The 110,470-nt window shown below is 47.1% G+C and overlaps 1 protein-coding gene and 1 long non-coding RNA gene across 2 annotated transcripts; both read right to left on the bottom strand.

Moving 5' to 3' along the window:
• Positions 1-806: 806 nt before the first annotated feature.
• Positions 807-18,420, bottom strand: LOC139266666 (probable G-protein coupled receptor 139). The gene is made up of 2 exons (XM_070884254.1): positions 18,342-18,420; positions 807-1,795 (listed from the first exon to the last, which is right to left on the bottom strand). The coding sequence occupies exons 1-2, from the start codon at positions 18,418-18,420 to the stop codon at positions 807-809; spliced, it is 1,068 nt and encodes a 355-aa protein (XP_070740355.1).
• Positions 18,421-18,441: 21 nt separating this feature from the next.
• On the bottom strand, positions 18,442-107,688 carry LOC139266936 (uncharacterized). Its single transcript, XR_011593806.1, has 3 exons — positions 107,620-107,688; positions 72,785-72,874; positions 18,442-18,482 (listed from the first exon to the last, which is right to left on the bottom strand). It is a non-coding gene; the product is annotated as an uncharacterized lncRNA (long non-coding RNA).
• Between the last annotated feature and the right edge of the window lie 2,782 nt (positions 107,689-110,470).

The following is a 110,470-nucleotide window of genomic DNA, read 5'->3' as shown; positions in this document are numbered from 1 at the left end:
TTACAATAACAGGAGTGTTGGTTGCTGTTTGCTCAGTCATGGAAGCACAAGAAAGCATTCAGTGCAATTGTGTATGTTCATATAAACACGCATACAGAGGAAGAAATTGCAGGATTTTGTATGCAACCTTAGAGCTACTCTGCTTTTAAGTCGTACACACAATAGATGCACAATTGCTTTTCATAACTAACAGCGTAGCCACACCACTGGGGTCCAGGGTCTTATAAGATCTGGAAAGCTGAATCCCTGCTCTCAAAGGTGTGTCCTAGAATCATGAAATGGCTACAGCATGGAAGGAGGCCATTCGGCCCATCGAGCCGGTGCCTCCCCCGCCCTTTCCCCGTAGTCCTGCAAGTTTTTTCTTTCAGGTACTTATCCAACTCCCTTTTGAAAGTCTGCCTCCACCACCCTTTCAGGCAGGGCATTCCAGATCCTAACCACTCACTGGGTAAAAACTTTTATCCTCGTGTCGCTTTTGGTTCTTTTGCCAATCACCTTAAATCTGTGTCCTCCAGTTCTCGACCCTTCCGCCAATGGGAACAGTTTCTCTCTCTATCTACTCTGTCCAGACCCCTCATGATTTTGAACACCTCTATTAAATCTCCTCTCAATCTTCTGTGCTCTGAGGAGAACAACTCCAGCTTCCCCAGTCGATCCACGTAACTGAAGTTCCCACTTAAAATGCTGAGTTGGAAATTATGTTTTTTTTTTCTTGCTTTCCGTCTTCACGGAGAGCTTTAATTCAGGTCTGCCACAAACGGCCCTGCACTCAGGCGGCAGATACCCATTGGCGAGGCGAGGCGGTGCTATTTATGCTGGGTGAAGATTGTTGTGGAAACCTCAGGCTGTTGGGCGGAGGCGCCAACACTGTTGACTCTCAGGGGGGTGTGAGAAGTGGGGGCCTTGGCCATCCGACCCCTGCAGGCCAGCACCAGGAAGAACTCCCTGCGGAAGCGTTTGCTGATGGCGCAGTAGAGCAGGGAATTGATGGCGGAGTTGAGCCATTGCAGCATGATGCCGAGGTCCGCCAGCAGGTTGATGAGCTGACTGTAGTCATTGCGGTCGTGCATGGGCGTGTTGTAGGCGGTGCGCAGGATGCAGTAGGTGACGAAGCGAGGCAGGGACAGCAGCACGAAGGTGAAGGAGACGGTGAAGAGAATCAGGATGGACTTCTTCACCAGGCCGCCCGCCGTCACCCCGTTGATGGACCTGAGCTGCTCCTGGGTGAAGAACCTGGTGGCCGCGTACAGCCGCTGGCTGATCAGGCAGTTGAGGAGGACGATCAGCAGGTAGGGGATGCCGCCCGAGATGAACGTGTGAAACCAAACCACCGCAGTGGAGTAGAAGCTGTCATTGTAAATGCAGACTGGGTGCGGGAGGGTCTGGTTGTGCTGAGTGAGATTCTGCAGCTCCGACTGGTTGATCCAATAGGCAGGAAGGGCAATCAGGTGCGAGATCAGGACCACACTAAGGATGATTCTGATCGTCACTTTAGTCTGCAAGCAGTGCTGCCTGGCCCGGGTACTCCTCAGCACCAAGTAGCGCTCCAAGGTGAAAACAATCACGATCCAAATGGAACTGAAGACGGAGCCATACTCCAGGACTGTGAGTAGCCCGCACCATGGGGAGCTGTTCCAGAAAGGGTTGTCGACCAGCCAGACCAAGCTCAGGTCAATCAGCCCACCCCAGAACAAGCACAGCGTGTCTGCAATCGCCAGGGAAATCAGGTAGAGTCTCGCAACCTTGGACATGCCACATTTTCGACAATGGATGGTGTACACTGTCAACAGATTCGCTGGAGAGAGAGAGAAAAAAAAACACATTAGATATCTCATCTGCAGCATGACATGAGCACGGGTTCCGATAGTAGGACAACTATAAGCATAGAGCAAGAAAAGGCCGTTCAACCATACTCCTGCCACATCACGTACAGAACTCAACTTTCTTAATCTCCTGAGGGAAGGTTTTGCAAAGTTTCTTCCTGACCACCACACGGTAATTTAGTGAAGCTACAGAATATCTCTGACTTGCAATCCCACTCCACCCCTTACATAGAATGTACAGCACAGAAACAGGCCATTCGGCCCAACTGGTCCATGGTTTTTGTTCATTTATTCGTTCACGGGATGTGGGCGTCGCTGGCAAGGCCAGCATTTATTGCCCATCCCTAATTGCCCCTTGAGAAGGTGAGCCACCTTCTTGAACCGCTGCTGTCCGTGTGCTGCAGGTACTCCCACAGAGCTGACTTTGTTGTAGTGGTTTGGTACAACTGAGTGGCTTGCTAGGTCATTTCAGAGGACAGTTAAGAATCAACCACGTTACAGTGGGTCCAGAGTCACATATAGGCCAGACCGGGTAAGGATGGCAGATTTCCTTTCCTGAAGGTCATTAATGAACCAGTTGGGTTTTTCCTGACAATCCAGTAGTTTCATGGTCACCATTACTGATGCCAGCTTTTTAATTCCAGATTTATTTAATTAACTGAATTTAAATTCCCCAGCTGCCGTGGTGTCCCTAGATCATGTCCCTAGATCATTAGTCCAGGCCTCTGGATTACGAGTCCAGTAACATAACCACTTTGCTACCATACCCCATACTCCATTTGCTCCAAAATGTTTATGCTCCACACAGGCTTCTTTCCACCAGCCTACTTCATCTTACCCCATCAGCAGAACCTTCTATTCCTTTCTCCCTCATCTGTTTATCTAGCTTCCCTTGAAGGCGTCCAGACTATTCGCCTCAACTACTCCCTGTGGTAGTGAATTCCACATGCTAACCATACTCTGGGTAAAGAAAGTTCTCCCGAGGTTCTTACTGCAAAGGCTTTTCGCCGTGTGACATTTTCCTGGCTCCAACAGCTCAAGATCTAGTGTGTTCTACACAGCTTTCAATTATATCTATTTATATTCATTCAAACGCGTGCTCCTAATGCAATTAGTGTCCCCGAATCCAAATTAGGTCTAAAATCCAGATATTCAGACTTAAGCGGATATACTCGCGCCCACTGAATTGGCATTGATTCAGCAATCTAATCAGATTCAAGAATATTCATGCCAACAGTCAGTGTTTCATTAGATGTGTCTGCTAGTCAGTGCAGGATTTAAATTTGCCGAGGTCACCCAGGGTGTTACTGGGCAAAGCCCCTCTTGCTTGTTCAGGTGGGCCCCATGCTTGGCAGCAAATGTGAGGCACCCAACCTAGTGCACAAGTGCAGACACACACACACACACAGAGCAGCGCTAGATGGCAGTTAACAGTGGGTGGATCCATCCATTAGAGAAAACCAGTCCTTATACTACATTCCCCCTTCCACCGTTGGTCCCTTCGTGTCATTGCAACACGCAGGATGGAGTGGGAAAGAAACACAGCACAGATAATGGAATGATCTTTACTGCTTTAAAAAAATATATATTTTTAATAAAAACAAGGAAATATATATAATTTTATTTGAGATTGTTTTATGGTTGGGAGAAGCAGCCTATTGATTTGCTTTAGCTTAGATAATTAGCTACTGTGATCTCACTGCTACATAGGAACATAGGTGGATGAAAAAAAATACAAGGTCCATCTAGTTGGTCTGCTACCATCCTGGTCGTCACACGATACGATACGATAATGGAGTTGTTGACTAACCGTAGCAATGAATTACTTACACTTGTCACACACATTTAACTTAAAAAAATAGATGGTGCCTTTATAAAAAAGACATGCTGTCATAAAGTGTACTGAATGAATTCCTATTTTTAATCCTGGAATTATGAGCTTATGTAATGAATGCTGGAGCCAATGGGGAGTGAGTTGCCAATACCAAAAACCTCTGCCGTTAAAGGACACACTCCTGAGCACAGTGAGTACCTGCTCTTAACACATTCCACTTTAACCACTGACGTGAAACTGAAGAAAGGATGTCCTGTGGCTCAGAAGCTCTCACCAGCTGTATATTCAATTTATCTTATTTGATGACATGTTAGTCTTTGTTACAAAGAAATGTTCGTTGCAATTCTTTCAAGCCAAAGTACAAAAGGCCAAATAAAATATTTCAACTTATGATGAGTTACTTTGATGCATTAGCGTGGCAGAACCCCAACCTATAATGAATGGCCAGTTTCTTTAAATGAACTTTTAACTCATTCTTTCTCATTCACTTTCACTTGTTGACAACACGGTGCCTCCATCAAGTCCAGGGGACTTGTCCGCCTTTAGTCCCATTATTTTACCGAGTACTTTTTCTTTAGTGATAGTGGTTGTTTTAAGTTCCTCCCTCCCTATAGCCCCTTGATTATCCATTATTGGGATGTTTTTAGTGTCTTCTACCGTGAAGACCAATACAAAATACTTTTTCAAAATCCCTGCTTCCCATTATTAATTCCCCAGTCTCATCCTCCTAGGGACCAACATTTACTTTAGCTACTCTCTTCCATTTTATATTCCTGCAGAAACTCTTACTATCTGTTTTTATATTTCTTGCTAGTTTACTTTCATAATCTATCTTCCCTCCCTTTATTTTTTTTAGTTGTCCTTTGCTGGTTTTTAAAACGTTTCCTAATCCTCTGGCCTCCCACTAATCTTGGCCACATTGTGTGTCCTTGTTTTCAATTTGATACCATCCTTTACTTCCTTAGTTAATCACGGATGGTTCTTCCTTCTCTTAAAGTCTTTCCTTCTCACTGGACTATATTTTTGTTGAGAGTTATGAAATATCTCCTTACATGTCTGGCACTACTCATCAACCATCTTACACTGTAATCTATTTTCCCAGTCCACTTTAACCAACTCTGCTTTCATACCTTTATAAACTCCTTTATTTAAGATCAGGACACTGGTTTGAGATCCAACTTTCTCACCCTCCAACTAAATTTGAAATTCAACCATGCTATGATCACTCTTTCCTAGAGGATCCTTTACTAGAAAATTGTTTATTAATCCTGTCTCATTACACAGGACCAAATCTAAGATAGCCTGCCCCCTGGTTGATTCCGTTACATACCGCTCAAGGAAACCATCCCGGATACACTCTATGACCTCTTACTCAAGGCTACCTTGGCCAATTGGATTTGTCCAATCAATATGAAGATAAAAATCGCCCATGATTATTGCTGTTCCTTTCTTGCAAGCCTCCATTATTTCTTGATTTATACTCTGTGCAACAGTGTGGTTACTATTTGGGGGCCTGTAGACCACTCCGAATAGTGACTTCTTCCCCTTATTATTTCTTATCTCCACCCAAACTGATTCTACATCTTGATTTTCTGAGCCAATATCATTCCTCACTGCTGCACTGATCTCAACCTTTATTAACAGAGCTACCCCATCTCCTTTTCCTTTCTTCTGTCTTCCGAATTGTCAAACACGCCTGAATATTTAGTTCCCATCCTTGGTCACTTTGCAACCACGTCTCTGTAATGGCTATCAGATCATACCCATTTGTATCTATTTGTGCCTTCAATTCAACTATCTTGTTACGAATGCTGCGTGCATTCGGATAAAGAGTTTTTAATTTTGTTTATTTCACCATTTTTCCCTGCTTTTACCCCACTTTCTGATAGACTCTTATGTTTATACATTCTGTCCCTTCCTGTCAAGCTTTGGTTACCATTTCTCCCATCGCAACCCTGCTCTATTGCCTTCTCCTTGCTCTTTGACTTTTTAAATTTTAGTTCACTTGAGCCCTCCTCCCCACTATTTAGTTTAAAGCCCTCTCTATGCCCTAGTTATTCAAGTCGCCAGGACACTAGTCCCAGCACGGTTCAAGTGAAGCCCGTCCCAACAGAACAGCTATTTATTACCCCAGTATTGGTGCCAGTGCCCCACAAACCGAAACCCATTTCTCCCACACCAGTCTTTGAGCCACGTGTTTAACTCTCTGGTCTTATTTACCCTGGGCAAATTTGCTCGTGGCTCAGGTAGTAATCCAGAGATTATTACCTTTGCGATTCTGCTTTTTAATTTGGCCCCTAGCTGCTCATACTCCCTCAACAGAACCTCTTTGTTTGTCCAATCTATGCCATTGATACCTACGTGCACCACGACAACTGGATCTTCCCCCTCCCAATCCAAGTTCCTCTCCAGCCCAGAGGAGATGTCCTTAACCCTAGAACCAGGCAGGCAACACAGCCTTTGGGACTCACGCTCTCGGCTGCAGAGAACCTTATCTATCCCCCTAATTATACTTTCCCCTACCACTACAAAATGTCTTTTTACCCCCCCCCCCCCACTTGAATGGCCTCCTGCACCACGGTGCTGTGGTCAGTTTGCTCATCCTCCCTGCAGTCCCTGCCCATGTCCAAACAGGGAGCAAGGATTTCGTACCTGTTAGACAAGAGCAAGGGCTTCTCCGTCACTACCTTCTGGGTCCCAATACCTGCCTCGCCCATAGTCACACCCTCCTGTCCCTGACCATGGACCAAACTTGAATTAACCGAAGGGGTGTGACTGCCTCCTGGAACACAGTGTCCAGGTAACTCTCCCCCTCCCTGATGTGTCGCCATGTCCGCAGCTCGGACTCCAGCTCATCAACACGGAGCCAAAGTTCCTCGAGCTGCAGACACTTACTGCAGATGTGGTCTCAATGGGGTCAACCAGCTCCCACATGCAGCAACAGTAACACATTGCCTGCCTTGCCATCTCTAATATATTTAATTAATTAAGTTTCAAATTTTGTTTTAATCCCAGCTCTTAATTTAAACCAATGACCCAGAAAAGAGAGAAAAACTGACCAACCAATCACTGCCTTGTTTTCCTGTGATGTCACACTTTCAACCTTTTTACTTCTTGTCCTGCCAGGTCAGTTGGTGCTCTCCCTCTTGCGCTGTTTAAAGGCTACCGCTCCCGCTCTGGTCTCGCGCACAGATGCTGCCTGACCTGCTGAGCGTTTCCAGCAGTTTCTGTTCGTCAAGATGGAACTGAACTTGTTTAGTCAGTGCAAACCAGTGGCCCTGCTCATAGGCCTATACCCGGGGCTGTTATTCAGTCATCATCATCACCATAATCGAGGAAGACTTGCTTCCATGCTAAAAGTGAGTTCTCAGATGACTGAACAGTCCAATACGGGAATTACAATCTCTGTCGCAGGTGGGACAGACAGTAGTTGGAGGAAAGGGTGGGTGGGGAGTCTGGTTTGCCGCACGCTCCTTCCGCTGCCTGCGCTTGATTTCTGCATGCTCTCGGCGACGAGTCTGAAGGAGCTCAGCGACCTCCCGGATGCTCTTCCTCCACTTCGGGTGATCTTTGACCAGGGACTCCCAGGTGTCGGTGGGGATGTTGCACTTTATCAGGGAGGCTTTGAGGGTGCCCTTGAAATGTTTCCCCTGCCCACCTGGGGCTCGCTTGCCATGCAGGAGTTCTGAGTAGAGCACTTGCTTTGGGAGTCTTGTGTCTGGCATGCGAACAATGTGGCCCGCCCAACGGAGCTGGCCGAGTATGGCCAGTGCTTCGATGCTGGGATGTTGGCCTGATCGAGAACACTGACGTTGGTACGTCTGTCCTCCAAGGAGATTTGCAGGATCTTGCAGAGATATCGTTGATGGTATTTCTCCAGCGATTTGAGGTGTCTACTGTATATGGTCCACGTCTCTGAGCTATACAGGAGGGCGGGAATTACTACAGCCCTGTAGACCATAAGCTTGGTGCCAGATTTGAAGGCCTGATCTTCGAACACTCTTTTCCTCAGGCAGCTGAAGGCTGCGCTGGTGCACTGGTGGCAGTGTTGAACCTGATCGTCGATGTCTCCCCTTGCTGATAATAGGCTCCCAAGGTATGGAAAGTGGTCCACATTGTCCAGGGCCGTGCCGTGGATCTTGATGACTGGGGGGCAGTGCTGTGTGGTGTGGTCAGGTTGGTGGAGGACCTTTGTCTTATGGATATTTAGTGTAAGGCCCCTGCTTTCATACGCCTCAGTAAATACATTGACTATAACTTGGAGTTCAGCCTCTGAATGTGCGCAGACGCAAGCGAAATGTAGCTCAACGACAGAGGTTGGAACGGTCTTGGCCAGCTTTTCCTGTGATGGGTAAAAGCACCACACATATATGGAGTACGCTGCCTGCAAGTGTTGGTGCAAGCAGATTCCAAGTAACTTTCAAAAGGGACCTGGATATATATTGAAAAGGAAACATTTGCAGGGCTGTGGGGAAAAGAGCAGCTGAATGGGAGTAATTGGATAGATCGTTCAAAGAGCTGGCTTTGATACGATAGGCCAAATGGCCTCTTTGTGTGCTGTATGATACTATGATTTAGAATAGGGAGGCACCAGGGTTAATGCTGTGATCTCAGTAATGCTAACAGTCTGGGGGCTGCAACAGTCTGCATGATTCTGCCTCAGAGATGGGAAAAAGAAAAAAGACTTACATTTATATAGCGTCTTTCACAACCACCGGACATCTCAAAGCGCTTTACAGCCAATAAAGTACTTTTAAAGTGTGGTCACTGTTGTAATAGAAACATAGAAACATAGAAAATAGGTGCAGGAGTAGGCCATTCAGCCCTTCTAGCCTGCACCGCCATTCAATGAGTTCATGGCTGAACATGCAACTTCAGTACCTCATTTCTGCTTTCTTGCCATACCCCTTGATCCCCCTAGTAGTAAGGACTACATCTAACTCCTTTTTGAATATATTTAGTGAATTGGCCTCAACAACTTTCTGTGGTAGAGAATTCCACAGGTTCACCACTCTCTGGGTGAAGAAGTTTCTCCTCATCTCGGTCCTAAATGGCTTACCCCTTATCCTTAGACTGTGACCCCTGGTTCTGGACTTCCCCAACATTGGGAACATTCTTCCTGCATCTAACCTGTCTAAACCCATCAGAATTTTAAACGTTTCTATGAGGTCCCCTCTCATTCTTCTGAACTCCAGTGAATACAAGCCCAGTTGATCCAGTCTTTCTTGATAGGTCAGTCCCGCCATCCCGGGAATCAGTCTGGTGAACCTTCGCTCAATAGCAAGAATGTCCTTCCTCAAGTTAGGAGACCAAAACTGTACACAATACTCCACGTGTGGCCTCACCAAGGCCCTGTACAACTGTAGTAACACCTCCCTGCCCCTGTACTCAAATCCCCTTGCTATGAAGGCCAACATGCCATTTGCTTTCTTAACCGCCTACTGTACCTGCATGCCAACCTTCAATGACTGATGTACCATGACACCCAGGTCTCGTTGCACCTCCCCTTTTCCTAATCTGTCACCATTCAGATAATAGTCTGTCTCTCTGTTTTTACCACCAAAGTGAACAACCTCACATTTATCCACATTATACTTCATCTGCCATGCATTTGCCCACTCACCTAACCTATCCAAGTTGCTCTGCAGCCTCATAGCATCCTCCTCACAGCTCACACTGCCACCCAACTTAGTGTCATCCGCAAATTTGGAGATACTACATTTAATCCCCTCGTCCAAATCATTAATGTACAATGTAAACAGCTGGGGGCCCAGCACAGAACCTTGCGGTACCCCACTAGTCACTGCCTGCCATTCTGAAAAGTACCCATTTATTCCTACTCTTTGCTTCCTGTCTGACAACCAGTTCTCAATCCACATCAGCACACTACCCCCAATCCCATGTGCTTTAACTTTGCACATTAATCTCTTGTGTGGAACCTTGTCGAAAGCCTTCTGAAAGTCCAAATATACCACATCAACTGGTTCTCCCTTGTCCACTCTACTGGAAACATCCTCAAAAAATTCCAGAAGATTTGTCAAGCATGATTTCCCTTTCACAAATCCATGCTGACTTGGACCTATCATGTCACCTCTTTCCAAATGCGCTGCTATGACATCCTTAATAATTGATTCCATCATTTTACCCACTACTGATGTCAGGCTGACTGGTCTATAATTCCCTGTTTTCTCTCTCCCTCCTTTTTTAAAAAGTGGGGTTACATTGGCTACCCTCCACTCGATAGGAACTGATCCAGATTCAATGGAATGTTGGAAAGTGATTGTCAATGCATCCGCTATTTCCAAGGCCACCTCCTTAAGTACTCTGGGATGCAGTCCATCAGGCCCTGGGGATTTATCGGCCTTCAAACCCATCAATTTCCCCAACACAATTTCCTGACTAATAAGGATTTCCATCAGTTCCTCCCACTTACTAGACCCTCTGACCCCTTTTATATCCGGAAGGTTGTTAGTGTCCTCCTTAGTGAATACCGAACCAAAGTACTTGTTCAATTGGTCTGCCATTTCTTTGTTCCCCGTTATGACTTCCCCTGATTCTGACTGCAGGGGACCTACGTTTGTCTTTACTAACCTTTTTCTCTTTACATATCTATAGAAACTTTTGCAATCCGTCTTAATGTTCCCTGCAAGCTTCTTCTCGTACTCCATTTTCCCTGCCCTAATCAAACCCTTTGTCCTCCTCTGCTGAGTTCTAAATTTCTCCCAGTCCCCGGGTTCACTGCTATTTCTGGCCAATTTGTATGCCACTTCTTTGGCTTTAATATTATCCCTGATTTCCCTTGATAGCCACGGTTGAGCCACCTTCCCTTTTTTATTTTTACGCCAGACAGGGATGTACAATTGTTGTAGTTCATCCATGCGGTCTCTAAATGTATGCCGTTGCCCATCCACCGTCAACCCCTTAAGTATCATTCGCCAATCTATCCCAGCCAATTCACGCCTCATACCTTCAAAGTTACCCTTCTTTAAGTTCTGGACCATGGTCTCTGAATTAACTGTTTCATTCTCCATCCTAATGCAGAATTCCACCATATTATGGTCACTCTTCCCCAAGGGGCCTCGCACAACGAGATTGCTAATTAATCCTCTCTCATTACACAACACCCAGTCTAAGATGGCCTCCCCCCTCGACATATTGGTCTAGAAAACCATCCCTTATGCACTCCAGGAAATCCTCCTCCACTGTATTGCTTCCAGTTTTGTTAGCCCAATCTATGTGCATATTAAAGTCACCCATTATAACTGCTGCACCCTTATTGCATGCACCCCTAATTTCCTGTTTGATGCCCTCCCCAACATCACTACTACTGTTTGGAGGTCTGTACACAACTCTCACTAACGTTTTTTGCCCTTTGGTGTTCTGCAGCTCTACCCATATAGATTCCACATCATCCAAGCTAATGTCCTTCCTAATTATTGCATTAATCTCCTCTTTAACCAGCAATGCTATCCCACCTCCTTTTCCTTTTATTCTATCCTTCCTGAATGTTGAATACCCCTGGATGTTGAGTTCCCAATCCTGATCATCCTGGAGCCACGTCTCCGTAATCCCAATCACATCATATTTGTTAACATCTATTTGCACAGTTAATTCATCCACCTTATTACGGATACTCCTTGCATTAAGACACAAAGCCTTCAGGCTTGTTTTTTTAACACCCTTTGTCCTTTTAGAATTTTGCTGTATAGTGGCCATTTTTGTTCTTTGCCTTGGGTTTCTCTGCCCTCCACTTTTCCTCAACTCCTTTCTGTCTTTTGCTTTTGTCTCCTTTTTGTTTCCCTCTGTCTCCCTGCATTGGTTCCCATCCCCCTGCCATATTAGTTTAACTCCTCCCCAACAGCACTAGCAAACACTCCCCCTCGGACATTGGTTCCGGTCCTGCCCAGGTGCAGACTGTCCGGTTTGTACTGGTCCCACCTCCCCCAGAACCGGTTCCAATGCCCCAGGAATTTGAATCCCTCCCTGCTGCACCACTGCTCAAGCCACGTATTCATCTGAGCTATCCTGCGATTCCTACTCTGACTAGCACGTGGCACTGGTAGCAATCCCGAGATTACTACTTTTGAGGTCCTACTTTTTAATTTAGCTCCTAGCTCCTTAAATTCGTTCTGTAGGACCTCATCCCTTTTTTTTACCTATGTCGTTGGTACCAATGTGCACCACGACAACTGGCTGTTCTCCCTCCATTTTTGAATGTCCTGCACCCACTCCAAGACATCCTTGACCCTTGCACCAGGGAGGCAACATACCATCCTGGAGTCTCGGTTGCAGCCGCAGAAACGCCTATCTATTCCCCTTACAATTGAATCCCCTATCACTATCGCTCTCCCACTCTTTTTCCTGCCCTCCTGTGCAACAGAGTCAGCCACGGTGCCATGAACTTGGCTGCTGCTGCCCTCCCCTGATGAGTCATCCCCCTCAACAGTACTCAAAGCAGTGTATCTGTTTTGCAGGGGGATGATCACAGGGGACCCCTGCACTACCTTCCTTGCACTGCTCTTCCTGCTGGTCTTCCATTTCCTATCTGGCTGTGGACCATTCACCTGCGATAAGACCAACTCGCTATACGTGCTACTCACGTCATTCTCAGCATTGTGGATGCTCCAGAGTAATGTAGGAAATGCGGCAGCGAATTTGCGCACAGCAAGCTCCCACAAACAGCAATGTGATAATGGCTAGATAATCTGTTTTTGATCAGTTGATTGAGGGATAAATATTGGCCAGGACACTGGGGGATAACTCCCCTGCTCTTCTTCGAAATAGTGGCGTTGGAATTTTTACATCCACCTGAGAGAACAGATGGGGCCTCGGTTTAATGTCTCATTCAAAAGACGGCACCTCCGACAGTGCACTGGAGTGTCAGCCTAGATTTATATGCTCAAGTCCCTGGAGTGGGATCAGCCAGGAATCTTTTTCCTGAACACTATCCACATACAAGTTGGGAAGTAAAACCAAGCTTGGTCGTGATATTCCCCATGGTCAGGTTGCCTAGCAACACTCATTTCAGCTACATCCTGGTAACTGAATCGCTGGAAACTGGAGTGGGTGCCTAAGGATTGGAAAAGGGCAAATGTAACACCAACTTATAAAATAAATGACACAATGATACTGCTGGGGCCTACAGATCGTGGAGTCTGACATTAAAGGAGATCCTGAATGAAAAAATAATAAAGCACCTAGAAAAATAAGACATAAGAATTAGGAGTAGGCCATTCGGCCTCTCGAGTCTGCTCTGCCATTCAATCTTCCACCTTAGTGGTAGATCTCAAATCTACCACCAAGCTCATGGTCTCCAGGGCTGTAGTAATACCCGCCCTCCTGTATGGATCTGAGACAATGTATAGAAGACACCTCAAGTCGCTGGAGATATATCACCAACGATGTCTCCGCAAGATCCTGCAAATCCCCTGGGAGGACAGGCGCACCAACATCAGTGTCCTCGACCAGGCTAACATCCCCAGTATTGAAGCACTGACCACACTCGATCAGCTTCGCTGGGCAGGCCACATAGTACGGATGCCAGATACGAGACTCCCTAAGCAAATGCTTTATGCGGAGCTCCTTCATGGTAAACGGGCCAAAGGAGGACAGCGGAAACGTTATAAGGACACCCTCAAAGCCTCCCTAGAAAAGTGCGACATCACCACTGACACCTGGGAGACCCTGGCTGAAGACCGCCCGAGGTGGAGAAAGTACATCCGGGAGGGCGTTGAGCTCTTCGAGTCTCAACGCAAAGAGCATGAAGAGGCCAAGCGCAGGCAGCGGAAGGAGCGCGCGGCAAACCAGCCCCACTGACCCTTTCCTCGACAAACGTCTGTCCCACCTGTAACAGGGTCTGTGGCTCTTGTATTGAACTGTTCAGCCATCAAAGAACTCACTTTGGGAGTGGAAGCAAGTCCTCCTCGATTCTGAGGGACTGCCTATGATGATGGCTGATCTTCTACCTCAACTACACTTACCTCCACTATCCCTATAATCCATTGATTCCCTTAATATCCAAAAATCTATCAATCTCTGTTTCGAATATACTCAAAGACTGAGCCTCCACAACCCTCTGGGGTAGAGAATTCCAAAGATTCACCACCCTCTGAGTGAAGGAATTTCTCCTCATCTCAGTCCTAAATGGGCGACCCCTTATTCTGAGACTGTGACCCCTGGTTCTAGACTCCTCAGCCAGAGGAAACATCCTCCCTTCATCTACCCTGTCCAAGCCCTGTAAGAATTTTGTATGTTTCAATGAGCTTACCTCTCTCATGAACATAAAAATGACAGACAGGAACTGACCTACTGGTCCATCCAGCCTGGCTCACACAGTTGAGCTCAACGAACAGCACCATCTTTACAGCAGATATATTACAACTTTCTGGTCTCCAAAATTGATTTCAATAACTTCAGATCATAATCACTGCTCCTATTTTTTGGGGGCAGTAGGTGCTGGTAATGGTTCTGCTATCGCCATTTACACCTCTCCTAGACCCACCTTTTGTTTCTTTGCTTGTTCCATTCCCATCCTTTTTTGCTTTGCACCATCATCCCTTGTCATTTATTCTCTCCTACCTTCCACCCTATCACAGACCTTGCCATTTATTCTTTCCTCCCCATCTCCTTTCCCTACCTGTGTACTTGTTTAAAGCCTGTTACATCTCTAACCTCTTCCAGTTCTGACAAAAGGTCATCGAGCTGAAACATTAACTCTGTTTCTCCCTATGCAGATACTGCCTGACCTGCTGAGTGTATTCAGCATTTTCTGGATATTTGGGGAGGAGGTCATGCCTGAAAACTCTACTGAAGTGAAGTGATTTGAAGAAAAACAAAAGAGATGGTGCCCAAGAGGAACGTAGATACTTCCTGACTGTGGGAGGACACCCCGGGAGGTGGGGAGAAGGGAATATCTTCCGCTAGGAGGGGTGCCTATGTAATTGCTCTAACCATTTCCCTGTGCAGACCACAAGAACACAGTAATGTATGTGCCTGTGAGTATACTCACAGGTTTGTAGACCTGTTGAACTGCCTGCCTCTCTTCCGTGCTTACATCCGAGCCAGGGTGTCCCTAGAAATGAAGCACGCGGTGTCCACCGGTACGCTCGTGGCCTTCTGCGAGAGGTGGGCGCCGGAGGGACTGGAGTGCATCATCACCCCCGGCAACCAAATTTTAATTTGATTTTATATATTTTAAAGTTTAATTTGTTTTATTGCCGGGTTTTCGTGTCCCCCTCCCCCTTTTGTAGGAGGCACTTGTATAATTTGCCTCTCGGTGCCCTCAAAAAAAACCCACAAAAAAAACCCCCCATAAAAAAAATCCCAAAAAAGGGCACTTGAAAAATGTTTGGAGTGTCCCCCCCAAAGGGGGCACTTGATTTATTGGTTAATCGTGTACAACCAAAAGAGTTGTAGAACTGTTGAATTGCCTGCCTCTCTTCCGCGGTTACATCCGGGCCAGGGTGTCCCTGGAAATGGAGGACGTGGTGTCCATCGGTACGCTCGCGGCCTTCCGCGAGAGGTGGGCGCCGGAGGGACTGGAGTGCATCATCACCCCCGGCAACCAAATTTTAATTTGATTTGATATGTTTTAAAGTTGAATTTGTTTTATTGCCGGGTTTTAGTGTCCCCCTCCCCTTTTGTAGGGGGCACTTGTATAATTTGTGGTTTTAGTGTCCAAAAGAAAACACAAAAAAAACCCCCACAAAAACACACCCCCAAAAAACAAAAAAAAAGGGCACTTGAAAAGTGTTTGGAGTGTGCCCCTTCTTTAATCAGGGGGCACTTGAACTAACTGTTTAATTTGTCTTCAACTAAAAGAGTTGTAGAGCTGTTGAACTGCCTGCCTCTCTTCCACGGTTACATCCGAGCCAGGGTGTCCCTGGAGATGGAGCACGCGGTGTCCATCGATACGCTCGCGGCCTTCCGCAAGAGGTGGGCGCCGGAGGGACTGGAGTGCATCATCACCCCCGGCAACCGAATTTTGATTTGAATTAAGTTTACTGCCAAAAGTTAATTTGTTTATTGTGTCGGGTTTAGTGCCCCCCCCCACTTTAATCAGGGGGCACTTGCATAATTTGTGTTTTTGGTTCCCCCAGAAAAAGCAAAAAACAAAAATAACAAGGGGGCACTTGATTGAAAGGTTCTGGAGTGTGACCCTCCTCCCCCCTCCACCCCCTTTAACCAGAGGGCACTTGATTAAAATTTCTACAAAAATAGTTGTAGAGCTGTTGAGTTGGGAGTGGCTTAGCCAGTCATGTGATGTTCACAAAACTCAATAAAACCCCAGCCAGTTGGGTTCAGGGGATCCACGATGAGACAGGTGGTTGTGAGCCTGGTGGATGAACTGGTAATGTGTAGTGTGATTATTAAACCTTTTGTTAATAAAGAAACTAGTTCTGAATAGAAATGTCTTGCTATGAATTCTTAAGCAAAGAAACCATGAAGCAAATACATTGCATACATCAGCTGAAATTTGAAATAAAAAGTTTTTGTCCCTGTTGAAGGGCTGCCTCTTTCTCTCTCTGCTTGGAGATCATCCCCAGATAGTTACTGACCTGGATTGGCATGAAACTCCTGTGAAGGCCAGGAAGCCAACCTCCCCCCCCCCCACCCACCCCCCCACATCCCCAGGTTGCACAAGGCCCGAGGGGCTGGAATGTCTTCCAGGACCAGGGAATCATCTCTATGGATCTCTATAGGCCTGTATTCAGGGTTGACATTTGAACACGGCGCACTGGGGTCTAACAGGATTTCATTTGCACACGTCCAACCCATATATTGGCACTCTCTGGAATAGGGGTTGGGAAGTGATATACACGGACGTCACCAAGCACATTTCCAACCCTGTAGGCTAGGGTTGCACGAATTCCACTGCCTCCAAATGCCCCGCCCTCGATGCTCCCGTCAGTAGTTGTCTGACATGTCCATCCTCGAGGTGCCCCACCTCCCTACACCAATTGGAAAGCTAAAGGCTCTTCATTGCCCGATTGGATGATTCTTGACTTGTCAGTCAATCAGATTTTTTTCCCTCCCCTTAATTTTTATAACTCGTAAAAAGAAGTGTTAAAATAAAATGAAAGAAAACACAATTCTTTTTAATGGCCCCATGATTTATCTCCCGGGTTGCTCTTAGCCAGTGTCCTGGAGATTAACCTTCAATTCCTGGAGACTCCTGGCCGGTCCTGGAGGGATGGCAACCCTACTGGAGGCCCAGATCCACCAGAACACCTCGGCCTATATATTTAAATTTTAGTAAAACAGGAGATTGATCCAGAACTCATTTACTGGGTGGGCCTCTGAAGTGGCTTGAAAGGAAACAGGTTTTAGTTACATTGCAGCTGCGTCAGCGTGGAAGGAAGTGACTGATCTCAGGGATCAGTATGAGGGCACTCTGTACATGAATGATCTGGAGGCGGATGATACCAAATTAAACACGGGGGGAATTATAAAGACCAGGGAATACAAACAGGAACAGAAGGCGGCCAATCAGCCCCTCAAACCTGTTCCACCATTCAATTAGATCATGACTGATCTGTACTTCAATTCCATTTACCCGCCTTTGATCCAGATTCCACAATACCGTTACCTAAAAAAAAAACCTAGCCACCTCAGTCTTGACCATCTCAGGTGACCCGGCAGTAACAGCCGTTTAGAGAAGAGAGTCGCAGATTTCCAATACCCATTGTTCAAAAAAGTGCTTCCTGATTTCACTCCTAAAATTTTAAGCACCTCGATTCGAATTCACCCCTGAACCTTCTAATGTTAAGGGAAAAGAAAGAAAGAAAGAAAAAGAGAAAGAAAGAGAGAGAAAAGAAAGAGAAAGAGAGAGAGGAAGAGAAAAAGAAAGAGAAAGAAAGAGAGAAAGAAAGAGAAAGAGAGAGAGAAAGAGAAAAAGAAAGAGAAAGAAAGAAAGAAAAAGGAAGGTTATCAGCCAGAAAAGTTATATACTTTTCAAGTGTAGTCACTGTTGTAATATAGGAAATATGGCAGCCAGCTTGCGCACAGCAAGCTCCCACAAACAGCAATGTGATAATGACCAGATAATCTGTTTTTGTTATGTTGATTGAAGGATAAATATTGGCCAGGACACCGGGTATAACTCCACTGCTCTTCTTCGAAATGGGATTTTTTACGTCCACTTGAGAGGGCAGATAGGGCCTCGGTTTAACGTCTCATCCGAAAGACGGCACCTCCGACAGTGCAGTGCTCCCTCAGCACTGGACTGGAGTGTCAGCCTAGATTCATAGAAGCCTAGTCTATGCAACCTGTCCTCGTAATGTAACCCTTTTGGTCCTGGTATAATTTTGGCTACACCCACTCCAAGGCCAATATATAAATGGGCCAAATACAGAATGGCCTTGGATACATTAGGGAGTTAGGCTAACAAGCTGGAGATGTTTAATATAGATTAATGTAAGTGATGAGATGGGGTGGGATATTTCTTCTGTGTTTTATGTGTAACAAAAATTCTAAGCCAGTTTAAAAATAACACATTTCTAATTTTGTTATACATCGTCCAAAGGGCAAGTCTCACGTCGCACTGCACTCTCCTCCCGCCCCTCCCCGCCGCCCCCGTGATTTTGTGCGAATAGACCGTTGCTCCTGCTTCTTCCTTTTACCCTTGCGATGCCTCTGTAGGTCAATCTTCATTCATTACCACTTCAGAAACCAGTGAGGATTACCTGGGATTCCGATAGCACACAGCGTTGGATAATAGATTTTCTGTATAGTGACAAAGGCATTGTTCAGTGTAGGGGCCATGTCCAGCATGTAGTTATCTTCCAGGGAAACTAAACAAAGTGCCTCATTCTTCTGCTCATATCCTGAAAAGAAAATGACCCACTATTAACGTGAGGTATTAACACTCTAATTTCACCACACAGAAGAACTGAGCCTTGTACACGAATGTGGAAATCAAAACTGTGTCTTTGTTTTTGGGGATGTCTCGATGCAATCAACAACAACCACCTGTATTTATACTCTGCCATTAACATCGTAAAACATCCCAAGGCGCTTCACAGGAACACCGAGCCATAAGGAGATATTAGGACAGGTTGGTCAAAGCTTGGTCAAAGAGGTAGATTTTAAGGAGCATCTTAAAGAAGACAAGGAGATATAGATAGACTGAGTGAGTGGGCAGTAAGGTGGCAGATAGAGTATAATGTGGGAAATGTGAGGTTATTCACTTTGGTAGGAAGAATTGAAAAACAGAATATTTTTGAAATGGTGAGAAACTTTTAAATGTTGGCATTCAGAGAGATTTGGATGTCCCTGTGCATGAAACACAGGGACATCCAGAACCAGGGGTCACAGTCTAAGGATAAGGGGTAAGCCATTTAGGACAGAGATGAGGAGAAATTTCTTCACCCAGAGAGTGGTGAACCTGTGGAATTCTCTACCACAGAAAGTTGTTGAGGCCAATTCACTAAATATATTCAAAAAGGAGTTAGATGTAGTCCTTACTACTAGGGGGATCAAGGGGTATGGCGAGAAAGCAGGAATGGGGTACTGAAGTTGCATGTTCAGCCATGAACTCATTGAATGGCGGTGCAGGCTCGAAGGGCCGAATGGCCTACTCCTGCACCTATTTTCTATGTTTCTATGTTTCTATGTAACACAGAATGCTAGCATGCAGGTACAGCAAGCAGTAAGGAAGGCAAATGGCATGTTGTCCTTTATTGCAAGGGGGTTGGTGTATAATAGTAAGGAAGTCTTTCTACAATTGTACAGGGCCTTGGTGAGACCACACCTGGAGTAATGTGCACAGTTTTGGTCTCCTTATCGAAGGCAGGATATACTTGCCTTGGAGGTGGCACAACGGAGGTTCACTAGATTGCTTCCTGGGATGAGATGACTGTCTTATGATGAGAGATTGTGTGGAATGGGCCTATACTCTCTGGAGTTTAGAAAAATGAGAGATGATCTCATTTAAACATACAAGATTCTGAAGGGGATTGACAGGGTAGATGCTGTTAGGTTGTGTTCCCTGGCTGGACTGTCCAGAACTGGGGGCTCACAGTCTCAGGATAAGGGGCTGGCCATTTCAAATAGAGATGAGGAGGAATTTCTTCACTCAGAAGTTTGTGAATCTTTGGAATTATTTGGCCTAGAGGGCCATGGATGCTGAATCTCTGAATATATTCAAGGCTGGGAAAGATAAATTTTTGGAGTCTAGAGGAATCTAGGGATATGGAGATCGGGCAGAAAAGTGGAGTTAAGGTCGATGATTGAATGGCTGAGCAGGCTGGAGCCTACTCCTGCTCCTATTTCTTATGTTCTTATGAGAGAGGTAGAGAGGCAGAGAGGTTTAGAGAGGGAACTCCAGAGCTTAGCGCCCAGGCGGCTGAATGCACGGCCTCCAATGGTGGAGCGATGTATCTCGGAGGGTTGTGAGGCTGGAGGAGGTTAGAGTTGCAATCGACTTGTTTTTGTTTGTATTTTCATTGTCTGCCAGCCCGGATCCCTGGAACCAAGAGGCCGAGGACATGGTCTGCTCCCAGGCTGACACCATTACATAAGAACATAAGAAATAGGAGCAGGAGTAGGCCATACGGCCCCTCCTGTCTGCTCCGCCATTTAATAAGATCATGGCTGATCTGATCATGGACTCAGCTCCACTTCCCCACCCACTCCCCATAACCCCCTATCCCTTTATCGCTCAAGAAACTGTCTACTTCCGTCTTAAATTTATTCAATGCCCCAGCTTCCACAGCTCTCCGAGGCAGCAAATTCCACAGATTTACAATCCGCTGAGAGAAGAAATTCCTCCTCATTTGTTTTAAATGGACGGTCCCTTATTCTAAGATCATGCCCTCTAGTTCTAGTCTCCCCCATCAGTGGAAACATCCTCTCTGTATCCATCTTGTCAAGCCCCCTCATAATCTTATACGTTTCGATAAGATCACCTTTCGTTCTTCTGAATTCCAATGAGTAGAGGCCCAACCTACTCAACCTTTCCTCATAAGTCAACCCCCTCATCCCCGGAATCAACCTAGTGAACCTTCTCTGAACTGTCTCCAAAGCAAGTATATCCTTTCGTAAATATGGAAACCAAACCTCCACGCAGTATTCCAGGTGTGGCCTCACCAATACCCTGTATAGCTGTAGCAAGACTTCCCTGCTTTTATACTCCGTCCCCTTTGCAATAAAGGCCAAGATACCATTGGCTTTCTTGATCACTTGCTGTACCTGTATACTATCCTTTTATGTTTCATGCATGTACCCCTAGGTCCCGCTGTACTGCGGCACTTTGCAATCTTTCTCCATTTAAATAATAACTTGCTCTTTGATTTTTTTCTGCTAAAGTGCATGATCTCACATGGGGTATGAAGAGAAAGCAGGAAAGGGGTACAGAGGTGAATGATCAGCCATGGTCTTATTGAATGGTAGTGCAGGCTTGAAGGGCTGAATGGCCTACTCCTACACCTATTTTCTATGTTTCTATATTTCTCAAACTTTCCAACATTATACTCCATCTGCCACTCACTTAGCCTGTCTATGTCCTTTTGTAGATTTTTTGTGTTCTCCTCACACATTGCTTTTCCTCCCATCTTTGTATCGTCAGCAAACTTGGCTACGTTACACTCAGTCCCTTCTTCCAACTCGTTAATAGAGATTGTAAATAGTTGGGGTCCCAGCACTGATCCCTGCGGCACCTCATTAGTTACTGGTTGCCAACCAGAGAATGAACCATTTATCCCGATTCTCTGTTTTCTGTTAGTTAGCTAATCCTCTATCCATGCTAATCTATTACCCCCAACCCCGTGAACTTTAATCTTGTACCTTTTATGTGGGACCTTGTCAAATGCCTTCTGGAAGTCCAAATACACCATATCCACTGGTTCCCCTTTATCAACCCTTTTTTTCACTAGTGCTAAGAATGTAATGAAGCGTTACGATAGGATAGTTAAATAGTAGTAGATTGTTTCCACTGGACAGTAATGAGATTAACATTTAAGATAAATCACAAAAAGAATTAAAAGGTGAGGTAAGACAACAAAAGAAAAAAATGTGGCTGGAATGTGTGCCTTTGTCTGCCACAAAGTACATGAATTCTATAAAAATGAAGACCGCTGCTTGAACAAATGATTAAATCAGTTGATCTGCCATGGTATTGCACATGGAAAGCCAAGACCAAGAAGGATCTTCAGGCAAAGAAGACGAGGAATAGTTGGACCAGGGCTGAGGGAACCCTGTGACCAGGAAGACCTGTGCGGGGGCGAGGGTGGAGATTAGAGTCTGTTGGTGAGGGGGTAGAGGCTAGTGTCTGTGGGGGGGGGCGGTGGGGGGCAGAGGCTAGTGTCTGTGGGGGGGGGGGCAGAGGCTAGTGTCTGTGGGGGGGGGGCAGAGGCTAGTGCCTGTGGGGGGTGTGGGCAGAGGCTAGTGTCTGTGGGGGGGGGCAGAGGCTAGTGTCTGTGGGGGGGGTGGGCAGAGGCTAGTGTCTGTGGGGGGGGGGGCAGAGGCTAATGTCTGTGGGGGGGGGGCAGAGGCTAGTGTCTGTGGGGGGGGGAGAGAGGGGAGGGGACAGAGGGGAGGGTAAAGGCAAAGCCATGGTTGGTTAGAGGCTAGGGTTGGGGAAGGTAAGCAGAGTAAGAGGCCCGAGGAGAGTTCGAGGTTCAGAGGACAGACTGGAAGGCCACTGGAAGATGCTGGAGCCCAAAGCAAGGGGCTGCACTTGTGGGACTGGTAACCTTGGTCTGAGTGCACATGCTATAGAGAAAGGGGAAATGAGGAGGGGTGGGTGGGGTGAGGGGGTGAATAGGGAGAACTGGAAAATGAGTGGAAATGAATGGAGGTTGGGGAATGGTGGGACGAGGAGTGAGAAAGTGGGGGAGAAAGAGTAAGGTGGATTTTCCGATCGGAAGTTATTAACCTACATCAGTAAGGCGAGTCTAGCTGACCCCACACACACACACACACACACACCCTCTCACGTTCCCACACTCATGCACGCACACTCACTCATACTCACACTCATTTGCCTGCCGCAGTTTTTCTGGGAAACCTTAACCCGTAAAGAGTCCAAAGAGTTAATGGGAAGTGATCTCATTGTATATTAAAGTTATGACCAAACTTCCCACAAAGCCTGGCTCCAGATGGCAAACATCTCCATTCTAGATAAAGGCTATAAAACATTACACTTGAGTAAAACATTTTTATAAAATAAACACTGACGTAAGCTTGAGGATCATCCGTTCTTCAATAATCTAGTTAACAGCAGTCAGCATGGATTCTGAAGGGGAAGATTCTACTGGATCAACCTCCTTAACTCCTCTGAAGAACTGACAACCCTGGTGTACTATGGGAAACTCTATACCATGACTTCAAAAAGACCTTTGACAAAATTGCAGAAAAAAGGCTATTAGTTAACCTCAAACCTGTGGGGATTCCGGACAAACCCTGGGAATGGATAAGAAACTTACTGAAGGGTAGAAAACAACAAGCACTCATTAGTGGAGATATTTTGGAATGAGGAGGGAGGCAAGTGGAGCACCTCAAGGCTCAGTACTGAGACGACTGATTCAGAAACTCAATGGTTGGAGGGGCAATGGAGTCAGATGAAGCATCTTAAAAATTACAGAATGAGTTGGACAAGATATATGTGGGCAGAACAATGGCAGATCAGATTTCATGTAGCAAAGAGTAAGTGCTAGACAGGAAGGAAAAACAGATGGCCTGCGTTCTGTTGAATTAGCTGAGGATGGAACTGAAGGGGACCTAGGAGTCTCAATAGATTCGAGGCAAAATAAGTCCAACCAATGCAGAGCAGTAATCAATAAAGCCAACAGAATGTTGCACTACATAGTCGAAACAGAAGAATACATGCCAGAGAGGAAAATGAGCGAACAGTGCTACATTACAACACTTCAGAAGTACTTCATTGGCTGTAAAGTGTTTGGGATATCCTGAGGTCACGAAAGGTGCATTATGAATGCAAGTCTTTCTTTTGCTCTGGTCAGACCCCCAACTTGAGCACTGGGTCTAGTTGTGATCGCCAATGCCGAGAGGGGCCACAAGGCTGATAGTGCCGGATCTGTAATGTGAAGGAAGTCTTGAGCAACATGGGCTTTTCATCGGAGAAAGGAAGTGTCTGAGAGGTGACTCAGAGAGGTATAGAGGACTGATAACAGTTATAGAAAATGTTGACCCAGAATATTATTATTTTTTAAAAAGTGCAAATCAGCTTTAAATAGTAACTGTTCAGAATGAATACTTCCTCCAAGTATTCACAAGAAAGACATGAGCATCATATTCTCTCCACGCAAAGATATTTTAAGTATAATAATGGCCAAGTGTGTTCACAAACAAATAAATTGCCAGGGATAGATAGTGTTCATCCCAGAAAGCTGAGAGAGACTACGGAGGAGATTTGTGAGGCACCGACAGTCATTATGAGGACAAACTTCACCTTGAATACTGCCTCGAATTCTGGTCACCAAGAAACAAGAGAGATCATCATCATCATCATAGGCAGTCCCTTGAAAGCGAGGAAGACTTGCTTCCACTCTAAAAGTGAGTTCTCAGGTGACTGAACAGTCCAATACGGGAATTACAGTCTCTGTCACAGGTGGGACAGACAGTGGTTGAAGAAAAGGGTGGGTGGGGAGTCTGGGTTGACGCACGCTCCTTCTACTGTCTGCACTTGGTTTCTGCTTGCTCTCGGCGATGAGACTCGAGGTGCTCAGTGCCCTCCCAGATGCTCTTCCTCTTTGGGTGGTCTTGGGCCAGGAATTCCCAGGTGTTGGTAGAAATGTTGCACTTTATCAAGGAGACTTTGAGGGTGTCCTAGAAGCGTTTCCTCTGCCCACCTGGGGTTCGCTTGCCGTGTCAATGCTTCGAGTAGAGCGCCTGCTTTGGTAGTCTCCAGTTGGGCATGTGGACGACATGGCCCACCCAATGGAGCTGATCAAGCGTGATCAATGCGTCGATGCTGGCCTGAGCGAGAACACGGACGTTGGTGCGTCTGTCCTGCAGGATCTTGCGGGGGTAGCGCTGGTGGTATTTTTCCAGTGTTTTGAGGTGTCTGCTGTATATAGTCTACGTCTCTGAGCCATATAGAAGGGCGGGTATCATTACTGCCCTGTTGACCATAAGCTTAGTGCCAGATTTGAGGTCCTGGTCTTCAAACATTCTCTTCCTCAGGCAACCAAAGGCTGCGCTGGCACACTGAAGGCGGTGTTGGACCTCATCATCGATGTCTGCCCTTGTTCACAGTAGCTCCCGAGGAAAATGGTCCATGTTGTGGATTTTGATAACGGGGGGCTGTGCTGTGTGGTGGGGTCAGGTTGGTAGAGCACCTTTGTTTTACGGATGTTTAGTGTAAGGCCAATGCTTCCGTACACCTTGGTGAAGGTGTTGATGAGTTGAAGTTTGGCCTCCGAGTATGTGCAGACGCAAGCATCGTCCGCATACTGTAGTTCAATGACAGAGGATAGGACGACTTTGGATCTAGCCTGGAGGCAACGAAGGTTGAACAGATTCCCATTTGTTCTATAATTTAGCTCCACTCCAGCAGGAAGCTTGTTGAGAGTGAGATGAAGTATTTCAGGAAGGAAGATCTAGAAGAGCATTGGTGCAATGACGCAGCCCTGCTTGACCCCAGTCCGGATGAGGATTGGGTCTGTGGTGGATCCATTGGTCAGGATCACGGCTTGCATGTCGTCGTGGAGCAGATGGAGGATGGTGACAAACTTTTGTGGACAGCCGAAACGGAGGAGGACACTTCATAGTCTCTCGCGGTTGACAGTGTCAAAGGTCATGTACAAGGGTTGGTGCTGTTCCCTCCACTTCTCTTGTAGTTGTCGCACGGCGAAGATCATGTCCGTTGTACCCCTTATTGGGCAGAATCCGCATTGTAACTCTGGGAGGAGCTCTTCAGTCACAGGGAGAAGACGATTGAGGAGGATTCTTGCGATGACTTTCCCAGTGGTCGACAGCAGGGAAACCCGACAGGTGAGATATTCGAGTGTTGGAAGCAGTGCAGAGTAAAGCTATGAGGCTGATACCCACTGTCAGGGGTATGAGCTATGAGGAAAGGTTGGACAATCTTGTGCATTTCAGCCCAGAAAGGAGGGGATGGAGTGAGGACTGAAAGAGGTATATAAGAGTACATAAGAGTACAGAATAAAAGTTGACCGAGAATATTACTTTCAATTAAACTGTGGGATTAGAACCAGGAGACATTAGGTTCAAACTAGAAAAAGGTCATTTTAGGACTGATATCAGGATATTCTCCTGCACACAAATTGATCACATGTGTGGAATAAACTTCCAGACAGAATTGTGAAGGCAAAAATCCTGGAGTCATTTAAGAAATAATTGAATGTTACAAGCGGGAATGCTTGAAACTCTCTGGATGGATGAAATAAGACGGGCTACAAAATAGTCCACAGCACTTTCCCTTTCCCAAATTAACAGGAAAAGGATACAAAAGAGCTTTTTTCATGAAGGCAGTGCCTCTTTAACTGACATCAACCCATAAGCTCTTGGCTCAGTAGTGCACACACGCATATTTCCTTTAGGCTTTAGGCGAATGCTGCCAAGTTTCCAGCAACAAAACACAAATGTTAAAGTGTTTATTTTAAGAGAGACTTGTATTGGAGACGTTATTGACTGAGTAATGCAATCTGGATGATTTGAGGCCCATTGAGCATGACATTAATACATTACTGCCCAAGATGTTTACTATACCACAAATCGGGAAGTTTTGGCAAATGTCAGTTTTAAACTATTTCCTCATTTCAAAGATTAGCCTGGAATTTGGTGGCGATTAATTACAAATAAAATGTGGGATAGACCAGAGATTTATGCCTAAATTTCCTCTTTGATTCTGAGGTATGTGTGTGTGTGGTATTACTGTCGGTTGCTAAGTGCTCCAACTAGGACCTTGCTGTCCCCTCAGTCCTGTTCACTACTCACTGTGCAGTCAACGTCACTCTGACACTACACATTGTATTCTTTCTCGCACTCATCGATCCCCAATCTCATGTTTTTAAACTGCTCTCACGCCTACAATTGAAAAAAATTAGAGCATCGTCGTGCAGTTTAAGAGTGGATATTTAACATTTTTCACCTCTCCACTAGCCACAGGGCTCGATTCAGGTGTTTAATGGAATACATTGGCAGAATGGAGGCAACTGATGTACAATATACATCAATGATTTAGATTAAGGAATTGAGTGTAATATCTCCAAGTTTGCAGATGACACTAAGCTGGGTGGCGGTGTGAGCTGTGAGGAGGATGCTAAGAGGCTGCAGGATGACTTGAACAGGTTAGGTGAGTGGGCAAATGCATGGCAGATGGAGTATAATATGGATAAATGTGAGGTTGTCCAATTTTGTGGCAAAAACAGGAAGACAAAATATTATCTGAATGGTGACAGATTAGGAAAAGGGGAGGTGCAACAAGACCTGGGTGTCATGGTACATCAGTCATTGAAGGTTGGCATGCAGGTACAGCAGGCGGTGAAGAAGGCAAATGGCATGTTGGCTTTCATAGCTAGAGGATTTGAGTATAGGAGCAGGGAGGTCTTACTGCAGTTGTATAGAGCCTTGGTGAGGCCACACCTAGAATATTGTGTTCAGTTTTCATCTCCTAATCTGAGGAAGGACATTCTTGCTATTGAGGGAGTACATCGAAGATTCACCAGACTGATTACGGGATGGCAGGACTGACATATGAGGAGAGACTGGATCGACTGGGCTTGTATCCACTGGCGTTTAGAAGAATGAGAAGGGATCTCAAAGAAACATATACAATTCTGGCGTGTTTGGACAGGTCAGATGCAGGAAGAATGTTCCTGATTGGAGAAGTCCAGAACCAGGGTTCACAGTCTAAGAATAAGGGGTAAGCCATTTAGGACCGAGATGAGGAGAAACTTCTTCACTCAGAGAGTGGTTAACCTGTGGAATTCTCTACCGCAGAAAGTTGTTGAGGCCAGTTCATTAGATATATTCAAAAGGGAGTTAGATATTGCCCTTACGGCCCAAGGGATCAAGGGGTATGGAGAGAAAGCAGGAAAGGAATACTGAGGTTGAATGATCAGCCATGATCTTATTGAATGGCGGTGTAAGCTCGAAGGGCCGAATGGCCTGCTCCTGCACCTAATTTCTATGTTTCTATGTTTCTAACTGCAATAAATCTTCAAGGCTCAACACCCCACAGGACAGAGCAGTTCACTTGACTGGTGCTCTGGCCCCTCCAATACCAGTGCGCTGTGGCTGCATTATGTCCTACTTACAAGATGCTTTGCAGCAACTCGCTCCACAAGCTTTTTTTGACAGCATCTCTCAGCCCCATGGCCTCTACCACAGAGAAAGACGAGTAGCAGGGTGCATGGGAACACCATCACCCGCAAGATCTCCAAGTCACACGCCATCCTGACTTGGACATATGTCGCCATTCCTTCATCATCCCTTACTTAACAATGTGATGGGAGCACCATCTCTGATCAGTGGGGCGTCAATGACCTAGGGCCTCACACACGCCGAGCCTCTCGCCACCAGTTAAGGTCGGGGCTTCTGTCTTCCCCAGCATTTATTATATAAAAGCGCTTTGGCACTTGCTGAGGTCTACCTCTCTTTCCTCTGTTAAGATGTTCCTTAAAACCTGCCTCTTTGACCAAGCTTTCGGTCATTTGCCCCAAAGTCTCCCTATGTGGCTCAGAGTCAAATTTTACTTTATGACCCTCCTGTGACATTTCACTATGTTAAAGGTGTTATATAAATACAGGTTGTTCTTGTTGAGGTCATGAAAAGCACCATAAAAATGCAAATCTTCCCCCAGTGGCAAGTAGATGTAATTACACAGGCTGGTTTCCCTGCCACAGCAACCTGCAGTTCACAAAGCTTGAACTTGAGTAAATTATTGAAATTTAAATAGAGTCGGGCTTCCTTTGACTAACAGCATTTTCAATTTGTCTGTCATGTAATTATTTGTAATATATGCATCTGGACTGCATTACCGGCTGATTATCATCCGATTATGAAGCACAGGGGTCCACAGAACTGAAAGCTGCCATTTGGCCATTCCTAACGCAGGCCTTGCATAATCCATTGCATCATGGTCTGTGGTTATACAGGCATGCTTGCATTTTAGATGAAAAAAAAGGAAAGAACTTGCATTTATATAGCGCCTTTCACGACCTCAGGACGTCCCAAAGTGCATGACAGCCACTATTATGACGTACATTCACTCAATATGTAGGCAGCTGTGGCAGACAATATGTGCACAGAAAGGTCCTAAAACTGCAATGAAATAAGAGACCTGTTAATCTGCTTTGCTTGTCCTGCTCACCTCTGAAAATGCAGCACTCCCTCAGAGTTGCTCTGAGTTGTCAGCCTAGATTCTAAAGAAAGAACTTCCATTTATATAGCTCCTTTCATGATCTCTGGATGTCCCAAAGCGCTTTACAACCAATGAAGTACTTTTGCTACATTAAAGGTGCTATATAAATACAAGATGTAGCTGTTGTTGTTGAATCAAGTAATACTGCCATTCTCTCTCAGGGATTACATAATCAGCTCTTTCACATGACTATACGTACAGTAGTGTGGTGTCAGCTTGGCTCAGTTGGTAGCACTTCTGCCTCTGAGTCAGGTGACTGAAGGCCCATTCATTGAGTACATAACTTAGGCCGACGCTACTGAAATAGTGAACTACTGAAGCACAAGAAATATCAACCCAAGCCTGCGCTTCCCAGAGTCCGCAGCTGCCAATGTGATGGGGATTAGCCAAGAACACTTGGACGATTCTGTGTGTGTTGACCTTGTACATAGTTGTGGCTGGCCATGGTTATGAACTATGCCTGACTGAATACATGACTGTACCACCCAAGGAAAAGTACACTCCCAGATCGGTGTAAATCAAAAACACTTGCTGGTTCTATAACTGATCTGTACTTAGTTATGGCTGCTGTCCTGGTGATATTTGTACTCTATGCCTGGTTGAATTATGCAATGGTGCCACCCACAGCAATGGAGAAATTCCAGTGATTTGCACAAACAGCTCATTTTCTGACGACAGTCTAGACAGCCTTAGTCAAGGGTAGGGGCAGAAAATATAAAATTGCACCATCTCTGTCCAAATGCTGCCTCCCATTAAAGGCTTGCATTTCTATAGCGCCTTTCACGACTACCGGATGTCTCAAAGCGCTTTACAGCCAATGAAGTACATTTGGAATGTAGTCACTGTTGTGATGCAGGTTTAGAATTTTACATTAGTATTCAAGTTAATTTTAAAATATCTTTTTTCCTTCCTAGTTGATAAACGTTTAAAAAAAAAATTTAAAACAAAGTCAATTTACTGTAAGATTGGTCACAATCAAACCTGGGAAAAGACATTCAGGATTATGGTGCAGGGCACTGTTGGTGGGGACATAACCCACGATAGTCACAAGTTATAGGGAACCAAATATGATTATACGGACTAGGTACATTCATACACTGTTGCTACTTCCTACAAGCACACTGTTGAACTGCGAAATCTATGCAAAGTGAGAGTATGTATTGCACACGGCACATTTACAGTAATGCTTAATATTTCAACAGTGACAAAAGATTAACTCCTGATTGCTCCAATGGAACAGGTGCTGCCTGCTCATTTATCGGTTCTTTGCAATAATGGTCATTGGACCAAAACATCAGAGAAAACAAGGTAACACAATGATTTGTTGAGAAGGAAACGATAGCATACTGGTTATGTTATTGGACTAGTAATCCAGATGCCTGGACTAATGATCCAAGGACGTGAGTTCAAATCCCACCACGGCAGCTTGGGAATTTAAATTCAGTTAATTAATTAAATAAATCTGGAATAAAAAGCTAGTATGTGTAATGGTGACCATGAAACTATCGGACTGTTGTAAAAACCCATCTGGCTCACTCATGTCCTTTAGGGAAGGAAATTTGTTGTCCTTACCTGGTCTGGCCTATTCTTAACTGCCCTCGGAAATGGCCTAGCAAACTACTCAGTTGTAACAAATCATTATGAAAAATAAGAAGAAGAATAAAACCAGACGGACAGCCGGCATCGACCTCGGCAATGACTATGGACACGACAACAATGACACACACAGCCCAGTCAACCCTGCAAAGTCCTCCTCACAAACATCTGGGGACTTGTGCCAACATTGGGAGAGCTGTTCCACAGACAAGTCAAACAACAGCCTGACATAGTCATACTCACAGAATCATACCTTTCAGCCAATGTCCCAGACTCCTCCATCACTATCTCTGGGTATGTCCTGTCCCACCAGCAGGACAGACCCATCAGAGGTGGTGTTACAGCTGGGAGGAAGTGGCCCTGGTAGTCCTTAACATTGACTCATGGCTTCAGGTTAAGCATGGGCAAGGAAACCTGATTACTACCTAGTGCCCTCTCTCAACTGATTCAGTACTCCTCCATGTTGAACATCACTTGGAAGAAGCACTGAGAGTACCAAGGGTGCAGAATGTACTCTGGGTAGGTGGGACTTCAATGTCCATCACCAAGAGTGGCTTGGTAGCACCACTACTGACCGAGCTAACCGAGTCTTGAAGGGCATAGCTGCCAAACTGGGCCTGCAGCAGGTGGTGAGAGAACCAACACGAGGGAAAAACTGACTTGACCTCGTCCTCACCAATCTACCTGTCGGAAATGCATCTGTCCATGACAGCATTGGTAGCAGTGACCACCACAGTCATTCACACTAAAGACACCCATTCATTGTGTTGCATGGCACTGCCACCGTGTTAAATGGGATAGATTCAGAACCAATCTAGCAGCTCAAAACTGGGCATCCATGAGGTGCTGTGGGCCATCAACAGCAGCAGAATTGTATTCCACCACAATCGGTAACCTCCTATCCCTCTGGCATATCCCTCACTCTATCCAACCCTGGTTCAATGAGGAGTGTAGAAGAGCATCAGGCGTAGCTAAAAATGAGATGCCAACCTGGGGAAGTTGCAACACAGCAATACATGCAAGCTACACAATGTAAGCAGCATGCTATAGACAGGGCTAAGAGATTCCACAATCAACAGATCAGATCAAAACTCTGCAGTCCTGCCACATCCAGTCTTGAATGGTGGTGAACCATTACACAACTAACGGACGGAGGAGGCTCCATGAATATCCCCATCCCCACCACTTGGAAGAAGCACTGAGAGTACCAAGGGTGCAGAATGTACTCTGGGTAGGTGGGACTTCAATGTCCATCACCAAGAGTGGCTCGATAGCACCACTACTGACCGAGCTAGCCGAGTCTTGAAGGGCATAGCTGCCAAACTGGGCCTGCAGCAGGTGGTGAGAGAACCAGCACGAGGGAAAAACTGACTTGACCTCGTCCTCACCAATCTACCTGTCGGAGATGCATCTGTCCATGACAGCATTGGTAGCAGCAACCAGCACATGAGTGCAAAAGACAAGGCTCAAGCATTTGCAACCACCTTCAGCCAGAAATGCCAAGTGGATGATTCATCTCCGCTTCCTCTTGCCATTCCCACCATCACAGAAGCCAGCCTTCAGCCAATTCGGTTCACTCCATGTGATATCAAGAAACAGCTGAGCGCACTGGATAGAGCAAAGGCCATGGGCCCCGACAACATCCTGGCTGTCGTGCTGAAGACTTGTGCTCCAGCCTTAAAGCTCATCATAGGCAGTCCCTCGAAATCGAGGAAGACGCTTCCACTCTAAAAGTGAGTTCTTAGGTGACTGAACAGGCCAATACGGGAATTACAGTCTCTGTCACAGGTGGAACAGATTGAAGGAAAGGGTGGATGGAGAGTCTGGTTTGCCGCACTCTCCTTCCACTGCCTGCGCTTGTTTTCTGCATGCTCTCGGCAACGAGACTCGAGGTGCTCAACGCCCTCCTGGAAGCTCTTCCTCCACTTAGGGCGGTCTTTGGCCAGGGACTTCCAAGTATCGGTGGGAATGTTGCATTTTATCAAGGAGGCTTTGAGGGTGTCTTTGAAACATTTCCTCTGCTCACCTGGGGCTCGCTTGCCATGTAGCAGCTTGCTTTGGGAGTTTTGTGTCAGGCATGCAAATAATGTGGCCCGCCTTGTTCATTCTCATCAAACCAGTCCTGGTGTTTTCTGGTTAAGTGACCGAGCATCTCCTTGCAGATAATGACTATGGAGGCCTGGAGGGCAGACCAAGCGCTGTAGACATTCTGCATCTCGGGGTTGTCAAGCCACGCCAGGTTAGCTGTGAGGCGCTGGCTGTATAGGGTTCTCTTAGCTGGGTCCTTAAGTGCTCCGGCATTGACTTTTTTGCGACACTGCTTCTGCTGCCCCCTTTGCTTTGGGGCTATGTTGATGTCAATGATGGATCGGATTAGGCGGTGGTCCGTCCAGCAGTCATTAGCTCCTGTCATGGCACGGGTGATGCACACATCTTTGCGATTCCTGGCTCGGACGATGACATAGTCGAGCAGATGCCAGTGCTTGGAGCGAGGGTGTAGCCACGATGCCTTGTATTTGTCCCTCTGGTGGAACAAGGTGTTGATGATGACAAGTTCATGCTCTAGACATTTTGTCAGGAGTAGGGTACCGCTGGAGTTGACTTTCCCTACCCCCTCTCTGCCAATCACGCCTCCCCAGAGGTCTGTGTCCTTGCCGACCCTGGCGTTGAAGTTGCCGAGGAGGATCAGTTTGTCGCCCGCGGGGACGCAGGTCAGGGATTTTTCGAGGTTAGAGTAAAAACCCTCTTTGGCCTCATCGGTTGCATCGAGTGTTGGGGCGTACGCACTGATGACTGTGGCGCACTGGTTCCGGCTTAGAGATACAGTAATCGTGACCATCTTTAAAAAAGGGGACAAGTCCGACTGCGGCAACAACAGAGGAATCTCCCTGCTATCAACCACTGGGAAAGTCGTCGCAAGAGTCCTCCTCAACCGTCTTCTCCCCGTGGCCGAGGAGCTCCTCCCGGAGTCGCAGTGCGGATTTTGTCCCCTCTGGGGCACAACAGACATGATTTTTGCAGCGCGACAGCTGCAGGAAAAATGCAGGGAACAACGCCAGCCCATATACATGACCTTCTTCGACCTTACAAAGACCTTTGACACTGTCAACCGCAAGGGTCCATGGAGCACACACAGAGGCTGAACTCCAGGACATAGTTGACGTATTTACCGAGGCGTATGAAAGCATGGGCCTTACGCTAAACATTAGTAAGACAAAGGTCCTCCACCAGCCTGTCCTCACCGCACAGCACTGCCCCCCAGACATCAAGATCCATGGTGTGACCCTGGACAGTGTGGACCACTTCCCCTATTTCGGGAGCCTCCTATCAACAAGAGCAGGCATTGACGACGAGATCCAACACCACCTCCAGTGCGCCAGTGCAGCCTTCGGCCGCCTGAGGAAAAGAGTGTTTGAAGACCAGTCCCTCAAGACTGTTACCAAGCTCATGGTCTACAGGTCCGTAATAATACCCACCCTCCTGTATGGCTCAGAGACGTGAACCATGTACAGTAGACACCTCAAGTCGCTGGAGAAATACCACCAGCGATGTCTCCGCAAGATCCTGCAAATCCCCTGGAAGGACAGACGCACAAACATTAGCGTCCTCGTCTAGGCCAACATCGCCAGCATTGAAGCACTGGCCACAGTTGATCAGCTTCGCTGGGCAGGCCACATAGTTCGCATGCCAGACACAAGACTCCCAAAGCAAGCGCTCTACTCGGAACTGTCCACGGCAAATGAGCCAAAGGCAGGCAGAGGAAACGTTACAAGGACACCCTCAAAGCCTCCCTGATAAAGTGCGACATCCCCACTGACACCTGGGAGTCCTTGGCCATAGACCGCCCTAAGTGGAAGAAGTGCATTCGGGAGGGCGCTGAGCACCTCTAGTATCGTTGCCGAGAGCATGCAGAAATCAAGCGCAGGCAGCGGAAGGAGTGTGCGACAAACCAGACTCCCCACCCACCCTTTCCCTCAACGACTTTCTGTCCCACCTGTGACAGAGATTGTGGTTCTCGTATTGAACTGTACAGCCACCTAAAAACTCATGCTAAGAGTGGAAGCAAGTCTTCCTCGATTCCAAGGGATTGCCTATGATGATGGTGGCCCGCCCAACGGAGCTGGTCGAGTGTGGTCAGTGCTTCGATGCTGGGGATGTTGGCCTGATCAAGACACTAATGTTGGTGCGTCTGTCCTCCCAGGGGATTTGCAGGATCTTGCGGAGACAATGCTGGTGGTATTTCTCCAGCGATTTGAGGTGCCTACTGTATATGGTCCACGTCTCTGAGCCATATAGGAGGGTGGGTATCACTACAGCCCTGTAGACCATAAGCTTGGTGCCAGATTTGAGGGCATAGTCTTCAAACACTCTCTGTTGCACTGGAGGTGGTGTTGAACCTCGTCATCGATGGTTGGCCTTGCTGCAACACTGTCATCTACATGACAATGTGAAAAACTGTCCAGGTATGTCCTATTCACAAAAAGCAGGACAAATCTAATCTAGCCAAGCACCGCCCCATCAGTCTGCTCTCAATCATGAGCAAAGTGATGGCGAGTGTTGTCAACAGTTCTATCAAGGTGAGGTGAGAGTGACTGCCCGAGGCATCAAGGCAGCATTTGACCGAGTGTGGCACCAAGGAGCCCTAGTAAATGTGAAATCAATGGCAATCGGGGGAAAACTCTCCACTGGCTGGAGTCATACCTGGCACAAAGGAAGATGGTTGTGGTTGTTGGAGATCAATCATCACAGCCCCAGGGCATCGCTGCAGGAGTTCCTCAGGGCAGTGTCCTAGGCTCAACCTTCTGCAGCTGCTTCATCAATGACCTTCCCTCCATCATAAGTGGGGATGTTCGCTGATGACCGCACAGTGTTCAGTGCCATTTGCAACTCCTCAGATAATGAAGCAGTCCATACCCGCATGCAGCAAGACTTGGACGACACTCAGGCTTGGGCTGATAAGTGACAAGTAACAGTCGCACCACATAATTGCCAGGCAATGACTATCCCCAGCAAGCGAGAGTCTAATCACTGCCCCATGACATTCAACAGCATTACCATCGCCAAATCCCCCACCATCAACATCCTGGGGGTCACTGACCAGAAACTTAACTGGACCAGCCACATAAATACTGTGGCATCAAGAGCAGATCAGAGGCTGGGTATTCTGCGGTGAATGTCTCACTTCCTGACTCTCCAAAGCCTTCCCACCATCTACAAGACACAAGTCAAGAGTGTGATGGCATATTCTCCACTTGCCTGGATGAGTGCAGCTCCAACAACACTCAAGAAGCTTGGCCCCCTTTCAAGCCAAAGCAGCCCGCTTGATTAGCACCCCATCCACCACCATAAACATTCACTCCCTCCACCACCGGCGTACCGTGGCTGCAGTATGTACCATCGACAACATGCAAGGCAGCAACTCACCAAGGCTTCTACAGCAGCACCTCCCAAACCCGCGACCTCTAACACCTAGAAGGACAAGGGCAGCAGGTGCATGAGAATGCCGTCAACTGCAAGTTCCCCTCCAAGTCACACGCCATCCTGACTTGGAAATATATCGTTGTTCCTTCATCTTGTTCCGGTGTCAAAATCCTGGAACTCCCTTCTTAACAGCACTGTGGGAGTACCTTCACCACACGGACTGCAGCGGTTCAAGGCGGCGGCTCACCATCACCTTCTCCAGGGCAATTAGGGATGTGCAATAAATGCCGGCTTTGCCAGCAACATACACATCCCAGGCACGAATTACAAAAAAACAAGGTGCTTTCTTTGGGACATCAATAATGCAGGGCAGACAACACAACTTGCACTTTTTACACTGCCAGCATCACTGAGCTGCTCATAAGCAGCAGGGGTGCAGAACCAGGCCCAAGGATTGCTCCTGGCACAACACCAGCTCCAGGCTTCATTACAGCTCTGCAAGATGAAGGAGTAAAGATGTTGGTGTCGGTAAAAGCATGTCGGTGATAATTCACCTAGTAGAATTCAGCTGGACATCAACGGATTTGATGGGAGTTAGATGTGGCCCTTACGACTAAAGGGATCAAGGGGTATGGAGAGAAAGCGGGAAAGGGGTACTGAAGTGCATGATCAGCCATGATCTTATTGAATGGTGGTGCAGGCTTGAAGGGCCGAATGGCCTACTCCTGCACCTATTTTCTATGTTTCTATGTTTGACATGCGGTCTTGATAGCCTTGCCGGAGAGCAGTACTCCGCTGTACACCAGGGTGAATGCTGCCACAGGGAAAGTTTGAGTGTCTGCTCCCCATGTGGATCCGGCGAGATTCTGGATCAAGGTGACCCTACTCTTTAGTTTCTTCCCAAGGTTCTGGAGATGTTGCCTATATGACAGGGTATAACCAAGCGGGACTTTGAAATAGGAGGGGTTTTTTTTGTTGCATGGATTACCTCTGTGCCGCAAAAGGAGACTTTCAAAGCTTGGTTTGCTTGATGGGTGTTGAGGTGGAATGTCGAGGTGACGGTCTTTTGTGGGTTTGGCCGAAGTCGCCATTGGCGGAGGTTGGCCTCCATCCTCTCTAAATCCCTGGTCAGGGTCTCCTCGGTGATGGACAGATTCATGTTTTGCGTAGCCAAGGCAATGTCATCAGCGTATATGAACTTGTGGGACTCTGTTTCGGGCAGGTCACTGGTGTGAACATCGAATAGCATGGGTGCCAGGACACCTTGTGGGAGTCTGTTGTTCAATGTCCTATATCTGCTCTTCTGGGTGCCAGAGTACACACGGAAGTGTCGGTTGCTAAGCATGGAGTTGAGAAGATGGATCGTTGTTCTGCAGGGTAAAATGGCGGAGAGCTTGAAAAGCAGTCCATACTTCTATACTGTGTCATACGCCGCTGACTGTCCACGAGTGCAACGCTAGCACTGGAAGCCTGCTTCAGTGTGTATTGTTAAAGCTACCACTCGGTCACAGCAATTACGGCCACTCCGGAAGCCCGCTTGCTCCTTAGGAATGGTTAGCTCAATGATGGGGGCTAATCTGTGGAGTAGTAGCCTCTCCAGCACTTTATAACAAGTACTAAATAAGGAGATCGGGCGGTAGCTGGAGGCTTCACAAGCATTATTCCGTGTCTCAGGAGGGCAATTATTTCAGTCTCCCTCCAAATAGGTGGCATTTTACCAGTTGCCAGTACCTCGGAGAAAAAGGGGGTCAACCATCTCTTGGCTTTGGGTCCTGGTGCTTTAAAGAATTCTGGGTAAACACCATCTGGACCAGCACCTTTGGGCTGCAGTTATTCATCCAAGGTGAATGAATCAGACATAGTTGATGATCTTGGTGCCACCATCACGTTTGTCGAAAGCTGCCGCTTCACTTGGGGTCAACATTTTTTGTCCACCGGAGCCTTCGATGTTTGTATCAAGTGGGATGCAATGGCGTCTGCTCTGATGCTCATCATGTGTTTATAGGCGGGGTTTGCTCCGCTAAGTTAACGGAGCAGGGTAAAGAAGTTTCTTCTGAATTCCCTAATTGATTTCTTGGTGACAATCTTATATTGATGGCTTGACAGGGTAGATGCAGAGAGGATATTTACCCTCGTGGGAGAATCTAGAAATAGGGGGCATAGTTTCAGAATAAGGAGTCGCCCATTTAAAACGGAAATGAGGAGGAATTTCTTCTCTCAGAGGGTCGTGAATCTTTGGAATTCTCTTCCCCACAAGTGAAACTACTCTCTCTCTCTCTCTCTCTCTCTCTGTCTATCCTGTCGTATTCATCATTTCCTGATAGGTATAAGCTCACATTTCTGGTCTCATCCTTATGAATCTTTTCAGGTTGGAAAACTGTATCTAGTGGCGTTCCACGGGGGTTAGTGCTGGGGCCTCAACTATTTACAATCTATATTAATGACTTGGATGAAGAGACCGAGTGTAATGTAGCCAAATGTGCTGATGATACAAAGATGGGTGGGAAAGCAAGTTGTGAGGAGGACACAACAAATCTGCAAAGGGATATAGACAGGCTAAGTGAGTGGGCAACAATTTGGCAGATGGAGTATAATATGGGAAATGGTGAGGTTATCCACTTTGGTAGGAAAAATAAAAAAGCAAATTATTATTTAAATGGAAGAGATTACAAAATGCTGCGGTACAGAGGGATCTGGGGGTCCTTGTACATGAAACTCTTTTAGAGTTTATCTGTAAAACAAAACATTAAACCGTGCCACCCGACCTGGATGACACACCAGACATTTACAAGGCCCTATTTTGTTCCTTTTTTGGGTTTTTTTTTGTGTTTTTCATTTTTTTTTTTTTTTTTTGGGCACTAAAATCACAATTTTCCCAGTGCCCCCTATAAAAGCACCGGCAATTAAAACAAATTAAACTTTAAAACATAAAATCAAATTAAAATTTGGTTGCCGGGCGTGATGATGCACTCCAGTCCCTCCGGTGCCCACCTCTTCCTTGTACATGAAACACTAAAAGTTAGTATGCAGGTGCAGCAAGTAATCAGGAAGGCCAATGGAATGTTGGCCTTTATTGCAAGAGGGATAGAGTATAAAAGCAGAGAAGTCCCGCTACAACTGTACAGGGTATTGGTGAGACCACATCTGGAGTACTGCATACAGTTTTGGTCTTATTTAAGGAGGGATATACTTGTATTGGAAGCAGTTCAGAGAAGGTTTACTAGGTTGATTCCTGGGTTGTCACGTGAGGAAAGGTTAAGTAGGTTGGGTCTATACTCCTTGGAGTTTAGAAGAATGAGAAGTGATCTTATTGAAACATACAAGATTCTGAGGGGGCTTGACAAGGTAGATGCAGAGAGAATATTTACCCTCGTGGGAGAATCTAGAAATAGGGGGCATAGTTTCAGTTGCCCATTTAAATGAGGAGGAATTTATTCTCTCAGAGGGTTGTGAATCTTTGGAGAGCTGTGGAGACTGGGTCATTGAATATATTTAAGGTGGAAATAGACAGATTTCTGAATGATAAGTGAGTCAAGGGTTATGGGGAGCAGGCGGGGAAGTGGGTTGAGGCCAAGATCAGATCAGCCGTGATCTTATTGAATGGCAGAGCAGGCTCGAGGGGCCAAATGGCCCACTCCTGCTCCTAGTTCTTATGTTCGTTTTTGCCCCCTCTCCAGTGCCTCTTTATCCTTCTTATAATATGGCAACCAGAACTGCATACAGTATTCTAAATGTGGTCTAACCAAGGTTCAATACAGGTTTAGCATAACTTCTCTACTTTTAAATGCTATCCTTCTGGAAATAAACCCCAGTGCTTGGTTTGCTTTTGTTATGGCCTTATTAACCTGCATCACAACTTTTGGTGTTTTGTGTATTTGTACTCCCATATCCCTTTACTCCTCTACCCCATTTCAAATCTTATTTTCCAAGTAGTATGTGACCTAATTTTTCTTACCAAAATATAATGCCACACACTTATCCCCGTGTTGAATTTATTTGCCAATTATCTGTCCACCTTGCAAGTTTATTAATGTCGTTTTGTAATTTGTTGCAGTCCTCCTAAATATTGTTAAGCTGACTGGTCTATAGTTCCCAGGACACGTTCTATCTCCCTTCTTAAATATAGCTACCCGCCAGTCCTCTTTTTCTAACGAATTATTAAATCTATGTAATAAAGGCAGTGCCTCTGTTATCTAGGTTCTTTTAGACTTAGGGAAAATGCTCAAGTTTAATATTAGCGACATGGTACCAGGGCACTTAGAAAATGATAATATGATTAGGCAGAGTCAACATGGTCTTATGAAAGGAAAATCATGTTTGACAAATCTATGAGAGACCAGCAGGGTAGATAACAGCGAACCAGTATATTTGGAATTTCAAAAGGCATTTGATAAGGACCCACACAAGAGGTTGTTACACAAGATTAAGGCTTATGGGATTGGAGGTAATGTGTTATCTTTAATTGAGAATTCGTTAACTGACAGAAAGAAGAGACTAGGAATAAACAGGCGATTTTCGGATTGGCAGGTTGTAAAAGTGCGGTGCCACAAGGATCAGTGCTTGGGCCTAAGCTATTTACAATGTATAACAGTGACTTATATGAGGGGACCATAGATAGAATAAAAGGAAAAGGAGGTGGGGTAGCATTGCTGGTTAAGGAGCAAATTAAGGCAATAGTTCGGAAGGACATTAGCTTGGATGATGTGGAATCTATATGGGTAGAGCTGCAGAATACCAAAGGACAAAAAACATTAGTGGGAGTTGTGTACAGACCTCCAAACAGTAGTAGTGATGTTGGGGAGGGCATCAAACATGAAATTAGGGGTGCGTGCAATAAAGGTGCACCAGTTATAATGGGTGACTTTAATATGCACATAGATTGGGTTAACCAAACTGGAAGCAATACGGTAGAGGAGGATTTCCTGGAGTGCATAAGGGATGGTTTTTTAGACCAATATGTCGAGGAACCAACTAGGGGGGAGGCCATCATCGACTGGGTGTTGTGTAATGAGAGGGGATTAATTAGCAATCTCGTTGTGCGAGGCCCCTTGGGGAAGAGTGACCATAATATGGTGGAATTCTGCATTGGGATGGAGAATGAAACAGTTAATTCAGAGACCATGGTCCAGAACTTAAAGAAGGCTAACTTTGAAGGTATGAGGCGTGAATTGGCTGGGATGGATTGGCGAATGATACTTAAGGGGTTGACTGTGGATGGGCAATGGCAGACATTTAGAGACCGCATGGATGAACTACAACAATTGTACATTCCTGTCTGTCGTAAAAATAAAAAAGGGAAGGTGGCTCAACCGTGGCTATCAAGGGAAATCAGGGATAGCATTAAAGCCAAGGAAGTGGCATACAAATTGGCCAGAAATAGCAGAGAACCCGGGGACTGGGAGAAATTTAGAACTCAGCAGAGGAGGACAAAGGGTTTGATTAGGGCAGGGAAAATGGAGTATGAGAAGAAGCTTGCAGGGAACATTAAGACGGATTGCAAAAGTTTCTATAGATATATAAAGAGAAAAAGGTTAGTAAAGACAAACGTAGATCCCCTGCAGTCAGAATCAGGGGAAGTCATAATGGGCAACAAAGAAATGGCGGACCAATTGAACAAGTACTTTGGTTCGGTATTCACTGAGGAGGACACAAACAACCTTCCGGATATAAAAGGGGTCGGAGAGTCTAGTAAGGAGGAGGAACTGAGGGAAATCCTTATTAGTCGGGAAATTGTGTTGGGGAAATTGATGGGATTGAAGGCCGATAAATCCCCAGGGCCTGATGGACTGCATCCCAGAGTACTTAAGGAGGTGGCCTTGGAAATAGTGGATGCATTGACAGTCATTTTCCAACATTCCATTGACTCTGGATCAGTTCCTATGGAGTGGAGGGTAGCCAATGTAACCCCACTTTTTAAAAAAGGAGGGAGAGAGAAAACAGGGAATTATAGACCAGTCAGCCTGACATCGGTAGTGGGTAAAATGATGGAATCAATTATTAAGGATGTCATAGCAGTGCATTTGGAAAGAGGTAATATGATAGGTCCAAGTCAGCATGGATTTGTGAAAGGGAAATCATGCTTGACAAATCTTCTGGAATTTTTTGAGGATGTTTCCAGTAGAGTGGACAAGGGAGAACCAGTTGATGTGGTATATTTGGACTTTCAGAAGGCTTTCGACAAGGTCCCACACAAGAGATTAATGTGCAAAGTTAAAGCACATGGGATTGGGGGTAGTGTGCTGACATGGATTGAGAACTGGTTGTCAGACAGGAAGCAAAGAGTAGGAGTAATTGGGGACTTTTCAGAATGGCAGGCAGTGACTAGTGGGGTACCGCAAGGTTCTGTGCTGGGGCCCCAGCTGTTTACACTGTACATTAATGATTTAGACGAGGGGATTAAATGTAGTATCTCCAAATTTGCGGATGACACTAAGTTGGGTGGCAGTGTGAGCTGCAAGGGGGATTCTATGAGGCTGCAGAGCGACTTGGATAGGTTAGGTGAGTGGGCAAATGCATGGCAGATGAAGTATAATGTGGATAAATGTGAGGTTATCCACTTTGGTGGTAAAAACAGAGAGACAGACTATTATCTGAATGGTGACAGATTAGGAAAAGGGCAGGTGCAAAGAGACCTGGGTGTCATGGTACATCAGTCATTGAAGGTTGGCATGCAGGTACAGCAGGCGGTTAAGAAAGCAAATGGCATGTTGGCCTTCATAGCGAGGGGATTTGAGTACAAGGGCAGGGAGGTGTTGCTACAATTGTACAGGGCCTTGCTGAGGCCACACCTGGATTATTGTGTACAGTTTTGGTCTCCTAACCTGAGGAAGGACATTCTTGCTATTGAGGGAGTGCAGCGAAGGTTCACCAGACTGATTCCCGGGATGGCGGGACTGACCTATCAAGAAAGACTGGATCAACTGGGCTTGTATTCACTGGAGTTCAGAAGAATGAGAGGGGACCTCATAGAAACGTTTAAAATTCTGACGGATTTAGACAGGTTAGATGCAGGAAGAATGTTCCCAATGTTGGGGAAGTCCAGAACCAGGGGACACAGTCTAAGGATAAGGGGGAAGCCATTTAGGACCGAGATGAGGAGGAATTTCTTCACCCAGAGAGTGGTGAACCTGTGGAATTCTCTACCACAGAAAGTTGTTGAGGCCAATTCACTAAATATATTCAAAAAGGAGTTAGATGAAGTCCTTACTACTAGGGGAATCAAGGGGTATGGTGAGAAAGCAGGAATGGGTTACTGAAGTTGCATGTTCAGCCATGAACTCATTGAATGGCGGTGCAGGCTAGAAGGGCCGAATGGCCTACTCTTGCACCTATTTTTTATGTTTCTATGTTTCTATGACCAAGTGTAATGTATCCAGGTTAGCTGATGATATAAAGCTAGGTGGGAAAGTAAGCTGTGAGGAGAACGCAAAGAGGCTGCAAAGGGATATCGACAGGATAAGTGAGTGGGCAAGAAGGTGGCAGATGGAGTATAATGCAGGAAAATGTGAAAGTACCCACTTTGTTAGGAAGAGTAGAAAAACAGAATATCTTTTAAAAGATGAGAGATTAATAAATGTTGGTATCCAAAGGGATCTGGGTGTCATTGTACACAACTCACTGAGAGTTAACATGCAGGCACCCCATCCACCACCTTAAACATTCACTCCCTCCATCACCGGTGCACCGTGGCTGCAGTGTGTACCATCTATAAGATGCACTGCAGCAACTCACCAAGACTTCAGTGGCAGCACCTCCCAGATCCGCGACCTCTACTGCCTGCAAGGACAACGGCAGCAGGCGCCTGGGAACACCGTCAATTCCAAGTTCCCCTCTAAATTACACACCATCCTTAATATCACCGTTCCTTCACCATCACTGGGTCAAAATCCTGGAACTCCCTCCCTATTAGCACTGTGGGAGTACCTTGACCACACAGACTGTAACGGTTCAAGGCGACGGCTCACCACCACCTTCTCAAGGGCAATTAGGGATGGGCAATAAATGTTGGCCTTGCAAGCGACGCCCACATCCCAGGAATGAATAAAAAAAAAAGGTACTGCAAACAATTAGGAAGGCAAATGGTATGTTAGCATTTATTGCAATGGGGTTAGAGTATAAGGGTAAGGAAGCCTTACTGCAATTAAAAAGGGCTTTGGTAAGACCACACCTGGAGTAGTGTGCACTGTTTTGGTCTCCTTACCTCAGGAAGGATATACTTGCTTTAGACTAGGTGCAACAAAAGTTCACTAGATTGATTCCTGGGATGGCTGTCCTATGAGGAGATTGAGTACGATGGGCCTATATTCTCTGGAGTTTGGAAGAATGTCAGATGATTTCATTGAAACGTATAAAATTCTTAGAGGGCTTGACAGCGTCTGGGAGATGGTTTCCCTGGTTGGAGAGTCGAGAAAGAGGGGTCACAGTCTCAGGATAAAGGGTTGACCATTTAGGACAGAGATGAGGAGAAATATCATAGAATCATAGAAATTTACAGCACGAAAGGAGGCCATTTCAGCCCATTGTGTCCGCGCAGGCCAACCAAGAGCTATCCAACCTAATCCCACTTTCCAGCTCTTCAGCTCTTGGTCCGTAACCCTGTAGGTTACGGCACCAAGTGTACATACCAATATTTTTTAAATGCAGTGAGGCTTTCTGCCTCTACCACCCTTTCAGGCAGTGAGTTCCAGACCCCCACCACCTTCTGAGCAAAGAAATTTCCCCTCATATCTCCCCTCAATTACTTTAGATCTATGCCCCCAGTTGTTAACCCTTCCATCAAAGGAAACAGGTCCTTCCTATCCACTCAATCCAGGCTCCTCATAATTTTATACATCTCAATCAGGTCTCCCCTCAGCCTCCTCTGTTCCAAAGTAAACAGACCCAGCATCCAGTCTTTCCTCATAACCAAAGTTCTCCAGTCCAGGCAACATTCTTGTAAATCTCCTCTGCACCCTTTCCAGTGCAATCACATCTTTCCTGTAATGTGGTGACCAGAACTCCACACAATACTCCAGCTGTGGCCTAAGCAGTGTTTTATACAGTTCAAGCATAACCTCCTTGCTCTTGTATTTCATGCCTCGACTTATAAAGGCAAGTATTCCATATGCCTTCTTAACCACCTTATCTACCTGGCCTGCTACCTTCAGGGATCTGTGGACCTGCACGCCAAGGTCTCTTTTTTTCCTCTACACTTTTCAGTGTCGTACCATTTAATGTGTATTCCCTTGCCTTGTTCGACCTCCCAAATGCATTACCTCACACTTATCCGGATTGAATTTGCAATAAAAAAAGCTTCTGTAAACAGCAAATGATAAACAAAAGCACTGATCTCCCTGGAAAGCCAGGTTCCAATCAGCAGTTGAAAGCCATAAACCACGACAATTGCGAAAGTCTGAAAACTATACTGGCCTCTCCCTTTAAATCATTTTGTAACATGCTGCCGGTGATTCAGTCAAGTTAACTTTTGCTTTAACAACAATAGCCTGCAACTAAATTAAATAATTTGTCTGTTTTTATTTGAATGGCTATTGACACTTACCCCAACAGCAGTAGACGTATCTTGCTGAGCTTTAACATTTCAACAATCAACGTTTAAATATGTATTGCTAACTTCAAATAATGTAATCACGCTTATCTAAAATGTGAATACTCTTCAACGCGAAATTAGCTCCAACTGAAGTGGAAATCTCAGGAAGCACCTGACTTAATTTACAGGAAAATGAGCTCACTTTTTTCAATGTGCTGAGTACTTGCATACCACAATGATTAATCTCCCCGAAGGCTCCATGTTTCCAGTTATTACTAATTATTACTCTTCCCCTCTCTCTCTCTCTCTGTCTGTCTGTCGCTCTTCCCCCTCCCTCCTTCTCTTTTCCCACTCCCTCAACCTCTTTCTCTCTCTCCTTCCTCCACCTCGCTCCTCCCCTACCTCTTCCTCTCTCTTACTTCCCATACCTCTCCCTCTCTCTCTTGCCTCCCCTACCTCTCTCTTTCTCTTCCCTGTGGTATAATCTCTGTGACATCACAAACACACTGCACTTACAAGATGGCTTCAACTCCTTTTTATTATTGTAAACAGCAATGGCTGCAATCCCACAGTGGTCCACTAGGTGGAGCTGTATATTACACTTCTCCCTCCTTAGTGAAGTAATTATAACAAAATAATCATCATACATAACTTGCATGGTTATACGTAATAAAAAATCATGGGCTAGAATTGCACTCCATCGCTGCCCGGTTTCTCGGTGGTAATTGGCTGTTTTGGGCGAGAACCGGGTCGGCGAAAAATGCCCTACCTGAGGCATCGCTCCAACCCTCTTCTCAATCTTTCCCGCCGCCATGCTCCACCTCACAGTCAACAAGCTCCCCGCTGGAGTGGAACTAAACTACAGGATCTGTGGGAAGCTGTTCAACCTGCACCGTCTCCAGGCCAGGGCGAAGACTACCCTAACCTCTGTCGTCGAGCTACAGTACGCGGACGACGCCTGCATCTGCGCACATACAGAGGCTGAACTCCAAGACATAGTCGACGTATTTGTTGAGGCGTACGAAAGCATGGGCCTTACGCTAAACATCCGTAAGACAAAGGTCCTCCACCAGCCTGTCCTCGCCGCAAATGCACTGCCCCCCAGTCATCAAGATCCACGGCGCGGCCCTGGACACCGTGGACCACTTCCCATATCTTGGGAGCCTCCTATTAACAAGATCAGGCAGCGACGACGAGATCCAACACCATCTCCAGTGTGCCAGTGCAGCCTTCGGTCACCTGATGAAAAGAGTGTTTGAAGACCAGGCCTTCAAAACTGCCACCAAGCTCTTGGTGTACAGGGCTGCAGTCATACCTGCCCTCCTGTGTGGCTCAGAGACATGGACCATGTACAGCAGACAGCTCAAGTTGCTGGAGAAATATCACCAACGATGTCTCCGCAAGTTCCTACAAATCCCCTGGGAGGACAGGCGCACCAACATCAGCGTCCTCATTCAGGCTAACATCCCCAGCATTGAAGCACTGACCACACTCGATCAACTCCGCTGGGCAGGCCACATAGTTCGCATGCCAGATACGAGACTCCCAAAGCAAGTGTTCCACTCGGAGCTCCTTCACGGCAAACGAGCCAAAGGTGGGCAAAGGAAACGTTACAAGGACACCCTCAAATCTCCCTGATAAAGTGCGACATCCCCACTGACACCTGGGAGTCACTGGCGCAAGACTGCCCTAAGTGGAGGAAGTGCATTCGAGAGGGTGCTGAGCACCTCGAGTCTCAACGCCACGAGCATGCAGAAATCAAGCGCAGGCAGCAGAAAGAGCGTGCGGCAAACCAGTCCCACCCACCCCTCCCCTCAACGACTATCTGTCCCACCTGTGACAGAGTCTGTGGCTCTCGTATTGGACTGTTCAGCCAGCAAGGAATTCACTTCAGGAGTGGAAGCAAGTCTTCCTTGATTCCGAGGGACTGCCTATGAAGATGATGATGATGTATTAGTATCAGTGACAATAGCTAGCAATGATCTTAAGCAATGATCTTAAGCCATGTTGTGCTGTTGTTACCTTTTCAGAAGAAGCTCTCGAAGAATAGGGCCAAGCAGCGGTTCACGGGTGGCGGCCCACCAGTCATGTGTGAGCTGACCGACCTCAAGGAGTGGGCGCCGGCACTAAGGGGGTCCACCCCCGGTCGGCCCCACATGCAGCAGCAGAACCTGATGTGATGCCATGTGAGTCAAGTATACACCATTACATGATGTAAAGACAATAAATGCCACACCCACTCAAAACTGAACAATAGGTGATTGATGAAAGTGTAATGTAATGAATGAAGGGCTCATGGAAATCATTGTAATGCAGAATTTGTTTATGTTCATTAAATGTGATGTCTGTGATTATTTTGAAAGCGGTAGTGCTGTTCTCGTGCATATGCTGTGTGTTGCGTTTGAATCACCCTGTGATCCTAGCACCCACTTCTCCTCTAATAACCCCATTTAGGTTTTGTAGCTCAGCCAGCAGCACAGTCCCAGGCAACACCACCGAGGCAAGGTGTGGAACCGGCATCGGCCTCGGCGGGGGATCGTCCTTCTGGTAGCGAGGAGCCCCGAATCTTGCAGGATGTCCTCTCCACTGACGACAGTGAGGAGTTGGAGGAGCCTGCAGCAACAAGCTCCACGTCAACTACACCGATGACATTTAGTGCTCCTGCGGCCATGTCCTCCTCCCCATTGGAGGTAGTGGGCCCAAGCACCTTTCCGCAGGACACCCCAAGTGTCTCCATGCCAGTGTCGATCCCGCAGAGGTTAGTTCGACGCAGCAGGACTGCTCCACGGGCGACAGATCTCAGCGGGAACATGGTTCATTTGTCCAGGAGGAGTGTTGAAATAGGTCAGCAGATCCTCCAGACAATGGGGGTCATGTCATAACAGCTGGCCACAATATCTGTGCCCAATACCGGGTACATGGATGGCGGTGGCCCTGGAGGTGATAGCCAGGAACGCTGGTGCCAGAGGCCTACAAGTGTTCCTGGAATGCGGCACTGAACCTCAAGGTGTCACACCCCCATTGCCAACGACACGAGAGCCAGGAGGAAGCTCTTGCTTCTGGCTCAGAAGATGTTCCCTCCTCGGGACCATCCTCTCCAGCATCCGGCCAACCAGTGGATCTGCCGACATCCCCCCTCCCGATGAAGCAGCGCCTGAGGAGCACGGCGGCAAGGCGGCTTGGAGTCGGGAGGGGAAGGGGTTGAGGTGGGGAGAAGCGGAGGGGAAAAGGAAAGTGAGGTGCATGGCCGCAGGAGTTGTAGTCGTGAGAGTATTGATGTTGTTGTTGTTGCTGTTGAATAAATGTTGGAAGGTTTGGGGGGAGGGGGGAACCTTGTTTTTTTGTATTTGTGTTCTCTGTGTTTGTAGTCTTGTTGGAAATGTTAAAAATTTAATAGGTGATATAAATGTTATAAATTTGTTGTGGGTGAGTGGGGTTGGGGTGGAGTATTTTGTACAGTTATCATTATGAATGATTACATAAACATAGAAACATAGAAACATAGAAAATAGGTGCAGGAGTAGGCCATTCGGCCCTTCGAGCCTGCACCGTCATTCAATGAGTTCATGGCTGAACATGCAACTTCAGTACCCCATTCCTGCTTTCTCGCCATACCCCTTGATCCCCCTAGTAGTAAGGACTTCATCTAACTACTTTTTGAATATATTTAGTGAATTGGCCTCAACAACTTTCTGTGGTAGGTTCACCACTCTGGGTGAAGAAGTTTCTCCTCATCTCGGTCCTAAATGGCTTACCCCTTATCCTTAGACTGTGACCCCTGGTTCTGGACTTCCCCAACATTGGGAACATTCTTCCTGCATCTAACCAGTCTGAACCCATCAGAATTTTAAACGTTTCTATGAGGTCCCCTCTCATTCTTCTGAACTCCAGTGAACACAAGCCCAGTTGATCCAGTCTTTCTTGATAGGTCAGTCTCGCCATCCCAGGAATCAGTCTGGTGATCCTTCGCTGCACTCCCTCAATAGTAAGAATGTCCTTCCTCAAGTTAGGAGACCAAAACTGTACACAATACTCCAGGTGTGGCCTCACCAAGGCCCTGTACAACTGTAGCAACACCTCCCTGTCCTTGTACTCAAATCCCCTCGCTATGAAGGCCAACATGCCATTTGCTTTCTTGCATGCCTACCTTCAATGACTGATGTACCATGACACCCAGGTCTCGTTGCACCTCCCCTTTTCCTAATCTGTCACCATTCAGATAATAGTCTGTCTCTCTGTTTTTACCACCAAAGTGGATAACCTCACATTTATCCACATTATACTTTATCTGCCATGCATTTGCCCACTCACCTAACCTATCCAAGTCACTCTGCAGCCTCATAGCATCCTCCTCGCAGCTCACACTGCCACCCAACTTAGTGTCATCCGCAAATTTGGAGATACTACATTTAATCCCCTTGTCTAAATCATTAATGTACAATGTAAACAGCTGGGGCCCCAGCACAGAACCTTGCGGTACCCCACTAGTCACTGCCTGCCATTCTGAAAAGTACCCATTTACTCCTACTCTTTGCTTCCTGTCTGACAACCAGTTCTCAATCCACGTCAGCACACTACCCCCAATCCCATGTGCTTTAACTTTGCACATTAATCTCTTGTGTGGGACCTTGTCGAAAGCCTTCTGGAAGTCCAAATATACCACATCAACTGGTTCTCCCTTGTCCACTCTACTGGAAACATCCTCAAAAAATTCCAGAAGATTTGTCAAGCATGATTTCCCTTTCACAAATCCATGCTGACTTGGACCTATCATGTCACCTCTTTCCAAATGTGCTGCTGTGACATCCTTAATAATTGATTCCATCATTTTACCCACTACCGATGTCAGGCTGACTGGTCTATAATTCCCTGTTTTCTCTCTCCCTCCTTTTTTAAAAAGTGGGGTTACATTGTCTACCCTCCACTCGATAGGAACTGATCCAGAGTCAATGGAATGTTGGAAAATGACTGTCAATGCATCCACTATTTCCAAGTACTCTATTAAGTACTCTGGGATGCAGTCCATCAGGCCATTACACATATTATCACTACATTTATTTTATTTAATGTAACATTTTTGTGCATTTTCTCAGATAAGACCGCTTCTCTCTGTAACAGCGTCGGGTGAACGTTCTCGTCCTCCTCCTACTCAATCTGCCACCTCTTTGACTGGGCACATAATGCTCTTCAATATACCTTCTGCCATCTCTAGTCAGTAGCATGTGTGTAGTCATCAAAACAGGCTGAGAAATTACAGGCCCCATTACAATAACTATCAGTATTATACCTATTGTTCACAAACAATAAATATACCTCCTAAAACAAATAAAATAAATTCAATTTGTCCACAGTATAAGATATTTGTTCAGATGTTCAAATCACCTTAAAATAACTCCAGATTACATCAAAACTCCCCAGAAGTTGAAGCAGCCTTTTATATGAAAAGTCGTCCCATTTACAAAATGGCGTCCATACCGTTGGGTTAAAGTCAGGTGAGAGCAGCTTTTTTTTCAGCGTTTGTTTCGGCAAGCAATATTTTCGGCGATATGTGAGCGAGATGCCGAAAGTAACTCTCGGTGATATTATGGGCGTTAGTTTCCATTTTTCTGAGGTTTACGGCAAAAAAAAAATGGGTGGATGATATTATTAATTCTCGGTGTTAACTATATGCCGAAAATAACGCTGGGCAATAAGTGAGCGATAAATGGGCGTAAGTTCCATTTTTTGGCTAAATGGGCGATATCTGGGCGTTATACCTCAGTGTTAAAATGGACGTTAAGTGGGCGGTAACGATGCAAATCTTATGGAAAGTCTAGCATGGCGTCGAACTTAGACTCATTCTAGGCTGAGCCTGAGGAGAATTTTTCTCCAAGGGATGCCCTTGGTCTATATTTGAACTCTCTTCAAGGTCAGACTGTTTGTGTGCCTGACTCAGACTCAAACTTAAATTCTGACTTTCTCTTGGACTTGTTTCTGGTACATTTGATGTAGGATATGCTACTGGTACTGTACTTGTAATAAGACTATCTGATTCATCAGAAATAATCGAATCATTTCAACTCCTTCCACATCTGTAGGTAAAATATGATCAATGTGAACAAACCTAACACTGTCCATGATCAAACATCTTGACCCAATATGTGCGAGGACCACATATCTTCAGCCTCTTCCTGGTATCCACTTTAATCATTTATGTTGATGGTTCTTCACTCTAACCTTCTGATTTCATTTCACACCTCTCTCTTACTCTACCTCTATCATGATTCTCTTTCTGTCTCCATGGTTTCTCTTCTACTGACTGTCCAAGTTTGGCTTCAACAACAGAACCTGGTTTGTGACTGTCATTTGAGAAACAACTCTGCTGGTGCTCTACCAGTAGTTATATGAGGAGTATTACGATATGCAATTCAAAAATTAGTCAATTTGTGGTCCAATGACAACTGTTGTTTCTTTGGATTTGGATCCAATATTTGTTTGATGAAGGCATGTTTTACAATTTGTACAGTGCGCTCTGCTGCACCATTTGAAGCAGGGTGGTATGGTGGAACCTTGGTATGTTTCACACCATTTTTGCTCGTGAACTGTGCAAATTCTTCTGAACAAAATTACGGTCCATTATCAGACAAAATTTTTTCTAGGAGGCCATATGAAGAAAATAATCTTCACAAGTGGTCTAGTGCGTTATTTGTTGTTATTTTCTGCATTGGAAACACCTCAACCTACTGCGAATGGCTATCAATCACAATGAACAATTGCTGTCCTTCAGCTCAGCAAAATTGATATTTAACCTTTGTCACACCCTAGGAGGCCATTTCCATGGCTGTAATGGTACTGATGGTAGCTTCTTGCATACCGATTGACATGTTGTACACTGACTAACAAGAGTATGTGATGAAGAAGTTGCTCCACCAGAGAGGGGTGGGTGTGGGTCATTATAGATGGTGATGATCCGGTGGTGGAGGCTGATTTATGGACCCAAGGGTCTACTTGTCGGCTGAGGTTGAAGAAAGCCATCTGATTGTTGGCCAATCGAAGCCAGGTTAAGTTCATGGAATGTGCAAACATTAAGTTATGAAAGGAGATAGAAGATAGAGAAGCGGAAGTAAACCGACTTCTAAAGGAGTTGGAGGGAGAAAGAGAATGTAAGAGGGAGCTCGAGAAAATGTTTAAAAAGAAAAAGGAGAGTTGGTGTAATAAAGAACAATACCTCAGGAGTCAATGTATTAATAATCAGGGGTAGTATGATGTATGGGCAGTGTTATGTTCCTAACACAGATGAGGCTGCACACAAGGAGGTTAAAGTAACAGTGAACGCAGTCTTTAATAAGATACTCCAGAGTGAGGAACAGGCCTTAGGGGCCAGCTTATATACAGTGCTCCCAAGGGATGCTGGGATCCCTTGGGACTTCAGGGGATGAGCTCCCTGGTGGCGGAACATGGGAGTGCATGCTTTACAGATACACAACATCACTCCCCCCCTCCCAAAGTCAAAGTGAAAACTATTTACAAGGTGAGGCCGTCGGAAGCCTTTCTTTCCCTGGTGGACCGCCTTGGTACAAATGTCTGTTCTGGTGTGTTGGCTGTGCCCTTGCTGGGCTGGCGTGTTGTTGGCCCTGCAGGGCTGCTGGGTGAGCCTGGCCTTGCTGGGCTGCTGGGCGTGATGGGTTCAATTTCCTGGTCCGGCGTGGTGTCGTTGATCCTTTGGGTGTGTGTTGTGGGCTCGAAAAAGGTGGTATCTGCTGTGGGTTGTTCAGGGCAGTCTGTGAACCGCAGCCTCGTTTGGTCCAGGTGCTTTCTGCAAATTTGTCCATTGTCTAGTTTGTAAGAGGAAAATTTGGCATTAGGGGTACCAGCGGGACATGGGTTAAAGTGCTGGTTCCTGCAATGGCCCATAAGGAGGTAAAAGGCCTCTCTTCGGCCTTGTACCAAGGCTCCAGAAGTTATCAATTCAATAATATTCTGACATTGTTCCGTTCGGGAAGTCCGTACCCTGCTCGCAGCGCCAAATGTTGATGGGGGAGAGGGAAGGCTTCTTTTCCCACGAGTGGGCCCACTGATATAGAGGGTCGACGCTCTCCCCAGCCCACGTAGCAATTCTCGAAGTTTGCACACAGAGACGGATGGCAAAGTATAACGATCTTTATTACGAACGTCCGGGAACACCTCTTATCACAGCCGCCTGTGAGTGGAGATGCTCCCCGAACAGCACAATCATACAACTTTTATACATTTCAAAAACCCCTCTGTTCCCGGACAAGACCTCCCTAGATTTCTAATTGGACTACCTTATCAGTGCTACTTCTCTAATTGGACTACCTTATCAGTACTACTCCGGATTGACAGGTCATGAGCTCTGACTGACAGGCCATGATCTCGTGACCATCTTAGACCGTTCCCAGAATGGTATCTCTAGGGTGGAATTTGTTATACATTTCCTTTGGTGCCATGAAGTCTATCTCGGATCTCTTCGCGAGGTCTTATCAATGTCTGTTTAGGTTCTCACATCGTACCCTGTCGGAATATTACTGAATTGATAACTTCTGGAGCCTTGGTACAAGGCCGAAGAGAGGCCTTTTACCTCCTTATGGGCCATTGCAGGAACCAGCACTTTAACCCTTGTCCCGCTGGTACCCCTAATGCCAAATTTTCCTCTTACATTTCTCCCCTTTTGGCCCTTGGCTATACGATAACTATCTCCCTGTAGGCGAGTTCCAGATAGGTCCGTTCACCTGGGTGGCCATCTCCCAAGCTTCGGGACCTCCTGAAACCTTCCCACAGAGTTATATAAGGTAAGTCCTTCCTGTAGGACTGCTTAAATTTTCATCCCTTATGGCCTTAATCATAGTGCGTGCCCTGACTTATCGTTTGGCCTGTTTAATTCGTGCACATGTTAATCCAATCATGACCATCAGAACCAGACCCTGTATTACTACAAGTACATGTGATATTATTCTTATCCATGGGTGAATTTGAATATTAAGTCCAATGTCCCACAGCTTTGAGTACCAGGGCTGATCATCCAGCATTGCGTTAGTGTCTCTCTGTAAGTTGTCTATTTCTTCCATCAGCCGGATATACTGTCGTCTTTGATTCTGGATTCCTTGCACCAAACGTAATTGTTCCTCATTTAGTTCCGGTATTTGTTTGCCTTGCGGTTCCCATACCGCCTCTTCTTCCCTTCTCGGAGGGTATCCGTGATTGTTCCGTGGATGATTTCTGTTGTCTCGGGATGTATGTGATATCCGTCTATGTCTATTTCTCCCTTGGGTCTGAAGCAGAAGTTAGGACTAATGAGGACACAGGGGGTGGCTCCTCCCCTGGTCTTAATGGTTAAGTTGGCTGCCCCCCGTGCTCACGCACCACTCTCCGTTCCCTTGCGGGGCAGCGATGGTCTCAAGATTGTGTTCAAGAGGAGTAATACTCAGCATACATCCGTTTATCTGGTGGAATCCACAATCATCATTCGTCATTCGTGGCGTACCTCGACATAAAACCACTTGGTTATTTTTATAGCAGTCGGTTATGGCAATGCTTCTGGTACTATTGTTAACTTTAATCTCCCATCTGGCAGGCTGATGGTAGCGTAACCGAGTTTGGTTTCTCACTTCACCAATATTATCAATCTGATATAAGGGGTCTCCCTTTGTTACATCATACTGTGGTATGGACAACACAAATCCGATCATATTCACCCGCCCAGTAATACATCTGAATTTTGGCACCCATGTGTGACTGTTCCTTCGTACCTCGCATGTGTTATTCAATTGTTTATCGAGAGTCCAATTGTTAAGTATGCTGTTCGGAATCCAATCTGGTATGTCTCCATTCTGGAGTTGCTCCAAATTATGTTGTACCTCACTTAATATCCAGGCCCCATACCCGGAGCAAACTATCTCAGCCTGTAATCGTTTACTTATATCGTTCCCCATTGCGTGGATCAAATTTATTGTCTTGGCATGTTTCTGCAATGTATGGGCCACCTGTAACAGTTCCCCTTCCGCGCCATCTCCCAGCCACGTTTGTAGGGCTTGGTTATCCAGGTCCCACCCCAGCACACCCCTTAAGACTTGCGTCAAGGTATTGACCCTATCGTCTATCGCATACAGGTCTATGGTATTCACTGTTGCAAGGCCCGCAGCGTAACCCGTGCCCAACATTTCCAGTATATTCCTTTTTGTTCGACCTTGTTCTATCCCCTGTCTGATATTGAATCTCAGGGTAGTGGGTTCCGGGCCTTCAAGGATCCGTTAAAACAGCAGAAATCATTAGTAAAGCCATCATAATAAAAGTCTTCTCATCAGGAAAGAAGGCATTTTAGATTAAAACTCCAATTTTTCTTAACTTCTAATTCAAGTACTTGCCAAAGTTTTTTTTTTAATTGATTTAAAATAAGACCACACATTTTTAATAGCTATTTTGTTTTACTGAAATCCAATTTTCACACAAGCTGTATACATTCCAACATTTTTTTTTTTTTACGGTCCCGTTCACTGGGCAAATCTTGTGTTTTATTTCTCTCTCAGCACAAAATCTAAACATCCGTGCCAGTTCCATTTTCTATAAGAATTTAAAAATTCAGTAAGATTCTCTAATTCCCAGTTTTTTCTTTCTGTGCTGAGTTCGCATAGCTTAGATCTTTTCTTCTCGTGATTTTCAAAACCCTCCTGCTTGTTTAGACTGTTCGGGACTTTTCTTGATAAACAACGTCCATTTTTGAAATCTTTCAAACTGCAGTGAAACTTCCTCATAATTTAAAATCATTATCAATGGAGAGTGTCTTTTACCTCTTCAAATTCTTTTTTTTCCCAATTAAACCAATATCTTTTTCACAGCCGATATCAACTAGTATTTAGTAAGTTATGTCTTTTTCCATCACAAACACCCCCTTTTATTTTCAGCACCTAATTAGTGCGTTACGTTTTTTTTTTTCAGATCACCTTTCTTCAAATTAGGTTTTGTATTTTACACAGAGGGCTCGTGACTCCGTAAATTTGTTAATTTAAAATCATCAGACAATCGAAGACACTTTTTCTTTCAAATTCGTTCAATTTGTTTACTTCCAAAGTGGCGTCTTTATCTTTTTCTTTTCTCCATAACTAGAACGGAGTCTAGCACGTAGGCTTTGAGGGCTGCTTTTCGTTATCTCAAATTCCAGTTTCAAGGTCGTTACAATGTTTTTTCTAAACTGCTAAAGCTTGCTGTTTTAACATTTTTCAAAAGTCCCTTTTACACCTTCACAGATAGTTCACCACCAGCTTTTTTATGGCATTTCGTAGTTACACAAGTTACAATTAATGATTGGTTGTTCGCCTTTTTAATAGCCATGTTACCCATCTTCTTCGGGGCTATGAGGGTCTTGGGTACTCCCTTAAATTCGTGTTAGGTATGCAGGACGCTATCTATATGTCTTCCCTTGGCGCCATACACTCGTATCACTGTCACGCTTTGTGTCAATATATCCCGTCACTGCCGGGACGTTGTCTCTATTCCCTCACTCTATCGTCCCTGCACCGTGCGCTCGTACTGCTTCGGGTCAATAGACCTTCCCCTATATCTTCCCTTGCGTCGTACCCTCGCACGGCTGTGCTACTTCCAAGCGCGCGTTTTAGAATGTACCTTTTGACCTCCTTTCACCCCTAGATCGTCCTTGTCCTCCATCTCCGTCCCTCCGGGACTCACTACAGATGGTTCTTTTGTACGGATGCCCTTCCCTTGCGGTTTACAATGCCACAGCTCTAACTTGAAGGTGGTAAATTAAAACATACTCACCCCAACAGCTGGGTCATTGTTCCGTTCAGGAAGTCCGTACCCTGCTCGCAGCGCCAAATGTAAGGTAGTTCAATTAAAAATCTGGGGAGGTCTTGTCCGGGAACAGAGGGGTTTTGAAATGTCTAAAAGTTGTATGATTGTGCTGTTCGGGGAGCATCTCCACTCACAGACGGCTGTGATAAGGGGTGTTCCCGGACGTTCGTAATAAAGATCATTATACTTTGCCATCTGTCTCTGTCTGCTCACTTCGAGAATTGCTACGTGGGCTGGGGCGAGCGTCGGCCCTCTATATCAGTGGGCCCGCTCGTGGGAAAAGAAGCCTTCCCATCTCCCCCTTACAACAGCAAACACCCAATTCCTTTCTTTAGCTATCACCGTGCCCCGATCCACTTGGGACCATGTCCATAGTTTAACACATACACAGGGTCATTCAGATCAATTTCCCGTGACACAGTGGTGCAACCATCGTTTACATTTTGTTGCTGCTGCCTGCTCTCTACCTGATCATGCAGGTTGGGGTGAACCAGCGAGAGTCTGGTTTTAAGTGTCCTTTTCATGAGTAGCTCAGCCGGGGTCACTCATTTTGAAAAAGCATCCACCACCACCAGGAACATTTTACCAAGAAACGAGCCCGCATAGTCGGCATGGATCCTCGACCATGGTCTGGAGGGCCAGGACCACTAACTTAGTGGTGCCTCTCTGGGCGTGTTGCTCAACTGAGCACATACGTTGCATTGCCGTACACAGGACTCCAAGTCAGAGTCGATACTGGGCCACCACAAGTGGGATCTGGCTATCGCTTTCATCATTACTATACCCGGGTGTGTGCTGTGGAGATCCGAGATAAACGTCTCCCTGCCCTTTTTTGGTAGCACTACGCGGTTACTCCACAACAGGCAGTCTGCCTGAATGGACAGCTCGTCTTTTCGCCGCTGGAACAGCTTGACTAGCTCTTGCATTTCAACGGGGATGCTAACCCATCTCCCATGCAGTACACAGTTTTTTACTAGGGACAGCAGAGGGTCTTGGCTGGTCCAAGTCCTAATCTGGCAGGCCGTGACAGGTGATTTATCATTTTCAAACGCTTCCATGACCATCAACAAATCTGTGGGCTGCGCCACCATCAACAAGTTTGCAGGCTGCACCATTTCCACCCCCGTGGTGGGCAATGGTAGCCGACTGAGAGCATCCGCACAGTTCTCGATGCCTGGCCTGGTATAGTGGCGGATGGTATAGTTATACGCTGATAGCGCGAAACCCACCTTTGTATGCAGGCTGAGGCATTAGTATTGATCCCCTTGTTTTCAGCGAACAGGGATGTGAGGGGCTTGTGATCAGTTTCCAGCTCAGATTTGAGGCCACACAGCTACTGATGCATTTTCTTTACCCCGAACACACGCGCTAATCCCTCTTTATCAATCATGCTGTAGGCCCTCTCGGCCTTAGACAAGTTCCTGGAAGCTTAGGCGACAGGTTGCAACTTCCCCGCAACATTAGCTTGTTGTAATACACACCCGACTCCGTACGACAATGCGTCACATGCTAGCACAAGTCTTTTACACGTGTTATACAATACAAGCAGCTAGTTGGAACATAAAATGTTTCTGGCTTTCTCAAAAGCAATTACTTGGTTTCTTCCCCATACCCAGTTCTTACCTTTGCGCAATAACACATGTAGGGGCTCTAAAATGGTGCTTAACCCCGGTAGGAAGTTACCAAAATAGTTGAGGAGTCCCAGGAATGACCGCAGCTCCGTGACATTCTGTGGCCTGGGTACATTCCTGATAGCCTCTATCTTGGTGTCTGTGGGCCGAATGCTGTCTGCCGTGATCTTTCTCCCCAAAAACTCCACTTCCGTTGCCATGAAGACGCAATTTGACCTCTTCAGCCGCAGCCGTACGCGATCCAGTCGCTGGAGGACTTCCTCCAGGTTTTGTAGGTGCTCGGCGGTGTCCCGACCCGTGACCTATATGTCGTCCTGAAAGACCACCATGTGTGGTACCGACTTGAGTAGGCTCTCCATGTTTTTCTGGAAGATCGCTACAGCCGACCGAATTCCAAACGGGCATCTGTTGTAGATGAACAGTCCCTTGTGTGTGTTGATGCAGGTGAGGCCCTTCGAAGACTCCTCCAGCTCCTACGTCATATAGGCCGAAGTCAGATCGAGCTTGGTGAATGTCTTGCCTCCTGCCAGTGTCGCCTTAGGTAGCGGGTATTGTTCCTGTAGCGAGAAACGATTGATAGTTACTTTATAATCGCCGCAAATCCTGACCGTGCCATCACATTTGAGTACTGGAACAATCGGGCTGGCCCACTCGCTGAATTCCACTGGGGAGATGATGCCCTCACGTTGCAGCCTGTCCAGCTCGATTTCCACTCTCTCCCTCATCATGTGAGGTACCGCTCGCGCCTTGTGGTGAATGGGTCGTGCCTCTGGGACCAAGTAGATCCACACCTTCGCCCCGGAAAAGTTTCCAATGCCTGGCTCAAAAAGGGAAGGAAATTTGTTGAGAAGCTGGGTACATGAGGCCTCATCGACATGTGATAGCACTTGGATGTCATCCCAGTTCCAGCGGATTTGGCCCATCCAGCTCCTTCCAAGCAGTGTGGGGCCATAGCCCGGGGCAATCCAGAGTGGCAGTTCGTGCACCGTGCCCTCGTAGGTGACCTTGACCATGGCGCTGCCCAGGACAGTGATAAACTCTTTGGTGTACGTTCTCAGTTTCGTGTGGATGGGGCTCAGGGCTTGTTGCACCACAGTCTCTCAAACATCTTTTTACTCATGATGGATTGGCTAGCGCCAGTGTCCAGTTCCATGACTACGGGTAAGCCATTCAATTTTACGTTTAGCATTATAGGTGGACATTTCGTCAAAAATGTGTGCACCCCGTGTACTTCAGCATCTGCCTGCTCTCTCTGAGGCTCGAAATTGCTTTGATCCACCATGGACCGATCTTCCTCTGCCACGTGGTGGTTAGCAGGTTTTGCAGAGCTTGCAGCTCATTTGCAAGCTCGTTGGAGGTGCCCTATTGTGCCACAGCTCTTGCAAACATACCCTTTGAAGCGGCATGAATAGGCTGAATGGAAGCCTCCACAACGCCAACAAGGTGTGAATTGCCTTGCATTCATCCTGTGTTGGGGACTCTGAGTCATCTGGTTCACCTGAGGCCTGCTGGCAGTTGCAGACTCGTGGATTCTGCCCTGTACATTTCTGCTCGCAAACATAATTCCAGTTAATTTATGAACATTGCTAGCACTTGTGTGCTGAGAGATTTGTTTGGTGTTATCACTGGTGGACATAAACGCCTGTGCTATCGCAATGGCCTTACTGAGGGTCGGTGTCTCTACAGTCAAAGGTTTTCGTAGGATGGTCTCGTGGCCAATGCCCAGTACAAAAAAGTCTCTCAGCATTTGCTCCAGGTAGCCATCAAACTCACATTGTCCTGCAAGTCGCCTTAGCTCGGCGACATAGCTCGCCACTTCCTGACCTTCAGATCGCTGGCACATGTAGAACCGATACCTCGCCATCAGCACGCTCTCCCTCGGATTAAGATGCTCGCGAACCAGTGTACACAGCTCCTCATATGACCTATCTGTGGGTTTCACCGGAGCCAGAAGATTCTTCATGAGGCTGTAGGTCGGTGCCCCACAGACTGTGAGGAGGACCGCTCTCCTTTTTGCAGCGCTTCCTTCTCCATCCAGCACATTGGTGACAAAGTACTGGTCGAGCCGTTTGACATAGGCTTCCCAGTCCTCACCCTCCGAGAACTTCTTCAGGATGCCCACAGTTTGCTGCATCTTTATGTTGGATTCGTGTTCTCGTCGCCAGTTATTGTGTTCCTAACACAGATGAGACTGCACACAGGGAGGTTAAAGTAACAGTGACCTCAGTCTTTAATAAGACACTCCAGAGTGAGGAACCGGCCTTAGGGGCCGGCTTATATACAGTGCTCCCAAGGGATGCTGGAATCCCTGGGGACTTCAGGGGATGAGCTCAATGGTGGCGGAACATGGGAGTGCATGCTTTACAGATACACAACAGGCAGAGAAAGAGGAATGTCAAAGTCATCGCGGTAAGCAAGCAGAAAGATGTAATATGGATTTAAAATCTGTATACAGGGTCATCCAGGAGCAAACTGTACAGCAGCGAAAGACTTCAGGAGGAATGACACAGACTGGTGAAGTGGGCCGACACACGGCAGGTGTTAGAGTAGAGACGTGTGAAGTGATATATTGTGGAAGGAAGAATGAGGTGAGGCAATATAAACTCAACGGTGCAATTGGAAAAGGGAGTTCAGGTGCAGAGAGACCTGAGGGTTTATGAACAAAAATCTTTGTAGGTGGCCGAACAAGTTAATCAGACTGCTGGAAAATCAAAGGGATCCTTGGCTTTATAAATCGAGGCAGAGAGTAAATCACTCCTCCACCAGTGGGACACTTCCGTTTCCCTCACCACTTGACCTTTCCCCACCCTGAGTCACATTATCAATGTGTGCTCAGTTAGAGCCATCCTTTGAGAGGAAATTATAATTTCCTGTCCACTTTCCTGCCAATCCCACAGCTGAGCTCACTCGTCTCAGGCAAGTCAAAGCTTCAACACTGGTCCCCAGAGGTTGATGCTCAGAAATATTGGGGTGGAAATTATTTATGGCCTATTTTGGGGTCCATAACCAGTGATGCACCGACAGCACGTGTCCGAAGCCCGAGGCCTGCCTGAAATTGGTCCTCGGTCCTCATTAACATTTTATACATGAGCTGCCATCGTCTGTTTGGTTTCTACAGGCAGTGGCACATTTTAGTGAGAGGGATATCGGGAATCTTGTCTCACCGACAGCGGCCTGAATCGAAGACCTGGAAGGGGTGTTGGAGCAGTGACATGGGAGCGATCGCAGGGACTGTGGAGTCGGGGAACACTCCTGCTTCTCCTGACTCTGTTCAATCCCAGACAATTTCTGCAAGGAGGCAGAAAACAAGCATTAGATCCCTGATTTACATCGCAAGAGGCCTAACGCCTGTTTTAGACGGATGTTCGGGATGACGGCAAAGCCGCCTTTAGTAATATGGCGGAGTCCTTAAAACAGGCGCTGATGTGGTGCGAGATGTGCTCCGGAATTTGTCCTTTTTGTCCCAGTTTCCTGCCAGGAAACAACGAGGACCAAGTTCTACCCCTTTGAAATTTCTCTGTTTCGATAAAGTGGTACAGGACTCACAGGGAAACAGCGCACCTGGACATGGGGTCATCGGGTTCATTCAGTGTGAGAGGCTTTTATTAATGGTCTCCATGTTTTTGCCCAAGGGGAAGGACCAAGGCCCATAGTACAGGACACCACCAAGGGTGAAAACGTGAGAGTGAAATGAAGGTGAACCAGAAAATGCTGCTGCCAAGAGTCCCATCAATACTCCTAACTTTCTTTAAATCCCAGCCCAGGGCATGAAATTTGCCAATATGTTGTCCAATGACAACTGCTGTGCTTTTGGATTTGAATCCAATGTTTGCTTGAAGAGGGCACAATTTACAATTTCTGCTGTGCTCTCTGCCACATCATTTGAGGCAGGGTGGTACGGTGGAACCTGGGTAATTTTCACACCATTTTTGCTCGTGAACTGCGGCCCATTATCAGACACAATTTCTTCTGAGAAGCTATATGAAGAAAACAATCTTCGCAAATTGTCTCATGTTTTACTTGTTACTTTCCTCATCGGACACATCTCTACCCACTTTGAATCGCAATCTACAATTGTTGTCCTTCTTGCTCAGTAAAATCTATATGTAATCGTTGCCACACCCTGGGAGGCCATTTCCATGGCTGTCATCGCACTGATGATGGTTTCTTGCTTTCCGATTGACATGTTGTACAACAATGTATTCTATATCTTTATCTAAACCTGGCCACTATAAGTAACTGCGTGCAAAACCTTTGGTCAAGCACATTCCCAGGTGTTGGTCATGAAGATCTCTGAATAATTTGGACCTGAACTTATTTGGAATAACTACTCTTGCACCCCACATGATACAATCTTTATCCACTGATAATTCATTCCTACAAATGAAGTATGGGTGAATATCTTTCTCTAATACTTGGTTTGGCCAGCCATTTGCTTTGTAATCATACACACTCTGTCGAGCCCGTGTGGTGGCTGATGTGCAACGGTCACCACACGTTAAAAAAATTCACACACCGGCATCTTCCACCCCCTCGATTGGAGTTCAGGACTGGAACATCGGGTCCTTCATTGAAACATCTGTGAACTCTCGTGGAAGCAAGTCATCCTCGCTCGAGGGACGGCCTATGGTGATGATGAATCATACAACTTTGACATGACTGGGTCACGTTTGGTCGCTCTACCAATCTCGTCAGCTGTGACTGGCAGTTCAACAATGTATGAAAAATAGAACACTTCTTCCGGATTGTATGTAACTTTTAATGATGATGGTAACCTGCACATAGCATCAGCATTACTGTCTGACTTAGGTACAGCAACAATGGGTGTAGCCCAATTAATAAGATCTATGTTAGAGATAATGTCCTCAGTGTTATATATGTAAACTTGTATTTACTCTGTACAGCCACCAGAGGGTTCATCCCTGGGAGTGCCGGGGATCCCATAATCCCTTGGGAGCACAGGTATTGAAGGAGGCTTCACAGGTCGGAGAGGCACTCTGGAGACCTGCAATAAAAGACTAAGGTCACATTTTACTTTGAGCTCACAGTGTTCAGTCTGACTCTTTCTCCATACGCAACAACTGGCGACGAGGTACAGATAGCGAACTCAAAGATGCAGAGAACAGTGGGCATCCTGGAGAAATTCTCAGAGGGAGATGATTGGGAAACTTTTGTGGATCGACTCAACCAATACTTCGTGGCCAGCGAGCTTGATAGGGAAGAGAGTGCTGCCAAACAAAGGCCGATCATCCTCATCGTCTGTGGGGCACCAACGTATGGCCTCATGAAGAATCTGTTCACTCCAGCGGAACCCACGGAGAAATTGTATGAAGATCTGTGCACATTGGTCCGAGAGCATTTGAACCCGAAGGAAAGCGTTCTGATGGCGAGGTACCGGTTCTACACCTACAAAAGGTCTGAAGGCCAGGAAGTGGCGAGTTATGTCGTTGAGCTAAGACGCCTTGCAGGACATTGTGAATTTGAATGACATTTGGAGCACATGCTCAGAGACTTTTTCATACTTGACATTGGCCACGAAACCATACTTCGAAAACTTTTGACTGTAGTGACCCCAACCTTGAGTAAGGCCATAGCGATAGCCCAGGCGTTCATTGCCACCAGTGACAATACGAAGCAAATCTCTCAGCACACAAGTGCTGCTACAAGTACTGTGAATAAAGTGCTGTTGTTTTCGAATCATAACGTACAGGGCAGGTCACACATACCTGCAGCGGCACGTGCGCAGATGTCTGAGAGTCCACCATCAAGGGTGATGAATGCAAGGACATTAACATCTTGTTGGCGCTGCGGGGGTGATCATCGTTTCCATTCAAAGAGTATGTATTGCAAGGGCTGTGGAACAATGGGACACCTCCAAAGAGTGTGCAGGTGAGCTGCAAAGCCTGTTAACCTGTAAACCTGCAGCGGAGGACAGATCCACAGAGGATCACGACAAACCAGAGCCTCAGATCGAGGAGGTAGAGGTACATGGGGTGCACACATTCACCGCGAATTGTCCCCCGATAATGTTGAATGTTGAACTAAATGGACTCCCGGTGCCAATGGAGCTGGACATGAGCACGAGCCAGTCCATCATGGGCAAAAAGACTTTCGAAAAGTTGTGGGGCAACAAGGCCTCAAGGCCAGTCTTAACTCCAATTTGCACGAAACTAAGAACTTACACAAAATAACTGATTCCTGCAATCGGCAGTGCTACCGTAAAGGTCTCCTATAATGGAGCGGTGCACAAGCTACCACTCTGGGTGGTACTGGGCGATAGCCCCACGCTGATCGGCAGGAGCTGGCTGGGAAAGATACGCTGGAACTGGGAAGATGTCCGAGCGCTATCGCCCGCTGACGACACTTCGTGTGCCCAGGTCTTAAACAAATTTTCTTCGCTGTTCGAACCAGGCATCGAGAAATTCCAAGGAGCAAAAGTGCAGATCCACCTAATTCCGGGGGCGCGACCCATCCATCACAAGGTGAGAGCAGTACCATGAAGAGAGAAAGGGTCGAGATCGAGCTAGACCGGTTGCGAAGAGAGGGCATCATTTCACCAATCGAGTTCAATGAGTGGGCCAGTCCTTTTGTCCCAGTCATCAAGGGAGATGGCACCGTCAGAATCTGTGGCGATTACAAAGTAACTATCAATCGTTTCTCCCTGCAGGACCAATACCCACTACCAAAAGCCAACGACCTCTTTGCAACGTTGGCGGGAGGAAAGACGTTCACAAAGCTGAATCTGACTTCAGCCTACATGACGCAGGAAATGGAGGAATCATCGAAGGCCCTCACCTGCATCAACACGCACAAAGGTCTTTTTGTTTATAACAGATGCCCGTTTGGAATCCAATCAGCGGTGGCGATATTCCAGAGAAACATGGAATGCTTACTGAAATTGGTCCCGCATACCGTGGTCTTCCAGGACGACATCTTGGTCACAGGACGGAATACAGTCGAGCATCTGCAGAACCTGGAGGAGTATCTTAGCGTGGGGCTCAGGTTAAAATGCTCGAAGTGCATTTTCCTGGTGCCTGAAGTGGAGTTCTTGGGAAGGAGGATTGCGGCGGATGGCATCAGGCCCACCAACGCGAAGACGGAGGCAATCGAGAACGCACCGAGGCCACAGAACGTGACGGAGCTGCAGTCGTTTCTGGGACGCTTGAACTACTTTGGTAACTTCTTACCAGGTCTCAGCACACTGTTAGAACCACTGCATGTCTTACTACAAAAAGGGGACGAATAGGTTTGGGGAAAAAGCCAAGAAAATGCCTTTGTAAAAGCGAGAAAACTGTTATGCTCAAACAAATTGCTTGTGTTGTATGATCCATATAAGCGTTTGGTACTAGCATGTGATGTGTCGTCATATGGCGTCGGGTGTGCATTGCAACAAGTTAATGATTTCGGGAAACTGCAACCGGTTGCTCATGCATCCAGGAGTCTGTCTAAGGCTGAGAGAGCCTACAGCATGATTGAGAAAGAAGCGTTAGCATATGTCCAAGGGGTAAAGAAAATGCATCAATAACTGTTTGGGCTAAAATTCGAATTGGAAACTGACCATAAGCCACTTATATCCCTGTTTTCTGAGAGTAAAGGGATAAATACCAACACATCGGCCCTCATCCAGAGATGGGTGCTCACATTGTCCACATACAACTACACCATCCACCACAGGCCAGACACAGAAAACTGCGCCGATGCTCTCAGTAGGCTGCCACTACCCACCACGGGGGTGGAGCTGGCACAGCCCGCAGATCTAGCCATGGTTATGGAAGCATTTGAGAGTGAGCAATCACCCGTCACTGCCTGGCAGATCAAAACCTGGACAAGCCAGGACCCTTTATTATCTCTAGTCAAAAGCTGTATGCTTCACGGGAGCTGTTCCAGTGTCCCAGTGGAAATGCAGGAAGAGATAAAGACGTTCCAGCGGCGCAAAGATGAAATGTCTATACAGGCAGACTGCCTTCTGTGGGGCAATCGAGTAGTGGTCCCCAAGAAGGGCAGAGACACCTTCATCAATGACCTCAACAGTACCCACCCAGGCATCGTAATGATGAAAGCGATAGCCAGATCCCACGTGTGGTGGCCCAGTATAGATGCAGACTTAGAGTCCTGCGTTCACAGATGTAATACATGCTCGCAGTTAAGCAATGTACCCAGGGAGGTGCCGCTAAGTTTATAGTCTTGGCCCTCCAAACCGTGGTCTAGGGTACACGTCGTCTATACAGGCCCATTCTTGTGGTTGTAGACGCGTACTCCAAGTGGATTGAATGTGAGATAACGTCGGCTAACACGTCCGCTGCCACAACTGAAAGCCTGCAGTCCATGTTTGCCAGTCACGGCTTACCCGATGTCCTGGTGAGCGACAACGGGCCATGTTTTACCAGTGCTGAATTCAAAGAATTCATGACCTATAACGGGATCAAACATGTCACATCTGCTCCGTTTAAACCAGTGTCCAATGGTCAGGCAGAGAGAGCAGTGCAAACCATCAAGCAAGGCTTGAAGAGGGTAACTGAAGGCTCACTGCAGGCTCGCCTATCCCGAGTCCTGCTCAGCTACCTCACGAGACACCACTCACTCATTGGGATCCCACCTATTGAACTGCTCATGAAAAGAGCACTTAAGACAAGGCTCTCGTAAGTTCACCCTGATCTACATGAACAGGTAGAGAGTAGGCGGCTTCAACAAAGTGCATACTATGATAGTGCAAATGTGTCACGCGAGATTGAAATCAATGATCCTGTATTTGTATTAAATTATGGACAAGGTCCCAAGTGACTTCCCGGCACTGCCGTGACCAAAGAGGGGAGCAGGGTGTTTCGGGTCAAACTTTCAAATGGACTCATTCACCGGAAACACTTGGACCAAATCAAACTAAGATTCACGGACTACCCTGAGCAACCCACCTTGGACCCGACCTTTTTTGATCCCCCAACATACACACCAGTGGCAACCGACACCACGATTGACCACGAAGCAGAACCCATCATCCACAGCAGCCCAGCAGGCCCAACACACCAGGCAGCCCAGCAAGGCCAGCTGCACAGCAGCACAGCAGCCTAGCAAGGGCCCAATAAATGATTCAACAACACCAGCTTTCACACCGAGATGATCAACCAGGGCAAGAAGGGCCCCAGATCGACTCACATTGTAAATAGTTATACTATTGACTTTGGGGGGGAATGTTGTTATATATGTAAACTCTGTACAGCCACCAGAGGACTCATCCCCGGGAGTCCCAAGGGATCCTCTAATCCCTTGGGAGCATAAATATTTAAGGAGGCTTCACAGGTTGGAGAGGCACACTGGAGACCTGCAATAAAAGACTACGGTCACACTTTACTTTGAGCTCACAGTGTTCAGTCTGACTCTTTCTCCATGCACAACACTCAGTTTCTAGTCTTTTGAGCTCTTGCTCAATCTTCTCATTGAATGCAAATGGTGCGGGACGTGGCTGGCAGTAAACTGGTCTAGCATCCTTCTGTACTCTGACACTCACCTTGAAAGCTTGGATCGGACTGCCTGTTTCGCAGAACACCTTCAGATACTGTTTGATGAAGTCATCTTTCAATGCAAATCTCGTTTCAACACGAAAGGTCTCATTCCAATTCAGCTTCAGTGATCCCAACCAATTTCTACCTATTAAGTCAGGCTTGTCAGATTACTAAGAGAGGCAGGCTCTGAAACTAATCCTTGTGTTTCACCGGTATGGTTATACGTCCTACATAGAAACATAGAAACATAGAAAATAGGTGCAGGAGTAGGCCATTCGAGCCTGCACCGCAATTCAATGAGTTCATGGCTGAACATGTAACTTCAATACCCCATTCCTGCTTTCTCGCCATACCGCTTGATCCCCCTAGTAGTAAGGACGACATCTAACTCCTTTTTGAATATATTTAGTGAATTGGCTTCAACAACTTTCTGTGGTAGAGAATTCCACAGGTTCACCACTCACTGGGTGAAGAAGTTTCTCTTCATCTCGGTCCTAAATGTCTTACCCCTTATCCTTAGACTGTGACCCCTGGTTCTGGACTTCCCCAACATTGGGAACATTCTTCCTGCATCTAATCTGTCTAAATCCGTCAGAATTGTAAACGTTTCTATGAGATCCCCTCTCATTCTTCTGAACCCCAGTGAATATAAGCCCAGTTGATCCAGTCTTTCTTGATAGGTCAGTCCCGCCATCCCGGGAATCAGTCTGGTGAACCTTCGATGCACTACCTCAATAGCAAGAATGTCCTTCCTCAAGTTAGGAGACCAAAACTGTACACAATACTCCAGGTGTGGCCTCACCAAGGCCCTGTACAACTGTAGTAACACCTCCCTGCCCCTGTACTCAAATCACCTCGCTATGAAGGCCAACATGCCATTTGCTTTCTTAACCGCCTGCTGTACCTGCATGCCAACCTTCAATGACTGATGTACCATGACACCCAGGTCTCGTTGCACCTCTCCTTTTCCTAATCTGTCACCATTCAGATAATAGTCTGTCTCTCTGTTTTTACCACCAAAGTGGATAACCTCACATTTATCCACATGATACTTCATCTGCCATGCATTTGCTCACTCACCTAACCTATCCAAGTCACTCTGCAGCCTCATAGCATCCTCCTCACAGCTCACACTGCCACCCAACTTAGTGTCATCCGCAAATTTGGAGAGACTACATTTAATCCCCTCGTCTAAATCATTAATGTACAGTGTAAACAGCTGGAGCCCCAGCACAGAACCTTGCGGTACCCTACTAGTCACTGCCTGCCATTCTGAAAAGTACCCATTTACTCCTACTCTTTGCTTCCTGTCTGACAACCAGTTCTCAATCCACGTCAGCACACTACCCCCAATCCCATGTGCTTTAACTTTGCACATTAATCTCTTGTGTGAGACCTTGTCGAAAGCCTTCTGAAAGTCCAAATACACCACATCAACTGGTTCTCCCTTGTCCACTCTACTGGAAACATCCTCTAAAAATTCCAGAAGATTTGTCAAGCATGATTTCCCTTTCACAAATTCATGCTGACTTGGACCTATCATGTCATCTCTTTCCAAATGTGCTGCTATGACATCCTTAATAATTGATTCTATCATTTTACCCACTACTGATGTCAGGCTGACCGGTCTATAATTCCCTGTTTTCTCTCTCCCCCTTTTTTAAAAAATGGGGTTACATTGGCTACCCTCCACTCCATAGGAACTGATCCAGAGTCTATGGAATGTTGGAAAGTGACTGTCAATGCATCCGCTATTTCCAAGGCCACCTCCTTAAGTACTCTGGGATGCAGTCCATCAAGCCCTGGAGATTTATCGGCCTTCAATCCCATCAATTTCCCCAACACAATTTCCCGACTAATAAGGATTTCCCTCAGTTTCTCCTTCTTACTAGACCCTCTGACCCCTTTTATATCCGGAAGGTTGTTTGTGTCCTCCTTAGTGAATACCGAACCAAAGTACTTGTTCAATTGGTCTACCGTTTCTTTGTTCCCCGTTATGACTTCCCCTGATTCTGACTGCAGGGGACCTACGTTTGTCTTTATTAACCTTTTCCTCTTTACATATCTATAGAAGCTTTTGCAGTCCGTCTTAATGTTCCCTGCAAGCTTCCTCTCGTACTCTATTTTCCCTGCCCTAATCAACCCTTTGTCCTCCTCTACTGAGTTCTAAATTTCTCCCAATCCCCGGGTTCGCTGCTATTTCTGGCCAATTTGTATCCCTCCCTTTAATACTATCCCTGCTTTCCCTTGATAGCCATGGTTGAGCCACCTTCACTTTTTAATTTTTACGCCAGACAGGGATGTACAATTGTTGTAGTTCATCCATGTGGTCTCTATGTGGATGCCATTGCCCATCCACTGTCAACCCCTTAAGTATCATTCGTCAATCTATCCTAGCCAATTCACGCCTCATACCTTCAAAGTTACCCTTCTTTAAGTTCTGGACCATGGTCTCTGAATTAACTGTTTCATTCTCCATCCTAATGTAGAATTCCACCATATTATGGTCACTCTTCCCCAAGGGGCCTCGCACAATGAGATTGCTAATTAATCCTCTCTCATTACACAACACCCAGTCTAAGATGGCCTCCCCCCTAGTTGGTTCCTCGACATATTGGTCTAGAAAACCATCCCTTATGCACTCCAAGAAATCCTCCTCCACCGTATTGCTTCCAGTTTGGTTTGCCCAATTTATATACATATTAAAGTCACCCATTATAACTGCTGCACCTTTATTGCATGCACCCCTAATTTCCTGTTTGATGCCCTCCCCAACATCACTACTACTGTTTGACGGTCTGTACACAACTCCCACTAACGTTTTTTGCCCTTTGGTGTTCTGCAGCTCTACCCATATAGATTCCACATCATCCAAGCTAATGTGCTTCCTAACTATTGCATTAATCTCCTCTTTAACCAGCAATGCTACCTCACCTCCTTTTCCTTTTATTCTATCCTTCCTGAATGTTGAATACCCCTGGATGTTGAGTTCCCAGCCCTGATCATCCTGGAGCCACGTCTCTGTAATCCCAATCACATCATATTTGTTAACATCTATTTGCACAGTTAATTCATCCACCTTATTACGGATACTCCTTGCATTAAGACACAAAGCCTTCAGGCTTGTTTTTTTAACACCCTTTGTCCTTTTAGAATTAGTGTGGCCCTTTTTGTTTCTTGCCTTTGTTTACTCGGCCTTCCACTATTGCTTTTTACCTTTCTGTTTCTGTTTCTGACTCCATATTACTTCGCCCTGTCTCGCTGCATAGGTTCCCATCCCCCTGCCATATTAGCTTAAACACTCCCGAACTGCATTAGCAAATGTTACCACAGGCATTTGCTCTCCTGAGTAGCCTCACAGATCTATCTCCGACTTCGCCAGTGGAAAATCACCCAACTAGCGATTCTGGTACTACACTCACAGATGCACCAGTGTCGATTTCCATGGGTACCCTGGTTCCTGCAATGTCTACTCCGTGAATCGCTGTTAGATACCCTCATGCTCCTGTTCCTTTTCTTCAATGCTATGTAGCATCTGGCGATTTCTACTTCTAACAAGAGACTCTTCAGTCGGCATTTCTTTGAAAGATGCCCAGTTTTCTTGCAGAAGAAACGCTCTGCCTTCCCATATAGACAGCTTTGAGCAATGTGTTGTCCACGCACTGGTAACACGACTTGAATGCCTTGGCCAGTTGCTGAGACCTTGGGGCCCAACTGCCTTTTACTTTTAACCTGCAGGCGATTCATCTCAGTTGTCTGACGGCTGGAAATGGCACAAAATTCTCGGGTGTATTGGTCTGCCATATCCATCGATATAATTGTCTGACAAGCTATATCAAAAGTCAAGTTAGAGGTTGTTAACAACTTCCCTCTGATTGCTTCATTTTTCATGCCACAAACAAAGTGGTCACGCAATGCTTGGTCCTGAAAATTTCTGAAATGACAGTGAATGGAAAGCTTCTTTAAAACTGCGATGGACTCACTGATACTCTCATCATTCAAGTGATTTTGTGTTTCAAAATGCTAACTTACAACAATTTCCAGGGGTCAGGACTGTAGTGCTGTTCTAACTTGGTTATACTCTGCGTCAGTGGCCTGGCCTTTGGCTTGACAGGAACAAGCTAATTTGTCAGGATTTCATACACCTCAGGGCATGCTTCAGTCAGGAAAATAGCCCGTTTTCTTTCTAACACCACCCAGTTATGGTTTTTATCCTCGGGGACTTCGATGATACTATTTGCAGTGAAAAACATTTCTAGCCACTCCACATACGCTCCGAAAGTCTCTCGGTCACATTGCAACTCACCCAAGCGCCCTATTATTCCCATAGCGCAGCCATCTGGACTCTTCAGTTCAGCCAAGTGTGCTTGAAAGTTACCTTGGATTTTTAGCTGTTCTGCAAAACAAAGAACCTCTCCAAGTTACTCTGTCAGTTGGCTGGAATATTCACCACCAAAAAATTTCAGACAGGGAATCCAGAAATCCCATCCTACCATCACCAAATGTGATATATTCTTTACAACATCACAAAAGCATACACACTCAAGATGGCTCCAATCTGGAACTTCCTTTTGTTGTATAAACAGCAGTGGCTGCATTAACATAGTAGTCCACCAGGTGGAGAAGTAACCCACCAGATGGAGATCTATATTATAGGCTGTCATTCTTTTTATAATGATTGATTGATCCTGCAACCTGACGAAAGCCTTTGTCCTCTTTTCTCTTCCTTAGCAACTTCCGTCTGTCAGCCCAAATTGTACAGTGACTGTTAACCCCACAAGCCCGGCCAGGATTATGCTCCGTGCTATTTCACTGGACTGGTTGAACACCATCTCTCCCGAAAGATTGAGACTTTGACCCCGGAAAACCCAGGGCAGAAACTGTGCGGTTACAGAACAACAACAACAACAAAAGAGAAAAGAGGCGAGGGCCCAGGGGCAGCACGGGCCAGCCCGTACTGTGACATGTGTGTGCACTAGGACTGTGCAGCAGAGCTGGTCTCCAGTTGTCTTGGTTAATCCTTGCCACTGGACCAAGACCTAGCTCTGTCAAGCCCGTGTGGTGGCTGGTGTCCAATGGCCACCACACGTTAAAAAAATCCACGCACAGGCATCTTCCACCCTTCAGGATGTCGTTCGGGATCCGGAATATCATTGAAACACCTGTGAACTCATCCATTTTCGGCGTGGGAGCAAGTCATCCTCATTTCAAGGGACTGCGTATGATGATGATGACTCTATATCTTTATCTAGACCTGGCCACCATAAGTAACTTTCATGCAAAACTCTTGGTCAAGCACATTCCCAGGTGCTGGTCATGAAGATCTCCTAATAATTTGGACCTGAATTTATTTGGAATAACCACTCTTGCACCCCACATGATGCAATCTTTATCCACTGATAATTCATTCCTACGAACAAAGTATGGATGAATATCTTTCTGTTACCTAGTTTGGCCAGCCATTTGCGATGTAATCATATTCCTTCCAATGGACCTGTTTTTTCAACAGCTCATTCAGTGGATGTAATACTGTAGCCAAATTTAGTAGGAACTTCCCGTAATAGTTCAAAGGACCCAAAAATGATCGCAGTTCAGCGACATTCTTGGGAGTGGGTGCATTTCTAATTGCATTCAGCTTTTCCTTGGTTGAACGTAACCATCTTTGTCTACTCTGTACCCTAAGTACTCCACTGAATTTTGAAATAACTCACACTTGCGAGCAGACACTCATACTCTGTGCTCCTCTAGTCATTTAAGCACTTCATTTAATACGTTATTACGGATTTGCCTGTTTGGTGCTGAAATGAGTATGTCATCGAAATAACATATTATCCCTTCAATGCCTTGCAAAATCTGGTTCATCACCTGTTGGAATATGGAAGACACTCCAAATGGTAGTCTATTAAATTGATATAGGGCTAGATGAGTCTTTATAGTCAAGCATGACTTAGATTCCTCATCTCGTTCAAGCTGTAAGTAGGCATTTGTAAGATTCAACTTTGAGAAGATCTGACCACCTGTCAGCATTGTGAACAAATGTTCTACATTTGGCAATGTATTGGGGAGATTACCCTCTAAAATCTGGTTTACGGTTACTTTATAATCACCACACAACCTTACCTTACCATCGGACTTAGGTACAACAACAATGGGTGCAGCCTAATTACATAGATCTACCTTAGAAATATTGTTCTCAGTCTCTAGTCTTTTGAGTTCTTGCTCAATTTTTTCCTTGAGTGCATATAGTACAAGACGTGGGTTGCAGTAAATTGATCCAGCGTCCTTCTATACCCTGACACTCCCCTTGAAGCCTTGGATCGGATTGCCTGTTTCACAGAACACCTTTGGATACTTCTTGATGACATCATCCTTCGATGCAAATCTTGTTTCCACGCGAAAAATCTCATTCCAATCCAGTTTCACTGATCCCAAACAACTTCTACCGAGTAAGGCAGGCTTGTCTCCTGCCACCACTAAGAGAAGCAAGCTCTAGGGGCTCAGGACTGTAGTGCTGTTCTAACTTGTTTAGAATCCCCGTAAGTGACGTGTCCTTTGGCTTGATGGGAACAAATACATTTTTCACGGTTTCATACAACTCGGGGCCTGCTTCAGTCAGGAAAATAGCTTGTTTTCTTTCTAAAACCACCCGGTTATGGTTTTCATCATCAGGGACTTCGATACTATTTGCGGTGAAAAACATTTCTAGCCACTCCACATAAGCTCTGTCACATGGTCATGATGGAATTCACCCAAGCACCCTATTATTCCCATATGCGCGGCCATCTGGATTCTTCAGTTCAGCCAAGTGTGCTTGTAATTTAACTTGGATTTTTAGCTGATCTACAACACAAAGGATCTCTCCATTCTCTCTGCTGTTTGGCTGGAATCATCCGCCAACAAAAATTTCAGCCAGAGTATCCAGGAATCTGATCCTTCATCGCCAATGTGGTATATTCTCTATGACATCACAAACACACTGCACTTACAAGATGGCTTCAACTTCTTTTTATTTTTGTAAACAACAATGGCTGCATTACCACAGCAGTCCACTAGGTGGAACTATATTACATAGAAACATAGAAAATAGGTGCAGGAGCAGGCCATTCAGCCCTTCAATCCTGCACCACCATTCAATATGATCATGGCTGAACATGTAACTTCAGTACCCCATTCCTGCCTTCTCTCCATACCCCCTGATCCCTTTAGCTGTAAGAGCCACATCTAACTCCCTTTTGAATATATCCAACGAATGGACTCAACAACTTTCTATGGTAGAGAATTCCATAGGGTCACAATTCTCTGGGTGAAAAAGTTTCTCCTCATCTCGGTCCTAGATGGCTTACCCCTTATCCTTAGACTGTGACCCCTGGTTCTAGACTTCCCCAACATCGGGAACATTCTTCTTGCATCTAACCTGTCCACTCCCATACCTCTCTCTCCTTCCCTATCTCGCTTGCTCTCCTCCCCTACAGCTCTCTCTCACTCACTCCTCCACTACCTCTCTCTCCACCCCTGCCCCTCTCTCTCTCCTCCCCACCTCGACCTCGCTCGTCCCTTACCTCTCTCTTTCTCATCCCCTTCCTCTGCCTCTACCTCTCCCTCTACCACTCTCCCCTCCCTCTATCTCTCTCTTCCCCTACACCTCACTCTCCTCCCTCCCTCTCCTCACTCTCTTCCTTTCCTCCCTCCCTTTCTAGCTATCTCCCCCTTCCACAAAATGAGTAGCTTTAATCATTCTCATTGTTAATTCATTACTGTTATATATGTAAACTTGTATTCACCTTGCACAGCCACCAGAGGGCTCATAGAAACATAGAAACATAGAAAATAGGTGCAGGAGTAGGCCATTCGGCCCTTCTAGCCTGCACCGCCATTCAATGAGTTCATGGCTGAACATTCAACTTCAGTACCTCATTCCTGCTTTCTCGCCATACCCCTTGATCCCCCTAGTAGTAAGGACCTCATCTAACTCCTTTTTGAATATATTTAGTGAATTGGCCTCAACAACTTTCTGTGGTAGAGAATTTCACAGGTTCACCACTCTCTGGGTGAAGAAGTTCCTCCGCATCTCGGTCCTAAATGGCTTACCCCTTATCCTTAGACTGTGACCTCTGGTTCTGGACTTCCCCAACATTGGGAACATTCTTCCTGCATCTAACCTGTCTAACCCCGTCAGAATTTTAAATGTTTCTATGAGGTCCCCTCTCATTCTTCTGAACTCCAGTGAATACAAGCCCAGTTGATCCAGTCTTTCTTGATAGGTCAGTCCCGCCATCCCGGGAATCAGTCTGGTGAACCTTCGCTGCACTCCCTCAATAGCAAGAATGTCCTTCCTCAGGTTAGGAGACCAAAACTGTACACAATACTCCAGGTGTGGCCTCACCAATGCCCTGTACAACTGTAGCAACACCTCCCTGTCCTTGTACTCAAATCCCCTCGCTATGAAGGCCAACATGCCATTTGCTTTCTTAACCGCCTGCTGTACCTGCATGTCTCTCTGTTTTTACCACCAAAGTGGATAACCTCACATTTATCCACATGATACTTCATCTGCCATGCATTTGCTCACTCACCTAACCTATCCAAGTCTCTCTACAGCCTCATAGCATCCTCCTCGCAGCTCACACTGCCACCCAACTTAGTGTCATCCGCAAATTTGGAGAGACTACATTTAATCCCCTCGTCTAAATCATTAATGTACAGTGTAAACAGCTGGAGCCCCAGCACAGAACCTTGCGGTACCCTACTAGTCACTGCCTGCCATTCTGAAAAGTACCCATTTACTCCTACTCTTTGCTTCCAGTCTGACAACCAGTTCTTAATCCACGTCAGCACACTACCCCCAATCCCATGTGCTTTAACTTTGCACATTAATCTCTTGTGTGGGACCTTGTCGAAAGCCTTCTGAAAGTAAAAATATACCACATCAACTGGTTCTCCCTTGTCCACTCTACTGGAAACATCCTCAAAAAATTCCAGAAGATTTGTCAAGCATGATTTCCCTTTCACAAATCCATGCTGACTTGGACCTATCATGTCACCTCTTTCCAAATGCACTGCTATGACATCCTTAATAATTGATTCCATCATTTTACCCACTACCGATGTCAGGCTGACCGGCCTATAATTCCCTGTTTTCTCTCTCCCTCCTTTTTTAAAAAATGGGGTTACATTGGCTACCCTCCACTCCATAGGAACTGATCCAGAGTCAATGGAATGTTGGAAAATGACTGTCAACGCATCCGCTATTTCCAAGGCCACCTCCTTAAGTACTCTGGGATGCAGTCCATCAGGCCCTGGGGATTTATCGGCCTTCAATCCCATCAATTTCCCCAACACAATTTCCCGGCTAATAAGGATTTCCCTCAGTTCCTCCTCCTTACTAGACCCCCCGACCCCTTTTATAACCGGAAGGTTGTTCGTGTCCTCCTTCGTGAATACCGAACCAAAGTACTTGTTCAATTGGTCCGCCATTTCTTTGTTCCCCGTTATGACTTCCCCTGATTCTGACTGCAGGGGACCTACGTTTGTCTTTACTAACCTTTTTCTCTTTACATATCTATAGAAACTTTTGCAATCCATCTTAATGTTCCCTGCAAGCTTCTTCTCATACTCCATTTTCCCTGCCCTAATCAAACCCTTTGTCCTCCTCTGCTGAGTTCTAAATTTCTCCCAGTCCCCAGGTTCGCTGCTATTTCTGGCCAATTTGTATGCCACTTCCTTGGCTTTAATACTATCCCTGATTTCCCTTGATAGCCACGGTTGAGCCACCTTCCCTTTTTTATTTTTATGCCAGACAGGAATGTACAATTGTTGTAGTTCATCCATGCGGTCTCTAAATGTCTGCCATTGCCCATCCACAGTCAACCCCTTAAGTATCATTCGCCAATCCATCCCAGCCAATTCACGCCTCATACCTTCAAAGTTACCCTTCTTTAAGTTCTGGACCATGGTCTCTGAATTAACTGTTTCATTCTCCATCCCAATGCAGAATTCCACCATATTATGGTCACTCTTCCCCAAGGGGCCTCGCACAACGAGATTGCTAATTAATCCTCTCTCATTACATAACACCCAGTCTAAGATGGCCTCCCCCCTAGTTGGTTCCTCGACATATTGGTCTAGAAAACCATCCCTTATGCACTCCAGGAAATCCTCCTCCACCGTATTGCTTCCAGTTTGGTTAGCCCAATCTATGTGCATATTAAAGTCACCCATTATAACTGCTGCACCTTTATTGCACGCACCCCTAATTTCATGTTTGATGCCCTCCCCAACATCACTACTACTGTTTGGAGGTCTGTACACAACTCCCACTAATGTTTTTTGCCCTTTGGTGTTCTGCAGCTCTACCCATATAGATTCCACATCATCCAAGCTAATGTCCTTCCTAACTATTGCCTTAATCTCCTCCTTAACCAGCAATGCTACCCCACCTCCTTTTCCTTTTATTCTATCCTTCCTGAATGTTGAATACCCCTGGATGTTGAGTTCCCAGCCCTGATCATCCTGGAGCCACGTCTCCGTAATCCCAATCACATCATATTTGTTAACATCTATTTGCACAGTTAATTCATTCACCTTATTGCGGATACTCCTTGCATTAAGACACAAAGCCTTCAGGCTTGTTTTTTTAACACCCTCTGTCCTTTTAGAATTTTGCTGTACAATGGCCCTTTTTGTTCTTTGCCTTGGGTTTCTCTGCCCTCCACTTTTCCTCATCTCCTTTCTGTCTTTTGCTTTTGCCTCCTTTTTGTTTCCCTCTATCTCCCTGCATTGGTCAGACCGTCCGGATTGTACTGGTCCCACCTCCCCCAGAACCGGTTCCAATGCCCCAGGAATTTGAATCCCTCCCTGCTGCACCATTGTTCAAGCCACGTATTCATCTGAGCTATCCTGCGATTCCTACTCTGACTAGCACGTGGCACTGGTAGCAATCCCGAGATTACTACTTTTGAGGTCCTACTTTTTAATTTAGCTCCTAGCTCCTTAAATTCATTTCATAGGACCTCATCCCTTTTTTTACCTATGTCGTTGGTACCAATGTGCACCACGACAACTGGTTGTTCTCCCTCCCTTTTTAGAATGTCCTGCACCCGCTCCGAGACATCCTTGACCCTTGCACCAGGGAGGCAACATACCATCCTGGAGTCTCGGTTGCGGCCGCAGAAACGCCTATCTATTCCCCTTACAATTGAATCCCCTATCACTATCGCTCGCCCACTCTTTTTCCTGCCCTCCTGTGCAACAGAGCCAGCCACGGTGCCATGAACTTGGCTGCTGCTGCCCTCTCCTGATGAGTCATCCCCCTCAACAGCACTCAAAGCAGTACCTGTGCTCCCATAATCCCTTGGGAGCACAGGTACTTAAGGAGGCCTCCCAGGCTGGAGAAGCACTCTGGAGACCTGCAAGAAAAGACTAAGGTCACACTTTACTTTGAGCTCACAGTATCCAGTCAGACTCTTTCTTCATACATAACAACTGGCGACGAGATACAGATAACGAACCCAACGATGCAGAGAACAGTGGCCATCCTGGAGAAATTCTCAGAGGGAGATGATTGGGAAACCTTCGTGGAGCGACTCCACCAATAATTCGTGGCCAACGAGCTGAAAGGAGAAACGAACTCTGCCAACTGAAGGGTGATTCTCCTCACCGTCTGTGGGGCACCAACGTATGGCCTCATGAAAAATCTGCTCGCTCCAGCGAAACCCGTAGAGAAATCGTACGATGATTTGTGCACACTGGTCTGGGAGCATCTGAACCCGAAGGAAAGCGTTCTGATGGCGAGGTACCGGTTCTACACCTACAAAAGGTCTGAAGGCTAAGAAGTGGTGAGTTATGTTGCCGAGCTTAGATGCCTTGCAGGATATTGCGAATTTGAAGGATATTTGGGGAACATGCTCAGAGACTTTTTCATACTTGGCATTGGCCATGAAACGATACTTCGTAAACTTTTGACTGTAGAGACCCCAACCTTGAGTAAGGCCACAGCGATAGCCCAAGCGTTCATTGCCACCAGTAACAAAAGGACGCAAATCTCTCAGCACACAAATGCTGCTACAAGTACCGTGAACAAAGTGCTGTTGTTTTCAATTTGGAATGTACAGGGCAGGCCCCACATGCAGCAGCTGCACTTCTGCAGATGTCTCAGAGTCCACCATCAAGGGTGATGAATGCAAGGCCATTAACACCTTGTTGGCACTGCGGGGGTGATCATTGTTTCCATTCATGCCGCTTCAAAGGGTACGTTTGCAAGGGCTGTGGAACAATGGGACACCTCCAACGAGTGTGCAGGCGAGCTGCAAATCCTGTTAATCCTGCAAACCACCATGTTGCAGAGGAGGACAGATCCACGGTGGACCACGACGAACCAGAGCCTCAGACTGAGGAAGCAGAGGTATATGGGGTGCATATATTTACCACAAAGTGTCCCCCAATAATACTGAAGGTTGAACTAAATGGACTCCTGGTGACAATGGAGTTGGACACGGGCGTGAGCCAGTCCATTATGAGCAAAAAGACTTTCGAAAAATTGTGCTGCAGCAAGGCCTCAAGGCCAGTCTTGACTCCAATTCGCACAAAACTGAGAACTTACACAAAGGAACTGATTTCCGTAATCGGCAGTGTTACTGTAAAAGTCTCCTTTGATGGAGCGGTGCACATGCTACCATTCTGGGTGGTTCTGGGCGAGGGTACCACGGTGCTCGGCAGAAGCTGGCTGGGAAAGATACGCTGGAACTGGGAAGACGTCTGAGCGCTCTCGTTGGCTGACGACACTTGATGTGCCCAGGTCTTAAGCAAGTTCCCTTCGCTGTTCGAACCAGGCATCGGGAAGTTCCAAGGAGCAAAAGTGCAGATCCACCTAATTCCGGGGGCGTGACCAATCCATCACAAGGCGAGAGCAGTACCATACATGATGAGAGAAAGGGTAGAGATCGAGCTAGACCGGCTGCAACGAGAGGGCATCATTTCACTGATCCAATTCAATGAGTGGGCCAGTCCGATCGATCCTGTCCTCAAGGGAGATGGCACCATCAGAATCTGTGGTGATTACAAAGTAACTTTCAATCGTTTCTCCTTGCAGGACCAATACCTACTACCAAAGGCTGACGGCCTTTTTGCAATGCTGGCAGGAGGAAAGACGTTCACGAAGCTGGACTTGACCTCGGCCAACATGACGTAGGAGCTGGAGGAATCATCGAAGGTCCTCACCTGCATCAACACGCACAAAGGTCTCTTCATTTATATCAGCTGCCCATTTGGAATTCGATCAGTGGCAGCGATATTCCAGAGAAACATGGCAAGCTTACTGAAGTCGGTCCCACGCACGGTGGTATTCCAGGATGACATCTTGGTTACAGGTCGGGACACAAGCGAACATCTGCAGAACTTGGAGGAGGTTCTTAGTCGACTCAACCGTGTGGGGCTCAGGTTAAAATGCTCGAAGTGCATTTTCCTGGTGCCTGAAATGGAGTTCCTGGGGAGAAGAATCGCGGCGGACAACATCAGGTCCACTGATTCGAAGACGGAGGCAATCGAGAATGCACCGAGGCCACAGAACGTGACGGAGCTGCAGTCGTTTCGAGGACTCCTGAACTATTTTGGTAACTTCTTACCGGGTCTCAGCACACTGTTCGAACCACTGCACGCCTTACTGCGTAAAGGGGGCGAATGGGTATGGGGCAAAAGTCAAGAAAATGCCTTTGTAAAAGCTAGAAAATTGTTATGCTCAAACAAATTACTGGTGTTGTATGATTCATGTAAGCGTTTGGTACTAGCATGTGATGCGTCGTCTTATGGCGTGGGGTGTGTATTGCAACAAGCTAATGATTTTGGAAATTGCAACAGGTTGCTTATGAATCCAGGAGTCTGTCTAAGGCTGAGAGAGCCTACAGCATGATTGAAAAAGAAGCGTTAGTGTTTGTCTATGGGTAAAGAAAATGCATCAATACCTGTTTGGAAAATTTGAATTGGAAACTGACCATAAGCCACTGATATCCCTGTTTTCTGAGAGTAAGGGGATAAATATGAATGCATCGGCCCGCATCCAGAGATGGGCGCTCACGTTGTCCGCATACAACTACGCCATCCGCCACAGGCCAGATACAGAAAACTGTGCCGATGCTCTCAGCTGGCTGCCATTGCCCACCACAGGGGTGGAAATGGCGCATCCTGCAGATTTAGTCATGGTTATGGAAGCATTTGAGAGTGAGCAATCACCCGTCACAGCCCGACAGATTAGAACTTGGACGAGCCAGGACCCCTTACTGTCCCTAGTAAAAAACTGTGTGCTTCACGGGAGCAGTGTCCCCGTGGAAATGCAGGATGAGATAAAGCCATTCCAGTGGCACAAAGATGAAATGTCTATACAGGCAGACTGCCTTCTGTGGGGAAATCGGGTAGTGGTCTCCAAGCAGGGCAGAGACACCTTCATCAATGACCTCCACTGTACCAACCTAGGCATCGTAATGATGAAAGCGATAGCCAGATCCCACGTGTGGTGGCCCGGTATCGATGCGGACTTAGAGTCCTTCTTGCCCAGATGTAACACATGCTCGCAGTTAAGTAATGCACCCAGGGAGGCGCCACTAAGTTTAAGGTATTGGCCCTCCAAAACGTGGTCTAAGGTCCATGTTGACTATGCAGGCCCATTCTTAGGTAAAATATTCCTTGTGGTTGTAGGTGCATACTCCAAATGGATTGAATGTGAGATAATGTCGGCAAGCACGTCCGCTGCTACCACTGAACGCCTGCGGGCCATGTTTGCCACGCACAGGCTACCCGATGTCCTTGTGAGGACAATGAGCCAGTGTCGAGTTCAAAGAATTTATGAACCGCAACGGGATCAAACATGTCACATGTGCCCCGTTCAAACCAGCATCCAATGGTCAGGCAGAGAGAGCAGTGCAAAATATCAAGCAGAGCTTGAAGAGGGTAACTGAAGGCTCACTGCAGACTCGCCTATCCTGAGTCCTGCTTGGTTACCGCACGAGACCCCACTCGCTCACTGGGATCACACCTGCTGAACTGCTCATGAAAAGAGCACTTAAGACAAGGCTCTCGTTAGTTCACCCTGATCGACATGAACAGGTAGAGAGCAGGCGGCTTCAACAAAGTACATGTCATGATTGCGCAAATGTGTCACACGAAATTGAAGTCAATGATCCTGTATTTGTATTGAATTATGGACAAGTTGCCAAGCGGCTTCCCGGCACTGCCGTGGCTAAAGAGGGGCGCAGGATGTTTCGGGTCAAACTTTCAAATGGACTCATTCACCAGAAACATTTGGACCAAATCAAACTCCGACTATCCTGAGCAACCCACTTTGGACCATACCTTCTTTGACTCCCCCAACATACACACCAGTGGCAACCGACACCGCGGTTGGCCACGAAGCAGAACCCATCATCCACAGCAGCCCAGCAGGACTCACCACACCAGGCAGCCCAGCAAGGCCAGCTGCACAGCAACTCAGCGAGGGCCCAACAGACGGTTCACCAATACCAACATCTGCACCAAGGCAATCAACCAGGAAAAGAAGGGCCCCAGATCGACTCACCTTGTAAATAGTTACACTGTTGACTTTGGGGGGCGAGTGTTGTAAACTTGTATTCACCTTGTACAGCCACCAGAGGGCTCATCCCCTGGAGTCCCAAGGGACCCCATAATCCCTTGGGAGCACAGGTACTTAAGGAGGCCTCCCAGGCTGGAGAGACACTCTGGAGACCTGCAATAGAAGACTAAGGTCACACTTTACTTTGAGCTCACAATATCCAGTCAGACTCTTTCTTCATACATAACAATTACCTTACCATGTGTTTCCATAGTCACCAGCACCCTCTTCTGAGGAATCATTAATGGACGCCCAGTACTGACATCTGTTTACTGTATAATAAACAGCTTCTTGGAACCCCAGGCCACTTTAGTTTGTTCTGCTGTGAAATGATTCGATTTGGGTGATGAAGAATCTCTAACCAACATCCCATTATCCAGGGTTGTATTATATGTATTTCTTCTAATTGTTCCTTGCCCAAGGCTTCAGGCTCTTTGGAAGGAGTGACTGGGCATTCTCCCTATGGAAAATTCTCAAACTTGCTGTTAAAATAGTACATTCTGAGTAATTAACACAGTTGGCAGATTTTTAAATTAAAAAAACCCGTTGAGTGAATTTATGTGAGAATAGTCACTACAGTACCTGGCAGCAGGCACGTAGGGTTATGAAGGTACTTTGTCAAGTTGGCTGAATTTGGACACAAACAGAAGATGCTGCAGGCACAATTAATCTGAAATTAGAATTCGACTTTGAATTTTAAGTTTGTGCAATAATAGTGCGTGTGCTTGAATTCACAACAACAGCCTTATTATTAAAATTCATCACTTTATTCTGATTTATCTCTAGTCTGCTGCATTTGATCACAAAGATCCATTCAACAGGAAAATAATTCTTGGTGACTGTAAAAAAAAAATCACCTCATACATTCTAGTGTTTAGTCTGAAACATTCAAGTTTAATGACGATAGGCTGTGAAATCTAGATGGTACAGTTATCCCCGGTATCCTGTCCAATATTTATCCTTCAATCAACATAACAAAAACAGATTATATGGTCATGATCACATTGCTGTTTGTGGGAGCTTGCTGTGTGCAAATTGGCTGCCGCATTTCCCACATTACAACAGTGATTACACTCCAAAAGGTTGTAAAACGCTTTGAGACATCCGGCGGTCGTGAAAGGCGCTACAGAAATCCAAGTCCTTCTTTCTTTTAATTAAGCTCACATGAAATGCTTTAAAAACCTGACCTGTTGCTTTGTCCATTCATCTCGAGGGGACCATTTATTCATTCCCTTCATGTGTAAGAAATGGACAACATAATCTGCCATGTATTTTTAGGTTGACCAAAGACTAGCCAGCATGCCCATCTACAGTAGAGTCTGATCAGCTCTTTAAAGCCTCACAGAGTGAGAGAGCTTAAAATAATGGTGTTATGTAATGATGTGTGTATCGTCCCAGTACCTTAAATGTGATGTAAGCACTATGCCACACCACAGAGGGCACTGTAGTGGGAAACCTGGTAGTATCTGCAACAGGCGCTATATAAGGCTGACCACCACACCTGAGAGGCACTCTGGAGCTGAACAATAAAGGACGAAGGTCACAGCAGTTAGACTTACATCAGACCGTGTGGAGTCAGTGATTTGTGGGCTACATACACCACATTGGCGACTAGGAAGCGGACGAACTCCACGCAACCATGGCTACTCTGGGCTCGCTAAAGGATTTTACCGTGGGCAATGATTGGGAGGCCTTCACGGAAAGGCTTGAGTACTACTTCACAGCAAATGATCTGACAGAGGACATGAACGCACTGAGAGAGAAGCGTAAGGCGATATTGCTTTCCAGTTGTGGCGATGAGGTTCACTGTCTCGTCAGGGATTTGCTGGCACCCGGGAGCGCCAGGGACAAGTCATACAAGGAGCTGATTGAACTCATCCGTGACCAGTTGAAATCGAAGGAGAGCATCCTCACGGCCAGATACAAATTTTACCATCACTGCAGACCCGAGGGCCAGGATGTCACCAAATATGCTGCGGACCTCAGGAGACTCGTGGCGCGTGTGATTTTGGGGCACACCTTGATGAGGCTTTGCGGGACATTTTCGTTATGGGGATTGGCCACGAGGGCCTCCTTCACAAGCTGCTAGCCACGGAACCCACAGTCACCCTGACAAATGCTACCGCCATCAGCCGGGCATATATGACCTCGACTTGCAGCACCAAGCAAATGATCCACACAGTCTCGAACCCGGCAGGCACTGTCCACAGGACACCGGCCACCATGGACAAAACTGCAGAACGTGGCTCTGCCCGGGGCAGAGAGCACGGACCTCGGGATCCTGGAACTCAGAGTCCGCTGAGGGGGGCCAATCAAGCAGCACCATGCTGGTGTTGTGGAGGAAGCCATGGGGCTCACCGGTGCAGGTTTGCGGAGTACACATGCAATACCTGCCACATTAAAGGCCATCTTCAGCGTATGTGTAAAAGAAATCGGACTCACCATATGGCTGAGGAGATGGGGGATGATCCACCATCCAGCGAGGAGCAGGTAGAAGATGAGCTGAGGTGCTTGGACTATATACGTGTACTGACGATTCGCCCCCAGTGATAAGGGAAGTAAATATCAACGGAGTCCCAGTGAGTATGGAAGTGGACACGGGCTCGGGTCCGTCGTTGATGAGTCGGAGAACTTTTGATAAACTGTGGATTAACCCAGCTGCACGACCCAAGCTGGTCCCGGTCACGGCGAAGCTGCGTACCTACACCAGGGAACTGATACCTGTTCTCGGCACAGCGATGGTGCAGGTATCCCATGGGGACGAGACGCACGCTTTACCTTTGTGGGTCATTGCAGGCGATGGGCCGACACTCCTCGGCCGGAGGTAGATGGGGACGGTCCGTGGGAGCTGGGAAGACTTCATCACCCCACAGGCTGCTGCTCCCCGGGGTGCTGCTGTGCCCCGGGTCCCCAGAGAGCAGCGCCGACCGAGCTGGAGCTGCAGCCTCAATCCACCCACAGGCAAGTCCCAGGCCCAGGCCTCACACAGAGACCCTGCAGCCTTAATCCCCACGGGCAAGTCCCAGGCCCGGACCTCAAGCCACAGAGATCCTGCAGCCTCAGCCCCCACAGGCAAGCAACCCTGCAGAGAGGGGCCTAGTGGGGGGTGGCGGTGGGGGGGGGGGGGGGGGGGTGAGCCGGCGGGGTGCGAGGGATCCAGGATGGCCGGCGGTTCGGAAGAGCCCCGCCGAGGAGCTACAGAGGCCGCGGGGGAGGCGGTAAGTGCGGCCACTGGAGAGGCCACGACGGCCGCAGGAGAGGCGGCAAGTCAGGTGGCAGAGGAGGGGAGCGGAGGCTGCGAAGGCGGAGGGCATCCGGAGCGGCGGAGAAGAAGATGGCGGCGGCATCGTGCTCAGAGCAGCAGAGCATCAAAGATGGCGGCGCCCAAGGAGAAGCTTCGTGGAATCCTCCTGCATCAAAGATGGCGCCTTAAAACGGAAATGCACCCGGGAGTTTTAAAAGGGCCTTACCAAGAGGTGGTCCCCACAAAGGACATCTGTAAGGCAGAGCAAGTCCAAAATGAGCTATGTTAATATGAGATGGCGAATTTATAATAAGAATTAATTTTTTAATGCTGAATGGCCACTGTACTTGTGTAAAATAATGGATGAAGTACAATTAATGGTAACGGCTAACAAGGAAATCAAGGATCCGTCACCAGTCAATAACTAGTTAATGTACCAGATAATATGTACCATACTAATGCACTGTCTATGCCTACCTGCCTTCCGTTGGACAACTGTGATGTTATGTAATGATGTGTGTATTGTTGTCCTGCGTCCAGGTGGGGAGTGGGGGAAGGTGATGTTATGTATTGATGTGTATATCGTCCCAGTACCTTAAATGTAATGTAAGCACTATGCCACACCACAGAGGGCACTGTGGTGGGAAACCTGGTAGTACCTGCATCAGGCGCTATATAAGGCTGACCACCACACCTGAGAGGCACTCTGGAGCTGAACAATAAAGGACGAAGGTCACAGCAGTTAGATCAACACCAGACTGTGTGGAGTCAGTGATTTGTGTGCTGCATACACCACAAATGGAACTAACTATTTGTACAGCACTTTTTTTGAGAGACAGGCATCTGTCAAGCCCCGCCCCCCCCACTGCCTGTGCAACAAGCCCCGCCCCCACCCACCTCCCCGTCCTTCCCCAGCCGAATAATTCCATACGTGTGGTGCGGAGCAGCAGGACCTGAGGCTCCGACTCTTCACCCCCTCTCCCACCGCCTCCCCCGCCCGGCCGGCGTGGGCCAGATGGTGGACGGGAGGGGGCCCTATGCCAAAAGAGAGGCAGGGGGGAGAGAGAGAGAGAAGTGGGGCCCCGAACCGGAAGTGGGACCCTGGGATCAGTCCGACCACATTGTTGCTCCGCGGTTTCTTCAACCGAGCTGCTGCTCCTCCACAAGCCTGCTCCTCCGACCCACCACCGACTGAGCCTCCTGTGAGCCACGAGCCCTGAGCGGTGGCTGGCGACCAGGGGGAGGGGGGGAGAGAGAGGCTGGCGGGAGTTAGAGGCTGGGGGGAGAGAAAGAGAGGCTGGGGGGGTGGAGAGAGAGAGGTTAGGGGGAGAGAGAGAGAGGCTGGGGGGGTGGAGAGAGAGAGGTTAGGGGGAGAGAGAGAGAGGCTGGGGGGGTGGGAGAAGCGAGAGAGAGGCTGGGGAGAGTGAGCGAGAGACTGGGGGGAGAGAGAGAGAGACTGGGGGGAGAGAGAGAGAGACTGGGGGGGGAGAGAGAGAGAGAGACTGGGGGGAGAGAGAGAGAGACTGGGGGGAGAGAGAGAGAGACTGGGGGGGGAGAGAGAGAGAGAGACTGGGGGGAGAGAGAGAGAGACTGGGGGGAGAGAGAGAGAGACTGGGGGGAGAGAGAGAGACTGGGGGGAGAGAGAGAGACTGGTGGGTGAGAGAGAGAGACTGGTGGGTGAGTGAGAGACTGGGGGGAGAGAGAGAGACTGGGGGGAGAGAGAGAGACTGGGGGGAGAGAGAGAGACTGGGGGGAGAGAGAGAGACTGGGGGGAGAGAGAGACTGGGGGGAGAGAGAGAGACTGGGGGGAGAGAGAGACTGGGGGGAGAGAGAGACTGGGGGGAGAGAGAGACTGGGGGGAGAGAGAGACTGGTGGGTGAGAGAGAGACTGGGGGGAGAGAGAGACTGGTGGGTGAGAGAGAGACTGGGGGGAGAGAGAGACTGGGGGGAGAGAGAGACTGGGGGGAGAGAGAGACTGGTGGGTGAGAGAGAGACTGGGGGGAGAGAGAGACTGGTGGGTGAGAGAGAGACTGGTGGGAGAGAGAGACTGGTGGGTGAGAGAGAGACTGAGGGGAGAGAGAGAGGCTGGGGGGGGTGGAGAGAGAGAGAGGCTGGGGGTGGGAGAAGCGAGAGAGAGGCTGGGGAGAGTGAGCGAGAGACTGGGAGGAGAGTGAGTGAGGGGAAAGAGAGAGATACTGGGGGGAGAGAGAGAGAGACTGGTGGGTGAGAGAGAGACTGGGGGGAGAGAGAGAGAGAGACTGGGGGGAGAGAGAGAGAGACTGGGGGGAGAGAGAGAGAGACTGGGGGGAGAGAGAGAGAGACTGGGGGGAGAGGGAGAGACTGGTGGGTGAGAGAGAGACTGGGGGGAGAGAGAGAGAGAGACTGGGGGGAGAGAGAGAGAGACTGGGGGGAGAGAGAGAGAGACTGGGGGGAGAGAGAGAGAGACTGGGGGGAGAGGGAGAGACTGGGGGGAGAGAGAGAGACTGGTGGGTGAGAGAGAGAGACTGGTGGGTGAGTGAGAGACTGGGGGGAGAGAGAGAGACTGGGGGGAGAGAGAGAGACTGGGGGGAGAGAGAGAGACTGGGGGGAGAGAGAGAGACTGGGGGGAGAGAGAGAGACTGGGGGGAGAGAGAGACTGGGGGGAGAGAGAGACTGGGGGGAGAGAGAGACTGGGGGGAGAGAGAGACTGGTGGGTGAGAGAGAGACTGGTGGGAGAGAGAGACTGGTGGGTGAGAGAGAGACTGGTGGGAGAGAGAGACTGGTGGGTGAGAGAGAGACTGAGGGGAGAGAGAGAGGCTGGGGGGGGTGGAGAGAGAGAGAGGCTGGGGGTGGGAGAAGCGAGAGAGAGGCTGGGGAGAGTGAGCGAGAGACTGGGAGGAGAGTGAGTGAGGGGAAAGAGAGAGATACTGGGGGGAGAGAGAGAGAGAGATTGGTGGGTGAGAGAGAGACTGGGGGGAGAGAGAGAGAGGCTGGGAGGGTGGAGAGAGAGAGGTTAGGGGGAGAGAGAGAGAGGCTGGGGGGTGGGAGAAGCGAGAGAGAGGCTGGGGAGAGTGAACGAGAGACTGGGAGGATAGTGAGTGAGGGGAGAGAGAGAGAGACTGGGGGGAGAGAGAGAGACTGGTGGGTGAGAGAGAGATACGGATGGTAGGAAATTGGAGGAGAGAGAGGGAACTCAGGGAAAACGATCACGTTCTTCCAACCCCCTACAAGGGGCATTGTTGGAGTGGATGATATCCAGAAGTCACAACACTGTCATTATTCACTTCATACCCAATAAACCTGTTAACAATCCGTACACAATGCCTGCCCCATCTATGGTGGGGTGGGGGCGGAGGGGGTGGGGTGGGGAAGAATGCACTTGTGCTGGGGTAAGGCACTTAAGCTGGGGGAGGCATACACTTGGACTGGGGAAAGGCACTTCGGCTGGGGGAGGGATGTACTTGGACAGGGCTAAGGCACTTTGGCTGGTGGAGGGATGTACTTGGATTGGGGTACAGGACTTTGGCTGGCCCTTGCTGTCTTCTGGGGAGCTCTGTCTGTCGCTTCAGGACGTCAAAGTGGATCGAGTTACAATTTGCAAAGTCAGTGAGACCTTGGAATGAGCGGTTCCAGTGACACATTCTTGTGAAACTTCAGGGTGTGGCTTATCCTCCAAGGGGACTGTCATGTATGTACATTCTGTTTGTAGCCACCAGATGGCGTCATTGTTGGAGGCCACTGAGCAGCATGCACATGATGCTGCTCAGGTATAAAAGGCCAGCCATTTTGAGAGTCAGGCACTTTGGGCCTAAATAAAGCAGAAGCAAGGTTGTACCTTGCTTAGTTAAACAGTACTCAGTTTGAACCTTTATTGCACACATAACATTTGGCGACAAGAATATAAGAACCTTTGTTTGCAAAATGAACACAATTGGATTTTTAGAGCGATTTGTGGAGGGAGGAGATTGGGCAAACTTTGTGAGCCGTTTGAACCAATACTTCATGGCCAACAAAATGAAGGGGGTCGACGATACAGATCGGCGCCAGACCGTGTTCCTCACTGTGTGTGGTTCAAAGATCTACGGTCTGATAAAGAATCTACTTATGCCTAGTGATCCAACAGAGAAAACATACGAGGAGTTGTGTACTTTGGTATGGGAGCACCTCAAGCCAGACGACGGTTTCACCATCTCGAGATACAGGTTTTATACACACGTTCGATCGGAGGGCCAGAGCGCGGTGGAATTTGTTGCCGACCTGAGACGTCTAGCGGGACCGTGCAAATTCGGGACGGTGTTGGCAGACATGCTGCCTGACTTCTTCGTTATCGGTATCAACCACAAGGTGGGAGAAATCATCGCCACCAGCAGTGCCGATTTAAGCAATATAGCTGCAAAGGCTGTCTGAGAATGGGGCATCTCCAGCACCTGTCCGCAGATGAGCAAGCGAGCTGCGACACACCACGTGGAGGATGAGAGTCAGACTAGTGCGGATCTGGATACGCAATCCAAGATGCCAGAGGAGGAAGTGTATGGACTGTACGCCTTCATAACCAAGAGTAAACCAATTTTGATTAATGTGAAGTTTAACAGGATACCGGTATCGATGGAACTGGACACAGGGGCGAGTCAATTGGTCATGAACAAGAGGGCATTTTATAAGCTGTGGGATACTAAGACTGTGAGGCCCAGGCTGAGCCCTGTTAACACCAAGCTGCACACGTACACCAAAGAACTGATAATGTGTCATATAACGGTGCGGTTCACGAGTTACCGCTGTGGATTGTTGCAGACAATGGCCCAACGCTGCTCGGCAGGAGCTGGTTGGAGAAAATCAGATGCGGCTGGAATGACATCAAGGCGTTGTCATCAGAGGAAGATACATGTGCCCAAGTATTGAGCAAGTTCCCCTCGCTGTTCGAACCGGGTATCGGCAACTTCACGGGAGCCAAGGTGCAGATCCACGTGGACTCAGATGCAAGACCCGTCCATCATAAAACTCGGGCAGTGCCGTATATGATGAGGGTGAAGGTCGAAATGGAACTGGAAAACTCCAGCGTGAAGGGATCATATCACCGGTCGAATTTAATGAATGGGCCAGCTCCATTGTTCCCGCGATGAAAAGTGATGGCACAGTCAGAATCTGTGAAGACTACATCATCATCATAGGCAGTCCCTCGAAGTGAGGATGACTTGCTTCCACGCCAAAAAGGATGAGTTCACAGATGTTTCAATAAAGGACTTGATATTCCAGATCCTGAACTACATCTTGGAGGGTGGAAGATGCCTGTGCGTGGATTTTTTTAACGTGTGGTGGCCGTTGCACACCAGCCACCACACGGGCTTGACAGAGCTCGGTCTTGGTCCAGTGGCAAGGATTAACCAAGACAACTGGTACTGAGCACGCACACATATCGCAGTGTGGGCTAGCTCATGCTGCCCCTGGGCCTTCGCCTCTTCTCGGCCCCAGACTCATGATTCTCCTGGGCCCCGGTCACTTCCTTCTCCAAACTCTTGCCGCTTCTTCGCCCCTCCTACTGTGCCTGCCCGCACTGCAATCTGCACCTGACTTCGCAGCCGTAGCCCTCCTGCAGCAGCACGCGCTGCTTCCTGCAGTGGTATGCCGCCACACGCTGCTCTCTCTGATAGCCCCGGCCCAGACCGCGCTGATTTCCGGGCTACAATCAACAGGGTTTCGAAACAAGATCAATACCCATTACCGAAGGCTGGAGATGCTAGCCAGAAGGAAGCCGTTCACAGTACTGGACTTGACGTCAGCCTATATGACACAGGAGTTGGTCGAGACGTTGAAGAGACTTACGTGCATTAACACGCACAAAGGACTGTATATTTACCACAGGTGCCCATTTGGAATTCACTCAGCTGTAACAATATTCCAGAGGCAAATGGAAAGTCTCCTGAAGTCCGATCCCAGAACTGTCATGTTCCAAGATGACATCCTGATCACAGGTCGTGACTCCAAGGAACATCTGGAAGAGGTTCTATTGCGTTTGGATAGAGTGGGACTCAGACTGAAACGCTCGAAGTGCGTCTTCATGGCACCGGAGGTCGAATTCCTCGGGAGGAAAATCGCCGCTGATGGCATCAGACCTACTGACGTGAAAACCAAAGCCATCAAGAATGCACCCATGCCGCAGAATGTGACGGAGCTGCGTTCGTTCCTGGGTCTACTCAACTACTTTGGTAACTTCCTACCTAAATTGAGCACCTTACTTGAACCACTACACATGCTATTGAGAAAAGGCGACAACTGGGTGTGGGGCGCATCGCAAGACAGAGCTTTCGAGAAAGCCACCAATCTGCTTTGCTCGAACAAGCTGCTGGTACATTATGACCCATGTAAACGTTTAGTTTCTGCCTGTAACGCATTGTCATTTGGAATTAGTTGCGTACTTCAACAAGCCAATGAGTCGGGGAAACTTCAACCTGTCGTGTATACATCCAAAAGTTTGTCTAAAGCGGAAAGAGCCTACAGCATGGTAGAAAAAGAAGCTTTAGCGTGTGTGTACGGTGTTAAAAAGATGCATCAATACCTGTTCGGTCCGAGGTTTGAATTAGAGACTGATCACAAGCCGCTCATTTCATTGTTTTCCGAGAGCAAAGGTATCAATACCAACGCTTCATCCCGCATCCAAAGGTGGGCACTGACATTATCTGCCTATGATTATGTCATTCACCACAAACCTGGCACAGAGAATTGTGCCTATGCTTTGAGCCTGTTGTCGTTGCCCACACCGAAGGTGGAAACGCCACAACCGGCGGATCTAATGTTAATCATGGATGTTTTTGAGAGTGAAGGAACCCCTGTCATGGCTCAACAAGTTAAGACTGGACCAGCCAGGACCCGATTTTATCGGTGTAAAAGGTTGCATCCTCAAAGGGGATTGGTCTGCCATACCTAAGCAAATGTGCAAGGAGGCCAAACGGTACATTTGTCGCAAGGACGAACTGTCTATTCAAACAGATTGCATATTGTGGGGCAATCTCGTTGTAATGCCCAAGAAAGGGAGAGAGAAGTTCGTGCGTGAGTTACACAGCACACACATCCAGGTATAGTGATGATGAAGGCCATCGCCAGCTCCCATGTATGGTGGCCAGGAATTGATTCTGAGTTGGAAGTGTTGTGTTCAGAATAAATTCACAGGACTTTATTACAAGCTCAAACTGTTGTGACCTTGGTCTCTTTATTCAGACTCCAGAGTGGAGAAGCAGCATGGTGAATCACCTGATATACCTGCTTGCCCCAGGGTGCACAGGTGACCCTTAGATCTCCCACAGGTGCGCCCCCTAGTGGCAAGTGTTACATATTGGGTGAGGTATACATACAGACATAACATCACTCTCCCGCAAAGTCTTATTGACAAGTTATTTGCAAGTTGAGGCGATCTGGCACCCTTCGTCCCCGGGTCGATCGCCTGAGTTGAAGTCCTGATGTGGCGGGTTCATCCTGGTTGACAGCAAGGCCGATTGTGTTAGTGGGTTGCTGGGGGCCAGGTCCTTTCACAGTGGTTCCTGGTTATCTGTAGTTTGTAGTTTGGTCTGGTCCAAATGCTTTCTGCATTTGCCCAGTACATGGTTTCACAATCAAACGCTCCATCTTCATCACACGCACTCCATTAAACTCCTTTGGCTAATACAGTGCTAGCGGCCCATCTGGGGCCCTGAAGATGGCCTACATCATTTATTCTCTTGTCGCATGGAGGAGCTGTGCGATCATGGTATATTCTCTGCTGATAGCATACAGAAGACTCGGTTCTGAGTGATTCTGTCTGGTGACTGCGTAGCACCCGGGATAGCCGGGTCTGTAGGGAGTCTACCGTGACACGTGTGGTGCTTGGCTTTGTGATTTGGGCTTCCTGCTCCGGACTATTGTCGCTGACCCTAAGGTCTGGCAAGCCCAGGATGGCCGATATGAACTTGAGACTTTCAGTAGTGACGGGAGGCCTCGTGGTCCCCGTGGATCCTGGGCCATGGTATGGAGGCCCCGGGCCACCGACTGTGTGTAGCCGCCCTGCCTTTCTTTGCAACATTGAAGGGTTGCCCCATAGGGGGCAATCTGATGGGATGGGCCTTTCGTCTTTGCGATGGATAAGCTGCAACATCCCGTCTATCGGTTCACCGTTGGCAGGTGGTAACGTGGGATCCTGGCTGGTCCAGGTCCTAAACTGGGGGGCGGTTACAGTTGACCCCTCGCTTTCTAGCGCTGCCACGACCACAGTAGGTCTGCAGACTGCGCCATTTCCACCCCGTGGTGGGCAACGGTAGCCAACTGAGGGCATTAGCACCGTTCTCAGTGCCTGGCCCATGGCGGATCATGTTACAGTGCACAGGCAGTGTTAGACATTCTCGAAACAACACATCGATAGTGGTGCCCCTGCTCTCCCAAAACTGTGGGATGGGCAGCTTGTTTGACTCGAGCAAATATTGGGACCTTGTTTGGTACGTTTCTTTTGTCCCATGGACCCAAGCTGCTGCCTTGGTTAACTTATTGGATACATGTACAACCGGTTGGGGCTCGCCCGCTACTTTGGCTTGCTGCACAACACTCCCAACCCCATGTGGTAACACATCACTTGCTACGAATACTTTGTTAGACAAATATACAACTGGTTGGGGTTCGCCTGCTACTTTGGCTTGCTGTACAACACACCCGACCCCTTGTGATAACACATCACTTGTTACAAGTACTTTGTCAGATAAATATACGACTGGTTGGTGTTTGCCCGCTACTTTGGCTTGTTGTAATGTACCCCCCCGACCCCATATGATAGTATATCATTGGACGCGAAAGAACGCTCACATGGGTTACATAGTGCAAATAACTTATTGGAACATGGTGGGTTCCTGGCCTTCTCAGCGGCCGCCCCTTACCTTTGCCCCAAACCCAGTCTTCTTCCTTGCTGGGCAACACATTCCTCTGTTTCGTTGTGGCAATATCCCATGGTCTGGACGCACTCTTGTCCCGTGGCCTGGATGCACCTTCATCCCATGGTCTGGATGCACTCTCATCCCGTGGTCTGGACGCACCTTCGTCCCGTGGTCTGGAGGCACTTTCGGCCCGTGGTCTGGACGCACTCTCATCCGTGTCCGTGATGCCGACTGCCGCGATCTTCCTCCCCAGGGATTTAGCCTCTGGCGTCGGGAAGACGCATTTGGATCGTTTTTGCCGGAGTCCCGCTCTGCATAGTCGACCTGGAGCCTCTTCCATCGTCGCCAAGTGGTCATCGGCTTCGGGTGGTGGGTACCGCGCCTGTACCGCTGCTCGGTCGATCTTCACCTCCTCGTGGTCGTGATGAGTGGCCTGTGCCTCGGGGATCTGCAAATGGATCTGCACTTCGATGCCTGGTTCAGCTGAAGGTGGGGGTTTGCTCAGCCTTTGAGCAGGGGAGACATCGTTCGCCGGAGAAGGTACGCCGATCTTCCCAGTTCCATCGAATCTTCCCCATCCACCTTCTACCAAGCAGCGTTGGCCCATCACCTGAAACAATCCACAGTGGTCTGGTATCAGTTCCTTGGTGTAGGTGCGCAGCTTTGCCTGAATCGGGATCAGCTTGGGTCGCTGTGCTTTGTCGTCCCACTGCCTCTCGAATGTCTTCTGGCTCATAACTGATTGACTCGCCCCCGTGTCTAATTCCATGGAGACTGGAGTGCCGTTGAGTTCAACTTTTAACATTATCGGAGGGCTTTTGGTGGTGAAAGTGTGTATCCCATATACTTCCTCTTCATCCTCAGGTTGCGTTGCCTCTCCTGCTCGTTCAGCGTGATCCTCGCTGGATCGGTTGTCCTCTCCTGACTCTGCCACGTGGTAAATCACAGGTTGTTGGCACACTCACTGGAGGTGCCCCATTGTTCCACAGCCCTTTAACACATAGGGCTTGAATCGACATTGATGAAACATAGGCCCCAAGTTTCGTGCCGCGGCGAAAATGGCGCACCTCCGAGCTGGGCGCCTGTTTTTCACGCCGAAAACTACGCCTAAAAAAAGTCCGATATTCTCGAGCTCCTTGGAGCTCTCTGTCTGCTTGGCGCGGCGCGCTCTTCGCAGCAGGGGGCAGAGCCTAACACTCGCGCCGATTTTCTAAGTAGCAGGGGGCGGGTACAATTTAAATTAGCCTTCGTGGTGCCGGCAACCCTGCGCGTGCGCGTTGGAGCGTGCGCGCACGCGCAGTCTCACACAAACATTGGCACTCGGCCATTTTTAAAAATACTGCAGAAAAAGTGAAGATTTGTTTCTTGGACCCTGCAAAGGCTTGTAATTTAATTTTTTTTGATATTTCTGAGTGTGAGGGAGTGCTTTTAGCAGCACTGCTGAATAAATCACCTGCTGAAATCAGTGAGTTCAGCTTTTCACTGCTAAACTTGCAGAACCGGTGCTGCATTGGTACATGCAAATTAAGGGCTGTGTGTTTGGAGAAATAAGAGTGCCAATTCAACTTTGCAATAATACGTGGTGTTGACAATGCAGCACCCATTCTGCAAATTTAAATATAAAACTGTCGATGTGGCTGCCTCTCCCTGTCCAAATGGCCTCAGTCCCCCTCACAGCTCGAAGGCTGCTGCTGTATCTTCGGCTGCCGGCCAGCCACTGACGCCGCTGATATCCTATGGCCGAATGGCCTCACGTCCGTCCGCTGCTGATTCTTTGGCTGCCGGCCAGCCACTGACGCCGCCCCTAAAGCGTGACCGAATGGCGTCAAGAACCTTAATGAACTGCGTGTGTCCTGCGTTGATTCTTCGGCTGCCGGCCAGCCACTGACGCCGCTGATATCTCATGGCCGAATGGCCTCGGGTCTGTCCGGTGCTGTTTCTTCGCGGCCAGCCACGAAGAGAATGAAGGCCTGCCTCAAGCACTGCAGCTCAGCTCGAAGCTTGCTGCCGCTGCCGTCGAGATACTGACGCCACACCGCTGCCTGTCTCCAACATGAAAGGCCTGCCTGAAGCACTTTAACACAGGTAGGAACATGGTTTATTTAATCTTTTCTTTGCTTATAAATTTTTATTCAGGTTTGATTTATTTGTATAATATTTGTATAAGTATAACTAAGGATTGATTGTAGAATTTAATGACTTCCCTTCCCCCCCCCTCCCCCCCCCCACCTCGTTCCCGACGCCTAATTTGTAACCTACGCCTGATTTTCTAAAGTGTAGACAAGGTTTTTTCGAGCGTACAAAAATCTTCACTTACTCCATTCTAAGTTAGTTTGGAGTAAGTTTTCACTCACGAAACTTTGAAATCAGGCGTAAGTGGCCGGACACGCCCCCTTTTGAAAAAAAAATTCTGTTCCAAAGTGAATCTGTTCTAACTGACTAGAACTGGAGCAAACTAAATGTGGAGAATTCCGATTTCTAAGATACTCCGTTCTACACCAGTTGCTCCTAAAAATCAGGAGCAAATCATGTGGAAACTTGGGGCCATAGAAACATAGAAAATAGGTGCAGGAGTAGGCCATTCAGCCCTTCGAGCCAGTCAATGAGTTCATGGCTGAACATGCAACTTCAGTACCCCATTCCTTTCTCGCCATACCCCTTGATCCCCCGAGTAGTAAGGAGCTCTATGACTGCCCCCGCAGCGCTAACACGGTGCTAATGGATACGCATTCACGGCCCACGGTGGCCTCTGAGTCACTCTAGGCCTAGGTCTCGCCTCTGCGGTTGTGTGTGCCCTGCCCTGTACAGTTCTGCCTGCTGAAAACATTATTTTAAGCACAGTACTTGCTGGTGAGCTTCGATTCTGTGAAGATATCTGTTTCATGTTATCGCTCATGGATATGAAGTCTTGGGCTGTCGTGATAGCCTTGCTCAGATCCAGGGATTCGGCAGACAGCAGTTTGCGAAGAATTCCAAGCACAAAAAAAGTCCCGCGGCATTTCCCCCACAGATCCTGCAAATTTGCACTGTCCCGTAAGGCGTCTTAGGTTGGTGACAAAACTCGCCACGTTCTGGCCCTTGGAGCGATGGTGCGTGTAAAAGAGATATCTGGCCATCAAGATGCTCTCCTTCAGCTTGAGGTGTTCCCGAACCAGCATACACAGCTCTGTGTAAGACTTGTCCATTGGTTTGACCAGTGCCAGCAGATTTTTGATATTGAAGACCCACATATGGTGAGGAGAATCGCCCTGCGCTTGATCGCTGTCTCAGCCTTGTCCAGTTCATTGGCCACGAAGTACTGGTCGAGGCGCTCAATGAAGGCTTCCCAATCATCACCCCCAACAAATCTCTCAAGAATACCAACGGCAGCCATTACTGCAAGAAAGTTCGTGATCCATTACTCGTCGCCAATTTGTTGTGTTCAGAATAAATTCACAGGACTGTATTGCAAGCTCAAACTGTTGTGACCTTAGTCTCTTTATTCAGACTCCAGAGTGGAGAAGCAGCATGGTGAAATACCTTTTATACCTGCTTGTCCCAGGGTGCACAGGTGACGCTTAGGTCTCCCAAAGGTGTGCCCCCTAGTGGCAAGTCTTACATATTGGTGAGGTTTACATACATACATAACTGGAAGCATGTGTGCATCAGTGCAACACTTGCATGCAGCTGAGCAACGCACCAGCGTAATCGCTGCTGAGTCTGTGGTCATGGCCATCCAAACCTTGGTCAAGGGTCACATGTAGATTTTGCAGGTCCATTCCTGGGCAAGATGTTTTTAATGGTGGTGGACGCTTATTCGAAGTGGATAGAATGCATAATCATGTCATCCAGCACGTCATTGGCAACCATAGAGAATCTCAATGTCATGATCGCGACACATGGTCTGCCTGACATAGTGGTGAGCGACAATGGGTCGTGCTTCACCAGTCAGGAGTTTCAGGAGTTTGTGAAACTCAGTGGCATAAAACATGTAAGGCCAGCACCGTTCAAGCCTACGTCCGACGGGCAAGCTGAACGTGCAGTACAAATTATCAAGCAAAGCATGAGGAGAGTAACCCAAGGGTCACTGCAGACCCGCTTGTCCTGCATACTGCTGAGTTACAGGACAAGACCCCACACACTCATAGGGGTCTTGCCTGCTGAACTCATGATGAAAAGAGATCTTAAGACCAAGCTATCTCTGGTACACCCGGATTTAAATAATCATGTTGAATATAGAAGATAAAGTCAACAAGGGTACCACGATCGGCCAACTGTGTCACGCGAGATTTCTGTTAATGATCCTGTATATGTGTTGAACTATGGTCAGGGTCCCAAATGGATCGCTGGTACGGTCATGGCCAAGGAGGGCAACAGAGTATTTGTTATTAAGCTCAAGAATGGATCAGACAAAGCTGAGACACACAGATGAGCCAGAACAGTCGGACGAAAAAACCATCGACGACCAGCCAACCTACCAGCAGTCTTCAGAGGACTCAAGGGTCATCAGTGAACCCGGAATTTCCATCACGGACCTGTTCAATAAAAATGGACTTGCAATTCCTAACATGGCCATTGCCACCCCCAACAAGTCAGCCATCCAGCCACCAGCCACAACAGACCCTGCACACTCACCCAAGGCCGGAATCGAACTGAGACGGTCAACCCGAGAGCGCAAAGCACCGGACCGTCTCAACCTGTGAAAGACTGTGATAAGATCTCAGAGGGGGGTATTGTTATGTGGGGTGCCGCAGGGCTCAGTGCTGAGACCCCAGCTATTTACAACATACATCAATGATTTAGATGAAGGAATTGAGTGTAATATCTCCAAGTTTGCAGATGACACTAAGCTGAGTGGCGGTGTGAGCTGTGAGGAGGATGCTAAGAGGCTGCAGGGTGACTTGGACAGGTTAGGTGAATGGGCAAATGCATGGCAGATGCAGTATAATGTGGATAAATGTGAGGTTATCCACTTTGGTAGCAAAAACACAAAGGCAGAATATTATCTGAATGGTGGCAGATTAGAAAAAGGGGAGGTGCAACGAGACCTGGGTGTCATGGTTGATCAGTCATTGAAAGTTGGCATGCAGGTACAGCAGGCAGCGAAGAAGGCAAATAGTATGTTGGCCTTCATAGCTAGGGGATTTGAGTATAGGAGCAGGGAGGTCTTACTGCAGTTGTACAGGGCCTTGGTGAGGCCTCACCTGGAATATTGTGTTCAGTTTTGGTCTCCTAATCTGAGGAAGGACATTCTTGCTATTGAGGTTCACCAGACTGATTCAGGATGGCAGGACTGACATATGAGGAGAAATTGGATCGACTGGGCCTGTATTCACTGGAGTTTAGAAGGTTGAGAGGGGATCTCATAGAAACATATAAAATTCTAACGGGACTGGACAGGTTAGATGCAGGAAGAATGTTCCCCATGTTGGGGAAGTCCAGATCCAGGGGATACAGTCTAAGGATAAGGGGTGAGACATTTAGGACCAAGATGAGATCAGAGAGTTGGTAACCTGTGGAATTCTCTACCGCAGACAGTTGTTGATGCCAGTTCGTTGGATATATTCAAGAGGGAGTTAGATATGGGCCTTACGGCTAAAGGGATCAAGGGGTATAGAGAGAAAGCAGGAAGGGGGTAGTGAGGTGATGATCAGCCATGACTTTATTGAATGGTGGTGCAGACTTGAAGGGCCGAATGGCCTACTCCTGCACCTATTTTCTATGTTTCTATGTTTCTATGTACATTCTGTTTGTAGCCACCAGATGACATCATTGTTGGAGGCCACTTAGCAGCATGCACATGGTGCTGCTCAGGTATAAAAGGCCAGCCATTTTGAGAGTCAGGCACTTTGGGCCTAAATAATGCAAAAGCAAGGTTGTACCTTGCTTAGTTAAACAGTACTCAGTTTGAACCTTTATTGCATACATAACAGGGACCAATCAGAAACAAAGGGTGGAGCATGTTGGCCATTTTGGCAGTACAAATAAACGTGTCCTAAAATAATACGGCGACAAGCTACAATGTCCAACAAATGCAGAGAAAACCACTGATTGTAAGGCATAACACGAGATCCTATTGTAAAGGCCATACGTTAGTTTGGGGTTTTGAAGACATTGTGCCAACAAACGATTGGATGCAGATTCACACTGCAGCTCTCCACAGTTACCTCAGTTATGCTGTTGTGTGAGGCAACAAATGGATAGCAAGGACTGCCACACAGAGAGAACCTTGGCAAAGGTTCCAGGATCTATCCAAACTATTTCCATAGGTTGTAACTAAACTGATGGCCAATATCATTCAGACAAAAATTACAGATTGGTCCTTTTATCTGTATTTATGTGGTTCCTACTTTATACTCTTGGAAGAGTGATATTTGTATTAGCAGGTACAGCAAGTAATTAGGAAGGCAAATGGTATGTTAGATTTTATTGCATGGGGATTGGACTACAAGAGTAAGGAAGTCTTGCTACAATTGTACAGGGTCCTGGTGAGGCTACACCTGGAGTACTGCGCACAGTTTTGGTTTCCTTGCCTAAGGAAGGATATACTTGCCTCAGAGGGGGTGCAACAAAGGTTCACTAGATTGCTTCCTGGGATGAGAGGGTTTGCCTATGAGGAGAGATTGAGTAGAATGGGCCTCTACTCTCTGGAGTTTAGAAGAATGAGAGGTGATATTATTGAAACATATAACAATTCTTAGAGGGTTTGACAGGGTAGACAGGCCTACTCCTGCTCTATTTCTAGGTTTTGTTTAACTGTGGGCACTATATTATTATAGCTAAGGTGCAATTGTCAGTGAGGCAGAACTTTCATTACCCTTCTGTTTTTTTTACACCAACATTTATACACATTCTCATGTTCAAACAAAGTGCTTTATAATAAATTATTTTAAATGCAATGACAGGCCAGGGTGGCTGGGCCCAAAATTTAGCAGCAGTTGCTGCTGCTCATTACTTTCTTATTCCCGGACTCTTCCTGAACTCCCATTGCTCCGATTTTTTTTTTTAAAGATGTAAATCCTGTCCTTTCTGAAGTGCCACTCGCTGGTTACAATTGAGAGACGGGAAGAGGAGATTTTTTTGGTGTGGCCCAGGCTGAAGAAGTTTGACAAACACTGAATCGGGGCATTTTGTTCAAATTTATTGTCAAGAATGAAAATTGTCTTGAGAGAACCTTGGGACGCCTGGCCCCCGGAATCCTTTCCACAATTTTGCTGCAAGTTGCATCTGCGGCCGTGCCTGTTATTATACAAATGCAGCAACCGATTCAGCACCATGATGAGATGAATGACAATTTAACAGTGTCTTTGTTTGATAGTATTGGTTGATGGAGAAATGTTGGTCAGGACAACACTCTACTTTGAATAGTGCCACAGGCTGTTTAACATCTACGTGAACCATCAGAATAGGCGGCAGGTTTAACATTGCAAAACATTTCATGGGTGGCACTCCTGCCCACCAGCGCCACACTGGAGTGCTTGCCTGGATTATGAGCTGAAACTCTATTATGGCGTCTGAATCCACAGCCTTCTGACCCAAAGGAGAGAGTGCTACCAACCAGGACTGGGAACATTAGGAACAGGAGGAGGCCATTCAGCTCCTTGAGTCTGCTCTGCTATTCAATTAGATCATGGCTGATCTGCACCTCAACTCCATTTAACCACCTTTGCTCCACATCCCTTGATACCTTTGCCGAACAAAAACCTATCGATCTCAGTCTCCAACTGACCCAGCATCCACAGCCTTTTGGGGAGAGAGTTCCAGATTTATACTATCCTTCATGAGAAAGTGCGTCCTGATTTAATTCTTGAATGGCCTAGCTCTAATTTTAAGATGATGTCCCGTCGATCTTGATTCTCCCACCAGAGGAAATAGTTTCTCTGTATCTACCCCATCGAATCCTTTTAACACTTTAAACATCTCGATCCAATCACCCGTCAATCTGCTATACGCAAGGAAATACAAGGCAAGCTTTTGCAATCTATCCTCATAATGATGCCCTTTCAGCCCTGGTACCATTCTGCTGAATCTGCACAGCACTCCCTCCAAGGTCAATATATCCTTCGTGAGGTGCGGTGCCCAAAACATACAGTATTCCAGTTCTGACGACAGGTCTTTGACTTGAAACATTAAGTCAGTTTCTCTCTCCACAGATGCTGCCTGACCTTCTGAGTATTTGCAGCATTTTCTGTTTCTGTACAGTATTGCAGATGGGGATCTGGCCAAGGCTGCGTACAACTGAAGCATAACATCCTCCCCTTTGTATTCCAGCCCCCTTGAGATAAAGGCCAATATCCCATTAGCCTTTCTGATTGTTATTTGTACCTGTGCACCAGCTTTGAATGATTTGTGTACCTGGACTCCCAAATCTCACTGCTCCGCTACAGAAGCTAATTTCTCACCATTTAGAAAATACTCTGATTTAGCTTTCTTAGGTCCAAAGCTGATGACCTCACACTTACCCACATTGAAATCCATTTGCCCCTGGTACCTTTGCAACTTCCTTCTTCCATCTGCACTACTTACTGTCCCTCCTAATGTAAAGCCATCTGCAAACTTGACTAGTTCCATTCTATGGTCATAAAGGCTATCTGAGATAGCACCAATTCAGTCGATTTGAGTAAAACCAACTTGCGCAGAGCAAGGTCCCACAAACAGCGATGGGATAAGCGATCAGTAATCTGATTTTCGATGGTGTTGGTTGAGTGATTAATATTGGCCAGGACAACTTTCCTGCTTTCCTTTGAATGGATGCATGAGATCTTTTACATCCACCCGCGAGGTCAGATGGGACCTTGGTTTAACGTCTCGTCTGAGAATCGGCACCTCCGACAGGGCTGCTCTCCCTCAGTACTGCACTGGAGTGTCACATCGCTGCAGTGATGTGATTAAGTGATCTCAAAAGGAGGGGGTAATTTTAGGAGGGGAAAAACTGGATTAACATGATATAATGGAAGAAAAATGTTTTCAAACAGAGTTATTTTAGTTGCTAGATATGATCAGCCCAGGGTTGCCAGTGTGTATATAATGGGATTGAGATGTGCTCCAATTAAAATATTGGTTCCAGCTGTCAGCCCAGGTGAGGAACACACACAAATTGTTAAAATATCTGATTTTAAAAAGTTAATAGAGCAACTAGCCAGAATCACTATAATCTAGTGAACTCTAACGGATGGTATACATGAAGAGAATCCAGTGACACATACCACTCCAGAACTGAACCCATCGACAGCTGCCATCAAAGCAGTATCTACTGATGGGAGGTTATGTTAACACTTTCATATTAAGAATACAGTGGGATTAACTAAGAAGAAGACAGTCCCAGAGTTACTGAGATTTCAGGAATGATTTATTTTTGTTATGTTCAGCAATCTTGCCCAAACCCTGGCCCTATTTGGATGGACCATTGACACTGGGTTGCCCCATGGTCACCAAACAAAAATTAGCACAAGGTCCCCTTTCCGCACACATGTGGTAGAAGAAACATACCATCCAATCAAACTTGAAGCAGCTCCACATAAGCCCACCCTGGACCTGTAAACTGCTGCTCTCGGCAGGTTCAGGAGCAGACCCACCAGCCTAGCTCCTTGGAACTTTCAAAAGGCTTTTGACAAGATCCCACACAAAAGAATAGTGTGCAAAATTAAGGCACATGGTATTGGGGGTAATGTATTGACGTGGATAGAGAATTGGTTGGCAGACAGGAAGCAAAGAGTGGGAATAAAGGGGTACTTTTCAGAATGGCAGGAGTGACTAGTGGGGTGCCGCAGGGTTCAGTGCTGGGAGCCCAGCTATTGACAATATACATTAATGATTTAGACAAAGGAATTGAATGTAATATCTCCAAGTTTGCAGATGACACTAAACTGGGTGGTAGTGTGAGCTGTGAGGAGGATGCTAAGAGGCTGCAGGGGGACTTGGACAGGTTAGGTGAATGGGCAAATGCATGGCAGATGAAGTATCATGTGGATAAAGGTGAGGTTATCCACTTTGGTGACAAAAACAGGAAGGCAGATTATTATCTGAATGGTGACAGATTAGTAAAAGGGGAGGTGCAACGAGACCTGGGTGTCATGGTACATCAGTCATTGAAGGTAGGCATGCAGGTACAGCAGGCGGTGAAGAAAGCAAATGGCATGCTGGCCTTCATAGCGAGGGGATTTGAGTATAGGAGCAGGGAGGTCTTACTGCAGTTGTACAGGGCCTTGGTGAGACCACACCTTGAGTATTGTGTGCAGTTTTGGTCTCCTAATCTGAGGAAGAATGTGCTTGCTATTGAGGGAGTGCAGCGAAGGTTCACCAGACTGATTCCTGGGATGGCAGGACTGACATATGAGGAAAGAGTGGATCGGCTAGGCTTATACTCACTGGAATTTAGAAGAATGAGAGGGGATCTCATAGAAACATATAAAATTCTGACAGGACTGCAAGATGTAGGAAGAATGTTCCCGATGTTGGGAAAGTCCAGAACCAGGGGTCACAGTCTAAAGATAAAGGGTAAGCCATATAGGACCGAGATGAGGAAAAACTTTTCACCCAGAGAGTTGTGAACCTGTGGAATTCTCTGCTACAGAAAGTTATTGAGTCCAGTTCGTTGGACATATTCAAAAGGGAGTTAGATGTGGCCCTTACGGTTAAAGGGATCAGAGGGTATGGAGAGAAGCCAGGGGTGGGGTACTGAGGTTGCATGATCAGCCATGATCATATTGAATGGCGGTGCAGGCTCGAGGGACCGAATGGCCTGCTCCTGCACCTATTTTCTATGTTTCTATGTTTCTATCCTTGGCAAATTCCCCTCCTAAAAAAAGGTGATCTTTCCCACGGTTACCAGTAAAGAAGGGAGAGGAGAGGGGGAAAAGAGAATAGAAGTGGAGGCGACATATTCATAAAAACATAAAAACACATTCACACAATCGGTGCGATTTAAATTTTTCAGAATCCAGGGTGGCTCCCTGAAGGAGATTAAACGCAGGACTCAACACATATCAGTGGATTGACTATTCACACCCACAATCTGACTGCAGCCACCTGGTGTGGCGGGGCAAGAGTTTCCAGCCGCCCCGACCATTCAGAAATGTATCTATCTTAAATGTACATTTTATATACACGCACACTATAGGTCGTGGGTTCGAGTCCTTCTTCTAATATATATGTATAAACTCAACCAAACCGACCATTTGCAGGTTGCCCACCAAGTCATGGAAATTGACCCACTCTCTGAAACTGACACTTTCGGTTCAGTGACTTGGGGCGAGCGGTTTCTGACAGCTCCAATATCCAAAGCGTGAACTCGCATTATTTCCACTGCTTTAATTTACAGTCCGGTTCCACGAGGGAGGCGTTTTCTATTTTGTCTTTACATTTAAATTAAATTTCAACATCACTGAAGCAACGCAACCGACTTGAATCGCGGCCACGCGGTTCTTCCCTCTGACCTGTTCTTGACTGGTTTGGTTAGGGGTTGATTGCTTCTTTAGCTCGTTCAGTCCACCTTGTCTTTCTCTCTCTCGCTCTCTCTCGTTCGGCTGAGCCAAGTGTTGCTGTGAGTTGTGACAGCTCCTGTGCCGATCCTTGAGTCTTCCCCTCCCCTGCTCGCCACGCCTCTCTCTCTCTCTCCAGTCACACTGAGTCGAGGTAACACATCGGATCCCGCGCCGCCCCCGTCCTCACACACCCGCGAAACCTGAGACCCAGTCATTCCTCGGAAAAGTACAAGATCAAACATCACGGCTTTAAACGGCTGGCCGGTTGTTCAAGGCGCCCCAATAACTGGGCTGGGGGGAAGCAGTTAGAAGGAAGGCAGTCAGGAGGCAATAGTAACAGTGCAGGCAAGTTAAGGTGGGCTGAACAAATCACTTACGGTTAAATGTGACTCTTGTGAACTCTCAAGTTGGGGAGAGGAGGGAGGGAAGGTGAGCAGAAGCATTTTTGCTGGCATTAAGCTGACAGACAGTGGCTTGCATTCTCGCCTCGAAGTCAGAAGGTGTGGCTTCAATGTTTTATTATAGGCTGGTTTCACATTTGAGAAAACTAATCCTAGGATTTTTCCTCCTGTATGTTTTCGCTTGGCCTCTTCATGCTCCATGGGCCCCAATCTGACGGGCAGGCAGGAGACCGTTGTGCCACCTTTCCAGTTCCTTTACTCGAACATCAAATCTGGGGCTAATGACACCGCACTTGTTCAGTCTGCCCGTGAGATTAACAACAATGTCCGCACTTCATCATTACAGGCAGGAATTACACAATCACTTTAAGCAAGGCCGGATGAGAACTTGGCGTTTTCCGCGTTTCTCGGCATTGTTGATGCTTGTAAGGGTATCGGCAAGAACGGTTATGCACTCCAGAGATTTGAGCTCATCATTTAGGCGGACGGTCCCAATGCAGCACTGAGGGAGCCCTGTCAGGTTGATGTAAAAGATCCCAATGCCATTAAAACATTCATTCCTCAACCAATGCCATTAAAACAGATTATCTGGTCATTGCTGTTTCTGGGAGCTTGCTGTACGCAAATTGTCTGCCACGTTTCTTACCTAACAATGGTGACTATATTTCAAAAGTACTTCATTGGCTGTAAAGTGCTTTTCGATGTCCCGAGGATGTGAAGGGCGCTATATAAATGCAAGTCCTTTCTATTTTGACGGTAACTGGCATGCGCGCGGCTCATTAGGATCACTTGTTGCATATTTGACCGTTTAACCCCGCCCCTTGACCATCGTTAATATTAAACATAACAACATAAAAAATAGGAGCAGGATAGGACTTCCAGAAGGCATTTGACAAGGTGCCACATAAAAGGTTACTGCACAAGATAAAAGTTCATGGGGTTGGGGGTAATATATTAGCATGGATAGAGGATTGGCTAACTAACAGAAAACAGAGAGTCGGGATAAATGGTTCATTCTCTGGTTGGCAATTAGTAACTAGTGGGGTGGGGTGCCGCAGGGATCAGTGCTGGGATCCCAACTACTTACAATCTATATTAACGAGTTGGAAGAAGGGGCTGAGTGTACGTAGCCAAGTTTGCTGATGATACAAAGATGGGAGGAAAAGCAATGTGTGAGGAGAACACAAAAAATCTGCAAAAGGACATAGACTGAGTGGGCAAAAAATTGGCAGATTGAGTATAATGTTGGAAAGTGTGAGGTCATGCACTTTGGCAGAAAAAACCCAAAGAGCAAGTTATTATTTAAATGGAGAAAGATTGCAAAGTGCTGCAGTACAGCAGGACCTGGGGGTACTTGAGCATAAAACACAAAAGATAGTATGCAGGTACAGCAAGTGATCAGGAAGGCCAATGGCATCTTGGCCTTTATTGCAAAAGGGATGGAGTATAAAAGCAGGGAAGTCTTGCTGCAGTTATACAGGGTATTGGTGAGGCCACACCTGGAACACTGTGTACAGGTTTGGTTTCTATATTTATGAAAGGATATACTTTCTTTGGAGGCAGTTCAGAGAAGGTTCACTAGGTTGATTCCGGAGATGAGGGGGTTGACTTATGAGGAAAGTTGGGCCTCTACTAATTGGAATTCAGAAGAATGAGAGGTGATCTTATTGAAACATATAAGATTATGAGGGGGCTTGACAAGGTGGATGCAGAGAGGATGTTTCCACTGATGGGGGAGACTAGAACTAGAGGGCATAATCGTAGAATAAGTGGCTGCCCATTTAAAACAGAGATGAGGAGAAATTTCTTCTCTCAGAGGGTTGTAAATCTGTGGCATTCGCTGCCTCGGAGAGCTGTGGAAGCTGGGACACTGAATAAATTTAAGACAGAAATACAGTTTCTTAAATGATAAGGGGTTATGGGAAGCGGGCGAGGAAGTGGACCTGAGTCCATGATCGAATCAGCCATGATTGTATTAAATAGTGGAGCAGGCTTGAGGGGCCATTTGGCCTACTCCTGCTCCTATTTCTTATGTTCTTATGTTCTTATTTGGCCCTTCAAGCCTGCTCTGCCATTCAATAGATCAGGGCCTGGATCTCCCTCCCTCTGCAGGACAGCGAGCAAAATGCTGATCACTTGCCTCAAAGAAAGCTGACATCACCTGCAAAAGTAGCCCTGACATGCTAAGGCAAGAGTAAGACTGAAAGTGCAGTGGGACACCAGCTTGTCATAACTTAAGTTGCAGACATACCCAACTTCAATCACTGAAGTGCACAAAAATACAGTGTGCAACAGAGGCATATTTAGAGATGATAGAAGGGAAGTCTGAAGCTATTCTCATTCTCCGACTACAAAACTTAATGATATTTGGTCTATTTTCCAGCATATTATAATTCTGTATT

This window comes from Pristiophorus japonicus, chromosome 7, assembly GCF_044704955.1.
Source record: "Pristiophorus japonicus isolate sPriJap1 chromosome 7, sPriJap1.hap1, whole genome shotgun sequence".
Taxonomy (NCBI): domain Eukaryota; kingdom Metazoa; phylum Chordata; class Chondrichthyes; family Pristiophoridae; genus Pristiophorus; species Pristiophorus japonicus.
This window is presented reverse-complemented; position numbering and strand designations above follow the sequence as displayed.

Coding starts and splice junctions, on each gene's coding strand:
- LOC139266666 (XM_070884254.1), bottom strand. CDS start 18,420: ATGGCCCCTACACTGAACAATGCCTTTGTCACTATACAGAAAATCTAT. Junction 1,796..18,341: donor GTGTGCTATCGGAATCCCAG/GTAATCCTCACT, acceptor CTCTCTCTCCAG/CGAATCTGTTGACAGTGTAC.